Below are 126,116 nucleotides of genomic sequence, written 5' to 3' on the forward strand. Positions count from 1 at the left end.
GCAAGTTCACGAAATTCACTGTTGATTCAAAGGCCGATAGATAAGAAATGCGAGGCCGTAGGCAGGGGAAAACTCGGGGGTCTGGGAGCAGAGCCCCCAGCTAGCCAAAGGCTACTACTACGTATAAAATCGATATAAAAAAATGGTATAATACCTACTAAATGGGAAATCCAAGAGCAAATTTTATTGTACAAACTTGTCAGTGGTTGAACGGTAGAACAGGAAATTTAGAATTTTTGAAATTCAATGCGAACAAAACAGCTTTACTTTTACACTTGCTTTTCTTTCGCACATTAGCTACATCACTCGGTCAAAACAGAAATCTTCGACTTTAACGTCCCACAATTATGCCCTTTAGGCTGAGAGAGATGATGATTAAATCAAGTGAATGATATTGGAAGAATTTGTGGATTGCGAGTGTAGGAGGAAACAGGAGTACCGCGAGAAAATCCAGGAATACGATATTGTCCACCACAAACTTACTTATGCCGGGAATCGAAACAGGAACACTACATATCACAGGTAAGAACTCTGGCCCATACATTACTTGGCAAAAGTAGTGTAATATATAAAAGATGGTATGAAACTCTGTACTCGATTTTCATTCTGTATTAATATGGTGGGGAGAGTGCTGTTTTGCTTGTTATAGTGTGTCTCTTGTTTATGAATCCTAAAATGTCTGAAGACTCCAATATTATAGACTAAAAGCTGTAAGAGGTTTATTTACCCTAGAAACGCTATTGTGATTTTTTGCAAGTCTATCACTACAAGTATATAATAAAAACTAGCCTTCTGCTACCTGGGACTCCGTCATCAGATCCACGGGTTTGCTCGACTTATGGCCTCGTATCTCTTATGTATTAGCCTTTGCATCAAAAATACATCATGTACATGTTCTCAGGTGGCGTGATGCGCACCTGGGGTTCGGTGTTTGTGAAGAAGTTCTGTACATCGTCCGCAAACAAGGCAACTCTTGCGAAAGTGATGTTTGTGGCAAACCCGGGTGGTCAAGATTGTGACGGTGAATGAAGTTATTTATGAAATGTTCACCGGGAACGTTGTTTCGAAACTTCTTGATTGTGATTTCCTTCTTAACCAAGTACGTTTTGACGAGTAGGGCAATGTCAGACCTAGCAAATGGAATGCTCCACACTGCAAGTTCCGCAAGACAATCAACAATGGCTTTCTCTTCCAGTTTGTCCAACGTCAAAGGTCGTCCCACAGTTCTACCATGACACTTATGCTCTTTGTCCTGGAGGGTCGTTCGCGGCACACCTGTCACTGTTGAAGCATAAGAGACGGATTTCTCCTGCATTATTAATTCCATGGTCTCCTGCATTTTTCCTTTGTGGTAGTTTTGATAGCTACGGCCTCCCACAACTTTCTGGTTCTTTCGCGGCATGTTACCAGCTCACCTGAAAGTAAAAAGACAACACTTTAGTTTCGCAATTGATGATGGCATGTATGCATGTAATGTGACAACATTGCACCAATGACGTAGTTACTTCTGGGTGACGAAGTTACCCCTGTTTACGGTATTTTCTAAATTTGTCCAGCTGAGAGCTTCGCTCCCTGACCCCACTTTTAGTCGCCCTACTGCCTTGCACCTCTTAAACCCACAATTCTACTAAATTCCAAGTTTCCTCTTCTATTTCAACTATCTAAAATATCCAATTTTGTATCCCAAGATAACGCCCATTTAAATAACACGGGAATTTCTTTATTATCCCTTTAGACCCCTTAAACACACACACACACACACACACACACACACATATATATATATATATATATATATATATATATATATATATATATATATATATATATAAGGGAGAGGCAAAAAATCTAAAAACACTTCATACAGGACCGAAGGATTTTGATTGTTTCAACTTTCTAATTGCTTTTACATAATCTTATTCAGTAACAAAGTTATGTTCAAGCTTTGAGACACCTCCAAATTAACCGAGTCGTGTATAGTATGAATAGCAGGATATTGAGAATATTCATTTTCAAAGCATTCAGCAAAACAATTAGTAATAAAATTGTTGGTGTCTAGAGATTATTTTTGATAGGGAGCCGTACACATATTACGTAACGCTATTTTTGACCAATCTTTTACCCCTCCCTCCCTCTTGTTACATTTCGTAATACAAGACCGCTCACCCCTTTCCACTTTGCTACATAACACTTTTTGATTTTTGATTTCTCTCCAATTTTGCTTATTTTGGGGATTATTACAATAAAAAGCTATTTTTAATGGTAGAACTTTTGGTTACGAAATACTTACATTCTGAATATATTTGTAGGTTTTTCGCCAACAAATGAAAGTATTAGATTGAGTGATTGATTGATTTTGAGTTTTACGTCCCGTTCAGCAGCGAGGCTATATGAGACGTGGACCTACTGATTAACGTGGAATCCGAACCACATGAGCTCCCGCCGGGAATCGAACCCGGGTCTCCCGCGCCAAAGGCGCGTACGCTAACCGCTTAGCCACGGAGGAGCTATGAAAGTATTTGAAAATGGTAGACCGTAATAATATTTCAGACCCCATAAGGTTGCTCAATTAACCAGTATTAATTCTTCGAAGTTGAACACTGTTGTTTTCCCAAGGAGATCCCACCTATTCTTATAGGTCACCAATGATTGGCAAGGAGGAAATATTGCAGATGAAACAGGATCTAATAACTGGCATCGACCCCTTTTTCCGGGATCCAGGACATTTCGTATATTAGAAGTTCGCCAGTGTCTACGATACAAAAAAGATTTCTTCCTTGTCGACCGCAGATCCGAAGTGGCTGCATCGAGAAGGAGCAGGGGCATCTCATTTGTGAACAAGCTTTCGAGCATTTTATTTGGACTTTCGCAGTGTTCGAAGTGGAAAGAAAACAGAGGCGGTATATTTTATTACGATTTTGACTCCACATACCGGCTATGTAAATGTTGAAATACAGTGAGGGTGGGTTGTCTCAAAGATTGCATTTCAGTTTACATAATGCCTGAAAATCATTGGGGGGGGGGGTGGTTCAGTTGTAGAGCGTTCACTTCTGGTGCATGGAGTCCCGGGTTCAAATCCTGCTTCCATCATGTGAACCTTATGGTGGACAGACACGGTGTGCTTGGGTTTCGTCGAGTTCTCCCATTTCCTCCCACTTTCTTCATTTCACCATTTCATTCATTTCTCATCATCACCGTCTCATTTAGCCTAACCGGCATAAACGTGGGACGCAAAACTCAAAGATTTCACTTCATTTTTTTGAAAATCATTAGAGAGCTCTGTAGTTACGGGGAAGGGGGCATGAGGAGAGACTTTGATCCCCTGCCAACAACTTTCCGAAAAAAAAATTAAAATACCCCTTATTTTGTATTATACAGAATTAAACACGAAAATGCTCAAAAACCGACTTTTTATATGAACGATTTCCTGTGGGAAAACTCCCGGATTCCACTCGACTGAGGGATATTCGAAAGCCCCGGAAGATCCACCCCGCACAGCAGACGACCCCTAAATCCGCCCATGCTAAAAACACGACATTTATATGCATTAAGGCAAGAACACACACACATACATAAGAAACAATTCAATATGACACATCAAAATATATATATTTAGCATCCACTCTCCGGTGACGGTATGTCTGAATCACTGAAAAGCCAGAAGTGGTATGGCAAACCACCGCATACCGTCTCACTTCGACCACTGGACTTTGGACTTCAGTTTACCCCTTTTCAAATTCTTCTTGTCCTAAATCAATGCCAAAATACAAATAAACTCGCTTTCTCCAGAAATATTAAAGTCCAAAAATTAAAAAATCCAGTATAAGATGAATATCCTACGAATTAGGTTTTTAGTATCTTATTTTGTTCTGAAAAGCGTGGATCGTTCCGGAAAATATTATTTCACGAAAAACAGTCTGTTTCACAAACGAAGAAGGGGGGGATGGGGAAAATGATTCAAATCAAAAGTTTTAAATAATATTCACAGAAATAGCGATACAAATGAAAATACCAGGGCATTTTCAAGCAGTGGTTACGATCATTAACAACTAGCTGCAGAAAATCGTGTGCTGTAAATGCAATGCTGCGATAGTTATAAAACAGACAGGTAGGAGGGAAGATAAACGGGCCCTCGGATTTTCGGTTCAAAATTGATCACAACCTCTTCCCTAGGTCCCAAATAGTGTTTCCTAAAAATTTCAGACCGCGGAAACTTCAAAAAGGTGCCCAAAATTACTATAGAATTTACCAGATATGGGCAGGGAAGATAAACGGGCCCTCGGATTTTCGGTTCAAAATTGATCACAACGTCTTCCTTAGGTCCCAAATAGTGTTTCCTGAAAATTTCAGACCGCGGAAACTTCAGAAAGGTGTCCAAATTTACTATAGAATTTACCAGATATGGGCAGGGAAGATAAACGGGCCCTCGGATTTTTGGTTCAAAATTGATCACAACGTCTTCCTTAGGTCCCAAATAGTGTTTCCTGAAAATTTCAGACCGCGGAAACTTCAGGAAGGTGCCCAAAATTACTACACAATTTACCAGATATGGGCAGGGAAGATAAACGGGCCCTCGGATTTTCGGTTCAAAATTGATCACAACGTCTTCCTTAGGTCCCAAATAGTGTTTCCTGAAAATTTCAGACCGCGGAAACTTCAGAAAGGTGTCCAAATTTACTATAGAATTTACCAGATATGGGCAGGGAAGATAAACGAGACTTCGGATTTTCGGTTATTTTTTGGTTGCGTGGGAACTCAATTCATTTTCGCTCTTGTCGCGCCAGGGTCCAACTGACCAACTTTTCTTTTTTCTTCCTTTTTCCTCATAGACAAAGAATAAATCGTCTGCCCAACAAGAAGGAAACTACGTACTGCAATTAGCTTTAGGTTTGTCACTTTTTTGTGTATATCAAACAATATAATAAAGATTACTTTTGTTGAAACTACATGGTACTGTACTGTATAACATTATGGAATCTCTAAGTCGTTACAATATATCTATTTCATGTCGAGTGCGTTCAGTAAGCAATCTGATCCTTTTTTTTTTTTTAAGTTTCCGCGGTCTGCAATTTTCAGGAAACCCCATTTGAGACCTAAGGAAGACGTTGTGTCAGTTTTGATTCAAAGTTTATCTACCCTGCCCATATCTGGTAAATTCTATAGTAATTTTGGGCACCTTTCTGACGTTTCCGCGGTCTGAAATTTTCAGGAAACACTATTTGGGACCTAAGGAAGACGTTGTGATCAATTTTGAACCGAAAATCCGAGGGCCCGTTTATCTTCCCTGCCCATATCTGATAAATTCTATAGTAATTTTGGGCACCTTTCTGAAGTTTCCGCGGCCTAAATTTTTCAGGAAACACTATTTGGGACCTAAGGAAGACGCTGTGATCAATTTTGAACCGAAAATCCGAGGACCCGTTTATCTTCCCTGCCCATATCTGGTAAATTCTATAGTAATTTTGGGCACCTTTCTGAAGTTTCCGCGGTTTGAAATTTTCAGAAAACACTATTTGGGACCAAAGGAAGGCGTTGTGATCAATTTTGAACCGAAAATCCGAGGGCCCGTTTATCTTCCCTGCCCATATCTGGTAAATTCTATAGTAATTTTGGGCACCTTTCTGACGTTTCCGCGGTCTGAAATTTTCAGGAAACACTATTTGGGACCTAAGGAAGACGTTGTGATCAATTTTGAACCGAAAATCCGAGGGCCCGTTTATCTTCCCTGCCCATATCTGATAAATTCTATAGTAATTTTGGGCACCTTTCTGAAGTTTCCGCGGTCTGAAATTTTTAGGAAACACTATTTGGGACCTAAGGAAGACGTTGTGATCAATTTTGAACCGAAAATCCGAGGGCCCGTTTATCTTCCCTCCTACCAATATGATAAATAAAAAATCGGCACGGATTGTTGCCTTCGATAGGTTATGAAGTTTCTTTTCTAAAAATTTTAAGTCTGTAGGTTGGAATTTGTAAGAGAAATCGTGAATTTTCGTAAAAGATAAAAAGTACACGAGAGAGATACGAAGACTGTAGTGACATCTATCGGCAAAACTTGCCCCTTTAAACCAACCTTAAACGGAGCGTACAAAATTAGTCTCTTTTGCTCATACCTTTAATAATTATCCTTGATTCCCTTATGTTTTGAGCGCTCTATATACCTACTCTGTCATAATCCTCTTTTCATCTCTTATCTACATCATTATGCAATAAAACAAATTCGTGCTCTACTACGTGAATTTCATCTAAAATATGAAATTTAAGTTTCGGTGATTATTTGATTTTTTAAAAAAATCTGGCACCATTTCCTTTAGAATGTTTGAAATTAGAAATCATAGTGAAAGCAATCTTATCATTATAATGTCTAATCCTGTTAGATTTCAGTAGTTTTTCGCCAGCTACCTTCTCCAGTCGGTGTCTTGGTAGTTCTTGGTTTATACCAGTTGTTCCTCCTGTCAGGTCGTTGGAAATCATTTTGATCTTGTTGTAGCATTTCATTGTTTGGTTGTGTTGGATCACTGGTTTCTTTTGTACGTGCCCTATCTTTAACTTGACGCAATTCTTCCCTTAGTTTATTTCGTGATGACTGCAATTCACCATCTGTTTTCACAGTAGGATATTTTCCAGCGATGAACTTTAGGGATTCTTGTACCATTTGCTTCATGTCATCGTCAACATTACATGTTTCAAAAGTAAATTTCACCTCATCGTAAACAAGTTGAAGTAAGTTGATATTGTAGAAATGCTTTTCTTGGTAGTACACTCTGAATTTCTTTAAGAGAAAAAGAAATATACACATATTAAAAATTAGGTAATTAAAGAGTTGAGTTGAGTTTGAGTTTAACGTCACTTTCAGCAGCGAGGCTATATGAGACGAGACCTACGGACTAACGTGAAACCCGAACCACATGAGCTTCTGCCGGGAATCGAACCCGGATCTCTAGGTAATTTAAGAAACTATGACGGTCCTTTAATAGTTTTTATTACACTAAACAAAGAAGAAAAATGGTTCTGTAATACTTTTCATTACAGTAAACAAAGTAGAGAAATGGTTCTGTAATACTTTCCATTTCACTAAACAAAGTAGATAAATGGCTCCGTAACACTTTTCATTACAATAAACAAAGTAGAGAAATGGTTCTGTAACACTTTTTATTACACTAAACAAAGAAGAGAAATGGTTCTGTAATACTTTTCATTACAGTAAACGAAGTAGAGAAATGGTTCTGTAATACTTTTCATTACAGTAAACATAGTACAGAAGTGGTTCTGTAATACTTTTCATTACAGTAAACAAAGTAGAGAAATGGTTCTGTAATACTTTTCACTACACTAAAAAATATATGAAGCTTTCTTATTTAGCTTTCCATATTTCAACTACTGAGGTGTTTCGATCCCGGAAAAGCAACAGAGTATTCAGGAAGCAAGGCAGGACATCAATGTTGACAGTATTAAAAGTCAGCTTTGCATTCATTTTATTAATGTTCATTTCAATCAACTTCCGAGGCCAATAACAAAATTGGAAGAATTTAATTTAAAATTTTACACCGCATTGGAACTGTTTCAGTCTATAGCACTGCAAACTCAGATGCAGTTAGGAAAGTGCTTATGTAAGAGCATTTTCTAAAAACTCCGAGTTAAAAATTTGTATTAGATTGAAAATAAAGCGCTTCAAGGAACAAAGAATCAAGAATTTCTTTATCTCTTCATCACTGAAATATTGTACTTTGACAGCATGAGAAATCTATTTTTACCAGACAATATTTAAAAATACATAGTGGTGGTTTATTGTTGTTTTCTAGAGACTAAATAAGGTGGTGGTCTCCCAAGTCCTTCCATCTCGCAATGAAATACCCATAGAAAATATCCTGTTCCTGTCTGTTTTTGTCCACATCTGAGCCTTACCCAGTCAATCATCTTCAGCCTCAGTGTGATTATGGTAGAGGTGCTTTCAATAGGAAATGAGAACTGCTAACATCAAGAAATGTGTCCTTGGACGTTCGTAAACGATTTATTTACTACTCTGATATGGAGCGTGGCGCTTTACAGATCAGAGACGTGGACATTGAGAAAAGCTGAAATATTCAAGCTGGCAGCATTTGAAATGTGGTGTTCACGCCGAATGCTGCGCATATCATGGACCAAAAAGAAAAGGAATGAAGACGTACTAAAGGAAGCTAATGAAGAACGACAGATCATGATGATAATAGGAAAAAGAAGAAACAACATGCTGGGCAATCTTATTCGGCACTCCGATTTGATCGCTGTGTTGATCGAGGGAAAGGCATAAGGAAAACCAGGAAGAGAAAGACCAAGGATAGAATATCTAAATGCAGTTACGAAAATATAACCTTATCAAAATATAAAACTGCTTTCCCAAGAGAGAGAAAAGTTTCAAATTTTCATGTTGCCCACCAATCTATGGTTGAGAAAAGAAAGAAGTTGTTTAGTGCAACTCAAAAGTTCAGAAATTATACGCGAGAGTTTGGAATCTAGCTGTTATAATATAAATTGGTTTCTTCTACAATATACTCCAATTTCTTGTACTATGTAACTCACTCACATTTAACATGATAATTTATAATAGCATACATAATAAACTTACACAATAAAAGATAGAATAGGACCATTGGATGTTTTCGTCTGTTCTGTAAAATTGCCACATATTCACCTCTTAAGTGTATATTTTTGCGATTTCAATGCATAGTTACATGTGTAGTTTAATAATGTTTTCTTAAGTGTTATAGCTACGTTAAAGCAATGGCTAAGAAAAAAAAAACTGTTCGGCCTAAGCTCTAAACTGCGATAAACAAAGCCACATGAAACTAAATATCGCTGATTTGCTGTTGGCCTACCGATGTTTGTACTCCTCCGCAAAATAGTTCATATGATTTAATTATTATTTTTACTATGAAGCTCCATATAAAACTGCTACATTATTATAAATGACAAAAATATAATTCGGATTATCTAATTAAACTGCAATCGAGTGTAGTTAATGAAACAATAGAAATAAACACTAAGCATACGCAGTAATTATGGCGCCAATTCAACTGTAGACGCGTGTTCTGCCTGAAAGACGGCTGACTTGAATCCCCGTTTCACGAGTGTTGGAGTGAAACACAAACAAGGTAAACCTGTACTCACTAAGCAACAATTGTTTACCAGCGAAATTCAATTTTCTTTTTATTTTCGAGTTTTTCCTTTCTTTTCTGCTGCTGCTATAAGTATCTGGACAACACGAGACAGTATTGTCAAAATGCACGTGTATAATTTGCTCCTCCCCGCGGGGAGTGGGAGTGATACATCACTAGCCAATCGTATTTGTGACGAACGGAAGGATACACATATTTTGTTTATCGGAGTTTAGAGCTTACGCTGAACAGGGAATAGTTATAGGTCAAAGCTCTTCCACATTGATAATGTAAATCTATTTTTTTTTAATGTGTTAAACATGACTCGAGTTAACTAAAAGTTGGTTTCTTCTTCTTTTTATCCTAGGCAAGTTTGAAGTATACATAAGTAGACCCCCACTACGCCTAGGTGTAGTGGTAGGGGCTGATATAGAAATGATCGAAAACGATCGATATTAATGCTGAAATTTTCGTGGTGACTGAGTTGCCAGGTGACAATCGGGATAACATTTAAGCCCAAGTTTAGGCATGAATGACTGAAGGTGCTCTTTGTATATATATACAGCTGCGGATCCAGGATATGATCAAGGGAGGGGCTAAACTATAGTTTGCCGCTTTATCCAGCGTCCAGAAACTAGGATTAAAGCCCATTTTATCCAGTGTCTACCTGAGCGTCAAGGGGTGGCTATAGCCCCTACAGCCCTCCCCTTGGATCCGCAAATGTATATATATATATATATATATATATATATATATATATATATATATATATATATATATATAGATATATATACTATATTAGCATTTGGCCAGCTGGGGAATTTGCCCCCGAAAATACCTAGAGTTTATTCGACCTATGGCCTCCCACCTCATATTTCAGTCTTTGCTCCCGTTCTCCGCATGGCAAGAATACGTTTATGGCATTATTATTTGCGAAAAATTTCAACCCCTTTCCCACTTAGAATATGCATTTCAATCAAAGTAAAATGATAAAAGCCCATGTCGGCCCAAGCGCTATGTTCAAAAATTCATTGCAAATGGTTCACTCATTTTCCCCTGATAATGAGACCGACAATGTCGAAGTACTTTTAATACTTTTTAAAAAAAATATAACTCGCCTCCTCTCGTTAAAAGTGGAATTTCTGGAGACGTTGTGACATATGCCCAATTATCCAAGTTTCTTATCCCCAATGTCTTTATAATCTTAAAGGATTTCGAAATATGACTTATCTTATTATAATAATTGCAATTCCGAACCTTTTTTCTTCACGGTTTTTTCTTTCTTTGTAGACGATATATATATATATATATATATATATATATATAATGTCTCCAAACTTATAGAATTTTTGAAATATGCTCGTCTTATTATAACAACCCCAGACTGTTTCTTTCCAGCTCTTTTCTTCCCTTCTAGAAGAAATGTTAAAAGAGCTGAAACACAAGTCTAATTATTTTAATTGGAAGATCCATATATATATACTGTGTATCCAATTAGCGGATCCCATAGGCTGGTTTAAAGGCGCAGATTGCACCCAAGAGAGAACACATGTTTTCTTTGTAAATGGTGCGTTCATTTGGAAGGCAGGATAGTAAATTTTAGGGGAAGAATGTTAAGTTTTAGGGAAAGGACGTTGAATTTTAGGGGAAGAATGTTGGATTTTAGGGGAAGGATGTAAAATTTGGGGAAGATGGGCACCGCTGTACCCAGCAATAGGCCCTAACATTAACTTAAGTATAAATTTTGAAATGGATACGTTCAAACCATGATATAAAGGCCTTTTGCACACGAATGAACTGACATAACAAACGCACGTTGAAATCTCGAAATAGTTTATTATTATTATTATTATTATTATTATTATTATTATTATTATTATTATTATTATTATTATTATTTATCTTTCTTTGCTTTCATCATCGTCCAAAAGAAAAAAAGTATAACACACAACAATGATTTGTTGCTTGATTAGAGTTTAGTGCCGCTGTCAACCTCGATGCTATATGAGACGTGGACCTACAGTTTAACGTGGGATCTGAAGTACATGAGCTTCCACCGGGAATCAAAATCGGATCTCCCACACTAAAGAAGGTACATCCACGATACATCCACATAAGAATGAGGTAAATACTCTGTGTAATTAAATAATAGCTAATAATCTCACCTGCAGATTACGAAAGTTTATGTCGACTTCTATAGTCTGGTTCAGTTCGTCAATCACCATTTCCAAACTATTGTCTGATACAAAAATATGGAACAATAGATAAGAACGAGAGTAGCTCTCCTTACTTGGATATTTTACAATTACGTTTCTTACATCGTCAGTTCGATCGTACGACTTATCCATTAGCAATTTCAAATCCATATAACTCAGCTCAGCTTCGTGTACATCTTGTTCCATTGCTTTAACATAATAATTGAGAGCTCTTTCACGATATTTTGTTATATCTTCATGATTCTTTTGAACATTTGCAACAGTTGCAAAATATCGCCCAGCTACCTGGTTAACCATGCCGTTAACAGAATCAAGTTCTAATGCTTTTCTAATGTAAGCTTCAGCCTTGTTTAGGTTTGAAAGTCGAGGAGACAAGAAAATTTTAGCACATCGTGCATAATTGGTGCCTGAAAATTTTCTATTCTCTAGTATTCTTTCAAGACGTGTTACCTTTTTGTCATATTTCTGCATATCAATATAATTGCCCTGCAAATTATGACAAAGTGCTAAATCCATGTATGTGCAAACGAGATCTATTAGGTAAACGCCATTAACATTTCCCAAATCACAAGCTTTTTCTAGGTAGTTGACTTCTTCTTCTGATGGCATTCCAAACTTCTCTTCGTGTTTCCGTTTTCTGCTTAAACATTTACCAGCCAAGTAGTGCCATTCAGGCTCAGTTGGATCAAGTGTAGCTGCCATTTTGGCATAGCTGAGTGCAGAATCTGAATTAATAAATAAGAATTCCAGAAGTACTGCAGATTTTAGTCCGTAAATAGCACCTTGAATTTTGCTATCAAGTTCCAAGAATTCTCTGTTGGTTGGCGATGCTGACTTTACTCCTTTCTCCAAAGAGAGAAGATAATTCTTGGATATGGTAATTACATATATAGTTCCTTGGAAAAAGCTCTCGGTAAAGCTTTGTTTGGATTGTTCTAAGATCTTCAAGCAGTCCTCAAGCTCAGCCAGTGATGATTTAACATCTTTTCTTGAAAAATACTCAATGCTCATTATTAACTTGAAAATAATTTTAGATCTCTTTCCGTCCGTATCATCTGTGGCAGTTTTGTATTTGTGACAAATACGACGTAAGTTATCATCATATAACTGCACAATCTCCTTTTGCCACTTAAAAATACATCCTTCATTGGTAGCCATTTCTAGTCCAAATCACTGAAACGAGAAATAGAATGATAAATACTGAAATTTCCAAATTAATTAAAATGATATGAAACAATATGTGAAGAGGGCAGCCTATAACTAACTAACTAACTAACTCTATGGCCTATGGAACCCGGAGGTTCAATGCCGCGTTCACAAAAGCTCTCCACTGACTTCTATCCTTAGCTAACTGCACCCACTTTCTACTTTGTATTCTAATCTCTGCGAGATCCATATTAATATTGTCCTCCTATCTGCGCCTAGGTCTACCTAATGGTAGTTTTCCGATTGGTCTTCGAGTCAAGACTTCGAAAGCGTTTCTACTTTCTTCCATCCTAGCTACATGACCCGCCCACCTAAGCCTCCTAGACTTGACGACCCTAACAATGTTGGGTAAACCGTATAAATTATGTAGTTCCTCGTTATGAAATTTCCGCCATTCTCCATTCCCGTTCCTCTTGGGTCCGAATATTCGTCTTTTAGGATCTTGTTCTCAAATACTTTCAGTCTATGTTCTTCCCTAAGAGTAAGTGACCATGTTTCGCAACCATACAGAACAACAGGCATGATTATCGTTTTGTATATTTTAAGCTGCAAATTCCTCGACAGAATTCGTGACGACAAGAGATTTTGAACGAATAGTAACACGAATTCCCTGCTTTTAGTCGACATTTAATTTCTCCGTAAATATGATTTTCCTCTATTAATATTGATCCTAGATATTTGAAACTATCCACTTTATCAAAAGTATTATTTAATATTTTAACGCATCCACAATTTGCTGTATTATGGCAGCCTATTCCAAGCCTAAATTTAGGCAACAATTATATTCTTCAAGTCAGGGATCACGTGTTTTGATTTGCATTCTACTAACCTTAAGTTTGTTGTATCGCTCAGTGTTTGGAGGGCCGCTATCGGTCTATTCAATTGTAGTAACTCAAGAAATGAATTTTCTGCAGAAATTATTGGTACCCGAAACGAAACCCACAAACCATACGGGCTAGTGATTCTTGTAATGCTCGTTATAGGAGGTGTTGAAACCAATCCGGACCCCACTGGTTCAAACAAATCGGATATTGCTGAAATCAAGGCAATACTAAACGGAGCGAAAAGCTTGAATGAAGCTGTTGTCAGTGAAGTCAGTGGATTAAGAGAAACTGTGACAAGAATTATGGATAGACTTGATTTGATAGACAAGAAACTCGAGACAACACAAATGACGTCAGTGAACTACAAAAATACACTAAATTCCTGGAAGAACGGCTGGACGACCTCGCAAATACGAGTAGAAGGCAAAATATTGTGTTGTATGGCGTTGAAGAGAGCGAAAGAGAGACATGAGCAGAAACTGAAGAAAAAGTGTGTAAAGTAATTCAGAACAAATTAAAATTTCAATTAAGAGACGACGAAATAGTAATGCGAGCTCACAGAGTAGGGAAGAAAACTGCGACTAAAAATCTACCTATCGTGTGTAAGTTTCTAAGAGACAAAACAAAAGATTTTCTTAAAAGCAGACGCAAACTTCGTGGTAGTAACATTTACATCGAACAGAATTATTCTGACAGTGAGAGAGGAACGCAAAGTGTTCATGAAAGAGAGAAGGCAACGCGGTCATTGTTCGAAGGGGGGCAAAAAGCAGTGGCGGTATACTTTATTACGATTTTGATTTGACATACCGGCTATCTAAATATTGAAATACAGTAACGGTATGTTGCCTAAAAGATTGCATTTCTATTTACAAAATGAGTGAAAACCAGTGGAGAGCTTCTCTTTAGTTTCGGGAGGGGGACATGCAGAGATTTTGATCTCTCGCCTATAACTTTCTAGAAAATATATTTTTTTAAAAAAATCCCCTTACGTTGTATTATAGAGAATTATACATGAAAATGCTCAAAATTTGAGTTGTTATATTAACAGTTTCCTGCGGGAAAACTCCCCACTCGCCTGACGGGTATTCCAAATCCCCGAAAGATTCGCTGCCATAGCGGACAACCCCTAAATCCGCCCATGCTCAAAATATGACATGTATATGACTTAAGAAGATTCACATATTCATACGAAAGAAACAATTCAATATTGCACATCAAAATATAAACTTGATGAACTTCTGTGAAGACACCTCATTTTAAAAACAAAAGATGGGGGAAAAGATAATAATGTGGGGTGTTGTCAACTTAGAAATTATTTCAACATAAGATATAAAATCTTTAAGTGCAAAACTATTCGTCAATTACTGTGTATAAAAATGGATTTATTAAAGGTATTTAACATCCACTCTCCAGTGACGGTATGTCTTGATCACTGGAAAACCAGAGGCGGTATGCCTTCATCCCTGAGAAACCAGAGGCGGTATGGCATACCATCGCATACCGTCTCACTTCGACCACTGAACGCGATAGTTATGCTTATGTGCAGTTTCATTATCTGTATATTGATCGGTTCAAAATCTCTTGTTGTCGCAAATTATGTCGAGGAACTTGAAGCTTAAAATATACAAAACGATAATCATGACTGTTGTTTTGTATGGCTGCGAAACATGGTCACTTACTCTTAGGGAAGAACATAGACTGAAAGTATTTGAGAACAAGATCCTGAGACGAATATTCGGACCCAAGAGGAACGGAAATGGGGAATGGCGGAAACTTCATAACGAGGAACTGCATAATTTATATGGTTTACCCAACATTGTTAGGGTCGTCAAGTCTAGGAGGCTTAGGTGGGCGGGTCATGTAGCTAGAATGGAAGAAAGTAGAAACGCTTTCAAAGTCTTGACTGGAAGACCAATCGGAAAACGACCATTAGGAAGACCTAGGCGCAGATGGGAGGACAATATTAAGATGGATCTCGCAGAGATAGGAATACAAAGTAGAAATTGGATGCAGTTATCTAAGGATAGAAGTCAGTGGAGAGCTTTTGTGAACGCTGCATTGAACCTCCGGGTTCCATAGGCCATAGAGTTAGTTAGTTAGTATATTGATGGGGAAAATTCACCTTAATTGCACTTGAAAATAGAAACAGACAGCATTCAAACAGAACAAGAGGCTCCATATTCCAGCTTAATGAACCCCTGTCATCAAGTCAGCCGAAGGCAGTTCAAAGTGAAAGTGTTAGTGCTCTGAAGAATGTTAACCCTTCCCCCGTTCCATCCCCCTTGCTAAGAAAGCAACTACCCAGCCCTGAGTCAGTGAAATGGAAATCGACCTGCAACCGATGAGAATTTTGTGCTCAGGACAGAAGTATTATTACATGTCCCAACAGGTAAGATTAGAATAGCAAACACTGGGACGTTCCATTGTAGAAAAGCAAGAACTAATGCATTACATGAGTCTCCTCTCTGGAGAGTTGAGTTGTTGAGTTGATTTTAGTTTAGCGTCCCTTTCAGCAGCGAGGCTATATGAGACGTGGATCTACTGATTAACGTGGAATCCGAACCACATGAGCTCCCGCCGGGAATCGAACCCGGGTCTCCCACGCGAAAGGCGCGTACGCTAATCCTCTCTGGAGAATGTGTGCTTCATATAACGAAATGGTTAAATTTCATGTAGTAGATGTGTTTAGTATGTCAGAAAATAAGTTCAAAAGAATTGTTAGGCAATAACTTCTGTATAATTAGAAGACGTTTATTTGTGTATGTATAATAGCATATGTTGTATTCGATACTATAACTGGGCATTAAGCCTGTTGTATTGTTCTTATGAAATAAATAAATATTTTCAGGATTTCGAGCAATATGTGTAAATTTATATCAACAGACTATGTATAAATCATTATACTATGATACATAGGCGTCAGTGGTCATGGCAGTGGCGGATCTAAAAGGTAAAAACTAAGGGTGGAGGGCAGCCAGAACTCAGACTATGATAGGTATATCATGAGTTTACCATTTTTTTTATAGGTTGTGCAGAAGTCTCCAACTTAACTCTTTCCCGATGAATATTATAGGTAGGTTGGACGTTGACATTGTGGACATCAAGTATTGTTTTACACACTGCATAACAAAAAACTGCAATAACGGAAACTCAAAATATATAAATAATAGCTTCAATTATTTCTATCGCTCAAAAATCTGGGGGACCTACCCACCCTGCCCCGGGCTATGTCCACCACTGGGTCATGGAGATTATATTTTGGTTAGTTTATTTCTGTTTAGCGTCCCTTTCAGCACATAGTTTGTATGACACGTGGACCTACTGCTTACCTTGGGATCCGTAAAACATGAGTTCCCATTGGAAATGGAACCCAGGACTTCCGCACCGAAAGCAAGTATGCTAATCATATAGGACAGCATTTCCCAATATTGCTGATAACGCTGACCTCTCATAGTAACTTCCGATTATCACCGACCCACATGAGATCAAAAATTATTTATAATATAAAAAATTTAGGGTGTCCCTTATTTTGGGTAATTTCGTGTTGCGATACGCACTCGCCCCAAATGTATTCTATGTGACCATAGATACGCATTGGTGAAATAGCAGCTCTCTACGAGAACGTTAATCCGTGCCGACTTAACGACAAAGTCATGAAATTACGTTTCCAGATAATATAATTTAGAATTTCCAACCGTGATAACGGAGAAACTAAAAGAGACAGAGAAACGAAACTTCGCACGAAGCAACTAGAGAAAGGGCGACATCTGCTCGTGTATTGACAAACAGCACCGGATGAACAGTGTTGTCAACCCAGGGGAAAGTTGTGTTTTTGTAAATGGAATGGCCTAAATTGAATATCATCATTGGAAGCAACAATAAAAATAAAGACAAAAAATGGTAAACACAGATCAGTGTTGCAAACTTCTCGAGAAATAACGTGTAATATGTATTGGCGCACTCAGGGAGTGAGGTACTAACGTTTTGTATACTTTAAATCAGATATTGACAAGAACTGTTTGCGTTGACTCTAAGTCTAGAAGGATCCGCTGAACAGTCTTGCCATCAAGAGAAAAGAAAAATTGAGTTTGGAAAACATACAATAACTCGGAAAGGTCACTAATGCTTTGTGCTTGAAACCTATAATGCAAGACGGTACATCATTTTTATTTATTTATTTATTTATTTATTTATTTTACATATAAGAGAGTAGCTTTTGTCGTTATGCTACGCTGAATTTCTATCAAGCTTCTTGGACAGACCATTCTTCTTCTTGTTCACCTCAACTATAGGTTGGTGGGCAACGTGGAAATTTTAAAACTTTTCTCTCCCTTAGGAAAGCTGTTTTATACTTTGATAAGGCCTCTTCTTCGTAACTGCATCTAGATATTGTATCCTTGGTCTTTCTCTTCCTGTTTTTCCTTCTGCCTTTGTCTCTATCAGCACAGTAATAAATATTTGCACAGTTTTTCGCCCGCCCAATCCGGCGCCCGTGGCAAAACCCCGTTTGCCCCTACCCCCCACACACACTAATTACGTCACTGTCGACAACTATTTTCTACAAAACCAGTAATCTACAATTAGATTACAAGGAACTTCAACTCAAGCGCCTCAAGAAGAACGTAAAAGATTATAAAGTCGGGAAGCTTAACCTGCGAAAACTGAAAGTCGCGCAAGACAAATACTCAGACTTAACATCTCTGTGCAACGGATCTAACCCTGTCCTACAAATGTGTGAGCACAAGCAACTTACTTACACCTCGACCATTAAGATGGTTTCCCACAAAAACGAATTTCTTTCTTTTTGTAGTTTTGTTAACTTCAGAACCTTTTTTGACCAATTACTTTATGGACATGGTTCAGTAATTTTCAGTATTGTATGGAAGTGCTATTAACTGTACTTATTTAAGTTATGCTCATGTTTACTTAAAAGAATAATATTATACTCTAGTTTAGATACCATAATTTATTTTTAATTTCATTATTTAGACGCTGTCTTGAATTTTATTTTTCTTTCATATAGCTTCATATTCACTTAATAGTTTTCTTGTTTTGATGGAAGGTCATAAGCCTTATTCGTTTGATCTTTTACTATTAATTTTATAAAAATGTTTAATTAATTAATGAAAGGAATAAGACTTTTGGTTCTATCGTTTGTTTACTATTTTATATATATAATTTAGTCTATCAAAGATGAATACAGTAACTTAGATGTATGATCTGTCAGGAAAGTAAATGTACACCTATTTTTCGAGTCTGGCATTCCTGCGCTCCATCCGTGGAGAGTATGAGAATTAAATCAATCAAATGTTTACTGAGGGGCAAAAAGAAAAGCTTAATCTGAATAAGACATTGCAGAGGGGCACAAGCTGTGAATACGAATAGTGCATTGTGTAAATAAAGGACGACACCGAAAGAGAAAGCCAGAAACAGCTGTTAAACTTACAAAAAAAGAGTAAAAATTGTCGAAGTGGGAACATAAAACACAAATACAACAAATACGCCGACAACTAAACGGTCACCATACCATTATCTTGGTGTAGTGGTTAAGGTGCTGGCTTACAAATGCAAAGGACGCAAGTTCGAATCTTAAGCGAGGAAATTTAAAAAATTTTTGTTAATAATACATACAACTCATGAGAGATGGTAAAAGAGGTCGTATTTAGTTTTTCGTAGCAATTATTATTGGTAATGTTTAGTACTGATAATACTTTTTGTCTTTGCGTATTGCTTTTGTTCTTGTCTTCATTTCGAAAGGAAAGAATATCCGAACAAATGCCACCAAAATTCCTCATATTTTGAATGTAAACGCCATTTGCAATTAGTGAAGAATAAAAATTGAACCTTCCGAAGTAGCTGCAAAAAGTAAAAAGAAAAACATGGAAGTCGACCATACTCATGGTTACTAAAAATACCATTTCTACATGCCTTACACCTCCCGACCACGTTTCTACGTTAGCAAGTAAGAGGCTTGTGTTTAGGTTAGGCTCGTCAATACGTTTTGCAAAGGGGCCCGGTTTAGCTCTGACGCACCACAGGTGCGAGAAGGGAGAAAAACACTTTTTCTCTCTCCCTCTGTGTGTCTACTTATCTATCTATTTGTATATATATAACGCTATTTGTGAATGCCATAACCACCCTAATTTTCAGCGGATTGAGACGAAACTTGGCACAAACATTAATTGTTGAAATATCTTGATGAGTTCGTTAACCAGAATAATCAGATGAAAATGTTCAAAATGGTGGCCCTTCAAACTCTTAAAAAGTTCCAAGGGAACCAAATTTCGCCCATAAATAGGTATTCAGAAAGTTTGAATAAATTTTCCTCTTTTACTGAAATATTTGTGTGCAGAAACTTATTGAAATATTGGACCCGATTAATCGCCTAAAGAAGGTTCACGCCCTTTCGCTACGGTCAGTTTTTTTTTTTTTTTTGCAGGAGGGGGTTATCTTCCTATTGGAACAAGATGATTGTTACTGATGATATGAAATTACACATTGAAAGTGAAGTAACTTGTGTAACGTGTTATTTGAAAGAATAATATAATAAATGTGCATTCCTCTAACCCAGAGAGCTCATGTATTTCGAGTTCGTGAGCCTGAATGGCGAGGAGTGTTATTTGATTTGCTTTTTAGTAACACATTGCATTGCAAATAAAGGTAGGCAACATTAGTGGTAAGTAAAACAACAACAACAACAACAACAACAACAACAACAATAATAATAATAATAATAATAATAATAATAATAATAATAATAATAATAATAATAATAATAATAATAATAATAATAGGTGTTGTTTGTGGCAAGGCAATATCTTCCTCAGTTCTTCTTCAAACGTAATGATTGTAACGCCATATCTCCCTTACAAACAAAATATTAGCAATTTATATCGAGAGAACGGGAAACTGTAGAGCGATGGGACCAACGTTGGACAGTATGCACTCATAGTACTCAGAAAAGTAAGCGATTTCAATGCAAAATGAACGAAGAGTCATTGTCATGGGTACTCATGGGGCCACGGCAGAGCCCTCTTTAGGTAAAATGTCGATAGCTTATATCGAGAAAACAGGAGGTGATACTGGGATGGGACCAACGTTGGACACCGTGGACCCATAAGGCGCATCGAAAAAATTAGGGAGGCGGGCGCCAGCCAGCCTTACTTATTTCCACATAATAATATAAAATTATATTGTCGAAATACACACACGAGTTAGCTACTAATATTTCATATTATTATTATTATTATTATTATTATTATTTTATTATTATTATTATGTTATTATTATTATTATTATTATTATTATTATTATTATTATTATTATTATTATTATTATTATTATTATTATTTAGTTCTTCTTTAAACGTAATGATTGTAACGCCATATCTCCCTTACAAACAAAATATTAGCAATTTATATCGAGAGAACGGGAAACTGTAGAGCGATGGGACCAACGTTGGACAGTATGCACTCATAGTACTCAGAAAAGTAAGCGATTTCAATGCAAAATGAACGAAGAGTCATTCTCATGGGTACTCATGGGCCCACGGCAGAGCCCTCTTTAGGCAAAGTGTCAATAACTTATATCGAGAAGTGATACTGGGATGGGACCAACTTTGGACACCGTGGACACATAAAGCGCATCGAAAAAAATAGGGGGGAGGGGCGCCAGCCAGCCTTACTTATTTCCACATAATAATATAAAATTATATTGTCGAAATACACACACGAGTTAGCTACTAATATTTCATATTATTACTATTATTATTATCGACAGCGTCTTTTCATTACGTGTGCGTGTTTGACATGAAGCCAAAGAGAAGATCCATCATTCGTAGAGAGAATAATAGTCAGTTACTTTAACTGTGAACGACAGCGAAAAATACGAAAAGAGTGGACAAACCTGTAGCGTAAAGAAGCAATATTTTCTCTCAAATGGATAAAAAATCAAGCCGAGATTAATTCGAACTCGCATGGACGGCGCGAAAAGCCAGTGCTTTGTCCACTTTTTTTTTTTTAACTGACTCACTGAACGTGTTTCAGTAACTTACTTATTGCTAATTTTACTTGCTTCACTCGTTTAACTTGCTTTTTCTAATAACTTATAACGACAGAGACACGAACACAGAAACATCGAGAACAGTTAAAAATCATAGATGCTCTCCCGCCGGGAATCGAACCCGGAACTCCATACACCAAAGGCGCACGTGCTAGCGACTAGACCAGCGGGAAGGACACCACTCTCTCCCTGTGTCGTTAGGGATTACGACCACTGTCTTGCCAGCTATGACTTCTGTGGGTTGTATACTATGATCACATGTTTCTTCTCTGCTGCAAGAGTAAAACCTACATTATATGTAATACATGAGGTATTTAGACCTACATGCTCTTCATATAATGTAATAAAAGGGTCATGCTGGGAATAAGAAAAAGAACATTCCTTGGACACAACGGAAACTATTGGCATCAGAAATATTTATCTACGAGGCATGCGCAGTAGTATATTTCAGAATAGTTACTGTTTTGTTCAGTAAACGAAGAAAGGGGTATAAAAAAGCAAATATGTCGCGTCAACGAGATCGACCAGATTTGACAGGGGCGGAAGCAGATGTATAGTAATACAACAACTTCGCTCAGTTGATACGAGCCGAGCCGGTTGATATCACTACCCGAGTTGGTCTTCTGCTTGGGCTCAAGAATTCGACCGTGCAGGTCTCAGCCTTAATTTTAAGAACTACAGTATAATTTTAAGTACTACAAGAAAAATACCTTTGACTCGACTCGGATTGAACTCGAGTCGAGTCGAATTTTGGCTCGACTCCTGCTCATCCCTATTCGTATTTGTATTTTGTTTCCACTTCAACAATTTCTACTCTTTTTTTTCTTCGTTTACCTATTGTTTCTGGATTTCTCTGTCGGTGTCGTCCTTTATTAACACCATACACTATTCTTATTCCCAGCTTGTGACCCGCTTCAATGTCTTATTCAGTTTAGGCTTTTCTCCTTACATTGACTTGACATGTGATTGATTTAATTCTCACTTTCCGCGCATGACCGATGAAAATGTTTTATTATTATTATTATTATTATTATTATTATTATTATTATTATTATTATTATTATTATTATTATTATTATTATTATTATTATTATTATTATTATTATACTATTGAACTTGCACGGCGAAATTACTGTATAATACGATATCATTTCAGTAATTTTATTCCACTGTATGTTATTTAATTTATTAATGGGCACTAAATTGTCTCCAGATCAACGAATAAATTAACTACGGCATGCACTTTGGTGGAAATATCATTACATGAACATGTTTGGAACGAACCAATAATCTTATTGTAATGATATTTCCACCAACGTGCATGCCGTAGTTAGTTTATTCGTTGATCTGGAGACAATTTAGTGCCCATTAATAAACTAAATAACATACAATGGAGTAAAATTACAGAAATGATATCGTATTATACAGTAATTTCGCCGTGCAAGTTCAATAGTATAATAATAATAATAATAATAATAATAATAATAATAATAATAATAATAATAATAATAATAATAATAATAATAATAATAATAATAATAATAATAATAAAACATTTCCATCCGTCGTGCGCGGAAAGTGAGAATTAAATCAATCACATGTGAAGTCAATGTAAGAAGAAAAGCCTAAACTGAATAAGACATTGAAGCGGGTCACAAGCTGGGAATAAGAATAGTGCACGGTGTAAATAAAGGACGACACCGAAAGAGAAATCCAGAAACAGCAGGTAAAAGGAGAAAAAAGAGTAGACATTGTTGAAGTGGAAACATAAAATACAAACACGAATAGGGATGAGCACAAGTCGAGCCAAAATTCAATTCAACTCGAGTACAATTTGAGTCGAGTCAAAGGTAATTTTCTTGAATTGAGTTCCGAGCCAAGTCGCTGTTTTCGAGGTCTAGTTTCGAGTTGAGTTGAGTTTGATAATGGCTCGCTCGCTCGTTCAGCTCGTTTTAACTCGTTTTGAAATATTGGCCTGATCAGACTGGAAAGCAAAAGCCATGAGAAATGTAAGCAGTAATGTGGAATACTTTTAGTGTTGCTCACGACAGAGGTGCGTCTCATCTCGTAATTTTAGTGTATCTCGTCTCGTCTAGATAACGAGAAGACAAGAGTTTATTATTATTATTATTATTATTATTATTATTATTATTATTATTATTATTATTATTATTATTGTTATTATTACGAAACAGCCTCAAATATCCTAATCACCAATATAAGTATATACTGTAGTTCTTAAAATCAAGGCTGAGATCTGCACGGTCGAATTCTTGAGCCCAAGCAGAAGACCAACTCGGGTAGTGATATCAACCGGCTCGGCTCGTATCAACTGAGCGAACAGCTCGAGTCGGCTCGGTTGGGATGAGCCGATGACCCGAGCCGGCTTAGTTGGAACAAGCCATCAACTCAGCTCAATTGAGCCGATGGCTCGAGCTTTCTCGGTTGGGATGGGTCACCTACTCGGCTCATGTGAACTGGTTCGAGCCAGCTTAGTTGAAACTAGTTCATCAGCACGTTTCGACTCAGCTCAACTAAGCCGATGGCTCAAATCGGCTCGGTGTGGTGAGCTGTTGGCTCGGCTCACTTCTCGATTCGGTTCGATATTGAATGAGCTGTAAGCCGAACCGCTCGAGCCGTTGAGAAGCCCAAACCCGGTCCCAGCTGTTTTGAATATGTTTGGATGAAGCCTATAACTTTTAACAATTTTTTGCTCGAGCCCGAATACTTGCCCCTTCGGAACTCAAACCCAGAACGTGACCGATGTCCTTGCCTCCTGAAGACTTCCAGACGACCGAGATCGACAGTCAATTAGCTTTTACTATTCAGATACAAACCGTATATCTTTTAAAGATTATACATGGAGTTGATATAATAATAATAATAATAATAATAATAATAATAATAATAATAATAATAATAATAGTTTTAAACTTGCCCTGAAATTTGGCAAAACTTACTTAAAAGTAGAGATTTCGGGGAAAGGGTTCCGTACCTTCAAGACACACATCTGCAACTACCAACATTTTAAACTAGAACCTTTTATTGAAGTTTCATGTAGAAAGTATGTTTTGAGGAAAATAACTGTAATAAATATAACTGAATATCACGCGACAGTAAGGCATATAATAAACTAATTTTTAGAATATGCAGAGGTAAATATAAAAGCTTTGCTACAAAAATACCTACACAGAGCATAATTCAATGAGCTCTGAAATACAATGTAACGAAATAGCCTATGAGATTCAGTCTACAGAGCAATTGTTACTTAAAGAATGGACATACACTATTTCGAGAATCGAGACAAGACGGGAAATGTTTACGATACTTTTCGTCTCGTCTCGATTCTCATCTCCAAAGAGAGACGAAAATTTTGATTTGGCCCTGACCCGTCTCGAATGTAAAATGTTAATTCTCATGTTATTTTATTTGTTTTAGAAACGAGATGAGAAACTCCTCTTCTCGTGAGCAACATTAAACCAAACTGAAATATTCTTTCGAAATGTCACGTTTCTCCTTGTAATGGTATGACCTGAGCGATAATTTAGCTTCTAGCTTTTAATCTTCTACGAGATAATAATAATTATTATTATTACTATTATTATTCCTGAAGATTTGATAGTTCAAGTATTGAAACATCCGAGTATTCAAATATCTGAATATAATAAAACGTATTTTATCGCTCATCAATCGCCATCAAAAATTCTAAAGTAAGAAAAAAAATTGCAACGTGCATTCGCAGAAGCACCTTGACCACTGAACCGCGATCGCTACGCGGTAAACGATCCGTCTTTAGTCTGGTTACGTTAGGTTTCTTTGCCTCCGCTTGCAAACTTGTATGTTATATTTTTCGATTCAAAATGTCTTTCGTATTTCTTTTATGAAGTCGGCAAAGTTTATATTAATAACTTGAGTTTTTCTTAAACCACTGGTTCACAAGTTCGTTCTTTCTCCACACGAAACTACAAATATGACAGATTGAATTCTCATACTCCCCATTTCTTTCAAAGCAGTCGCCATTACCTGGTCAAAGACTTATTTCCGCCACGATTCATATTAACCAAAATAAATTCATTTTTCGGAAGCGGAACTTTCACTTTCCGGATTTCGCAAAATTATGGAATTCAGTTATACTCCGGAATTCAGAAGAATTTCGGAACTCGGAAAGAATCCGGAATTTAGAAAATTCCGGAATTCAGAAAAACTCCGGATTTCGAAAAAATCCGGATTTTCCGAATTCCGGAATGTTAACGAAATCAGAAATTTCTAAATTCCGGATTTTTCAGAATTCCGAAATTATTACAAAATTGGAATTTTCCGAATTCCGGAATTTATCCGGCTTTACTTTCGGGAATCCGAAAACTAATAATTCCGGAACGGGCTATCCCTAGTTTATACACAACCTTTCAGAACACTAAGCTAGTAGCTGTCTACAAAACAAGTAATGCAAAGCATGTTGTATACTGCAATACGTAGTGTATTAAAATCCGACACCATGACCCTTTTATTACATTATATGAAGAGCATGTAGGTCTTAATACCTCATGTATTACATATAATGTAGGTTTTACTCTTCCAGCAAAGAAGAAACATGTGATCATAGTATACAACCCACAGAAGTGATAGCTGGCAATACAGTGGTCGTAATCCCTAACGACACAGGAAGTGAGCGTTGCCATCGCCGCTGGTCTAGAGGCTAGCACGTGAGCCTTGGGTGTATGGAGTCTCGGGTTCGATTCTCGGCGGGAGAGCATCTATCATTTTTAACTCTTCTCGATGTTTCTGTGTTCGTGTCCCTGTCGTTATAAGTTATTAGAAAAAGCAAGTTAAACGAGTGAAGCAAGTAAAATTAGCAATAAGTAAGTTACTGAAACGCGTTCGGTGAGTCAGTTAAAAAAATAGTGGACAAAGCACTGGCTTTTCGCGCCGTCCATGCGAGTTCGAATCAATCTCGGCTTGATATTTTATCCATTTGAGAGAAAGTATTGTTTCTTTTCGCTACAGGATGGAATTTCTCTTGGGTTTCATGTCAAACATGCTCACGTAATGAAAAGACGCTGTAGATAATAATAATAATAATAATAATAATAATAATAATAATAATAATAATAATAATAATAATAATAATAATATGAAATATTAGTAGCTAACTCGTGTGTGTATTTCGACAATATAATTTTATATTATTATGTGGAAATAAGTAAGGCTGGCTGGCGCCCGCCTCCCTAATTTTTTCGATGCGCCTTATGGGTCCACGGTGTCCAACGTTGGTCCCATCCCAGTATCACCTCCTGTTTTCTCGATATAAGCTATCGACATTTTGCCTAAAGAGGGCTCTGCCGTGGCCCCATGAGTACCCATGACAATGACTCTTCGTTCATTTTGCAATGAAATCGCTTACTTTTCTGAGTACTATGAGTGCATACTGTCCAACGTTGGTCCCATCGCTCTACAGTTTCCCGTTCTCTCGATATAAATTGCTAATATTTTGTTTGTAAGGGAGATATGGCGTTACAATCATTACGTTTGAAGAAGAACTGAGGAAGATATTGCCTTGCCACAAACAACACCTATTATTATTATTATTATTATTATTATTATTATTATTATTATTATTATTATTATTATTATTATTATTATTATTATTATTATTATTATTATTATTGTTGTTGTTGTTTTACTTACCACTAATGTTGCCTACCTTTATTTGCAATGCAATGTGTTACTAAAAAGCAAACTAAATAACACTTCTCGCCATTCAGGCTCACGAACTCGAAATACATGAGCTCTCTGGGTTAGAGGAATGCACATTTATTATATTATTCTTTCAAATAACACGTTACACAAGTTACTTCACTTTCAATGTGTAATTTCATATCATCAGTAACAATCATCTTGTTCCAATAGGAAGATAACCCCCTCCTGCAAAAAAAAAAAAAAAACTGACCGTAGCGAAAGGGCGTGAACCTTCTTTAGGCGATTAATCGGGTCCAATATTTCAATAAGTTTCTGCACACAAATATTTCAGTAAAAGAGGAAAATTTATTCAAACTTTCTGAATACCTATTTATGGGCGAAATTTGGTTCCCTTGGAACTTTTTAAGAGTTTGAAGGGCCACCATTTTGAACATTTTCATCTGATTATTCTGGTTAACGAACTCATCAAGATATTTCAACAATTAATGTTTGTGCCAAGTTTCGTCTCAATCCGCTGAAAATTAGGGTGGTTATGGCATTCACAAATAGCGTTATATATATACAAATAGATAGATAAGTAGACACACAGAGGGAGAGAGAAAAAGTGTTTTTCTCCCTTCTCGCACCTGTGGTGCGTCAGAGCTAAACCGGACCCCTTTGCAAAACGTATTGACGAGCCTAACCTAAACACAAGCCTCTTACTTGCTAACGTAGAAACGTGGTCGGGAGGTGTAAGGCATGTAGAAATGGTATTTTTAGTAACCATGAGTATGGTCGACTTCCATGTTTTTCTTTTTACTTTTTGCAGCTACTTCGGAAGGTTCAATTTTTATTCTTCACTAATTGCAAATGGCGTTTACATTCAAAATATGAGGAATTTTGGTGGCATTTGTTCGGATATTCTTTCCTTTCGAAATGAAGACAAGAACAAAAGCAATACGCAAAGACAAAAAGTATTATCAGTACTAAACATTACCAATAATAATTGCTACGAAAAACTAAATACGACCTCTTTTACCATCTCTCATGAGTTGTATGTATTATTAACAAAAATCTTTTAAATTTCCTCGCTTAAGATTCGAACTTGCGTCCTTTGCATTTGTAAGCCAGCACCTTAACCACTACACCAAGATAATGGTATGGTGACCGTTTAGTTGTCGGCGTATTTGTTGTATTTGTGTTTTATGTTCCCACTTCGACAATTTTTACTCTTTTTTTGTAAGTTTAACAGCTGTTTCTGGCTTTCTCTTTCGGTGTCGTCCTTTATTTACACAATGCACTATTCGTATTCACAGCTTGTGCCCCTCTGCAATGTCTTATTCAGATTAAGCTTTTCTTTTTGCCCCTCAGTAAACATTTGATTGATTTAATTCTCATACTCTCCACGGATGGAGCGCAGGAATGCCAGACTCGAAAAATAGGTGTACATTTACTTTCCTGACAGATCATACACAAATGAACAAATTTACAGTTTTCTAAATTCCGTTTGGCATTATTCTTATAGGAGGGGCCCGTCGTTTGTGTAGGAGGGGCCCGTCGTTTTTGAGGGGGGCAGCTACAATGTACAACCCCCCTTAAAATGTGTTGCTGCTAGTGTTTTTGATTCCTGAAAGAAAGGAAAATTTTGGTTTCCTTCTGGAAAACTAAAAACACTATTTTAGCTTCTTCTTCTTCTTCTTATTATTATTATTATTATTATTATTATTATTATTATTATTATTATCCATAAATTATATTCAAGATAGTTTTTATTATGCTTAATCAAGCACTACTGCCCGGGACCAAACGCTATACTTTTGTGCATAACTGTAAAGGTAACCAAAAAAGTTCTGTCCCTTTTCGTGGACGTCTGTGTTCAATTGGACCTCACACCGTGAGTTGAATGCGAGTGGACATAAGGCGAACGTCAGTTGTTGGAGTGGGTATATCCAACATACTACCTGGTTGTGGCAAGTCACATACACCGTGAACTTGCCTAAAGACAGAGGAAACATGGGACATCTACAGAGCGTCATAAGAGCATGTATGCTGAACGAGTTCAAATGGAGGTCAAACGCAGCTGTAACGGGACAGAAAATATGCCAGGCCTTTGTTGAGGGCGTCGTGACGACGCGGACAGTGCAGCGATGGTTTAACAAGTTTAAGGACGATGACGAAACACCCGAAAACACCACATGCCAGAAGACCAACACATGTACGTACAAAGAGGAACTGGGACTACAATTCAGTGTGTGGAGAAACCATTCAGCAGCACATCCATCAAGTTGGGAAGCACTACAAGTTGGGTCTCACATGTTTTGACTCCGGGCCAGAAGGCAACGCGGCAGTCGCATGGGTTTATTTACTGTTTCGGAGCCATTTCTGGACAGGGCGTTGACATGTGATAAAAAGTGGGTCCTATACGTAGCTACATGGCGCCGTCATCATTGGTTAGCATCCCATGAACCGATTTCAAAACAGCCGAAACAAACACTGTACCAGAAGGGGGTCCTTCTGTGTGTTTGGTGCATCGTGCATCGGGAACTGCTACCAGCTGGTCAGAGTATCAATGCAACTGTGTAGTGTCAGCAGTTGAGCTGTGCTCAACAAAAACTCAAAACTCTGGAGCCATCACTTCTGAATTGCAAATGGACTCTTTTACAGGACAATACTAAGGTCACACGTGGCTAGGATGACTCAGGACACCATTTTCTGCCTTGGATGGGAACAATATTGCAACCACTATATTCCCCGGGTATTGCACCGTCCGATTATCATCTGTTCCATTCTTTGGACAATCACCTTAGAGGACGGCAGTTCAAATTTCTAGTAAAAGTCCAAAATGCACCTGATACCTTCTTCGTTTCACGGCCCACCAAGTTCTACCGCATTGGATTCCATGGCCTTCCAGAACGTTTTCAGAAGGTCATCGATGCTGATGGGGACTATTTTTGATCTTCCAGGTTAGGTGACATATCGATGTTCGAAGGTGGTGGGTGAAAAAACAACAAAACTATTCTTGGTTACCTTTATATTTAAATTTAAGACCTTGTATACAGAACCTATCTACACAAGATTGATTTTCTTTGAAATTCCACTTTATTTCTTTACGATTTCCTGACAAAGATATTTATTTATTATTCGTGACTAAAAAAACATAATTATTTTATTAGACTGAGTAGAAATAAAAGAGAACAAATGAAATCCAAAATGAATAAAAACATTGTTTCCCACCAAATTTTCCATCCTCTATGTCTTTTAAAACACTTGTTAAAGCATATAAAAATATACTGTACTTACAAATCAGTTTAGTACCTTTGTTTTATGGCTGTATTTGTAGTACCTTATTGAGACGTTTGTCTTCAAACTGTCAAATATAAATCGCAGTGAATTGTGTAATCTGCTGTCACAAAAAAGTATCCTATTTTTCGATCGGTATAAGGAAGAGATACTATACTATTTTTCGATCTGTATGGAAAAACGATATTTCTCCATACTATTTTATCGTAAATTATTAATTGTCAATAAACTTTGTTACTTTTAAATGAATGAAGCGAAATAATTTTACTATGATATTTTAGAAGCTGGTCATTTGGGGGGCCAGGAAACCATTTGGGGGGTCTGGCCCCGATGCCCCCCCCCCTTGGCTACACCCCTGGACCAGCTACCAAATTAAGACTCTATTTGGTCTTCAAACCGCCTTTTAAAATTGAACCACACAATCATAGTAAAGTTTTACAATAAACCGGTCGCGGAAAAAGTTCAATCTCGTGTACCATCATTTGTCTGTACAACCCTGCTTTCCCCAGGAGTTTTACAATGTTTTACATTTATCTTCCAGTATTGGTTGGTAATCTTTTATCTTTCTGTGTTCTATTCTGCTCAATGGGTTGAAATCTAGGTAATATACATTACAAATTTCCCAGGTGTGAGCAACATGATAGGATAATATAGTGAAAATGAAATGCCCTGGAAATAGATTGTGAATTCATTTTTTTTTTTCAAAAAATAAATAAGTAAATAAAAATAAAAGCAGAAAATATCACGTACGTATGTGTAAATAGAAATACTGTATAATTCCAGTCGAGCGTTCGCTTCTGATACGACGATACTAACCAGAATTAACGAATGGAAGAACAGTGGCACTAGGCTAGTGGTTAGCGTTGTTCACATAATGAGAAATGTCTCGTCTCGATCTCGAGAAGTACATTTTGAATTCGAGACGAGAGAAAAAACATGATAATTCTCGTCTCGAAAACGAGAGACGAGACGAGATATTTCTCGAGTCACGTGGACAACACTGGTTCACCCAAGTCTTAGATCTCAGTCATTGTTTTAGTGCTCAAACATGATTTACAGTATCAAAAACTATAAACTGATAAGGTGATTGTACGAACACAATGAAAGGTATTATCAACTTTTAAAGGTATGCAAGTGATTACACAATATACTAAGTGCTGTAGTCCTAAAATTTTCAGAGGGTACACGCTGATTTGTGATCATCTATCATCGTCATAAGAGACATTGAAAAGCTTTTTTTAACGAACAATGTAAATCGTATGTATTAATTAATTCAATATAAAGAATACGTTACTGTTTTATAGTCTAAAAGCATTTTATGCTATTTTCTTGATTACACTCCTTACCTAAACCACAGCATTAATAACATAAATGGATGTAGGTATGGAAAAGGAATCAACTCACTCCGAGAAGAAACAGAAAAAATCGAGCCGGTTTTTTTTTTCATGACATATATTTAAACACCTGCTAAGAACATAAGATGAAAATGGTGATATAGTTACTCTATCATTGGAGTCATGGCCCGATGAAATAAATATAAAGGAAACTATACACTTTGAAGCAGAAGGTACACTCTCATGACTAAGATTAAGGAGAGGGTATACGGCATGTACTACCGTGTACCCTCGACTACAGCCTTGAATATACTCTAATAATAAATATGGCTCAAATGATATGTCACACTCTTCGTAAATGAAATGAAATGAAATTTTTGAGTTTTACGTCCCACGAATATGTCGGTTAGGCTAAAGGAGACGATGATGATGAGGAATGAATGAAATGGTGGAATGAAGGGAGTGGGAGGAAACGGGAGAACCCTAAAGAAATCACGCACACGGTGTTTGTCCATAACAAAGTTCACTTGGCGGGGGCTGGCATCGAACCCGGGACCCCAAGTACCAGAGATGAACGCTCTACCACTGAGCCCCCCTTCACACTCATCGTATATCTCTCGCGAAATGAAAATGAAATATGAAACGAAACCTTTCCATTTAACGGCCCGTTACACCTTTTACGCGAAGGGAGACGGATGATTAAAACAACTGAATGATGAAAGAATTGGTCGCATGTAGTGTTGTAAAAAAAAAAACGTTTTTTTTCTGTGAAGTTTTTTTCAATAAAAAACATCGTTCTTTTTCATGTTTTTTTTTCAAATGTCTGTTTTTTTTTCTGGCAACTATTATTTATTGATTTATGTTGTAGATTATTGGAATAATCAACAGAACTTGAGTCGAAGCCCTCGTAACTTACAAATCGTTTGTTTCTTTCTACCTATACGAGCAAAATTATGTGACTATTCCTTTCGGCCCCAGGTCATTTTTGGCGTTTTCCTACATGTCCAGTTAGTGACTTATTGCTCAAAAACTATTCATTCGATTGATATGGTTAAGGCCTTGTTTTTTAGAAAATAGGAGTGGCTATTTTTTGGTGTAAGTTGCATTGCATTGTTGCCAACGGGTGGGAAATTACTGAAGGAAATGTAGGAGTGAAAATTTACAAAAAATTCCCTAACCGAATTTCAAAATTTTTTGTATCTAGTATCACTGCTGCTATATGGGTTCAAGTCACCTAAACAAATCTTTGGTGTCTTGACAAGGTACAGTGAAATCCTGAAGTCGCTGGCTTCCATTCAAAGAGGGAAAGAAAAAATTCTGTCATACACATTAAATTTTGACACTTTTTACGCCTCAGAAGCAAAAATCAAATATGCCGGGGCTACAGTTTCTCTAATTATCCTATTGAAACTTTTTATGGTGCGTTCTGTAGGGCAAAAAGGAAGCTTTCAGGTAGTGATAGGTTTGTTTCAATGTAGCCAGTAAGAGGGTAATAATAGAGGGGAAAAGGGAAATTTTCCGAATTTTTCACCTAATAGCGGGAATTAATTGTTTTGGCTGGAAACGCTGTTGTCAGACAGACGAAAACTATCTGAAAATAAACCGTAGTACCCCAAGAATATATCCTACAAGTATCATGGCGATATATAACAAAGTAAGCATGAAATTAAAAAAAAAAACTCATTCTACCTCAGAAATTCACTATTTTCTTACCATTTCCAGAAAATGGTTTATTATAAACCTCAACTGTACTGCCCCTAATTATTCTAGTGAAACTTTTTGTGGTGCTATGTGTAGGCTAAGGATGATGCTGTTAGTCACTGGTACGTTTGTTCGAATGTAGCCAACAAGAAGGAAATAATAGAAATAAAAAGGGATTATTTCTTTTCCAAAATTTGCCCCTAAAATCTGGAATTAAAATTTTCTGTAGCTGGCAACACTACTATCATACACACACAAACTGTCTTAAAACAAGCTTTGGTATCCCTCTAATATATCCTACAAGTATTGTGGCGGTATCTAATAAAGTAAGCATGTCAATAAAAAATATCTCATTCTATCTTTAAAAAATTCACAGTTATCTTTCCAATTAGAGAACAAGGTCTACTGTAAACCTCAACTGTACTTCCCCTAATTATTCTATTGAAACTTTCTATAGTGCGTTGTGTAGAGCAAATACGAGACTTCCAGATACTGGTACGTTTGTTCCGATATAGACAACAAGAGGGAAATAATAGAGACAAAACATATAATTTTCCAAAATTTCCCCCTAAAATCTGGAATTAAAATTTTCTGTAGCTGGCAATACTGCTACCAGACAGACGCAAACTATCTTAAATTAAACATTGGTACACCACTAATATATCCTACAAGTATTATGGCAATATTTAAGGAATAAAGTTTCTAATTACCAAAAATATATTACGGTAAACAGAGGGAAAGTAGGGAAAAACTAGAAAAATCAAGGGTTAGAACCTAAATACGAATTTTACGTGCACCCCCTAATTGCCCCATTGTAACGATCTGTACTTGCGTTTGTTAAGTAAGGACAAATTTTCGATTGACGTAAGTTGACTTGCACTCGGACGTATAGGTACGGATTTATAAACAAAAATTTCTATTTTTTGCCCAAATATAGGAGAATTTTAATTTCCGTAATTGGCAACACTGCACGCAGGCCCATCCAATTGATGTCAACAGTTAGGTATCCATCCGAGGTATCTACCTGGCAAGTCTTAAAGATGTCTTTCTACAACGAAGGAAGCTACAGGGAAAAAAAAGTAAAGGAAATTCGAAATTAGAAAATTCTTGAAATTTTAACTGGGGAGAAATTTGAGAAGGAAATTCGACACCAGAAGAAAAAGAAACTAATATGATAAACTATAGTCCAGTCATATTTTGCAAGAATAATATCCCGATATCTTAATTAGTGTCCACACAGAAGCGGATTAAACAAGTGACACACCCGTTTGTGCCACTTTGGCCACCTGGGCCACCGAGTATACATTTGATTACATTTTTTTACTACTAACTCGTGTTGTTGTAGTCTCGACTAATAACAATAACGTTGTAAACAATAACTTTATAAGGAAAATTTTCTCTCCTTTTTACATCTTACTTCCAATACTGTTGGTGAGAAATGCAGGGTGTTTCAAAATAAATTTTGGGGTTTTAAGTCTTCGTAGTACTTATTACATTTTACGTACAGTTATAAGCAATGCATCAAGTAAAAGAGCACCTCAAACAGTATTTGCTACAAGTGTTCAATGTGAGATTCATTCGTCACACGGCACACATCTAGTCGATAGGCGAGAAAGGCCCATAAACTTTCCGCCATATGGCACAAAACACATTCAATTTAGGGGAGTCTCGTTTCAACTGTACCATCTCCTGAGGATTTGCTGACTCCAGATGCAAACATTATGAGTGTTCACATTAGCTCTTAGCTGAGAGGTCGATTTATCACTGAAGACGACACGATCCAGAAAATCTTCATTGTTATGCAGGAATATTTCACTTGCGAAATTGGCACGTAAACCGTAGTCTGTAGGCTTTAGACCTGTAGCAACTGCAAACGATAAAGACGAAGTTGCAAGCGTCTCCTTAATATTCTTCACACAGACTGTTGCACTGTACAGATTCGGTCTTTATTAAAATACAAAAAGCTTTCTGCTCTCTAGTCTCCATCTTTGCTACTTGCTCTTTCTAACGGCAGACAGAAGAAACAATGCATGTACATGCGTGCGTACAAAACTGTTTGAGTTCCTCTTTCATTTGATATAGTATTTATAATTGTAAGTTAATAGTGATAGATACTACAAAGTTTCAAAACCCTAATATTAATTTTGAAACACCCTGCATTACTTTAAATTGAGTCATCCTATTTTCATGTCTTTTATATGCATATCATCAGGGCCGGTCCTAGTCAATTTGTCGCCTCGTGCAATGGCACAATTTGCCGCCTCCTCCTTTCTCCAGAAAGAACAAATCTTAAAGGTCGTGATTTTAAGTATGCTACTCCAGCATGAACAACAAAGGTGAGGGTAAGTACAGTCGCACTCAGAAAGGCTTAAATCCTTACTAAAAATGCAATCCCGTTGTGTTTTTTTTTTTTTTAAATATTAATCTATTATGTTAGTGAAAGATAAAGCAAACACACCTGCAGAGGAAAGATGGTAATCCTTTTTATAGAATTCACTATCGAGCTTCAATCTCAATGTATCAGTTTGCAATTCCAGTGCAACTAGGTCTTTTATCTTGATTTCTTGATTTTTCTTCTACATCTTCTAACATTTTGTTTTTTAAAAAAACTTGTTTCTATCTTCAATGATAAAGAACTTGTCTCTGACAAAAACTAGACTAGTTTAATATCAAAACTGTGATAACTTACTAAATGGAACAGATATTCACTACTATTCGAGAATTGAATTCTTGCATTTGACAACAATCAAGCAATTTGTGCTCGGATTTATTCGACCATTTGCTTTAGCATTGTCCATGTGGCCTTAAACTAATGCAACTTAAACATAATTTATGAATGTAGTATTCAAATAGAAGGTCAGCTTAGTAAATCATGAAGTCTGTTTGCAACAAGAAATATTTAATTTAAATAATATACTTATGACAGATTTTGCCGGATCATCCAAGCTTGCCGCTCCACGCAAATGCACGTGTTGCATATATGGTAGAGCCGGCTCTGCATATCATATATATCTAGTCGACAAATTATTTATATATGACATTTAGAAAAATACTATTAGGCAAATTAGTATTAGTTTTTACCTTTAGACAAGTTATTGGATACTGTTCGTGACATTATTTTTGTACTTGTTAAAGGCCTGCTTTCACGAAAAAAAACAAAATTTCATTTCTACTTTTATTTCTTAGTTGATATTGATGAAAACTGCTGAAACCCGAATTGTTAATAAGTATGGTATTCATGTAAATTGTAAAATATTTGTAGCGTATCAGTATCTAGCGTATAATTTAATTTGCATTTTACGGTAATTACACTTACATAAAAATATTTCATACTTAAATAGACGTAAGATGCATTACAAATGACTATTTGAAAAAAAAAAAACGAAATTTAGAAAAAAACGAGGGGCAATTTTTTTTCTAAAAAAACGTAAATTTCTGAAAAAATACGAACCGTTTTTTTTCTATTTACAACACTAGTCGCATGACAAAGTGGGAGGAAACGGGAGTACCCTGATAAAAACCCACGGATACAATGTTGCTCACTGCAAATGAGGAGTTTGATGCAATAAGGGGACCGTCTGAAATGTGTAGTTGAAGAAAAACGATGTTGAAAATTTAAGTAGTGTTTTTTTTTTCTTACATAATGTAGTATTTTATTCCGATATTGAATTGAAATGTTACCAGGAGGCTAAACAAGTATGGCAAAAACCACGAATGTGTTTGATGCAAAAAGAACGTAAACTCACTTACGCCCTTATTACATTAAACTCCTCAAATTCACTTGGTCAGGGATCGAACCATGGATCCGATGCACTAGAATTCTACCACTGAGCCACCGTTTTCTCCCCGTAGATCTCTCGTAGCACCTAGAAGTTAAGCAAAAAAGTCATAAATTTTGTACATTAATTTACAAAACGGGACGAGAACATTTTTGAGACGAGACAAGACGAGAATAGAAAATTTTCCGACAATCAAAATGAGATAAGGAGTAATTCTCCAAGAATTGAGACGAGTCTTCCACAAAAACTGCAAATACTTTATTTCTTGTCTCATCTCGTCTCATGAGCGTCACTACTAGTGGTCACAATCGTTCGGCATCTGATTACGTGGGTTCGAGTCCCACTGAAGAACATGGGAGTTCTCGAAGTTTTTGTGTTCCAATCAATATCGTGTTGGATTAAGTATGATATTGAAAACAGAGATTAACCCCTTGCGTATCAGTAACATCCATGTGGATGTCATGAAAACGTATCCTTTATTCAGGGTTGTATTAACCCTGCAGATGATGAAATTTGTTAGTGGATGCAAGGCAAGACTTAGTTCTACTATTTCTTCATAGGTGACAGCACCTTACTGACAAAAAAAAGTGTTCTCTCAGTAGATGGCAGGCCTAATGGAGCATTCAATTACAACACACATGTGTTTGTTTTGACGACAACTTCGAGATCTATTTTGAGATCGGAAAAGGATACTTTGTCTTTGATCTCCTGCCAGTGGTGCCAACCTGAAGCAGCATAAAATCCCTTCAGAACATCAGAATTTCCGTTTTTAGTCCAAATGTTCCACAATGCAAATAATTCTTTTTATCAGTAATGTGAATGCACTCCTCACTCGTGGACCCTATATAAAGGTATAGACTGTCTTTTAACAGTAAATGAAACTGGTATTAGAGCTCGCACATAGGAATATGACACCTGGAACGCAAGGTGTTAATTTAGATGACAATGGAGAAAATATACTGATTGGAGTGAGTTTTATATATTTTTTTTAAAAAAAAATGGTAGAGCTTTTATCTCTGATGCAATGGATCCTGGTTCAATCCCAGTTATATGAGTTTTGTGGTGGACGACATCATGTTCGTAGGTTTTCTCGGGGTTCTCCCGATTTCTTCTACAATCTCATTCCTTCAATTCGTTTCATAATCATCCATCTCCCTTCGCCTAGAGTATATAATAGTGGGAGTAAAACAAAGGTTGCTCTTTTCATTTACAATGCTAGAAATATTGTACGTAATGTTATATATATATATATATATATATATATATATATATATATATATATATATATATATATATATATATAGTGTTGTAAATAGAAAAAAAACGGTTCGTATTTTTTCAGAAATGTACTTTTTTTTTTAAAAAAAAAGACATTGCCTCTCGTTTTTTTTTCTATTTAATAAATTTCGTTTTTTTTCAAATAGTCATTTGTAATGCATCTTACGTCTATTTAAGTATGAAATATTTTTATGTACATGTAATTTCCGTAAAATGCAACATAAATTAAACGCTAGATACTGATATGCTACACATATTTTACAATTTACATGAATACCATACCTATTAACAATTCGGGTTTCAGCAGTTTTCATCAATATCAACTAAGAAATAAAAGTAGAAATGAAATTTTGTTTTTTCGTGAAAACAGGCCTTTAATAAGTACGAAAATAATGTCACGAACAGTATAAAAGTCAAATAATTTGTCTAAGGGTAAAAACTAATACTAATTTGCCTAATAGTATTTTTCTAAATGCTATATATATAAATAATTTGTCGACTAGATATATATATGATATGCAGAGGCGGCTCTACCATATATGCAACACGTACATTTGCGTGGAGCGGCAAGCTTGGATGGTCCGGCAAAATCTGTCTTAAGTATATTATTTAAATTAAATGGTTCTTGTTGGAAACAGACTTCATGATGATGGTAGTTACATTTACTAAGCTGACCTTCTATTTGAATACTACATTCATAAATTATGTATAGGTTGCATTAGGTTAAGGCCACATGGACAATGCTAAAGCAAATGGTCGAATAAATCCGAGCACAAATTGCTTGATTGTTGTCAAATGCAAGAATTCAATTCTCGAATAGTAGTGAATATCTGTTCCATTTAGTAAGTTATTACAGTTTTGATATGAAACTAGTCTTGTTTTTGTCAGAAACAAGTTCCTTATCATTGAAGATAGAAACAAGTTTTTTATTGCTTAGATGTAGAAGAAAAATCAAGAAATAAAGATAAAAGAGCTAGTTGCACTGGATTGCAAACTGATATTGAACTGGAATTGCATTGAGATTGAAGCTCGATAGTGAATTCTATAAAAAGGATTACCATTTTTCCTCTGCTTTATCTTTCACTAACATAATAGATTAATATTTAAAGAAAAAAAAACAGACACAACGGGATTGCATTTTTAGTAAGTATTTAAGCCTTTCTGAGTGCGACTGCACTTACCCTCACCTTTGTTGTTCATGTTGGAGTAGCATACGTAAAATCATGACTTTTAAGATTTGTTCTTTCTGGAGAAAGGGGGAGGCGGCAAATTGACTAGGACCGGCCCTGATGATATGTATATAAAAGACATGAATATAGGATGACTCAATTTGAAGTAATCAGGGTGTCTACTAAAATCACAAAATGAAATTTCGTGACTTTTTCGTGACCTTTTGTTACCAAATCATAAAATTTCCTAATATTTTCAAGAGCGAATTCCGGTGCGAATTAGACCGAATTTTCATCCATGCGATAGAAACGTACTTTGCTTGCGATTTGGTAGCATTTAAAGCTGACCATAGACATTTTTGGTGGTGAACTTTGACGTTTTATAGAACAAAATTTTACAATCTGTACTTACATTTGAACAGTTAAAAAAAATCGTGACCCAAAAGCTAAATTTCGTGACTTTTTTGTGACTTTCATGGCCATTTTCTAATTTCGTGACATTCGTGACTTTCGTGACCGATAGACATCCTGGTAATGCAGGGTGTTTCAAAATTAATATTAGGGTTTTGAAACTTTGTAGTATCTATTACAATTAACTTACAGTTATAAATATTATATCAAATGAAAGAGCAACTCACTGTCAGTTTTGTAGCATTGTTTCTTCTGTCTGCTGTTAGAAAGAAAAAGTAGCAAAGATGGAGATTAGAGAGCAGAAAGCTTTTTGTGTTTTAATAAAGACTGAATCTGTACAGTGCAACAGTCTGTGTGAAGAATATTAAGGAGACTTGCAACTACGTCTTTATCGTTTGCAGTTGCTACAGGTCTAAAGAGTACAGACTACGGTTTATGTGTCACTTTCGCAAGTGAAATATTCCTGCATAACAATGAAGATTTTCTGGATCGTGTCTCTTCAGTGATAAATCGACCTTTCACCTAAGAGCTATTGTGAACACTCATAATGTTTGCATCTGGCCGTCAGCAAATCCTCAGGAGATGGTACACTTGAAACGAGACTCCCCTAAATTGAATCTGTTTTGTGCCATATGGCGGAAAGTTTATGGACCTTTCTCGCCTATCGACTAGATGTGTGCCGTGTGACGAATGAATCTCACATTGAACACTTGTAGAAAAGACTGTTTGAGATGCTCCTTTACTTGATGCATTGCTTATAATTGTACGTAAAATGTAATACGTACTACGAAGACTTAAAACCCCATAATTTATTTTGAAACACCCTGCATTTCTCACCAACAGTGTTGGAACTAAGATGTAAAAAGGAGAGAAAATTTTCCTTATAAAGTTGTTGTTTACAACGATATTATTATTAGTCGAGACTATAACTACAACAACAACACGAGTTAGTAGTCAAAAAAATGTAATCAAATGTATACTCGGTGGCCCAGGTGGCCAAAGTGGCACACACGGGTGTGTCACTTGTTTAATCCGCTCCTGTGTGGACACTAATTAAGATATCGGGATATTATTCTTGCAAAATATGGTTGGACTATAGTTTATCATATTAATTTCTTTTTCTTCTGGTGTCGAATTTCCTTCTCACATTTCACCCGTCAAAAATTCGAGAATTTTCTAATTTCGAATTTCCTTTACTTCTTTTTCCTTGTAGCTTCCTTCGTTGTAGAAAGACATTCTGAGACTTCCCAGCTAGATACCTCGGATGGATACCTAACTGTTGACATCAATTGGACGGGCCTGCACGCAGTGTTGTCAATTAGGGAAATTAAAATTCTTTTATATTTGGACAAAAAATTAGACATTTTTGTTTATAAATCCGTACCTATACGTCCGAGTGCAAGTCAACTTACGCCAATCGAACATTTGTCCTTACTTAACAAACGCAAATACTGATCGTTACAATGGGGTAATTAGGGGCGCACGTAATTAGGTTCTAACCCTTGATTTTTCTAGTTTTTCCTTACTTTTCTGTTTACCGTAATATATTTTTGGTAATTAGAAGCTTTGTTCCTTAAATATCGCCATAATACTTGTAGGATGTATTAGTGGTGTACCAATGTTTAATTTAAGATAGTTTGCGTCTGTCTGGTAGTAGTATTGCCAGCTACAGAAAATTTTAATTCCAGATTTTAGGGCGAAATTTTGGGAAAATTACCTGTTTTGTCTCTATTATTCCCCTCTTGTTGGCTACATAGGAACAAACGTACCAGTATCTAAAAGTCTCGTCTTTGCCCTACATAATGCACTATAGAAAAGTTTAATAGGATAATTAGGGGAAGTACAATTGAGGTTTACAGTAGACCTTGTTCTCTAATTGGGAAGATAACTGTGATTTTTTTAAAGGTAGAATGAGATATTTTTTATTGACATACTTACTTTATTAGATATCGTCACAATACTTATGGGATATACTAGAGGGATACCAAGGCTTATTTTAAGATAGTTTGTGTGTGTCTGATAGTAGTGTTGCCAGCTACAGAAAATTTTAATTCCAGATTTTAGGGGCAAATTTTGGAAAAAATTCCCTTTTTTATTTCTATTATTTTCTTCTTGTTGGCTACATTGGAACAAACGTACCAGTGTCTAACAGCCTCATCCTTAGCCTTCACAGCACACCATAAAAATTTTCACTAGAATAATTAGGGGAAGTACAGTTGAGGTTTATAATAAACCATGTTCTGGAAATGGTAAGAAAATAATGAATTTCTCAGGTAGAATGAGATTTTTTTTAAAATTTTATGCTTACTTTGTTATATATCGCCATGATACTTGTAGGATATATTCTTGGAGTACTACGGTTTATTTTCAGATAGTTTTCGTCTGTCTGACAACAGCGTTTCCAGCCAAAACAATTAATTCCCGCTATTAGGTGAAAAATTCGGAAAATTTCCCTTCTCCCCTGTATTATTACCATCTTACTGCCTACATTAAAACAAACGTACCACTAACTGAAAGCTTCCTCTTTGCCCTACAGAACGCGCCATAAAAAGTTTCAATAGGATAATTAGAGAAACTGTAGCCCCGGCATATTTGATTTTTGCTTCTGAGGCGTAAAAAGTGTCAAAATTTCATGTGTATGACAGATTTTTTTCTTTCCCTCTTTAAATGGAAGCCAGCGACTTCAGGATTTCACTGAACATTGTCAACACAGCAAAGATTTGTTTAGGTGACTCGAACCCATATAGCAGCAGTGGTGCTAGATACAAAAAAATTTGAAATTCGGTTAGGGATTTTTTTTGTAAATTTTCACCCCTACATTTCCCTCAATAATTTCCCACCCGTTGGCAACACTGCAATGAAACTTACACCAAAAAAACAGCCACATCCATTTTCTAAAAACCAAGGCCTTAACCATATCAATCGAATGAATAGTTTTTGAGCAATAAGTCACTAACTGGAAATGTTGGAAAACGCCAAAAATGACCTGGGGCCGAAAGGAATAATCACACAATTTTGCTGGTATAGGTACAAAGAAACAAACGATTTGTAAGTTACGAGGGCTTCGACTCAAGTTCTGTTGATTAGTTCAATAATCTGCAACATAAATCAATAAATAATACTTGCCACAAAAAAAAAACAGACATTTGAAAAAAAACATGAAAAAGAACGATGTTTTTTATTGAAAAAAACTTCACAGAAAAAAAAACGTTTCTTTTACAACACTATATATATATATATATATATATATATATATATATATATATATATATATATATATATATATATATAACTTGAAGAGCTCCGCGTTGCTATGTGGTTAGCGTACGCTTCTTTGGCGCTGGATATCCGGGTGGAATCGTTTCCCTTTGGAAGAGTTTTAAAATTTGAAATTACGATGGTTAAGATTCCACTTTAAACTCTAGATCGATAATTTATACAGTATCGGTGTTGTAACGGACTCCAAATTCCAGTCCAATTAATAAAGCGGTTATCGAATCATCTTCAAGACAAGAACATAGGCGTAGAAGCTCTGAAAATCTTCAAACATGGAAAAAGAAATCAATGTTACAACTCATTGAGCTATCTATTTGTGGACTGGATTATTTTAAACATCTAGTTCAAATGAAGAATATGCATATTTAAAAACATTTAACTAAATACACAATTTTGCTTTGCACAAACAGCTACAAAATAGTACATTATTCAATGTCACACTCCAGATTAGCACTAAAAATTACAATCAATACAATGTTGCCAGATATGCCAAACAGAAGAAAAATGCCAAACAAAATAAAAATGAAGTCCGGCCGAACACTATCTACTATACACTGTTTCAAACCACTAACAATGCGAGGGATCAAGAATTAAAGAGAATTAGACACTCTTTACTAAGGGGCTAGTGACGGCTCCAAGGTTCTACAAGAGGGCATTGGCGGTGAAGTTATCGAACAAGCATTAAGGAAGGGAAAAAATAGACCGCTTTTGAACTTTACGATAAGCTAGTAAACACTTTGTCGTGCTAAAACATTGTCCCCATATTGTGTTGAAAGTATTCTATGGATTTCAGCTCCTGTTACACCTTCAGACCACGGAACGTTGTTCTGTGGTGCAAAGGGCAGAGGTGCAGTCATATTTACTTTGCAAGCACAAAGTAATTTGAAGTGATAATGTTGAAACCTAGGGATGCGCACGAGACGAGTCGAGACAGGATTTTTCTGACAAAATTCGAGTCGAAACATGGCTCTTCCAATAAAAAAAAATGTACATTTTTCGAGTCGAGACAACACTTTTACAGCACATTTTCGAGACGAGACAGCCACAAATCTTGTCTCGGGCGCATCTCTATTAAACCTGGCACATGTGGAAACAATGGTACTATCTATTGACTTATAAGTGCAGAAAGCCATAAGGCGATTAGAAAAAGTACTCCTACTTATTAACTTATTCTCGCACATAACGAGAACGTCAAATCTGTTAATACAATACATGTTTCTCCGTTTTCTCTCTCTCTCTCTCTCTGTTCTCACTAAATCAATCATTCTATTTCTCTTGTTGCGTGCATGTGTGTCAAAGTACTACACTAAAAGATAACTGCAAGTGCTGCCTATCAAACGATAAGCATATGAGTAGTAACGATGATTTCAGGGTATGGCTCGGTCGGTACTTCCTTGCCTGTTATAGTATCTACAAAATACTCCCTCCCGAAGCCACGTCATGTTCGTGCTGAATATAGATACCATATATTCACAGTACTATTTTCACCCCTTTCATCTGTGTATTGAAAGCTCCAATCGGGGAAATTCAAATTTCCACTGCGAATAAGGGATATCAAAAGTCTAAGCGAGTGAGCCTCTAAAACTTGTCGTAGTGCTGCCTACGAAATGAGATGCGACAGAAATTTCGTGTCGAACTACGAAAGAAAACACAACTCTCTCAACCGGAAACTGATATAATTTTCGAGACGAGACACACTTTCACGACATCGTTTCGAGACATCTTCAAATCTCTGTCTGCAAACAATCCTACTTGTCACATAGACTATGAACGATTGCGCTGAGTCTAAACAGTGTTTTGTTAAATGTTCTTGTAGAGACTGTGTTCAAAACCACTGGATAAGCATGAAACTATATTTAAAATATTCAAGGCACAGTATTTATTAGAAAATAATGCCATGTGTTTTTAAATAAAAAGCCAGATTCTTGACATACTTCATAAACTATTAGCAAAAAATAAATAAAATAAAATAAAAATCAAGAAGTTAAAAGCATTTTTAGTGATCAGCAGTGGCGGCTCTTAAGGTACAAAATCTTAAGGCTACCAAATCACATTGGTAAATATTTAAATTTTATTGTTACAAGGTAAATGAACAAAGCTTAAATATTGTATTAATTAATACTAGCATCTACTTTCTTTCTTTAGCTTTATTCTCTAAGCTTATAGCCATAAAATTTGACTTTCGTCAAAAGCCGCCACTGCAACTGTGCAGTAATAGCAAGACACATTGTTCTGTCTAGTTATCCTCATTTATAATTAACAATTATGCTACCTGAAAGTGTCTTACCTGCGTAAAACAATGTAGAAAAGTATGATTTTTTAAGAATTCCAATACCAAATCTCTCATGAATTTCAGTAAACATCAATTTTTTGTCGTCAAGTTAATTAAGAGCTTAATTCCTTTGGAATTTTTCTACGATCCTGCGACCTTTTCTAAATAAAACTATGATGTATAAAAATCAATGGTAAAACAGCAAGTGCCACTCCAATACGACCTAACTAATGTATAGATATAGAGCAAAACTGCGCGTGTCGTCGCTAGACCTTGCGCCGATCGAAACTACAGTATAGTGGCGACAGCACGCAATTCTGAGTATTTAATCTAATAGTAAAACTTTCTAATTTATTGAAAGCCATATCAGACTCTAACGCCGTCCATTACAATGCTGCAAATCTATTTTTTTTTTTTTAAATCAAGGAACCAGAGTTTTATAAAAACGTCACACGAATACTGAAGAACAGATGCTAGTAACTTTGGGTGTGGTAGCCAACTGTCGGCCACATTTTTCTTTTTTACCGTTTTCCTGTGGTAATAGAAATATCACTTTCGAGTACATTGAATTATCATAACGTGAGATAACTGGCCGACGAAATGTTCATAGAATTATCATAATCGAGATAATTTACCACCAAAGTGTCCTCTGAATTATTATAAGTTGAGATAATTGGCTACCAAAGTGTCCTCTGAATTATCATAAGTTGAGATAATTGGCTACCAAAGTGTCCTCTTAATTATCATAAGTTGAGATAATTGACCACTGTGTCCATTGAATTATCGTTACCATCACCTGAGATAACTGACCACCAAAGTGTCCACTGAATTATGATCACCTGAGATATTTGACCACTAATCTGCATTGAATTATTATCACATGAGATTATTGACCACCAAAGTATCAGTTGAATTATCACAAACCAAGATACTTGACCATCAAATTATTTATTAAATTATCATCACCATTACCTGAGATAGATGGTCACCAAAATATTCACTGAATTATTACTACCTTAGATAATTGACCATCAGAGTGTACATAGGAATTATCATCAGTTGACATAAACTACCACCAAAATATCCATTAAATTATTATGAGTTGAGATATTTAACCACCGAAGTACCCAATGTATTATCACAACCTGAGATATTTGGTTATTAAAGTGTCTACAGAATTATCACAACCTAAGATATTTGACTACCAAGGTGTCCATTGAATTATCACAACTTCAGATAATCGAACACCAAAGTATCCACAGTGGATAATCACACCTTAGATAATTAAGCACCAAAACATCCATTGAACTGTCATCACCTGAGAAAATTGATCACCTAATTGTCCACTGAATTATCAGCTCCTGAGATAACTGACCACGGATGTGTCCATTGAATTTCAATGGAAATGGTGCGTACGACTCAAGATGACGAAACACGGAACATTTTCAATATTGACGTTTAAGTGCTTTATTGTACTGTTATTTTTGCTACGTTTTCATTTGGTTTGCTTTACTGTTAGTTTATTAGAGTCAAATTTTGGAACTTAAATTTCACACACTTGCATACTAATTAAAGTTACATATAAGGGAAACACTACAGTCATGGACACTATCAGGGCCGGATTTCCCAATAGGCCCGGTAGGCCCTGGCCTATGGGCGCAAGCTCCCAGGGGGCGCACGGCCGAGAGAAAAAAAATTAAAAAATATCTAGAAATAAAAATAAATATCCATAACTTAACATATTTTTTAAATTGATTAAAAAAATCAGGCTAATAAAGCATTCTGATTTTGAAGTTCATTGGAACAAATAATTGTTGGTAAAGTTAAACTATTTTTCAACATTATGCTTCAACTTAGCAACATTGATCTCAAACACGGGAGAACTGGCTGTAATTTTTTAATAAAGGTTTTTAGGAAAATAACTTTAACCAGACTAGGGGGCGGAAAAAATTATTGGGCCTAGGGGCGCCAAAATGCTAAATCCGGCCCTGGACACTATTAAGAGCACTTTTGACAAAATATGTTGTAGATGGAAGAGAATTGTAGTAATCTTATTGTTTCGTAGTGGTAGGTATAGTTTACACTTGCGTTGCATTATTGCTATAGAAAACGAGTAGAATGTACTATGTGAGTTGTTCTTGTAACCCTATTTTTGTAACTAGTATTGGACATTTATGGGCACCCAGTGATGGACATACAAGAGAAATCAGCATATTTTGACGTCTAACCTATTGAGGTGTAATTTAATACGTAACCAGTATTTTTGCGTAGGATTTTTATTTATTTTGCACTTGAAAAACGTTAAGCAAAACCAGAACTTGTGCGAAAACGAAATAAAAAGAGCCCAATGTTCATAAGAAATTGCATGTGTTTGGAAACAATTGGTGAAAATGATTACTTTTATTATTAAGAAGAAGAACAGTAAAGCAAAAGGCTATTTTGAAAGGTACCGGTACCAATTTCAGATACAAATGCGAGAGAAAAGTTCTTCAAAGATCATTTTCTTTTCTGACTCTCTTAGGAGTTCTGCTTTTTATCTTCATTTTTATTTGTTCTGCGCGTCGCTTTCCGTTTTTCTTCAACTGCATCACACGTTTTCTCTGTAACTTCTGCTGAATTCTCGCTTTTTCTTTAAGTTTCGATTCGAGTCGGTATTGTTCAGATGTAACAACTGCAAGAATCCGCTTCTTCTTCTTTCTTTTGAACAACTTCGGTTTGTCCTGGGGCCAAAGGAGAGCGCTTTTGAAAGCAGCTGAAACATCAGGATAACACCATACTGAATTGTGGAATGTAGCTGATGAGGAAGCAACTGGTTATTTCGATTAAGGACCATGGTGCTGGTGATGTCTAACACTTCCGACATCCCACTAAAACATTTCTTATTCATTGCTGTCAAGGCATACAATTTCTCTACTTTGGACCCAGCTTGAAGTCCGAGCATAGGTGCATATTGCAATAGACCACGTGCTTGTGTTTATAAACATTACACATGTTCCTGTTTGTAAACAACAACCAAATGTATTGTAGTGAGCGCAAATTTCACAGGTTATTTTCTTCTTATTTTTCTTTTCTTTGCATGTTTGTTATTGCAACTGAATTAGTATTTCAGTTACTTCTTTTTAAATACAAATTCATGCTGAGTATTTTTGTTCTCTGTTAGTTAGAACGAAAGATTTCTTGTGTTCCAGATTCTAGTTGTTTTTCTCCCCTCGCGCGGATCTCAAGTTCAAGCTCTCTGGTCGATAATAACATCCCCTCAGTTAACAAATATCTATGTATATTTCGATGTAAACTACTTCTCCAGAGTTTGGGGGCAACACAAACAAAGACACTGAGTACCGAATACACATACATACGCAAGCGCACAAACAGAACCCTTTCTTCTAACTTAGCGCCGCTCTGGCACTTTTGTGTAGGCCAATCTTGATGTTAAATTCTGTTATCAGCTTAACGTGTTCCAATCGCTACATTCTCCGCCCACGGAGAACTTTTCTTAGCTTGACTTTGCCCTTAGTGTCGTGCGCAAACCAATCAGCCTTCTTTTCAGAATGTTGACTACTATTTGGTTCCTCCCCAGAAAACTTGGAGACTACCACGCATGTCCAACCTTTGACCTAACGGTCCTAGTGCAATGTCTGCAAGCGTTACACCTATTCGCACAACCTGTAAGTTGGTGCCTACCGCATGACCTTTCGAGCCCTTTAAAAACTCACATTTTTGGTTCGTTCTTCGGACTTTGTCGCTATTCTTCCTGAGCTCCTCAAGGTCGTATTATCTACACGGAGTTCGCAATGTCTTAGGTATGACCTAGCCCAGGTTTTCCGAGTGGTTCCTAGTAATCCCTGCCGTCTCTCTCTGCCTCACTCTGCTGGCTTCCCCGGAAGCCGCCCTCCTTATTCTCTTGGTTACCATCCATACCTTGTCCTATTGACTAACTTGGCAATCTGTTTCTGAAAGCTTGATGACGACGTCTGCCCATAACCGCTGGTCGGGCCTCCAGATGGGTTAATCCAGCCCTGGTTCAGACCCTTTGTTTATTTGTTGGCCACTTTATATATATATTTATGTTTTTGACCTTTCACCTGTATGAGTTCCTTGTTTATGTTTGTATTTTTGACATAGTCAATTCCATTTTTCTGATTTCACTTCCTTCAAAGTGAATTTACTTGCTTATAGAAACTTAGCCTGTTTCTTTTTATTTTCAATAACAAAAATTATAATATATATAAATATAAGTTTTGAGAATTACATTACAGTATGTAGACATTCTAAACAATTAAAATAGGTCCATATTTGATTAAAAGAGTACAATATTGACAAAGAAAGTTAGACATTTATTTACTTATTCGACAAACATGTAGAGGATATGACGTAATATAAGACAAAACCAAAATATACAATATTTGTAACCATACAAAATTTAGTGAGTAGGTCAACTTACTATAATATTGATTTTGAGTGTTTCCCATTATAGACTAATAGTAAGTTGGCTGTAAACATAGAGTATTGAGAACATGTATACTTAAACACATTATTCCATTTATTTGAAAATAAAAAAAATTACTAAAATGTTAAGTTATTTGATGAATTATACAAATACAACACTAATCTAATTAACCATCTCATAATTAAGTAAGTATCGGTAGTGTACAAAAAATTACATTCTTTATACACCAATATTGCTATTCTAATTCATCCATTTATTCAGAATTTATAAATTTATTGATAAATTAACATCTAGTGGTCGGAAAATACATTCGTTTCGGACTTGTACAACATAAAGACAAGTTAATTGTTCTTATTTATTCTGTTCTATTTAGAATACAAACTTTATTATCTTATGTTTGATTAGAAATAAAAACATAGTTTGATATTTGTTTAGAACTAAAGCTTAAATTATGTTTGGTTATGATTACAACTTAACTCTTTGCACTATGCTTCCAATTAAAACTTGGCTTATTGATGTTTGCTTAGCATTAAAACTTCACTTATGTTTGTTTACAATTATCATTTTAATGAGTACGATTTGTTTAGGATTAAAGCCTTTCTGTTTGATAATGACAGGTAAGTGATTTGGGCCTAAGCTCCAAATATATGACAAATTGTATCTTTTCTAGTGTACAACTAAAATGAAATTATTAAAACTTTATAATTATTAAAGTTTACTCCTAACTTTACTGTTTGCTATTTATATACAATTAAAATTTTAATTACTGGCGTTTGCTTAGCATTAAAATTTCACTGTTTCATATTTATTTACAATTAAATCTTTAATGATTAACATTTACTTAGGATTAAAGCTTTATTGTTTCATATTTATTTACAATCAAATCTTTAATGATTAACATTTCTTAAGGATTAGAGCTTTATTGTTTCATATTTATTTACAATTAAATCTTTAATGATTAACATTTACTTAGAATTAAAGCTTTATTGTTTCATATTTATTTACAATCAAATCTTTAATGATTAACATTTACTAAGGATTAGAGCTTTATTATTTCATATTTATTTACAATTAAATCTTTAATGATTAACATTTACTAAGGATTTAAGCTTTATTGTTTCATATTTATTTACAATTAAATCTTTAATGATTAACATTTACTTAGGATTAAAGCTTTATTGTTTCATATTTATTTACAATCAAATCTTTAATGATGAACATTTACTAAGGATTAGAGCTTTATTGTTTCATATTTATTTACAATTAAATCTTTAATGATTAACATTTACTTGGGATTAAAGCTTTATTGTTTCATATTTATTTACAATCAAATCTTTAATGGTTAATATTTGCTTAGGATTAAAGCTTTATTGTTTGATATTTGCTTACAATCAAATCTTTAATGATTAACATTTACTTAGAATTAAAGAATTATTGTTTAATATTTACTTACAATAAAATCTTTAACATTTACTTACGATTAAAGCTTTATTGTTTGATATTTACTTACAATTAAAGCTTTATTAGCATTTACTTAGGATTAAAGCTTTATCGTTTGATATTTAGAACTAAACCTTTCATTTGTTTAAAATTAAAAGCACATTGAGCTATTTTTTTAAATATATTTGTTTAGCATGAAACTGTAATGATTAATTTTTGACTAGAATTAAAGCTTTATTGCTTTATATTTGTTCAGAATTTAAAAGTTAATGATTTAAATTTATTGTTTGGTATTCGTTAAGAATAAGACTTTGATGATTGGCTTTTGTTTATGAATAAAATTTTGTTGTTTGATAGCACAACCAAACACACACACACAAACACACACAAAGAAAGTTCTGTATACCGGTCCTCAGGGTATGGATTTTATGTATTTTGATACACGGAATAAAAATTTCGAAACTGCAAGACGATCAACTTTGTCAAATTTGTTTTATGGGCTGTCTTACGTACCAAAATTCGCTGAAGTTTTTTGCCCATAAAACAAAATTGACACGGTCGATCGTCTTGGGAGTTTCGAAATTTGGATTCCGTGTAATAAAATACAAAGAATCCATAACCTGGGGTCCGTGTACAGAACTTTTATTGTGTGTGTGTGTGTGTGTGTGTGTGTGTGTGTGTGTGTGTGTGTGTGTGTGTGGCTATGTAGTTATTCACAATTAAAAGGGTCTCTCTTAGTAAGATAGTGAAATCGGCCCTTGATCCAAATTGCGTCGCTATTGACTTTAAAGGCTACCCTTGACCTAAAACTACTTAAAAACAAATTTTGACCCCCAGTCCCTTCCCCTTACGGAATTATCGTATCATACATGCTCAAAATTGAATAGTTTTTAATTTTGGTAGGGGTGGTCGAAAAATTTTGAAAGTTTCACAGATTGTAGATACTATCTAGATGTAAATGTGCATTTTTTTTTCAAAACCATCGATGCCTATTTTCTTTATTGTTTTGCCTGTTGAAAATTTCAAAAAAAAAATGTAGAAAAAATTTTGGGGAGGACACGTCTCTGATTTTTTTGGTTAAAAAAATTGTTATACCCTTAGGTACAACATATATTTTTTTCGGGGTCTGAAAGTGATGGCAACATTGTCAAAAAGAAAAAACTGAAAACAAACGTGTTTTTCGCACAGTTTTTCCACCATTTTAGGGCCCTCAATGTGAAGGCCCCTTCAAACATTCCTTTGCCGAAGTTCAAAATTTTCCTTTTTCTTGCATCCCTTCCGCTTCTATCGTTTTCCTGTTGCTTCGATTGTGCCCATTTCGAAATAGAAACACTAAATACATCTCCGTAACAGTGCTTCCACTTCAACCGACTCCTACACAACAACGTTACACTTACCTCGCGTCGGCTCGTCGTATTTATCAGTGCTTGCTTCACTGGCCGCACACAGTGGTGCTTTCTACCGCGAGCTGTGTATAGCTTTGTTGTGCAGGAGTCGGTTGAAGTGGAAGCCCTGTTACGGAGATATATATTTGGTGTTTCTGTTCCGAAATGGACACAATCGAAGCAGCATAAAAACGACAGAAGCGGACGGGACGCAAGAGAAAGGAAAATTATGAACTTTGGCAAAGGAATGTTTGAAGGAGCCCTCACCTTCAGTGCCCAAAAATGGTGGAAAAACTGTGCGAAAAACACGTTTGTTTTCAGTTTTATTTCTTTTTGACAATGTTGCCATCACTTGCAGGGCCCGAAAAAAATATATGTTGTACCTAAGGGTATAACAAATTTTTTAACCAAAAAATCAGGGACATCTCCCCCAAATTTTTTTCTACATTTTTTTTGAAATTTTCAACACGCAAAAAAACCAAAGAAAATACGCATTGATGGTTTTGAAAAAAATTGCACGTTTACATCTAGATAGTATCTACAATCTGTGAAACTTTCAAACTTTTTCGACAACCTCCACCAAAATTAAAAACCATTCAATTTTGAGCATATATGATACGATAATTGCGTAAGGGGAGGGGTAGGGGGTCAATTTTTTTTGGATGATTTTAGGTCAAGGGTAACCTTTTGGGTCAATAGCGACCCAATTTGGATCAAGGGCCGATTTCACTATCTTACTAGGAGAGGGCCTTTATCTTCGGTGTTTGTTTAGAATTCAATTATTAACATTTGATGCTTGCTTAGAGTTAAAATATGCGTATGTAATGTTTGTTTAAAGCTCAAATATTGTTTGTAATTTACTTAGGTTCTATACGTAAATGTTTTGTTTTTATTAAAAATTTTGACTTAAATCAACATATGTCTATATACACTTTATTACACTCTTCTTCGCCAGCTACCTTCTCCGTGTGGTGGCCCTGAAGTTCTTCGTGTGTTTCCATAATTTTTCTCGCTACCATGTCCCATTGAACGACTACGTTCAACTTTTGGCACCTGTTTATTGTCATACTTCCCTGAATTACTTCCTTCTATCGGGGTCTTAATTTTACCTAATTTTTCTTGTAGTTTACTTCGTGGAGAGTACAGTTCACCATGTCTTTTCACCTCAGGATACTTTCTAGCAATAAACTGTAGCGTTTCCTGTAACATCAGCTTCTTTCCTTCACGAAAATCACCCGTTACCAAACTAAATCTCACCTCATCATATATATATTGAAGCAAGTTGACCTCTCGGAATGGCCTTTTTTTGTAGTCTCCGTCGAATTTCTTTAAAAGGAAAAACAACATAAATATTAGGAACGTGATATTGAGAGATAGGCTGAATTCTATTCTAAAATTTGGAATAATTGCAAAAGAATGATTCCAAATCGAACCCATACTGGAAAAATATTAATCACATGCCTGAATAATACACACATCATATCGAATAATTGGTTTGCTAGATATTCTAAGAGATACAGAAGTACTATATAATATTAATGGTTTCCGTATAATCTAGAAATGTAGCACAGAATCTTAAGCATAGTGACAGTTTATACAAGTAAATGAAACAATGTATACTCTAAGACAGTGGTTTTCAACCGTGGATCTGTGTTAGAAAATTTATATATTTCAATTGCACATTCTGAAACGACTAAATAAATCATTTACTGCAGAAACACCTGAAGTTCACATTTGGTCAAGTTGGTTCTGAACGGTAACAAATTCTTAACATTTAAGGAAAGAGTTTGAGCACAAATATAATCAAAGTTTCGTCTTACGGTTAATCGTTAAACTTTATCCGGTTTTCAGCTATTCTATTACGAAAAGAAACTGTTTTTAAGTATTCGATTAAACTGTCAGTCGTGACTAATTTTTAGTTATTGCAAAAAATCCAAGTGGAAATTTGAAAGTAAAATTTTCAGAATCAAAATTTATTCCAAATTAAAATTTTCGAACTAAAAATTTTCAAATAAAAAAAAATCAAACTGCAGTTAACTAGATTACTACTGCGACATTTTAATGGACATCAGCACTTACTGACTTATTCGACTCAATTATAAATAACAGTTCTTATAGCATAATTCGGTAGTTGGTTGTTGAAAAATAAACACGTTTTTTTGCTTAGTCTCTTGTTAATAGATGGAAAACACTATCGCCAATAAGATACACTCCTTCCATGGTACTAATGTTAATGTTTTAAACTTGAAGCAACGAGCATCAGCGACACATTCAACTGATTCGAGAAACAAAAGAACTAGAGTTGATATCCGTCGGGAGAAATAAACAGATTTCTTTAACACAACTCACGTTAATAATAAGTACGTCCAGTCTTAGTCCATTTATGACCTTGAAAGTAGTTACACTCTAAAGACGCTAAGTACTTACATTTTACCGGTAATTACTGTGGTACTTTCAAGGTCAAAATTGGATTATGAATTGACATATTCACTACTACTATGGCATGGGATACATACAAAATCGCTGCATGTTGTTAGAATGAGTAGTGATGTAGCCCGAGAAAAAACATGGTATGTCTAGTAACTGTTATGTCGTAGAAGCAAACACGCATGTATATTTTATGTATATTATATACTGTATATAGTATAAACAACATATAAATATACATTGACTGTGATTGTTCATTTGGTTTGAAAGAAGAGGAAATACCTTATATATTAAATCAAGATTAGCGTATGTGCTTAAATGAATAAATATAAAGATAGAGCTCGAAAGGATTTTCCTGAATATAACTTGGATAAGACTAAACACTCGCATGTACGCACATACTTTTGATGTTTTAACCGCTACTTCTGTAGACCAGAAACTAGGGATGGCCACAAAGTTCCGGTTCCACGAGGAACCGGTTCCAGATTTGAATACGAAAAACCGGTTCCGGAACCGGATCTTCTACATCCGGATCCATTTAGAGCCAAAAACCGGTCCCAGCTATTCCTACCACAAACCGCTAATGTTATTCACATAGGTGGACTAATGGTGTGAGGAACATCGGAATGAAGCTGAACACCTCACTGGTCCACTCAATCTCAATCTCAACCCACCGCCCCCCCCCAGAAGTCAGGCTTTTAAGGTCTGAATTCGCCACAAGATTTCTAGAACTCCCGTCATATACAAGCAGATTTCAAATATTATTGTGCCCTTTCTCATAGATGTTAAAGATAACCCCAGGCAGCATGCAAATTGAACTAATTGAATTGGGGTGTAATAGTGAACTCAAAGGAAAATTTAGTAGTGTGAACCTGATAGCATTTTACTCTAAATACATGAAAGAAAAAGAAGTCCTTGTTTTATAAAATCACGGCCTGTTTATTACATCACTATGTAGCAGGCCCGCAACCAGAGGGGATCTAGCGGGCCTGGTTGTTCCCCCCTAAACATTCCGTGGCCCCTCCAGACTTCAATAAAAAAAAAACACAATTTAGATATGTGTAACAGAATTTTTAATGACTTGCCCCCCTAACATATTCATGGTCCCCCCAAACCTCTGTGGCTGGTTTCGGGCCTGCTATGCAGTACCACTCATGTATGTGAGCAACTCTTTTCCAAAATGAAGAATGTGAAATCATCATAACTTCATAACAAGAATTGACTGACTGAAACATATCTTAAAATATCTGCGAGTAGCATCATCCAATTTTAACTCAATTATTGACATGCTTGTGAAGAAAATGCAGTTACAGTGTTCTCACTAAAAGTGAAAATGACATTTTTGCGTGTGTGTGGAAAGATAATTTATAATTTTAACACAACGGCAATTTGAAAATGTTCTATTATGCTTATTGTTTAAGTTACACTTCTTACGTAAATGATATAACAAAATTAACATTAATTGAGAATTCGTGTTACTTTTTAACAGTTACGGATACATTTAAAATTTTGATTTGAATTTAATGAATAACATTTAAAAAAGAGTATTGAACTGCAATTATTATGTTATACTACATCTACTTCTGTGGACTTGACCAGACCCGCGCAGCTTGCCAGTCCCTTATGGAATGTGACAGGGGCCCGCTAAAGAAAAAAGATTGGAAACCACCGCAATAAAATACAGATAACCAGTGGCGAAGCGTACTATGAGGCTCTGAGGCCGGGCCTACCCTGTTTTCTACCGTATATTTTCTTTATCTTTGGTTTCTTATAAAATAAAGTCAATACTTCAACGTTTCGTTTTTCTCGGTAACAAAATAGTAGGTTGGAAACACTTGGAGTCCCTCCCGTGTGAGCCTCACCAGCCCGCTAGATAGGTTTAGGGGCTACGCTGCTCAAGGAGTGAAGCTTATTTTCGCTTGAAATTACACGTATTGTTGGGAAGATGCTAAGGCTGGCCTCTGGGAGTTTACTTTTAACGTTGAAGACATTTTTCAATGCTAATATGTTATAAAATGATTTCCTTAACACAAAGTAAGAAGTTTCTGTGTAGAATTGTGTATTTCTGTTAGAGATAACTTGTTTCATTTATGTATGTACTCTCTGGAGTTATTCAGAGTAGTCATTTTTTTCCTACATGGGGCCTGGTCCACAATAGCATATAGAATATAAGTCTGATACATTAAACTTATTATAAATTTACAAAGGCTACCGTACAGGATAAAATAATTACAGTTGTGTGTAATTTTACTTGAGTTTTCAATTTCATTGAATCAGTGTATTTATGATCTTGTTTCAGGAGGGGCTTTGCTAACATTCCTGGAAATGTGAAAATTCTGTAGTATGTATAAAACAATAAAATTTAGGTGAGTGCTTAAGCCCGGAGAATACACTATTAAATATCTTGCGCTGATACAAATAAAGTTGCTTCTGAGCATTAACATTTCTAGTGAAGTCACTATCACGTGATGCATTAATTAAATGCAATATTGTACTCAATTTAAAGTTAGAGAAGCAAGTTACAAACACAAATCCAAGAAATTTGACAGCTAACTGTAAGAAAGTACATTCTTTTTCTCTCCTTCAATTTTCAAGTATGCAGGAAATGAAAACAGCAACTGAAGAAGAAATTCCCCCCATTCCCCCTGCAAATCCCATACAGAAGAAAGTATGAACTGCACTTCAAAATACTTGTAATGGAGCTAAATGAGAATATCCCATTAATACATATTGCGTCTTTTCCTCATGTTAATATTTGTTAAATAATAATAATAATAATAATAAAAGTAATAATAATAATAATAATAATAATATACTACTTCCGTCTACTTTTCCTTATATATTCGTTCTTTCTTATTAAACAACAACAACAACAACAAAACTACTATGTATACATGCACATAAATTTAACTCTAAACAAAGTTAGAAATACGGCTAAGAAACTTCTTTAAAATTAATAGATTTGGTAATTTTTATTGAAGATTAGAACAAAGCAGGCTCTGAAACACCAGAAAACGTGGACGAAATAAGAAGCTATGATGGAGTTGTTTTAAAATGTGGTGTGTGTGTATAAGTTTAAAATGTAGCTGAATGCGAATCTGACATCAAATGTTTACAAATCAACATGGCGGATCCAACATGGCGGACACAAATAACAAAGAAACATGCTATGGACCTGAAATTAGGTATATAGAGGTATTCGACGTCGCTATGTATGAATCGGATACCAAAAGTGTACAATTCAAAATGGCGGACAAAATGCAAAACACTGCTATGGATCTGAAAGCCAGTAGGTAGAGCTTTTCGTGGTCGCTGAATACGAATTCAATATTAAGGGTACGGGGAAAAACAAGGAATGTCCATGTATGTGCTTTTTCGGGTGCTTTGTCCTATCTGTTGGTGACTCTTGGCAGTATTTGACTATCTATGCCATGCATTCGTAGATGTAGAAATGTTCATCTAAAAATTGGCAAAAGATTTCATAATCCTATTCTTTGTACGCGGTTTTCAATATTAAAACGCCGTTATCTCGAAAATGCAGTTTTGTGACATTCCTTGTTTTTTCCCCTTACCCTTCATATGACAAAATGGAGTATGACGGATGGCGGACGAAAAATGAGAAAAGAAATGTGCATAACGGGCATATGTTATTCTTACACATGTAGTAGAAAAGTACCTATAGTACATAAGGGGGCAAGTAGAGGCAGGTGATGTTTTATGATAAACAGGGAACGTGTTTTACTATACAATCATGCCAAAATTGAGGCACAGAATGCAGGGCAGGTTTTGTAGCACACATAAAAGGTTTATGATACGAAAAGATTGCAATCATAGACAATAATTATTTTACTACCAACTTTCTATCCTGCGCCCAAACAGATACGCACGGATCGGCATGTGTTACTTGTCGCTGAAAAGCTGCATCGACTACACTTTACATTAGTAACATCTCGCTTGAATGGCGTCTGTAGAATATGTTGCTATTATTTGCAGATACCATCTGAAGACCCGAAGAATGACAGTGAAAGTGCGTGTCAGTACCATCGTTATGCTTCCATAACTGTCTTTCCGGTTTAACAATATGTCGTGTAAACTTGTGAGCAATAAGTATGACAAATGTCCACTCTCCGTAGTAGGGAGTGGATCTTCAATTGGTCGCCACTCCCCCTAGAGGCTCCATTCAAGCGAGATATTTCACAAGTGAGATATACTCGGTGTAACCTTTCGAATGATATATATATATATATATATATATATATATATATATATATATATATATATATATATATATATATATATATATATATATATATATATATATATATATATATATATATAACACATGCAGATCCCCACGTACCAGTTCATGTACTTCCCTAGTGAGTGTAATTTTAAAATTTTATGATACATTAAATGTTATTTGTGTTATTAGTTTGTCGGGCCTACCCTACTTGTGGGATTACGCTTCGCCACTGTACATAACCACATCAACTTCATTCACCCCTTCTTTACTTCAAACGAAAATAGCGTTAAATAATTAATATACCAGAAAACTTGAGTTGTTATAGGAAAGTTAAGATAAAGAGGTATTATTTGAGGTATCACACCAGCGAATAGAGTAAGTTTGAAAGAGAAGATAATAAGAGGCTGAAATATTTATCAAGACTGTCTACTGTTAAGTCGCTTATCCCAAACTTCGATTATTTATTACTGTACATATCGAGGGTTGTCAGCTGAAAAACTCAGCTTAAACTAAATACAAGGGGATGTTTGATAACAAAACATGACATGCAGTGTTGTAAATAGAAAAAAAAAACGTTCGTATTTTTTCAGAAATGTACGTTTTTTTTTAGAAAAAAAACATTGGCTCTCGTTTTTTTTCTAAATTTCGTTTTTTTTCAAACAGGCATTTGTAATGTATCTTACGTCATTTAAGTCTGAAGTATTTTTATGTAGGTGTAATTACCATAAAATGCAACATAAATTAAACACTAGATACTGATACGGTACAAATATTTTACAATTTATATAAGTAGTGTACCTACTAATAATCCGGGTTTCTGTACTGTTTCACCAATATCAACGAAGAAATAAAAGTGAAAATTTCATGTCATGAGCATTTCTTTTTTTCGTGAAAGTAGGCCTTTAATAAGTACGAAAATAATATCACGAACAGTATAAAATGCAAATAACTTGTCTAAAGGTAAAAGCTAATACTAATTTGCCTACTAATATTTTTCTGAATATCGTATATAAATAATTTGTCGACTAAATATATGATATGCATTGCTGGCTCTACCATATGTGCAACACGTGCATTTGCACGGGGCTGCAATATCTTTCATAAGTATTTTATTTAAAATAAATATTTCTTGTTGGAAACAGACTTCATAATCATGGTAGCTAAATTTACTAAGCTGACCTTCTATTTGAATATTACATTCATAAATTATGTTTAGGTCGCATTAGTTTAAGTCACATGGTCAGTGCTAAAGCAAAAGGTAAAATAAATCCCAGAATAAATTGCTTGATTGTTGTCAAATACAAGAACTCAATTCTCGATTGCCTGTCCCCTTCGGTTAGTTATCAGAGTTCTGATATGAAAGCTTCTCTTGTCTTTGTCGCAAATAAGATCGTTATCATTGAAGGTGGAAACACTATTTAAATAAAATAACAGATATAGAAGGAAAATCAAGAAATAAAGGTAAAAAATCTAGTTGCACTATAATTGCAAACTGATATGTTGAGATTGAAACTCGATATTGAATTCTATAAAAACGATTACCATCTTTCAGATTTATTTGCTTTATCTTTCACTAACATAATAGACTAATATTTAAAGAAAAAAACAGACACAACAATATTGTATTTGTAGTAAGTATTTAAGCCTTTCTGAGTGCGAATGTAGTTTCCCCTCCTCTTCGTTGTTCATGCTGGAGTAGCATACTTAAAATCGTGACTTTTAAGATTTGTTCTTTCTGGAGAAAGAGGGAGGCGGCAAAGGGCGACAAATTGCCTAGGGCCAGTCCTGATGATATGTACACTCATGTCCAAAATGATTGTCGTATATCTATAACTGTCTTCTTGTAAGAATATAATATGATAATGATTTTGCAGGGTACTTTTAATACTGATGCTGTGTGTATAATCGGAAAATGTATATTTGTGGTAAATTTCAAAGGAAAAGAATTATAAATACGAAAATGAGAAAGAGTAAAAGAAAATGTTGCTAAATGGACAAGAAAGTTTTATTTTCGTTTTATTGTTCTTATTTACTGCTGTTTTGACATGAAATTTTCCACATACATGTCTTTGCCGATTATACACATACTAACATTATAAGAAATACCAGGCGGATTCGTTATCAAATTATATTCGTACAACAACATATTTATAGACATGCGACAATAATTTTGGACATGAGTGTACATACAAGACATGAATATAGGATGATATAATTTGAAGTAATGCAGTGTTCTTCAAAATGAATATTAGGATTTGAAACTAAGTAGTATCTATTACAATTAACTTAGAATTATAAGTATTATCAAATGAAAGAGCAACTCAAACAGTTTTGTACACACGCATGCCATGCATTGTTTCCTCTGCCTGCCGTTACAAAGAGCAAGTAGCAAAGATGGAGACTAGAGACCAGAAAGCTTTGTGTGTTTTAATTTTGCAAAGACTGAATCTGTATTTACAGTGCAACCGTCTGTGTAAATTGAATGTTTTGTGCCATATGGCGGAAAGTTTATGGGCCTTTCTCACCTATTGACTCAATGTGTACCATGTGACGAATGAAGCTCACATCGAACACTTGAAGCAAAAACTGTTTGAGGTGTTCTTTTATTTGATGTATTGTTTATAATTATGCGTAAAATGTAATAAGTACTACGAAGACTTCATTCTCCGATATTCATTTTGAAACACCCTGCATTTCTGAGCATTAGTATTGGAACTAAGATGTAAAAAGGAGAGATTGTGATTGTTTACAACAACGATATTATTATTAGTTGAGACTATAATTACTACAACAACACAAGTTAGTAGTCAAAAAAATGTAATTAAATGTACACTCGTAACCCTTTCAGACCCAGTGGCCAAAGTGGCACATACGGGTGTGTCACTTTTTTAATCCGCTCCTGTATGGTCGCTAATTAAGATATCGGTATATATATTTTTTTCTGCCAAATATATTCATAGTTTATCATTTTAGTTTCTTTTTCTTCTGTGTGTCGAATTTCCTTCTCAAATTTCACCCGTCAAAAATTCGAGAATTTTCGAATTTTGTTTATTACTTTTCCCCTGTAGCTTCATTCGTTGTAGGGAGACCTCCTTAAGACTTGTCGGGTAGATACGTCGGATGGATACCTAATTGTTGACATCAATTGGACGGGCTTGCGCGCAGTGTTGCCAACCACGGAAATTAAAATCTCCTTAAATTTGGGCAAAAAATCGAAATTTTTAATATAAACCGTACCTAAACGTTCGAATGCAAGTCAACTTACGCCAGTCGAACATTTGTCCTTACTGAACACACTCGGGTACATATCGTTACAGTGGGGTAATTAGGGGACGCACGAAAAATTCGGATTTAGGTTCTAACTCTTGATTTCCCCCTATTTTTCTGTTTATCGAAATATATTTTTGGTTATTAGAAGCATTGTTTCTTAAATATCGCCATGATACTTGTAGGATATATTAGTAATAATGTACCAGTGTTTATTTTAAGATAGTTTTCGTCTGTCTGGTAGCAGTGTTGCCAGCTACGGAAAATTTTAATTCGAGATGTTCGGGGAAAATTACGTGTTTTGTCTATTATATCCCTCTTGTTGGCTACATAGGAACAAAAGTACCAGTACCTGAAAGTCTTGTCTTTGCCCTTTACAACGCACTATAGAAAGTTTCAATAGGATAGTTAGGGGGAGTACAGTTGAGGTTTACAGTAGACCTTGTTCTCTAAGTGGAAAGATAACTGTGATTTTTTTTTAGGTAGACTGAAATATTTTTTAATGACCTGCTTACTTCATTAGATATCGTCACAATACTTGTAGGATATATTATAAGGATAACAAAGCTTCTTTTAAGATAGTTTGTGTGTGTCTGCTAGCACTGTTGCCAGCTACAGAAAATTTTAATTTCCGATTTTAGGGGGAAATTTTGGAAAAAAAACCTTTTTGTCTCTATTAATTCCCTCTTGTTGGTTACATTCAAACAAACGTACCACTGTCTGAAAGTCTCGTTCTTAGCCTACACAGCGCACTATTAAAAGTTTCGGTAGAATAATTAGGGGAAGTACAGTTGAGGCTTATAATAAACCATGTTCTGTGAATGGTAAGAAAATGATGAACTTCTGAGGTAGAATGAGATATTTTTTAAAAAATCATGCTTACTTTGTTAGATATCGCCGTGATACTTGTAGGATATATTCTTATGGTACCAAGGTTTACTTTCAGATAGTTTACATCTGTTGTATGGCAGTGTTTCCAGCCAAAACAATTAATTCCCGATTTTAAGTGAAAAATTCGGCAAATTTCCCTTTCCCCTCTGTTATTTCCCTCTTGCTTGCTATGTTGGAACAAATGTACCACTACCTGAAAGCCTTCTCTTTAGCCTATAGAACTCACCATAAAAAGTTTCAATAGGATAATTAGAGAAGCTGTAGCCTCGGTATATCTGTTGATTTTTGCTTCTGAGGTGTAAAAAGTGTCAAAATTTCATGTGTATGGAAACATATAATTTTTTCTTTCTCTCTTTGAATGGAAGCCAGCGACTTCAGGTTTTCACTGTACCTTGTCAACGCACTAAAGAAATTTTTTAGGTGACTTGGACCCATATGGAAACAGTTGTGCTAGATACAAAAAGTCTTGAAATTCGGTTAGGGATTTTTTTGTAAATTTTCACCCCTACATTTCCCTCAGTAATTTCCTACCCGCTCGCAACACTACAATGTAATGTACACCAAAAAATAGCCACATTCCTTTTCTAAAAAACAAGGTCTTAACCATATCAATAGGGTAAATGGTTTTTGAGCAATAAGTCACTAATTGACAAGGTAGGAAAACGCCAAAAATGACCTGGGTCCGAAAGGAATAATCACACGATTTTGCTCGTATAGGTACAAGGAAACAAACGATTTGTAAGTTGCGAGGGCTTCGACTCAAGTTCTATTGATTATTTCAGTAATCTTCAACATAAATCAATAAATAATAGCTACCAGAAAAAAAACACAGATTTGAAAAAAAACATGAAAAAGAACGATGTTTTTTATTGAAAAAAAACTTCACAGAAAAAAAACGTTTTTTTACAACACTAATGACATGCCCTGACCCAGGGCTTTAAATAGGTACTGGAATTTAAACCTAGGGCTCCATTATTAAACCATGGGATCTAAAAGTATATAGAAAACAGACTAGAATGGCAAGTTGGTAAAAGAGGTGTGTGTTTTTGTTGTTGTTTCTTGTTGTTTTAAGGTCTCCACATTCCCCTGCCGTTGCCAATTTCTTTTGGACTTATTATAGGGCAGTCGCAACTTTGCCTCTGCCTTTATTTTCTCTCTTTACTTTTATTTTCGTGTATCTCTTTTTTTCGGCTATTATTCCTCAGCAGGTTGAGGTGAGGCATATTTTACTAGCATGGCATCTAATACTTTAAACCATGCCCTTTAATGTACCTTTTTTATTTTTTATTTCATTTTTATTATTATTATTTTCCCTTTTTACAAAAAACGGACAAACCTGTAAAAGAATATTACAAATATATAAAAGATAAATTTTCTTTTTTTTATCATTTGTCATTCATTAAAAACAATTTTTTTACACTATTTTGGGCTGCTTCCTCTACCGCCACCTGAAAGTAAATTAAAAAGAATATACATTAATAACAATATAACAACAAGAGACACAGTGCGAAACAAATATTGGTTTGTAGAAATTTCTTCAGAGTTTTTCCTGTCTTTTATTACTTCTTTTTATGTTATTATTTGTTTATTTCTTGAGATCGCACCAAACATTCACATATAGGACACACAATTAACAATATGACACTAGCACTGACACTAAACACTAAACACAAAACAAGAGTAGCGTCTTCCTATTCCGGTTTTCATTCCAGGAATTTTATAAAATGCATTTATTATTTGTAAGCAGAATTCTGTAGGTTATATTTTCTCTAAAACTAGTTTGTGTTCCGTTCTCTCCTTCTTCTGTTTTCAATTCTTCTGTTCCACATGTTTCCCACTACGTGTTTTGTCAATTCTTGGAACTTCTGTAGCTTTATTTTATCCTGTCTGATGTTTTCCCATGTTTCATTTTTGAGTTCGTCTCTAATATTTATTATATCTTCTCTAGTTATAAAGTGTGCACAAGTCCATGTTACATGTTCGGGTGTCTGGGCCATTCCACAGATACATGTCTGATTTTCTTCTATTGTGATCCTGTATAAATGTGACTTAAATGGTCCATGGCCAGAAAGTGTCTCCATGGTCTCCTTATTTAGGTTTGGCATCTCTTTCCTTATTTGTATCGTCGGTATGTATTCTTTTAGTTTCTGTCCTTTACTTGAGTTTTCCCATTCCCGTTGCCATTTCCTTTCAATAATTTTATCTAACTCTGCTTCGTTATTTGGAATTTGTCCTAGTATTTCTAAAATTTTTGCATTTTCATTATTTTTCGTCCACATTTTATAGGCCTGTCTTAGTACCTGGAAATGTATTGGTTCTTCCTGAGCCAGTACCTGTAGAGCCTCCGTTGACATGGTTTTTATTACATTTAGGGTTCTTATAAGTACCCCTCTTTGTGCCCGATTTATTGTTTGTCTTAGTTTTATGTTCATAAAAAGTCTGTGGCACCACACACTGGCACAATAGCTAAGTACTGGCATGATCACTGTTTTGTTGTAAGTTTGCAATATCCTCTTAGGGATTTGGTAGTCTCTTCTTGCTATTGTTAGTAATTTGTGTGCTACTTTTTTGCTCTTATTCGTAATCTTCTCTATATGTTTTCCGTAATTTAATTTTTCATCTATCCATACTCCCAGGTACTTAAACTCTTTAACTCTGTCTATCTTTTTGTTGGATATCTTTAGAATAGGACCTCTTTGAATTTTCTGTCCAAAAATTGTATACTTTGTTTTTGTTCCGGAAAGTGTTAAATTATTTGTTGAACATCATTTTTGTAGCTTTTCTAGTATTATGTTTCCCTTTCTATCTACTTCGTGTCTTGAAGATGCCGACAACACTATCGCTATGTCATCAGCATAACCAACTACTCCTTCTGTTTCTTCAAGTCGATTAAGACATTTCAAACATGGATCTATTACAATATCCCACAATGTAGGGCCAGATATGGATCCTTGTGGGCATCCTTTTGTACTATATGTAGTTATATTTTTATTTGGTGCTATGTATGTTGTGTTCCTATCGGTACAGTAATCTATCATCAATTCATACAGACTTTGGTACCCCCATTTCTTTAAATTGCTTAAATAGTGATGGCCACCATAGGTTATCAAAGGCCCCACTTATATCTACGTATATTACTACCTGATATTTCTCCGTCTTACCCTTTTCAATTAGTTCCAAAGTCTCCTTATTGCAGTCTCAGTACTTCTTCCTTTCCGAAAACCATGTTGTAGCCTATCATTTTCTATATTTCTGTATTTGTTTAATCTTTTTACGATAACTCTTTCGAAGAGTTTGCCAATTGTGTTTAGGAGACATATTGGTCTGTAAGCTTTTGGATCGTCGTTCATTTTGTCGTCATTCTTTTTGATTATGACTAAATTGGCTTTCTTCCAGTTTTTAGGTACCCTTCTCTGTTTTAGACACAAGTTGTACAGTCTTGATAAGTATGGTGCCCATTTCTCCACTTGATCCTTGTATATTTCTGATTTTATATTATCCGGTCCTGCGGCTTTCTTGTTTTTCAGCATTTTTATGTATGCTACTATCTCTTCATTCGTAGTTTTTTCTATTTGTTCATCATTTCTAGGTGGTATTTTCATCTCATTTCGTACCTGCCTATGTTCATCGTTGTCTTTAGTTGGGTCGTCAGTCGGCAAGAGCTTTGTCATTAAATAATTTACTGTATTTTCTCAACCCTTGGTATGTTCTCCATTGTCCATTTTGAGGGCAGAAAGTGTTGTTGGCTTGTTTACTTTGTTACTAATTATTTTATATGGTTCGCCCCATATGTCTAGATTTATGTTTTCCCTTAAAAATGCTTTCCAACTTTTTAATTTTGTTTCTTTTAATTTATCTTGATATTTGCTTTTAATTTTTCTATATTTTTCTAATCTTCTTTCTTTGAGTTCGGCATCCCACGTGGCTTGGTATAATTTCCTTGCTTTTCTGGTTTTCGCTTTCAGATTTTGCTACTCCCCATTCCAAAATTTTTTTGTTTTAATCGGTTTGTCATATTGTGATTTTGTTTTTGTTGAACTTTTGATAACGTTCAAAAGAGGTGTGTGTGTGAGAGAGAGACAGAGACAGAGTTGAAATTAAGAATTAGTGCGCTGATTCCTAACCCCTCATCGGTGACATTGGAAGGCAACGTTCCGACTATGTCTAAACAGAAAACTTATTGAACCCGTAAGCAAACTGGCTGGGAAAATCCCTCACGACGAAAAACAGCTCAAATTTGTCAACAGCCAGGGACAGGTACTCTGATAGAACAGATGAGATGGACAGGCTTTGACCTTCCTTACACCCACATTGGACTCCGTCGGCTTTAGTGGCGATAAACCCTGAACCTCTTGTCCCTCAATGTAAGAACAGCACTCTCCCGTCGGAAATTATTGAATCTCACACGATTCCTCCAAACAGCTGATTTTATCTGATCGATGAGGGTGACGTCACGGTGATCGATCACCCCAGAGGCCTATAGTCGCGGAAAGACATATTCAAGTTTAAAGGACTGCGGCAGCGAAACAGGAACGTGTTTTCTTTTTTTAATTATTTCGTATAATACGAAGTTAATGGAATGATTTAACAAATCCTTGTCTGTCTAGATTAGGGATGGGCAAAACCGTTTTTTATAAAAACCGAAAACCGGTTCCTATAAAAACTGAAACCCGAAAAACCGACATTTCGGTTTTCTCGAAAACCGGTTCGGGTTTTCACCGAAACCGGATTCGGTTTTCTCCAAAACCGGTTCGGTTTTTCACCGAAACTGGTTTCGGTGAAAACTTTTCGAAAACACTTAAAACTATTTCTGTGGAAATGGATTCGGTTTCCGGAGAACAACGAAACACCATTCTGGTCAGAAATAGAACAAATTTTGAAAAAAAAACGGAATCGGTTTTGAAGAAAACCGAAACCGGACCAGTTAAAAAACCGAACCGGTTTTGGAGAAAACCGATAACCGGTTTCGCTGAAAAACCGAACCGGTTTTGAAGAAAACCGAAAAACTGTTTTTTGTGCCCACCACTAGTCTAGATACAACGACGACAAGCTTAGAAATATGATAAGATTTGGGGGAGGGGGCAGTAGAATTAATTCACAGTAAGAAACAAGAGTTATTAACTTTTAAGGATGGAAAATGAGAAACATATTTCCTAGAGAAGTCGGCCAAGCCCTAAATATTACAAGCACCATCCTTCGTTTTCTGTATGAAACAGAAGTACAACCTGGAAAAGATATGTCCATTTTATTTTGCGGAGATTCGAATCCAGTACATCTCGTTAAGGCAAAAGTTATCAGTTTAGTGTATTCGTTCATCCAAGGAATAGTTTACTGGCGATTTATGTAATTATGTACCACGTTGTATGTTTCTATTCTGACTTGTATTATATTGTTATTAGTAGTAGTAGCAGTACTGCAGTTAAGTTTTGACGAATCACTATGGCTGCTAAATATTATGTAACATCCAGAGGCGTTTCCTGTGGAAAGTCTCATCAGTAAAAGTTAAATTTTTTTCCAGTGATCGAAGTGAGACGGTATGCGGTGGTATGCCATACCGTCTCTGGTTTCTCAGTGATAAAGGCATACCGCCTCTGGTTTTTCAGTGATAAAGGCATACCGCCTCTAGTTTTTCAATGACCAACACATACAGTCACGGGAGAGTCGATGCTAAATACCTTTATTAAATCCATTTTAATACAGAGTAATTGACGGATAGCTTTGCACGTAAAAAGATTTTATTTCTTATGTAGAAATAATTTCTAAGTTAACAACATCAACATTTTTGTTATCTTTTCCCTACCTTTTGTTTTTACCTAAAATGAGATGTCTTCAAAGAAGTTCATCTAGTTTATATTTTTATGTGCCATATTGAATTGTTTCTTTCTATGTGTGTGTGTGTCTTCGTCTTAATTTATATAAATCACGTGTTTTGAGCATGGGCGGATTTAGGGCTTGTCTGCTGTGGGGTGGATCTGGAGGTTTGGAATACCCCTCAATCGACTGGGGGATCCAAGAGTTTTCCCGCAGGAAATTGTTAATATAAAAACTCAGTTTCTGAATATTTTCGTGTGTAATTCTCTATAATAAAATATATGCGGATATTTTTATTATTTTTTCAGAAAGTTGTTGGCGAGGGATCAAAGTCTCTTCACGCCTCCCTTCCCTAAAGAGAAGTTCTCCAGTTGTTTTCAGTCATTATGTAAATAGAAATGCAATCTTTTAGGCAATATACCCTCAGTCCATTTCAACATTTAGATAGCCGGTATGTCGAGTCAAAATCGTAATAAAACATACCGCCTCAGCTTTTTTTTTCGCTTCGAAAACTGCTTTTATCGCTTCAAAATAAGATAAGAAAACGTAACTAACATTCTAATGTATTTTTGCAGATGTTACTTCCCTCAAGCGCCACTACTGGTAACACGTGTGCTCTCGTTTACAATTAGACATGCGTCTCATCGTTTTCTGATATCACTGTTCCACACACATTTTGCTATATAAATGAAAATACCCGCTCTTAAGTAATTTGGAGCTGCTGAATACAAAAATGAAATTTAAAAAGTCCGATTGGCTCGCGTTTGGACGTAACAGGGAGGAGGATTATATCTAAGCGTTCCCAATTAAGGATGGTATCGAGACAATACGAGACTTTGTACACTCTCAGTCTCGTCTCGGTTGATAAGTAGCTATCCCGGTTTCGATCTCGTCTCCAGTCAAAAATCGCCGTCTCGGTCAACAGATGCTTGTCTCGATCTCAGTCTCGAGGACCAGGTTTGGATCTCGTCTCGAAAGTCTCGAAATAAATAGTGTGAAATTAAAATTGTGGAAGTATTATTATCGTACAGTCTGTAGTTTCCGCTTATTTTTTGCCTTCATTCTTGACTTAGAATTGTGGTATGATGTACCTCTTCACAGCTAATTTGCTAGCGCTAATGCTTTCCGTGCATGTGTTCCAGGTTCAATCATCAGTGGGTATATCATACCTGGGATAAAACCCTAATAGTAACCCATATTTCACTTTCAGCAATAGGCATTTTCTCATTGTCTCAGTACTTCCTATACAATTAAACTCTATTAAATTAACTTCAGTACTACACAGTAGTTTATTTCCTTCCTTTGAATCAGAATTGTTCAATACTTCCTAACGGATAATGCAACACATAGCAGCATGAATGTATTTAATCGTACCGAAATTGAAATTGTACAATATCTAATTTATTATCCAATACATTCTGCTTTGACTGTCATTTTAAAAACAGAATATAATGTTCATTATCTTAACAAATAGGGTAGATTATCACTACAATATATTTTGTTTCAAATTGATAAAATGCTTTACTACCGTTTCACATCTCCGTGTTTAATTGACAATTTATAACATGAACTTCATAAACCTTGTGGTGGGAGCTACGACCCTCATCTTTGCTATTTGTGGTCTTGGGTTGGATCACCAAACAAGTTAGACTCAAAGTCTTATTTGCATACTTCGCGTCTTATTTTAAGTATATTCTGTTTCTTATACAAGTTCATAAAGTTATAATGCATTACATAAGCATATATCCAGCGCCGTAACATAGACTAAGCTTATTCCTGAGCTCTCAGTGGTGTATGCGGTCTTTGTTCGAGGAAACTAATCGTGCGTTCATTATGTTGAAATTTTATATTGACTGAAAATTACTTGCGAAATTTGGACATATATATCACACAAGTATATAGGTAATTCGAGCTACCTGTTTCTATTTTCTCTCTCTCTCTCGCCAAAACAAGAGTGATTCTTTAACTTTCTAGATTTCTTTGTATTAATTTTCGTAGTTTTACTGCAACATGAAGGATTGAATAGTCAAAAAAATATTTTTCGGTGTACAATTTTCGTTAAATTTTCGATCCATTTTTACCTACTTTACCTAGTAAAAGTTTATATATATATAAACGGATTATGTTCTTTCTAGTGGTGTAATAATGAAAATCTAAAACCATCCTACTACTTTGTAACCACTTAGTATAATTTGAAAAACAGTGCTTTAGGTCTTAGTTAAGGAACCGGTTTTTCGCTTCTTCTGTAAAATTACGAAATTATGACATGGTTTAGTTTACCTCTGAGGTAAAGATATAATAAAATCATCATCATCATAATAATCAACCAATAATAATCCACTGCTGGAGGAAAGTCTTTGCAAGTCTTCTCCACAACTATCTATCTTGGGCAATTCTTTTCCAGGTTAATCCCCAGTGGTTCTTCATTTCTCCATACCTTCTTGTATGCAAACGTTTCCTAGGCTATTTTTGTCTCGTAGTATCCAGTCTACAATTGTTTTCGTCCATCGATCATAATTTCTTCTTTCAATACGTCCAGCACATATGTAAAAATTATTTCATTAGTACCAGTCATTAGTTGCCAAATAATTCATTTCTATATATATGGGCTACAAATAATTTAAATCTGCTACTTTCGGAGCACAGACACGTATCTTTTTGATCTTCGGATCTGGCAACACTGACTCAATGATTTAAATCAACACAATGTGAGGACTCCCATTTGTTCATGCAGCTATCACGCTTGACCGGTTCACGTGGTCCCGAGTTCGATTCCCGGTGGGGGTAAAATTGAACGACCGAAGTGGTTCGGATTCCACTATAATTAAATGCCAATCACCTGGTTGATGTAGTATATGCTGATTTTTCCAAGGTGTTTGATAAATTAGATCACTCTCTTTTATTGGCTAAGTTGGATTCCTTTGGGTTATCTAACAACTTATTAAAATTATCTTCATATTTACTCAATCGGAAATATACTGTTATTATCAATCGTACACAATCTTCCCCTTATACAGCTTCATCCGGCGTTCCTCAAGGATCTAATCTAGGTCGTTTATTATTTTTATTTTTCATTAATGACTTATCATATGTTATAAAGCGTCGTTACTTTACGCTGATGATCTAAAAATTTACAAGCAAATTAACTCAATTACAGATTCTGACAATCTGCAACAATATATTGATTCTTGTTATCAGTGAAGTGTAACTAACAATTTACGATTTAATATTACGATTTAAGTGCTCTGTCATTACGTTTACTAAGAAAAAGATATTCAGAAAACATGATTATAGTATCAATGGAACTCTGTTGGGAAAGAATGATGTTGATTTGAGCATTTCATTTGATACTAAACTATCATTAAATTAACATCTGAAATGTTTAGTTTCTGAATCATATAAACGTCTAGGATTTATCATGAGAACAACAAAATCTATGACTGACATTTCTGCAATCACAACTTTGTATTATATATTTTTACGGAGTAAACTTGAATATGCTTGTGAAATTTGGAGCCCTTATTTTCAAACTCACATTGATGACTTAGAACAAGTTCAATATAAATTTCTTTGTTATTTGTATTTTAAAAAGTACATTAGACCAGCTAAATTAAAATGAGTATCTTATTCTGCTTTGTTGTTAGAATTTTCTATGCCTATGCTAATTACTCGTAGATTGCACGCACAAAATATTTTAATGTATAAGGTTATTAATTATTTTGTCGATGTGCAACATTTTTTTGCAATATATTAAATGTTCAATCTGTACATTTGAGATTTTATATACCATTTTCTATAAGCAGGTCAAGTATCATTCAACATCAACATTCGCCAGCAATTAGATTGTGTAATCTTCACAATCAGTTAATTATGAAGGGTATAAAGATTGATTTTTCTATGCCTTATGCTCAGTATGACTCTATATAATTCGAAATTACTACAAGTAACAGTGTTCAATGTAGCAATTGTGCTTTAAAATTTATATATCAATAATCACTGTATTTCCATCACTACCTCATCATTTTTTTCATTTTCTATGTATTTACATATATTTTGTATTTTTTGTATTCCTAGCATTATTTCTTTGTATTATATTCATATGTTAACACTATTTTAATGTCTTGTATTTGTAGATTTCTCTTAGAATTTTGTATACTTTCTTTTATTGTAATTTAGCTCATGTATTCTTTTACTTGGCACTTGTTAAATGGAGAATATAGCTCTGTCAAGGGCATTGAAATAAATAAATAATCAGTAGCTCCACGTCTCCTTCAGCCGCCCTAGTATAACCGTGGCACGTTAAACTAAAAACTCAACACAATGTGTATTACTAACAGTAAGTCCTTGAATAATTGCATATAGCTATATGGTATGGATCGAGTTTGAGGTGGTCGGCGGTCAAACTAAAACAAGTGAAATGTAACTAGGATGTAATCAGAACTTTTAATTAAGCACGGTTTTAATTTACAGTGTACACTAGGCCTAAGGCTTAGGGGTACAACCAGTGTTACTGAAAATTTATCAGTTACTTTTAATTTCAGTTACAATTTGCATTTACATGTATTGCTGGCATTGGCGTCTCTGGCATCTAAAATTTGGGAAGGGGGGCATCAAAGAAAGTTATTTAAATGGTACTACCTAGGCCAACCTGTTTATTATCTTTGATTTTATTTGTTACTTTTCTGCTTACCTTCACGGACCCCCTGAGGTACATTAAGAACTCTGTTATAATCATTTCACAGCCTGAATATTATATTCCAAATAAATATAATTTTATTTATATATTATTTTGTCGTTAGTAAATAAATTAAATTAGAGTAAAATGTTGAATATTTTGTACTTCAAAATATTGGGGGGACGCGTCCCCCCGCCAGAGACGCCCATGATTGCTGGAACGATAACTTTGCCATTAACATTATAAGTAGACCAAAGACTATGAAAAACGTCGTCTTTTGAAAACATTTTTGCACCATAAAACAAATTACGAGTAATTTTAAAATATTTTACAATTTAACTACGTTATTTGCACTATATTTAGAATAATATTTAGCAATTTATTTAGATGCGCAACACTGCTTAAAATAATGTGACTGCGACTTGTAATTAAAACCACCAAGAACTATTGTTATAATGTTATAGAAACAAAGGAAAGTAACAGTCATTATGGAAATTTAAGACAAATACGTTATTGTAAACGGCATTATGATCATTTAAGTCTTTTGGCAACATTTAAGTCTTTTGGCAACATTTAAGTCTTTTGGCAACATTTTAAGTCTTTTGGAAACATTTAAGTCTTTTGGAAACATTTAAGCCTTTTGGAAACATTTAAGTCTTTTGGAAACATTTAAGTCTTTTGGAAGAGGGCTGAGACGTGATATGTCAGCACGTTTTCGAAATAAAGTCTTTAGAAAAATTTACATTTTCCATTTCTTGAAACTTTTTCCCTTCATTCATTCGAAATATATTATACCTTGATCATAGTATTTGACGCTAAGATACAATTGATGCACATTCCACCGTTCATGCCATTTGAGTTATTAGACATCTCCAAAATGTTGATGTTAGTGATACTATGTTGTACTTTGTTACACTGAATAAAGTACTATATATGGTATTATGGTTTTATTTAATATCTAAATTAGAAATATGTAATACCCTACGTAGTGCAATTTGAGAAAATACAATTTTATGTTGTGCTAGCAACACTGCTTGTTTATCTAGTGGTATTGCAGAGTATCTAGAGAATTTCCCCTTCAATATTTTACGCAACGTTAAGTAGTGCATTTTCTCTATCACATATATAGGGTGAACCTGAACGATGTGCACATACTTCGGCAGGTGATTCATGACATCAAAAGAAAAGTTCTCTTGCATGTTGGCGAATTACGCGCCATGTCCGAGTGATAGAGATGCCAACTTGGAATAAAAAAATGGAATCGTAACAATTGAAGCGGAAAGACAGATGTGCACATCTTTCTATTCCGTTCTAATTGTTAGGATTCGAGTTTCGATTCCAAGTTTGCACTCCTGTCACTCGTAAAGACGCGTAGTTCAACAACATGCAAAAGGACTTTTTGTTCTCTTTTGAAGTTAAGAATCACCTCCCGAAGTATGTGCACATCTTTCAGGTTCACCCTATATATATATACAGTGGCGTATTTAAGATTTTGTTTCGGGAGGGGCTTTGCTAACTTTCGGGGGAGCTTTGCCTGAAAATGTGAAACTTTTGCAAGATATTTCATATACTTTACTATAGTAAGAAAGATTTGGGGGGCTTAAGCCCGGAAACCCCCCTTAAATACGCCACTGTATATATATATATATATATATATATATAAGTGACACATATACTCCTAGCAGTAATATACATACCGCGAACGGCAGGATTCGAATCAAGCTGTTTAACGATGGGGACAGAGAGGATTTTCCAAATAAGCATCTAAGTTTTTTTTTTTTTAAACTAGGTTGCCATGCTGCAAGAGTCTCGTAACTGTCATTAAAACAACTTGCAACCTCATCTTTCTATTTACTGTTTACACGTTACAACTTTATGGAAGCACGATATATCTATCCATGCAGCACTGCACTGTAGTGGACAAATAGTGAATCTCCTCAATAACTATTGGAACACCAACGGAGGGCCATAAATTATTGTTATATTTTCTAACATTTCTAATTAGATTTAAAAAAAACTTTAAAAAAATGCTAGGCCTAACCCCATTCATCACAAAACTTACTTGCTTGGTTTTTAGTGTTTTGTCTTTTTTGTTTTTACATAAAAAAGAAAGTGTTGTGGGCCTCAGAGCCTCCTCCCTTGGTAGTACTTACGGTCTATTCAGCGGATACACTTACTGATACATTCGAGTGTTTAGGCTAATTATTTTATTATCCTTTGAAACTATTTTGCTGTTACAACACGCAGAGGCACTCTGAACTACGTATTATTCTGATGCAGTGTTGCCAACTACACATTATATATATTTGGTCTAGGAATTAATTCGTGCGGTTGGTACGCACACATTGAAGCTGTAGTACAAACACAAAATACATAAATACCTTAAGAAAAATATTGTCCATCGCTAGCCACCACTTTCGCCCATCTGTCAGGCAATGTACGGATTCCGTGGCGAAAGAAGTCCTCATCCTTGGAAGCGATCCAGTCAGAGACCCATGTTTCGATATCTTCTGAAGAAGTAAACCGCTGTCCAATCAAATCGTTGCTCATGCAATCGAACAAGTAGTAGTCCGAAAGAGCAACGTCTGGTGAATACGGCGGGTGGGGTAAAACTTCCCATCCGACATTTTCTAAATAGGTTTTGACCGGTTTTGCGACATGTGGGCGAGCGTTATCATGTTGAACAATAAGTTTATCATGTCTGTTCTCCCATTCTGGTCGTGTTCTGGCCAGAGCTTGCTTCAAACGCATTAATTGTCGTCGATAACGTTCTCCATTCATAGTTTCACCCGGTTGCAGCAGCTCATAGTACACCACACCTTTCATATTCCACCATATGCACAGCATAACCTTTGCACAGTGAATATCTCGTTTTGGTTGTGATGGACCTGGTTCACCTGGTTTCACCCAGGCCTTTTTTCGTTTAGGGTTCTCGTAATGGATCTACTTCTCATCACCCGTAATAATTCGATGCAGAAACCCCTTTCTGCTCTGTCGTTGAAGCAGCAATTCGCAAATAGTTTTTCGTCTTTCAACGTCTCTGTCTTTCAATTCATGTGGAACCCAATGTGACATCTTTTGAATCATTCCCATGGCTTTCAAGCGTTTGGAGACTGTTGTTTGATCAACGCCTAATGCTGCTGCAAGTTGTTCCTGCGTTTGACACGAATCCTGCTCGAGCAATGCTGTCAATTCTTCGTCTTGAAATTTTTTTGGCTGTCCAGCTCGCTCTTGGTCTGCCAAGCCGAAATCACCACTTCTAAACCGTGCAAACCACTTCTGACACGTTCGCTCAGCTAGAGCATGGTCACCATACACTTCCACAAAAATACGATGACTTTCAGTCGCACTTTTCTGCATGTTAAAGTAATGCAGCAGGACACCCCGCAAAAACACTTTATCAGGCACAAATTGCGCCATGTTCACTTAACTACAAACTGATGTTGTTGACGCTTTAATCCACTGCCCTATACTACGAACGATACGCGATGACAGGGGTTTGCAACACATGTGTGGATACACGGAACTGTGGGACGCTCCGTTCATTGCGCCATCTCTTGTCCACCCGCACGAATTAATTCCTAGACCAAATATTTAGTATATATATATATATATATTTGTTATGATTATTTCCTTGGCACGGGGCCGCGGTGGCTCAGTGGCAGAGCGTTCACCTCTGGTGCTTGGGGTCCCGGGCTCGATCCCAGCCCCTGCCAAGTGAACTTTGTGTTGGACAAACACCGTGTGCATGGGTTTCCTCGGGGTTCTCCCGTTTTCTCCCACTTTCTTCATTCCATCATTTCATTCATTACTCATCATCACCGTCTCCTTTAGCCTAACGGGGGGACGTAACACTCAAAGATTTCATTTCATTTTTCATTTCCTTGGCACCTAAGTATGTTATTTTCTGTTAGTTTACTCCTTTAAACCTGTTAACACCTAAATATATCACTTTATATTATAATCACACACAAACACACACCTCCCCCCCTCTCTCTCTCTCTGTATATATATATATATATATATATATATATATATATATATATATATATATATATATATATATATATATAGGGTGCGGCTTTGACGACTTGTGCAACATGGGGCTTGGCATTGTCGTAAAGGAGAATGGCTTGGAATTATCGATCGGGTCTCTTCAGCTCAAGTGTCTCATTTACGCGGCGCAGTTGGGAAATATAAAGTTCCTTTTCGACTGTTCCTCTCGAGCATCTCCCAATGCAACATACCCTGCCAGTCCCATCAAACACAGATCATACTTTTTTTTTTTTTTTTTTTTTTTTTTTTTGAGTGGAGGTCTTGCTTCATTCTTGACTTCGGAGTATCACCTGGAGCCACCTATTCTTTTCTTTGTTTCAAATTAATGTATAGCCACCATTTCTCACTTCCCGTTACCATTCGGTACCAGAAATGTTCCTTGTGTCCACGTGTTGCTCGGTGGCGGGCAAGATGTTGAGAAGCAATTTGAAGGAGACTCTTTTTGTTGTTCTCGGTCAGCTCGTGGGGCACCCAAGCTTCCACAGAGATTAAAGAATGATTAGCACAATTTTGTAGAGCAGAAAGAATATTTTTTTCGAATAAATATGAATACGTCCTCAAACAGCATAGACAAAAGAAAGCATAAAACGATACGATTATATTCCTCAACCTGTATAAAGAGAAATTGAGAATCAAGTTTCAATAGTGATCTGAAAGAACAATGCTGCTGCAACTCTGGTGTTATCAAGTATTTTTAATCGTAGAATTTATCCGCAGCAGCCTGAAGCACTGACTGAAGACGCATATTTGATAGGAAATTGTCAGTTTGTTATTCTGTGACTGTATGTGGGAATCTCCAGCAGCATTGGAACAACGGCAAATCGTGCTCTTCGCCGAAGTTCAATTGAGAAAGAACTTAAAGAAATGTTAAATGAATCTGACATAAAAGGTAGTGAGCTCGAAGATAGCGAAATGGAAATAAACCTGTCACGTTTTGATGCAGAAGACAGAGATTTGAACGTTTTATTTGATCATGCAAATGAAACAAATGGACCCAGTGGTATGTTTGTTGTAGTGAATACCTTGTAATGTTCATGATGTTGTAGTGGTGCTAATTTGCCAAACTGACAGACAAGCTTGTTTGCTTACGTTTTACACGGACATTCCACAGGGGCAGAAACCTAATGTTGTGCTCACAGGAAAATTGAAACTTTATGTTGGGCTCGCAACACTGCTTCTCTGGTGACATCCTCTATAGTGCCCAATAAAGGTCCCTCACACTGTCTATCTTTTCGTGGAAACAAAATTTAAAAGAATTCCACCATTCCAAGGATAACCGGGATGGAAAGCATAAAAGGTTAACAATGAATTCATTGGAATACTGAAGTATATCCCACTCTTCCCCATTCCACCGGACTCTATTGTACAGCAGTGGACACTTCTAAATGGTACACCTTAGCCGTAAATCTCCATAAGGCTGTACCATTTAGAAGTCTCCACCGCTGTACCTCCACCGAAATGCAATTAGACGCCACCTTTCCACACATACTACACTGTCCTAAGTTGCTATTGATCTGTATGATAGTTTTTCTATACAAATAAATGAAATAAATAGGTCATAGTTACTGACATAAATAAAAATGTTAACTTAAACAATTACATACATATAGGCAACACTGTTAACTTAGAAACCTAGTAATAATAAATAATAATATATATATATATATGATGTCTTAGATATTACAAGTTCATATCAGACAAGAAAAAATATTTCCGTGAGAATTAATGACCTTTAAGTGTGGTCTCAGATGTCCCCCGTTGATGTTCCATGTAACCCCAAAAATATCTTGGTGTTCCTAAGGTTAAAAATGTGTATTTTCGCGCGCTCCCCTTCCTCCCCTTGTCCAAAAGAATCCGTTCTTTCGGAAGAGGCGAAACTTTTTTTTTCTTTACGTCCGCGGGAGGGCGATAGCACGTAGCAAGCAAGACGACCCAGAAAGTTGCACATTGTTTGACTCCATGCAAGATGAATAAAAATGTTGCATGTTCCTTTCAAGACTATGTCTACATGGAGAAATATTGTAGGTTTGCAAGATTCTTTTATGATAGCTACACTATTCTTGTAAAGTGGCAATTTAGCTTAACGGAAGTACGCATAGCTCTAACCGCGTCTTTAAACGGTGACACAAGCATCTGACATTGACGCCCGAACTACCTTATAATAAAAATAATCCAAATCCACAACAAAACCTAACATCTATGAATAAGATACTCATAAGAATACCTTACCTTAAGATAACAGAAGTCGATATCCACTTCCATGGCCTTCTTCAATTCCTCAATTACTTCCTCCAAATTATGGTTTGATACATAAATATGGAATACAAGGTAACAACGCAGGTAGGCTTCTTTATCTGTGTATTTATCAATTGCCTTCCTCAGATCGCCCGTTCGGTCATATGAATTATCCATTACCCATTTTAAATCCATGTAATTTAGGTCCGCTGAATACACATTCCGTTCCATTGCTTTCAAGTAATGATTTAAAGCTAATTCACGATATCCGTACCTGTCTATTTCAGATATTAAATGACGATTCTGAATCATTGCAACTCGTTCATAATATCGTCCAGCTACATGGTTAACCATCCCATTTTCAGAATCAAGTTCTAATGCTTTTCTAATACAGACTCCTGCCTTCTCTAAGTTTCCAATTCGAGGATTCAAGAAAGCTTTAGCACATCTTGCGTAGTTGGTACTTGAGTAATTCTTATTCTTGAGCACTATTTCAAGGAGATCTGCTGTTTTCTTCTTATATTTCTCTACTTCACTATTGTTTCTCCTAATTTCATGAAAAGAGGATATATCTAAGTATGTCAGAATAAGATCTACCAAGTAAACAGCATTCCCATTGCTTAACTCATACGCTTTTTCTAAATACATCACCTCTTCTTCTGATGGTACTCCAAATGCACCTTCATATTTTCGTTTTCTACTTAAAGATTTACCAGCCATGTAGTACCATTCAGGCTCTGTGGGGTCAAACATAGCTGCCATTTTAGCATAATTGAACGAAGAATCCCAGTTGATAAATAAATATTCCAGAAGTACTGCAGATTTTAGCCCGTAAACAGCACCCTGAACTTTAGTATCAAGTTCCAAGAATTTGATGGTTGATGAAGGGGTCACTTTATTGGCCAATGAGATAAGATAACTTTTGGAAGTGTTGATGACATATTGGGTACCTTGATAAAACGCCTCACTGAAATCCCTTTGTGACTGCTGCAAGATCCTCAAGCAGTCCTCAAGCTCAGCTAGCGAAGACTCAAAGTCTCTTCTTGAGTAATGCTCAATGCTCATTACTAGTTTAAATATTATTTTCGATCTTCTTCCATCCACATCGTCTGTAGTGTTCTTAAACTTCCCACTAACACGACTTAAGTTATCAGGATACACTGGTGATGACACGATCTCCTTTTGCCACTTAAAAATGCATTCTTCTTGAGCAGACATTATGAGACGATAACTGGAATGAAAAAAGTAATAAGGCATTAGATAATTTTGAGTTATCATATTAAGTAAGAATATGAAATGAAAGTAAGGACAAAAATGGGGAGCGAAACATTTAGGTGTCGTAAAACAAGGCAACTTTAAACAGAGGTTACAAGGAATACTCAAATTTCCCTCTTTTTCACTTTTATATTAACCTGCCATAGTATTTTCTTCTAGCGAGTAAGTTCATCCTACAGATTGGGGTTCAGTGCGTGTTTATGTGAGAGGCTGTATATAAAGGGGAACTACTAACGTTGAAGAGATATCTAAACCATCCAAGAGAAAGACTGCAATGTTATGGTCATCTATAATGAGAACAAGAGTGGTCAGAGGAGTCATGGCAATGGAAGTGGATAGCAAGAGAGAGAAAGATCAAGAAGCAAATGTATGGAAACGGGTAGGAATGACTTCAGGCAGAAAGGCCTAACAGAAGAATTGAATGATAGGGCTTTAAGGAGAGGACTCATCAGAAACGTGAACCATACATAAATGGGAAAAAACGGAGAGAAAGAAAATCATTATTGTGCTTTGATAGTTTAGTTTGTTACTTTTTGCCTCAAAAGACAAAAAATATTTTTAAAGCAAAAATTTTCTTGTACGGCTTATATCTGGAGAACTACATATAGTGTGGCTAAACCCAAACTATTACTTAACTCAGTATGATGTGCTTATTCCTTAAAACAATGAAAACTCGATTTAGGGGCCATTCAAAAATTTTGTGGCCCCTGATCCAAAAACTCCAATATATTTCAATGAAAAATTTTCTTGTACCCCTTATATCTGGAAAAAGTGTAGCCAAACTTAAACTCAGTATGATGTGCTTATTCCATACAAAATACGAAAATTCGATTTAGGGGCCGTTCAAAATATTTGCGGCCTCTGCTCCAAAAAGTAAGTATTGGCCAATATTGCAATCTTTTGATCCAATTTTTGGATCATTCATAAAATCCTTGTTGTAAACGATTTTCGAAGGCACGAATATTTCTGTTACAGTCCAAGTACTGATTTTTTTTTCCTTGTTAAGTAATTATAAGAAATATCTTGTTATTACAAGTAGAAAGCTTCACCTTGATGTTGTGATAACAATGGATTGAAAGTAAACCTCATCATTCTGAGGCAAACCGGAGTTACTTTGGACGTGTTCCCGAAAACAGAGGAAATGTACCTGGTAGTCGAAATTATAAGGTCTATATGTCTGAAAATTTGGAGAAGACTTCTATTCAGTCAAGGCGCAAAAAGAATTCGGATTAAACCAGGAAGAAGTGTCATTGAAGGAAAATTTGTTCTTTTGACAGCTCTCGAGAAAACTCAGAACAAGACAATGAAGAGAACAGTGTTGATGGGTAAAGGAAAATAAAACGTTTAAGAGGTCCATCACGGCTTAATTAAATTACCGCTAATTTTACAGTAATTACGTGATATCTTCAAATAGATAAAAGATAATCGAAATGTAGAACAAGAGCGTCACAGACAATATAATTTTACAACACGAGATACCGTTATCACGACTCACTTATCTGTTTTTGATTTCCAGCTTCTTAGAAAATCGGCATTTATTTTCGCGTTTGTAAATGACTACAAACGGAAGGGCACTAGGTGACTCGTGATAACGGTACCCCATGCAAAATAATATTGTCTAGCGCGCTGTTGTTCCACATTTCGATTATTTTTTTTTTTATTTATTTGAAGGTATCACATACTCCCTGTAAAATTAACGGTATTTTAATTTCGCACTGAATAGGCCTCTTAAAAAGAGGAAGGTCCCTCAGGGGTGAATGTTCGCACATTTAAATTGCCAAATTTCATGGAAAGAGAGAAAGTGCATAATTTTAACCGATTACGATGTGGTTTACTAAAGACAAATTTTAAATACCTCTACACTGTGAATTGGTGGGGAGAGAGTGTGCAAGAGGAGAGGGGGTAAGATTATGAAGAATTACAAAGAAGTCTGTGAATTGTCAATTGATGAAATGAGTTTCAAAATTGGTTGGTACTCAAGCCAGGTGCAAATACAATATTCAAACTCTTGTGCATATTGATAAATACTAAATAAGACAGTTGAAGAATGAAAAAAAGACTTATATTTCAACTTCTAATACTTTTTAATACTTTTATGGCCACCAAGGGGTCAAATCGGTTATTTATTAAAACTTGAATACCTGTCCAAAGTTGCCCCTTTTTAACGTTAAACATTGGAAAGTTATTTTTTTTTCAGTATTTTCATTGACTATTTGTCACATGGTATTATAAATGTATTCTATTACATCAAATTGAACTTTTCCGAGCAAACGTATTGTTATTCTAGACTTATTGGATATACCGAAGTCGTTTACAGTGGAATTTTTAAAGTTTCCAACATTTTTCGGTAGTTCGTAAATCTGTTTCGTTTGATTTGATTTTGAGTTTAGCGTCCCTTTCTGCAGTAAGGCAACATGAGACGTTAACCTACAGCTTACTTCTAGAATCCGAAACACGTCAACTTCTGCGGAGAATCGAACTCAGGTCTTCCACGCCAAAGGTGTGTACGTTAACTGCTTAGCCACGAGGGAACTCATAAAATATTTCATGTGGAATTTTGTTTTCTATGGAGCAACAATGTGGACATCACGCAAAAATGACGAAGAAAACCTTAACACTAAGGTTCGGATTTTTTATAGTGATTTTTTCTGGCATCTTTTTACATGCCTTGTTAAATATAAACAACACATTTCTGACTCTGATGAACACGAAAATACCCGTTCTTGTTGGTCATCGTATAAGTATATATTTGAACTGTAAATTAGCGTTAAGTTATGATTGGGACTGAAGTGACACAAAAACATAATTTTTGGTCATATCTTAGATGAATTTTACTTACTGTTCAGAAATGTATTTGCAACGAGGTTATTTAGAATTTTTTAAAAAGAAATATTTGGTGTTGTGTAACAGGACTTGAATGTATCAATAAGGGAATCAACGTGATTGACTTGGCAGAAGAGCAATCATTTTGAAACGAGGAATTGCCACCTTAGCTTTTGTCTCTCTTTATTCTGTCCTGTAAAAGTACCTGAAGTCCAATACCTTTGTTGCATAACTATTCTATCAGGCCTTGTTTCCATATTGTACTAAAACACAATAACACACTGAGCAAGACTATGTGATAATATGTAAAAAAAAAGTGATTGTTTTTTTTCTTTTTACATATCAAATAGCCTTGCTCAGTGTGTTACCTTTGTTGCATGTTGATGGAAAATATTTCTACCCAAATCCGGAGAAGCCTTTAAATATAGGAAATATGAAAGTAGTACTGTAAAAATACTAGAAATTTAGGTTGAGCTTAGCCTGCTGCGGGGCTCTGTCGGGATCCTAACCTCAGTTGCTTAGCCTGTTGCGGGGCTCTGTGACTTTTATCTCCGTCATTGCTTGCTTGAGAGCTTTGGAGTTTCCTACGCCACTCTGCTTAGCCTCCTGCGGGGCTCTGTAGAGATCCTGTCCGCGACCGCACGTTCAAGCACTAATTAATTTCTACGTTACAAATTAGCGAAAATATATTATAGTATTTTCTGTAAATACTGTTGCTATAGAGGATTTTATAAATAAAGCGGTAATGGGAGTCGATTCCGGATTCTGATTTTATTAACCTCGCTCTACCTACCAAGAAGTTTTACAATATATACTGTACAGTATATGTATAAGAAGTCCTGACTAAGTGATTCATCAACGCCCAGGCCAAACCGCTAAAGTCAGAAACTTGAAATTTGGACAGGGTATTAGAATTTGTGATGTAAGGTCCCACTAAGTAAAGATTTTTGAAAAATCTATGAGGAAGGGAGAGAACAGAGATGGCAATTATTATCTTGAAATGTACTTATCTCGGAATCTCTGAAAGTGACACTAAATCTGATGTATGGACTTCTCAATTAAAATAACGAGAAATGTGTTTCGCCGCTTCTTGATATTTGACCTAGAAGAGAATAAAAAGAGTAGGCTTACATTTATTTTAATTTAATTACCATACTGTGAAATTCATTAAGGTTACAGACATGAAATTTGGTATTTAGACTTTTCTTTTAAAATAACTTTCAGCGTTTTTTCATATTTCTCCTAGGAAGGAAGAAAAAGCGAGAAAGAAAAGGTGAGGTTGCAATTGTTAGAATAAGATGGTCATATCTCGAAATCCCTTAAGATATTATAGATATGTTAGGGACATGAGACTTTGTACACAGTAAGGGAAAAGTCCAGCACCACCCTTGTATTTTTGAAACGGCTTGAGGAAAGATGACGTAACTTTGGATGTGGGTAACTGGGGTGGGGTGCACATGATGGTGCTATTTTGCATCATGGAAGCCATCTTGAAATCCGTCATTTTGAATTCAGATCCAAACTTGATCCAAATGGGAACGGAATATGCGACACTTGAGTTTAGGCCAGAATTTGCCCGCCAAGAAAGATTGAAGCTTTCTGATCAGTGGGGAACGCAGTACCAGAACAATCGCTGATGACTTCAATGCTCGGCACCCAGAGAGGAATAACATAGCACATACCACAGTGTCGCGTATTTTGTAGAAATTTCGAGTTTTTGGATCTGTGCATACAAACAACGCAGTAAAGGCCCAAGGACTGCAATAGAGAAGGCAACAGCAACGGCAATGGTAGCGCCCTTGGTGAAAAGCCCGAAACGCACTACAAGACGTTTAGCTACAGTTTCAGGTTTAAGTCAGGGATCGATACTCCGTGTGATGCACACAAACGTCATCCATACAAACTCCAACTGCAGCAATACCTAACGGAGGGTGACCCAGATAGGAGCTTCAAATTTGGAGAATGGGCTGTGACGAAGTGTCACGAGGATCCAGTTTTCTCTTAGCGTGTTGTTTAGTGATGAGGCCCTGTTCCATGTGATCGGTGAGATCAATAACAATCACCGTTATTGGTCACCCAACAAACCCAGCACGGATAGATGTCTCAAGGGTAATTAGTGATGGTACGGTGTAGGACATGGAACACCCGTATCATCGTGCCGTTGTCCATCCATGGGAACCTAAATGGGGACAGATATCTTGACATGCTGCAGGAACAGGTGTTCCAGTCACAGCTGAACACAGAGGACTTCTCTGCTTTTTGCACCAAGATGGTGCAACTCCTCACTACGTACCATGTTCAAGGAGTAGTTGGCACAGTTCCAGGACACTGGATTGGTCGTCGAGGGCCAATTGAATGGCCACGCCGTTCGCCTAACCTGACACCCGTAGACTTTTATCTGTGCGCCCATTTCAAAGGACTTGTTTATTAAGAAAAATTCCCTGATCGCGAACATCTCGAACAACTAATGACGCATACTTGTGACTCTGTGACGCCGGAAGTGTTATTACGTGTCCATCAGTGTTGGAAAAAACGTCTTGCATTATGTGCAGCACACAATGGGGAACATATAGAGCATATCTTATAGGGTCCCACGTGCAATGTTTACTTTTCAAATTTTCATTATTGACTAAAGTAAGTGAAACATAACTTAACACTCGTATTTCTGGTGAAATTCTAGCCCAAAATCATGTTACATGCCCCTTTTCCATGGGAAATATTGGACCTGAAGACAAAATGGCGGATTTGAAAATGGCCGCCATGATACATAATGGAACCATTACGCTCCCAGCCCAATTACTTCAACCAGTTTCTCATCTTTCCTCAAGTCATTTCAAAAATACAAGGGTGGTGCTGGACTTTTGCCTCACCCTGTACATGAACTCGTTATTCAAAGGAAATGGGCATATGCCACAGTGTTTTCAGAAATTCCGCTTTTGATTAAATAAGGAGAGAATTTCCATTTTTTTCTTCAATATATAAATTGATTTCGAGGGTAGCAATCTCATCATTAGGGAGGAAATGCGTGAACCTTTTGAAAAGAAATTTTGAACACAGTCTTGGCCCGATATTTCACTTCGATTAAACTGCATATTCTAAGGGGAAAAGGGGTTTACATTTTTCGCAAAGAATAATGCTACAAAGCTATTCTTCCAGTGCATAGAATAGAAGCAAAGGCTTTTAAAAATGGAGGGGAAAGCTTATTCAACAGACATTAACTGTTTCACGTTTTTTTTTATTAGTATAAGTGAGGACTTGTGAAGCCTGGGCTCTACCCCAATCATAGAACTGCTTTACCTCTAGTGTTAGGGGCTCTGCACACACACCGACCATACTGTCGGTCATAAAATATAAAATAGTCTTCACCATACTTCCATAAACTAAAACGTGCTTGTCATGAGTTGTATCAGGGTTGTCAGACAATCTTTTCATAAATTGTCACAGATGTGAGAGTGAGCATCCACCGTTAATCACTTGAGTGTCATTTTAAGAGGGGCATAATTTGGGGAGGGGAGGGGGAAATTACCCCCCTTGACACCCGCGTTAATTTGAAAAGCATGCTTTTGAAAAAAATGTATATTAACATACTGAAAAACGTGAAACTCTTTGTCGATGGACATTCTTGCTCCCCTCCCTGGCAAAATCTGAAACAACGCTGCTGATTTCAACACAATATAACAATCAGAAATAAAAATTTGCACTAGAAACAAGATGACATGTTTGTTATGAATAACACTACGATAAGGTGAAATCAGGAGCGTCATTTTATATTTGCCAGCGGGGGAAGCAAGATACCCCATCGACATAGGAGTTTGTGTTTTGTATTACTATATCAGTAGAGGGTCATTCCATGTCAAATCACCTAATTTTAAAACATGACCGTGCTCCAATGTCTCAGATTCTCTTCAAATTTTTTCATACATTAATACCAATGAAATTATGGTAAATTAATTTTTTACGATTTTTTGGATGAGAAATGGGCCGGGGAGAAATTTTTGAAAAGTGGGAATTTTGCTTCAATTTCACTTTCTGGCACTCAGCATCATGGAACTAAATTACAACAACTCCATTATTTTTGAAGTTATTGGGCTCATCCCGGTGTCAAATTAAAGCTTAGTTTTTGCTCTTTCAGTAGATCTTAGGTAACCTTGCAAAAGGTTACATTGTCAAACATTAAAGGGCATACAAAGCAAATTTTAAGGTTTTTACAAATTGTGCCGTTGCTCAAGTTACAACTATAAAACTTTTGAAACTTTGTTTGTACATTCATCGTAACACGTACATGATATGGTTAAAAATAAAGAGGGTGTTTTTTTTTTTTGTATTTTTGTAATTATTTTTTTAAGTACAAAAATATACAGTTTTAAGTGTTGTTACAAATTGTGTCATTGCTCGTAAGTTACAACTATGAAACTTTTGAAACTTTTTAAAATAGAATCATCTTAGCCCATACATGATATGGTTAAAATATAAAAAGGGTGCTTTTGATATTTTTGTAATTATTATTTTTTGATATTTTACATGTATGGAAATATACAGTTTTAAGTGTTGTTACAAATTGTGTCATTGCTCGTAAGTTACAACTATGAAACTTTTGAAACTTTTTAAAATAGAATCATCTTAGCCCATACATGATATGGTTAAAATATAAAAAGGGTGCTTTTGATATTTTTGTAATTATTATTTTTTGATATTTTACATGTATGGAAATATACCGTTTTAAGTGTTGTTACAAATTGTGTCATTGTTCGTAAGTTACAACTATGAAAATTTTGAAACTTTTTAATAGAATTATCTTAGTACATAAATGATATAGATAAAAAGTAAAAATGGTGCTTTTAGTATTTTTGTATTTTCTTTTTATTATTATTTTATGTGTACGGAAATATAGTTTTAAGTTTTGTTACAAATTGTATCATTGCTCATAAGTAGACTTCGAATCGATATGCACTAAAAAACGGCAAAATATGCATGCAAATATGCGCTAAAAATCACGAAAATATACACTGAAAATATGCAAATATGCACTGAAAATATGCACTGAAAATGATAAATATGCACCAATCAAAAACTAAAGTTAAATGAGAAATTTCATTATCTTTAAAGAAAAAAGTTGTATTACTTGAACTACATATACTTGGTGTACAACTATGATGCATTCATGCTACAATACACAACTATGTAGTTTTCGGTAGTTTCTGGTAAAAGCCTGCATTTGTCAGTCAAAACATTACTGAACATCGAAAATGTTCCTTCCGTGTCACAGGTCGTTAAGGGACAGTGTTTCAAAGAAGCAATGTTACTTGCCGATAAATCTGTAATTCGTGCGTCGTTGTTCCCAGGAACACTTTATTTGCATTAGACGAGAATTTTATCGAATATAGGATTTTTCTCGTCTATTGACTGTGCTTTTCGAAAAAATATTTATCCGATTGGTCTTGGCGGAGCCTGTTTCGTTATTTAATCAAACAGCTCAAATGCACTACAAAGTCCTAGTCATCACTCGTCTCATCTCCTATGATTTTTGAAATTGAACTGAATTTAGTATTGATAAACCCAAGTTCGCTTTTAATGTTTTCAGCTCCGCAAGTATCCATGGCTTCTGGAATATATTTGGTTTCTTCGGGTTGAAACTGTTCAGTATGTGAAATTAAAATGCATCTATCCCATATATATATATATATATATATATATATATATATATATATATAATGCGCCAAGTATCTGTGAATAAAGAATAATTATACTCAGAGAAGTAAATAAATATTTCTGGCATAAGCATATAGTAAAACCTGACTAGTGAATTTGAACGGAATTCGTAAAAATTTCTCTTAAAGGTTTTAAAGTTAACAAAGATAGATCTATGCAAATAAATAAATAATGTACATAGTGAGATAAAATAAAATGTTATACATACCGTATTAAATTACAGTATTTAGTTATGCTACAAATTAATACACATAAAACTTACAGTGAACAAAAAAAATAATAACATAAAATAAAGTAAAAGAAACGCCTACATACGTTTTCCAAGGCCAAGACAAAAAGTTGATGCTATACCCTTTTCAGCCTTCCTCCCTCTACTTTGGCTCCCTTTGATCTATTGTGTATATTATGCTTCTTGTTCCATGTCTCTTGACCAACTAGAGAAATAGTTATTGGTTTGGAAATTACTATATAAATTGCACTTCGTTCAAAAAGTTGCACTGTATCTAGGGCCTTATATGGCGGTGGACTAAAGGTAAAATATGTAGGGTAACAAGTAAACGAAGATCTTTACAGACAGCGTAGTTCATATACCTAACCCCTCACAGAAAGTCTAAAACTTTTGTAAACACTGCATTACGGAACTTGAAAATTTCTGTTAAAAGGCATATTTTAACATCCGTTGTTCGCAACAAAGGTTCCGAATAATCAAGAGAATTTAACACTTTTTTCGGGGGGGGGGACCGTGAAATATTTCCGTTTAATAAGGGACCTGTTGAAGGCAATTTTTACTGTATTAAAAGCCTGTATTTAAAACCTTGTGTTGTTGTTTAAAAGAAAATAAATCCACTTGAAATTACTTTCTTTATCCAATTATGTGTTAATCCTAGAATATTTTCTTCTAACGTAACATTGTCCGTTTCAAACAGCAATAATTTACAATGTATAATAGTGATACTTTAAATGGAATAAACTGATTTGAGCGAGACATGGAGCATGAATGGGAAGAAGGTTGTTATCGAAAACAGAACAGAAGACTTAGTAGGTAAGTTACGTTTCGAGAGACTGAGGTGCATATCAAAGCAACACAAGCTTATATTTAAATAATCTCATAAACTCCTTAAAGGAAAACTCGGAAACTTATCTCAAAAAATAACTGCTGCGACAAGTTTTAGATTTTGTAAAGCAAATATTTTAATTAATTGTAGAGCTTATTTTCAAAAGGGTTGTTCATTTCGTCCCGAAATACATTTTAAAGGGTTTCTTTGAAATAAACTCTGTCGAGTATATATATATATATTTAAAAAAAAATCCACACCTGGGTTGTTTCATACTTGTAGAACTCCTTACCAGACTTGAAACTGCTATATAAGAGGGCCAAAAAATAGGGCGCTGCTGAAGTTTAAGCTTTTGCTATCGAACAAAATGGAAATGTCCTCTTCTAAAAACAAGCATACTTACTTTGAAAATATTACTTGTTTAGCATTCACTTTGCAAAATATATTTTCCCCTTGAATTGTTAACGTCTCTCGACTTCAATCCATTGTTTCAGAGGGTCCAATAATTGTAGTGCTACATCTTCAAATTTTAATTTTAACTAGAGCAGAATTTTGTCCATTTTTTCCACCCAAGAAAAATGTACCATTTAAATAAACGACGGAAGGCCATTTCAAAATTTGGGCCACTACGATCACCTGTCGTGCGACATCTCCAAATTCGAATTTTAACTAGCTCAGAATTTTGTCCAATTATTGTCCATTTTTTTGAATCCAAGAAAAATTTTGCACCATTCAAATTAACAAAGTAGGCCCATTTCAAATTTTAGCCATTTTGATCACCTTTAGTGCGACATCTTCAAATATGAATTTTAATTAGATCATAATTTTGTCCCGTTTTTGTAGATTGGTGAACTACGAAGAAAAATTTTTTTACAATTGAAACAAACGACAGAGCCATTTAAAATTTTGGCCACATCGATCACCTGTAGTGCGATATCTTCAAATTCGAATTTTAACAAGCTTAGAATTTTCTCCAATTTTTCACATTCTTGAACCACCAACAAAAAGATATACATCAACCAAATGAACGAGGGAGGTTCATTTCAAAATTTGGTCACTTCGATCACCTGTAGTGAGACACTTCAAGTTTGAATTTTAACTTGGTGGTACAAAGCTCTACAAAAAACAGTGAAAATTCTAAGCTAGTTAGAATTCGAATTTGAAGATGTCACACTACTGGTGAATGAAGTGGCCAAAATTTTGAATTACCCTCCTTTGTTAATTTGAGTGTTGAAATTTTTTTTCTTGGTGGTACAAAAATGTAAAAAATTGACAAAATCTTCAATTAAAATTCGAATTTGAAAATGTCACATTACAGGTGATCGAATTAGTCAAATTTTGAAATAATCTTCCTCGTTTATTTGGATGGTACAAAATGTTTTGTGTGTGATACAAAGATTGGACAAAACTCTAAGCTTGTTAAAATGCGAATTTGAGCATGTCACACTGATCGATGTGGCCAAAATTTCAAATGGCCCTCCCTCGTTTATTTCAATGGTACATAATTTTTCTTGGTGGTACAAAAATGTACAAAAATCGGACAAAATTATGAGCTATTTAACATTCAGATTTTGAACATGTCGCATTACAGGTGATTGAAGTGGGCAAATCTTGAAGTGACCCTCCCTCGTTTATTTGAATGGTACAAATTTTTTTCTTCTGTGAACAAAAATGGACGAAATTTGGATAAAATTGTGAGCTAGTTAAATTTCAAATTTGATCTGTCACTACAGGTGATCGAAGTGGCCAAATTTTGAAATGGTCCTCCCTCTTTTACTTGAATTTTATAAAAAGAATTTCTTGGGTGGGCAAAAATGGACAAAAAATTGGACAAAATTCTGAGGTAGTTAAAATTCAGATTTGAAGATGCACTACAGGTCATCAAAGTGGCCAAATTTTTAAATGGTCTCCCCTCGTTTATTTGAATTTTCAAAATTTGTTCTAGGTTTGACAAAAATGGACAAAATTCTGAGCTAGTTAAAATTCAATTTGAAGATGTTTCAGGAGATAACTTCTAGATTTTTCTTTCGGTATTTTTATACTGCCACAGGAGCACACAATTTCAAATCTACACACACACACAACAGTAGCAACTTTAATTCCGAGATGGGTGACATGGAAATTTTGTTCTAGGTGATTTGACACCGTTATTTATGTCTTAACGATATAAACAAGCCGATAACAAAGAACCATTTCAAGGTCTTGAGTCTATTTATTTTAGAAATTTGGAATACCATTTATGACAAAAGTTATTGCACGTTAAAAATTATCAGTTTGGTCGTTTCTTTAGATATGCATTTATATGCAATAACGACATAAACATGCACTAACCTGCGAAATATGCAAATATATGCACTATAAAACTCTACTATTTTACCCCAAAACAGCTGAAATGAATTTCTGTTTAAAGAGCATATCAATATCGCATCAGGAAAAAAACATGCAAATATGCAAAAATCCGAAGTCTAGTCATAAGTTACAACTACGACACTCTTGAAGCTTCTTTTTATAGAATCGTTTTATCACATACATGATATGGTTAAAAAATATAAGTGTGCTTTTGGTATTTTTACAATTATTATTATTATTATTATTATTATTATTATTATTATTATTATTATTATTATTATTATTATTATTATTATTATTATTATTTGTGTTTTAAATGTACAGAAATATACAGATTTACTGTTGTTAACAGATACTGTTGTTTACTGTTGCCTTTTGTCTGAAGTAGTGATGGTCAACTCCGGAATTTGTACTTTCCGGATTCCGGAAAGTAAAATTGGAAAAATTTCGAAATTCGAAAAAATTCACACTTTGAAACTTTTCCAAATAATCATCTTAGTAAATATTAGGTATACTTAAAAATAGAACTGGTGTAATGTGTAGTTTTGGTATTACCATAATATTATATTTTTGTACTTTAACTATGACTTTCAACTTTTTCCCAATTGTACCATCGCTTACAACTATCAATCTTTTGTAACTTTTTACATGATAAGTTTGCATTTACTAGGTATGATTAAATAAGAGAAAGGGATACCTTTTTTGTAATAATCTTGCGGTTTTGTGAATGAAAAATATAGGCCTAGCAATGTAAGGGGTTGAATGATTATTACAAACCCTATCAACAGAAATAAGAAATAACAGACTAATGTACATACATACCAGTAATACTTCTTAGAATTACATAGATTTACATACAAAATGTTGCACCCTATATTTCACAGCTCATTCTTTTCATTGATGATATGATGTATTTTTTTAACTTTGCTTTCAGTTGCGTAGGTACGGGTTGATTGGCTTATAAGAGATGGAACAGAAACTTCCCAGATGATATTTTCGAAAGGTATCCAACAAAAGTCTTCATTTTCTGGCCAGTAGAATATAAAAGACCCAGAGCGATTCATGAATTGCGCTCTGACGTACAAAAATAATAATTACAAAAATACGAAGAACACAAGAGTTGCACAATTGTAATTTACGCACAATGACACAATTTGTAACAAAATTTAAAACTGTATATTTCCGTACATGTAGAATACCAATAAAAAAAATAATAATTACAGAAATACCAAAAGCACCTTTTTTATATTTTAATCATATCACGTATAGGCTAGGATGACTCCATTTAAAAAGTTTCAAAAGTTTCATAGTTCCAACTTACGAGCAATGACAATTTGTAACAAAACTTAAAAAACTGTATATTTCCATACATGTATAATACCAATAATAATAATAATAATAATAATAATAATAATAATAATAATAATAATAATAATAATAATAATAATAATAATAATAATAATTACAAAAATACCAAAAGCACCCTTTTTATTTTTTAACCATATCATGCATGTGCTAAGATGATTCTTACTGTTCTCAAGAAACTGAACTTAAGGGGGGGAAAGTACCATCTGTTTTCATGGATATGCGTAATGATTTAGGTAATAGATGAAAAAGAAATAATCTCCCATAATGATAAATATGCTTGTTGTTACATACCAGAGCAATCTCTTTATCGTTCAGTTGATAATTTGACATAACTCATTGTAGTTTCATCTGTAATTACAATTTGGAGAAAAATAACAACGTTCAGTTGCTCTTAAAGAAGGGGGGATTATATAGTATTGGGTATTTTGCCCCATATCGCGGCGATGATGTGAGAGTGAGACGAGTAATGCGCATTGCAGTGACAGAAATACATGCACTGTGCTGCAACAGAAATATTGCGGGAAACAGACGAAACAATTTCCTCTTCACCAATCAGCAAATAGTCGTGTGCGCAGTGATACAACATCGAGTTACTCGGTTTGTTTTTGAAGGGCGCAAAAAACTGTGAAAAAAAATTTATTTATTTTATTTATTTTATTTTAGTTCAAGCACAACACAACAGGCTCTAGGCCCAATTATTGTGTTGCCTTTGACAACGAAATACATATTAATACAAAACAATGAGATATACAAATAATTAAAAGAAATACACATAACAAAATAGACAATTTAAAAAAAACACATTCATATTGTCTTTAGCATATGAGCTCCTTATATGCCGTTTTCAAAACATGCCTGTTTAATTGTTCTTTTGTACACACTTTCCGACATGCTAAATATATCAATATTGAAGTCTTTTTCGACTTCATTGTGGAGAGTGCTTATCCTCCATATGGGAGATTTCCGAAGGATATTTGTTCTTGCCTTTCTTTGATAAAACGTAGATGTGTTTCCTATCCTCGTTCTGGTTGATGGGACTTGAAAACAAAGTAACGAACGCAGCTCAATAGAGTCAATTTTATCATGTATTAATTTATATAAAAATATTAGATCATTATATCTTCTTCTTTCGTATAAAGTGGGTAGTTGATAATTTTCCAGTCACTCTCTGTAAGATTCATATTTCGGGTAAAGCCCAGTTTTCCTGTACGTTAGAAGTCTTAGGAATTTTTTCTGTATTCCCTCAATCATATCACAGTATTTTTGCATATTTGGTGTCCACACAACAGTAGCATATTCTAACTTAGACCGAACGTAAGTGAAGTACAATTTCATTAAAGTTAAATCATTACGAAACTCTTTACCTAGCCTCATGATAAAACCAAGGTTTCTATAAGCCTCGCTCGTTACTGTTTCCATATGATGTTTAAAGGTTAAATTTTGATCAAAGAAAATTCCAAGATCTTTGATATACTTGGGAGAGCTTAATTTTGTCCCATCAATCGAATAAGTATAGTCTACATAACTATTCTTACGTGTAAAACGTAGGAAGTTACATTTATTTACATTCATTTTAAATTTATTTTTATTACACCATTCCATAATGTTAGTTAAGTCTTGTTGTACTTTCTCGCAATCATCAATTGAATCTACCTTAATATATATTTTGAGGTCGTCTGCAAATAGAAGACAGTTAGCATGTTTAATCCTAGTCGGCAAATCATTCACTGCTAAGAGAAACAAAAGCGGTCCGAGATTTGAGCCCTGGGGAACTCCTGACAAAGCATTGAACTTTTCAGAAATGCACCCTTTATAAACAACTGATTGCCTACGGTTACTTAAGTAGGAAGATATTAACTGTTTGTACTCTTGAGAAAAGTGGAAAGAGTTTAATTTGGCTAGTAAAATGTCATGATCCACTAGGTCGAAGGCTTTAGAAAAGTCAGTATAGATTACATCCACCTGATTACCTTTATCTATCTCCGTTGAGATGTAGTTAGTAATGATGGCCAGGTTCGTGGATGTTGATCTATCTCGTACAAAGCCGTGTTGGTAGGTCGATAGCACGGGTTTCACATGATTTAGAACACGTTGATAAATAATCTGTTCAAATACCTTTGAAAATGGTGACAATACTGATATGGGTCTAAATTTATCTATATCTCTAGTTCCGTTGGCCTTCGGTATCGGACAGATTATGGTTTCTTTCCACTTTTCTGGAAAAATTCTTGTCTTTACTGAGATATTCGCTATAATATGTATGGGATATTTAAGAATGTCCATACAACCTTTCAGTATATAAGGTGGTATGCCATCTGAACCACAAGACGTTTTTGGCTTCAATTTTCTTATCGCTTCTTCTACTTCTTCCATTTTTATTTCATTGAGTACTAACAGATCTAATGTATCATATACAGGTTTATCAGGAGTGTAATGTATATTATATTTAGCACCGATATCTGAGTATACTGACCGAAAATAATTAGCAAACGCATTAGCAATATCGTTGTTGTTTTTTAATTCCTGACCATTAAAGGTAAGAAACCCAGTTGAAATATGTTTAGTTTTACTTTTAATGTAGTTCCAGAAATAACAAGGGTCCGTGCCTATTTTATTTTCCGTTTCTAATATGAACGTTCTAAGAGCTTGTGATATTTCTAGTTTTATTTCCCTGCGCATTTTGCGAAACTCCTCCCTGTGAAATGAAATATTCCCCTTTCCACTTTTCCACTTTTCATGATGGTATGATTTTGCTTTAAGTTTTTTAATGATACTAGCCGTAAACCAGCACGGATAATTATGGTTAGTGAGTTTCTTAGGAGGAACACTTGCACCTAAAACGTTATGAAGTATTTCGTAAAATTTATCTACTACAACATCAACATCATTTGAAAGCTTAAGACAGTCCCAATTCACATTTGATAAATCATTATACATTTTTAAGAAGTTAGCCCTTCTAAAGTTGTAACCCTGGAAGTTATTTTGGGATTTCATTTTTGGTGGTCGTTTATATGACCATAAGATTACCAGTGCTGGATGATGGCGATCTTCGGACACCAATGACATTTCCGCTCTTTCAACTTCCACTCCTATGTTAGATATTACTAAATCTAATGTACGATTATTTTCGTTTCCAACATTGTTATATGTACTTAGACCAAACAAGCTCATGAAATTATACAAACTTTTACAAGTACCAGTTAAATGCTCAAAAGAAAATGCCACTCCTGTTATTTCTGGAATATTAAAATCTCCAATACACAAAACAGCACTTCCCACAGAAATGTTGCCCTCAATGAATTGAAAAAAGTTTTCGTAAACAGCCATGTTTGAATCCGGTGGTATATAAACAGCACATACAAATACGTTTGATGACCTTATTGCTACCTTTGCTATTACACATTCAAATCCCCTATCATATGAAGCAACATTATAAACAGAGTGCACGTGCAGCCCAGCTACAACAACTCCCCCTCCTTTAGCCCTCCCAGTCAGTTCAAGATTCCTATCTTGGCGAAATACGGTATATCTTGAATCAAAGAATTCCGCGTTGTGTATACCATCACAAAGCCCACTCTCAGTTATTATAATTAAATCGTAATTATTTGCTAATACATTTGTATAGAATTCAAATTGTTTGCTACGTAGTCCATTCGCGTTTTGATAATATACAGAAAATTGTTTATTTTGAGCACTGCTTTTGTTATCAGATTTGCTGGGGGGATTAACAATGCAGCAAACTGAGTCATCCTTCTGTCAAGGTCGCCCCTTTCCCCTTCCCCGAGACACAGTTGATGCTCTTGTTTTTCTTGGAGGATGAGAACTAGAGGGTTGATTGTGGGGGGTAACTGGTTCACTCACCTGTGCTTCGGAATGACATTCCTTTGCCACTGTTGCCATCTCCGGATTCTGATCCTCTTTTGGACTCCACACACTTACTGCGGTATTCACAGACACTTCACTATTATTCAGACGCACTTCACTGTTATTCACACGCACTTCACTCTTCGCAGCCTTTAATTCATTTAGTGTGTAAGGTTTGTTGTCTATATAGAGTTTATCAAACCGAAGCCTAACGTTCTTTCCACGAGATTTCTCCTCCTTTAAAAACATGTTAAGTTCTCTTCGAGTCTCTCGAACGGCTCTTGAAAAGTCTTCCGTTATAACAACAGGAGAACCTTTTGCACGAAATGCATTTTTTAGAATTATTGTTTTGGTCTTATACGAAGAAAGTTTAGCAATGATTGGAGAATTTTGACCTTTCCCTAAACGATGTGCCCTTTCAATATCATGCGAACTAAGTTCGATTCCCAATTGTTCCTTGCAGAATGCTCTCACTAAGTTTTCAGATTCTTCCCACGTTTCATTGAGTTCTCGTCGTATGTTACGGAATATAATGTTGTTTCGTCTCGAGTGATTTTCCAGTTTGTCGATAGTTTCCCTATTTATTGCGATCTCCTGCCTTAGCATTTCATTGTCCTTCCGTAAGTTAGTTACTTCCTCCACTACATTATCCATCTGCTTCTTGAAATCTCCTACCACGTCATACAGTCCCGTAATTTTCTTATCCATTTCTTCTAATTTCTTGAATAAGTCGTCCGTTCGAGAGTAACAAAAAGAAATAAGAGGGTGGGAATCAGAAATTGCTATAGCATAAATACAGTACAACCCCTCAACTAATTGGGGCTGAAGCCTGTTCGGATTTCGGGGGGTTCGGATTACCCAGGAAATAATATTACAGTGAAACTTCTACTAACGGACACCTCTATAAAGCGGACACCTCTCATAACGGACATATTTTGTAATCCCCAAACACTGTAATAGGAAAAACCATGTTGACAAACCTCTCTAAAGCGGACACTCTCTAGTACGGACACGGACAGTCTTTTCTGTCTCTTATAGGTATTTTTACCTCCATATTACGGACACTTTCTCTAGAAACAAGTTGAAAAATACAGAAAAAATACATTTTCAGAAATGCATACATATATCACCAAGGAAACATTGTAATAACATTTTTCCTTGTCAACTGGCTGTTCAGAAACTCAGATGAAGCGTCTTTTTTTAACAACACCTTCATATCCTTTGTTTGCATTCCACTCCCACACAACCTGTTTTAGAATCAAGTGATTGACAGGATAAACACGTCATTTTACTGTTTTGCTGGAATCAAACAGAAGACATGTTTGGTAATTTTTGTTCACGTATTCGCATATTGTCTTAGTGCCTCTATTTGTAGACGGAAGTTGTTGTGAGCTTTCGAAATGCCACGAGAAGCGCTAATGTTAAAATCGAATTGATTGAATTTTCGAAAAATACTGAGGTGTGCGAAGGATAGCTGAAAATTTTTGTATCGGTAAAACTCAAGAACCTGAGATCATATAAAACCTAGACAAGTTAATAAAGTTGTGGTGTGAAAATGACAATGAAAATTGTGTCTCATTGCTTTGAACAAAGTTGGTGTGCAAGTGAATGTTTTTATTGAGTGCGGAATGAAAAAAAAAATCCTGTGTTAGAGTCGATGCTAAAAGCTAAGAATTTAGAGGTAGCAACAGAAATGAATGTTTCAGATTTCAAGGTCTCGAACGAGTGGTTAGAGAAGTTTCGGATTAGACAAAATTTCTTTCAAAGCGATTTGTGGAGAATCCGCAGATATCGACATGCCCACAGTCATAGAACGGTTTGATAAATTACCTTCAATAGTTTGTAATTACATATCACCTTATTTACTAATTTACGTAAGAAAATATCGAAACCTCTCTAAGACGGACACCTCTCTATAGCGGACAATTTTTGATTCCCCACGGCTGTCCGCTTTAGAGAGGTTTCACTGTACGTACTTATTTCGTCACTGAATTGGCGGTAAAACGACTGAGGTTAGACAGGGTGGCCCAGTGGTCGAAAGGGCAGTGACCTTGACTGGCGGGTGTACACACTCATGTCCAAAATGATTGTCACATATCTATAACTGTCTTCTTGTAAGAATATAATTAATTAATGATTATGAATAAGCATTAAGTCTAAAAATGTTAAAACCTTAAAAAAACTAAATTTATGTGATTAAATCTATTTTTTTTTTTCATTCTCCAGCTGTAGTTATTTTTTTCTCCTGAGAACGTGTTCGGATTTGCCGCGTTTTCGAATTTCCGGGGTTCGGATTTGAGGGGTTGTACTGTATATACAGTGCAGATGTTTTTAAAATAATATCGTAACATTTACAAATTATATACCGTAGTATATTTGTTCGTAGTTGAGTTCGTGCACTAACTGCGTTAGTGTAATAATACTCTTTGTTTTGGTGTTCCTCTTTTATAAATTTTGTTTTCTCCATGTTTGTGTGACTCTTTTACCCAAATACGGTATAATGTTTTGAGGCACAGAGTGTCCTATATCTAACAATCAACTTATTTTCTTCATATTACCTAAGATACACTAAATCAACATTTTTTTAACAGATGCAACAGCTCTTCTAAATTTTAAAGCAGGGTAGAAACATTTCCTTTATGTTTAATTTCTTGGATTAAAAATCAAAATATAGGTATTTCTCTAAATAATTTTCTGTTTGCTGTGAACCCAATGATTTGTGATTATAGAATATTGCAAGTATTATTATAATTAGTCTATCAGTCCCACAAAGTCGATAACGAGCAACCGTGACGCAGTGGTAGCGTTACGGCTCCGCATTCGGGATTTCCGGGGTTCGATCCCCGAGGCCGGCCATCGTGACAGAGGTTATTTCACGGTTTCCCTGAGGCAAATGCAGGCAAATGCTGGCACATTCTTTATGGGCAGTGACTTCCTCTTTTCGTTACTTCTTTCTTTTCTTCCTCTGTTCCTTTCCCGGGTTGTGTACTCGCCGAAGGACGTCATCCCTCAGTCACGTGAAGGGCCGATATAGCCAAACTTACTGAAGGGCCCATAAAAATTCAAATCCTATCCCATCCACATAGTTGATGGTCTAGTTACTAGTTGGCGAGCCTTAGCAACAATTTTTCAGTGCACAATTATTATTCACCGAGTTGAAATTTTGGTTCACGTGATATTTTTGGGTTTGGGTTCTTTTATCATTGCTTTACCAGCACAACAGAGAGCAAAGTGAACACAGATTAAATTTCTCGGAAGGAGCAAATTTACGCATTAACGATCGCCTGAACTCCCTAACTACCCAAATCACATACCGTTAACTTAGGCCTTGTAGGAGAGAGTGCTGAAACCTATAAATCAGTCTGACATTGAAATAAAAGAGTTAAATTTGCGTTTTAAATCTTTTGCTGTTTATGTTAGGATGCAAGTAAATTTATATGTTACACATGTGTTCCTTACTTTATGTCTGATCGAGAAAGAATCCGTTTTGACACATGGCTAACATCATCATCAAAGAGAGTTTCAAAAAGTAGGCCTACAAGTCTTCATGCTGTTTATGAAAAAACTTAACCTACAACCAGTGCCAGCATTGGTACAGAAAATTCACAACAAAATGCATCTCAGAATTCTCTACAATGTGCCTCACTTGACGTAGGCCTACAGGATGACAAATTCTCCCAACCAAGGGCGCCGATTTGTCTGTAAATTTGGGGGGGGGGAGCATTCAGATGCGTAAGGTGTATATATGAAGATTTTTAAGACAAATTGCACTCAAATTATGCCAAATATTGTGTACTCATAAATACAATAGAGGGGACCTACATGTGCTTTGGGGGGCCCGGGTCCCCTTGGCCCCCAAGGATCGGCGCCATTGCTCCCAACACTCCCACACAGGATTTGCCTAAAGAACTTGATGAAAGATCTTGTGTAACCGATCACGGGGAAAAGTTTGAAATTCCTGTTTTAGAAAATAAAACTCAGCCGACTAAGGATTTCAATTTTTCACGAACTGCACGCCGCGCGGAATGGTTTCATACTTTCCCTGGTTACATTATGATACAGTCAGAGATTGTTTTATTTTGATTGTATAAGGCATATCATTTGACAGGTAAAATGCCGATGCAAGGAGCTGAATTGACTTTTCTCGCCATAGGATTCAAGAACTGGAAAAAGACCACAGACAGATTCAGAGCACATTAGAAAAGCGAACTCTATTGTCCGAATAATGTCCGTGTGGCCATTTCCAACACAGTTACCCACAGTTAAAAATATGTATATAAAATGGTGAAAATTGTAGTTACAAATAGCCATTGTTTGTAAGTTGTACAATTTTTACTATTTTATGTATGTTTTTAACTATGATTTAAGTGGTTGAAAATTTCTGCACCATACCAAAATCCAGCACAAAACTGACACTGGATTAATAAATCTTTTGATGTAAATCAAGATGCTTCTCGTAGATGGAAGCCCTCACGAAACTGTTTATAGCTGCATTATATTATTATTATTATTATTATTATTATTATTATTATTATTATTATTATTATTATTATTGTCCAGCCAAATCCAATTGTTGTTACATTACGAGCATATAATCGTATTATCTTACCTATGTTACATTCCCGAGTCTATTTTCAAGACAGTAGTTCTAAATCAGTTTGACTCCCCCCAGCTGAAAAATACTTCCGACGCCACTGATCGGCAATGTTCTGAGTTAGCGCGGTACTAATAACGGATTCTTACCTCTATTGAAATAATAACGTCCTTCCACGGAACCTTCCCGAGGCAAACAATACTGCACGGTGCGGCGGTCTCAGCGCTGTCTCCTGGAGTATTCGTCAAATCGGACTTGTCCGCACTGAGAAAAAAAATGTATGTGGCGTACGTAAAATTGTATGTTACATTTGTAAATCCTGTAGTTTTTGGACTTAACGTATAGCAAACGTATAACTGAAAACGTATATTTTATAATAGTTTTTGTATAAGTGTTCCATCTGTACGTATTCTCCGTATGAAACAATATAGGCAGTCAGGATCTCACATACAAATGGACGTATATAACATACCACTGACGAAGGTAACATACATACATGTATGCAATATAAGGAAGACTGTTAGGTATCAGACATCCTGCAACGGCATGATGTAAGATCTAAGGGCAGTGTCTATGTAGCATACGGATAACGTATGCTACGTACTGATTTCTGTAGTAAGCAAGAGGATTCCGTATATTTGTACAATATACTGCTGTACGGAGAACGGAGTTTTCTCACTGCAAGACCTTGGCACATATTGGAGGCGGATTCTAGCGAATTTCGTCTGAAACGTAATAGCACTGAACATTTGACGTATTTAGTTGCACTGGCGTATATACCTGCAGCTACCTTATGCTATAATAAAACAGTGTACGTGAGTTTAAATACTAAACTGTCACTATTTTAAAACTGTTTCATGCACCTTTAAGCCATTTTATTTATTTATTTATTTATTTACTTATTTTTTACTTTAACGTTCAACGATTATGCTCCAAGGCTAAGGGAGACGGCTATGTTGATACTGAACAAAATGGTATTTTGAAGAAAGTGGGAAGAAATGGGAGCACTCTGAGAAAACTCATGTATACGGACTTGTTCATCTTAAAGCTTACTTGGCGCAAACTCGGATCGAAAAAGTAACTCCATTCGCCATATACGTATATCTTACCACTGAGCTACCACGTCGCCAAACCTGATAGTTATTTTCCTTGTAGACTAAACATCAGTGTCCTTTGAATCACAAATACACAATATATATTTTGTACTTTGATATACAAATATTTTTTAAAATCCTATTAATAAGGTAATATTGTTAATTACCTCGCAGTCCTAATTCTTGTCCTATCTGTTGCCAAATTCTTTTAGTGTCTTATTACAGTAATCTGTGTGCGACGTATTATACAGACAGTCTTTAGTCTGTACTAAGTTTATCGGCCTCTCTTTCTTCCCTTTCAGTCACTCAACAGAAAGTTCCAACCACGAAAGTTCCAACAATCTTTGTCGGTATGGACAAAAACACGGAATCTTTCAGGTTTACGTCCGACAGTTATGCAGACTAGGCTAAAGTAGATGGTGAGATAGGAAATGAATGAAATGGTGGAGTGAATAAAGTGAGAGGAAACGGGAGAATCCGAGATAACCCATGCACACACGGATGTTTGTCCACCACAAAGCACACTTGGAACGAGCTGGGATAGAACCAAGGACCCCATGTACCAGAGGTGAACGTTCTACCATTGGGCCATCGAGGCTCCTGGACACAAATATGTACCGGTTTTTGTGGTGCCGCCACACCATTACATGCAGTGACAAAACACAATATTTTTTTGTTTCATGCCATACATGGCTTTCAACCAAGCAGGATGAGAGTTTTGTTAAAATGAGATGTTTTACATTCGCATTTTATAATTACAGAATTTTTTTTTTTTTACTTGCCTGTAACAGTAGTACTAGATCAGAGGCGTCATTTTAGGCTACAAGGGGTGGCAATTACCATTCTCTTGAGTTTGAAGTCGGGGAAAGGCATGGTGGCTCCGTGGTAGAGCCCCAAGGTTCGATTCCCGACTAAATAAGTTTGTAGTGTATTTAATAGTCTCCGTGGGTTTTCTTGGGTATTTCTATTTCCTCCCACATTCTCATTCCACTGACTCGTCCGTCATTATTCACTTGCCTTTATATTTCGTCTCAAGAGCACAATCGTAGGACGTTAAACTTAAAGATTTCATTTTCATTTCTGATGTTTTCATCAATAGTGTACTTCTATATATATCTGCTTTTAATGCTAAAGTTAAAAGCCTTTTAATTCAAGTAGCCCTCTGTCTCACAATGCTGAATCGAAACATCAATGAACCTCTATCGACATTCGAAACGAGAACCTCGTGCTTCGAAAGTACGCATGTTTGCTATGACAGCGCTATAGAGTGTCGTCGATTTCAGAGGGAATCTAAAGCCACGTTCTCACATAATATGAATCTTGTTGCTGTCATAAAAATAAAAAAATAATAAAATCTTGGAACCCGATCTTTCTATTTACTGTTTACACATTACAACTTTCTGAAAGCAAGATAGCACTGCACTCTAGTGGACAAATACTGAACCTCCTCATTAAAAACGTGTATTTTGGCGCGCCTCCTCTCCATGTAGTCCAGGAACTTTAGTCAAAAAATGGGTGTTTCTTCGGAAAAATTAGAAGCCAAGGTTTTTCTTCACAAAAACGTTCATTAGGTCATTCTAAATGACATATCAAAAGTCCCCGACTTTCTGCTGTACGCTTCCCCTTTTTTCGGGGGGTGGAAGTGGGGGAGGAAAACGCAATTTAAAATACAATCAAATTCAGCTTATTTGCATGTTAACCTAAATATTCCGAATAATAAAACAAAATTTATTGGGAACGCTTAGCACATGTGCTCGTAAATGTTTCACAGGAAGTCACAAAGAATATCGGGTCGGGTTTCGGAAATATGACGTCATCAAAATGGCCGACACCAGAATTTGTAGTGTTTTGTGGGAATGGTTATAACTTTCCGCAGAATAGTGGTAAAACCGTCGTTTTTGTTTCATATTGAAGATAATTAATTACCAAATGTACGGAATGAAACGTAGTTCTGCATTGTTAATTTCTTTCGAGATACAATAACAAAAAAACTAGTTTTTGAGTACCTGGTTTTAATGTAAATGCAAATAACTCAGTAATCATAAAATATTTCAAAATATATCTTCAAATAAAGGTTGTAGGGCATTATAAAGCCTTTCCAACGGTATCTGTACCTGCATTTTTGGTAACTAAAACAAACTAAAAGGCAGAGGTCGAACAGCACAATTATGGGACCAGTATTTAGATATGGTGTTAATCCGTAAAGAGTTCATTAGGGCAGAGAGGATGGTGTGACTGGAAGGCATATCTGTCTGCAGTGAAGAGGATGATTCCGTATTTCCACGCCGCAGGACATTTTTTGTACGCTAAAAGTGCCAACTTGTTTGTACAAGACATGGTAAAGTTGGAGTACATAATGGATGGAGAAATCTATAGAAAATTTACTGCAGACTTTTTCACTGTTAAGCGATCAGACAAATTTTTTAGTGGAACTCCAACAGATATGGTAATAGAATAGTCACTCATGAAGTCTTCAAAGATACGAGGAGGCTTTGTGCATGGAAGAAGTACAAAAGAGAATGTTTTAACTAAGTTTGTTGTTGGTTTGTTAAGGGCGAGTAACATTTCTGAAGGACTAGAACACTTTTGTGGGATTTCGTTTGCAAGTGGAGAACAGCACGTAGATGCAAGAGAAGCTCGAATCAAACGGGACCAAGAAGATGTTAGGAAAGTATCAGAGTGGTTCAGTTCCCACAACCCTTTCCCAAATGTACAAGTGATCATGTCTATAGCAACAGGGGTTACAGGTAATGTGGAGAAGATAAACTACTACGATGCACTGAACATTGGAGCAACCATGATGGAAAGAAAAGTTGGTGACAATTTTCATGACATAAAATATTCTCGTACTGATAGGGTTTTTTCTCTTCAAACAGTGAACAGTCACCTTGCGGTACATGATGTTACTGTGCCTGTCGATCCACTGCTGTTGTTTCAACGATTCAGCATAATCAAAAGATCAGATGATGACCTTTGAGCATGTTTAAATTTCGAACTGAATCCTTACCCAATGGCTCTTTCTGATGCAACTGGAATGAGAAAAACGAAGAAATCATCCTTATTCAACATCTTCAACCCCACCAATGTTCATCCTGATCTCGGAAACGCAAACTACGTCGTTGATGGAGGGTTCCTTCTTCATCGAGTGGTGTGGCTTCAAAACGATTCTTTCATGGATATTTGTGATAAATATGTGGCATATGTGGAAAAACACTTCGGTCAAAACACTGTCATCGTATTTGATGGGTATGGTAATCCTCAGAAAAATGTAAAAGGCATGGAGCAACTTCGACGGTGCTCGAAAGCAGCATCAAAAACAATTATATTTGATGGAAACATGGTTGCGACTACGAGCCAAGAAAACTTTCTCGCCAGCGCAAACAGCAGAAGTAGGTTGATTGCTTTGCTCACTGATAAATTCAAGGCTGTCAATATTGATGTCAAACAAGCAGAGAATGATGCTGATGTCTGTATTGTAGAAACCGCACTCACAATATCAAAAATTAATTGTAATTTTACAGTTATTGTTGATGAGGATATTCATTTGTTAGTAATTATGACAGCTCATCTCCACCGAATTTAGAATTTTTTTCTTGAAGCCAGGAAAAGGAAAGACAGAGCAGAAAATTTACTCATCAAGGAGTTTAGAAGGTGTATTCAAAAATCACATTTTATTTCTATATGCTTTTTTAGGCTGTGATGAAACATCTGCCATTTTTCAGAAGGGGAAATCAGCTTGTTTGAAATTATTACAAAAACGTCCAGATTTAAAGCATGTCGTAGAAATTTTTAATCGAAGTAATGTTTCCCATCCGGAAATAACTGAAAATGGCATTCACTTTTTTTTGGGGGGGGGGATTATACGGTGCATCTGCAAATGACATTTCACTAAATGATTAGCGTTACCACTATTTCACCAAATCCGTGAAGAGAAATAAGTCTGTCGATTTAAAAGCCATACCACCGACTTCAGCTGCAGCACAACATTTGTTTCGGGTTTATTACCACGTACAAACTTGGCTTGGAAGCCAACTAAATCCTGAGGAGTGGAGTTGGGTTATGAAAGACAATTTGTTAGTACCAATTCGATCAACGCAGCCACTTGCTCCACCGTCCCTTTAAAATGATTTTCTGTTCATGATTTAAAGGATGCGGCAATGTGTGTGGATGTCGAAAGCTGGGTCTGTTCTGTTCTCTTGCTTGTGCAAATTGTCACGGACAGTCCTGTTTGAATGTCACTCCACCGGAAGGAATATCTGAACGTGAAATATTCATGGACGCCGAAGAAATAGAGGCCGAATACTTATCGAGTTCCTTTGCTGATTGATAAATAATAATTGTAATTATAGCATGTCCCAAACCAGGTGGATATGCTATATTTACCATTATTATTTACCAATCAGCAAAGGAACTCAATAAGTAAACCATTTCAGGTAAGTTGAATAGTTTACATTTATTATTCATTATTACTCTGAATTTTACATTTCTCATTCTATAAACGATAAGAATCTATCGCCGAACGTTGTAAATCTTAATTTTTGTATCTGTGTCTGGGATGTATGTGACTTACGGATTCTAATGCGATATTGAATCTTATATCCATTTTTTTTCATTTTTTTAAAAAGTAGGCTTATATTGTCTTTACAAGAGTCGGTCTATTAAATAAAACAACATACCTTCCTTACATTTCAAAATACAAAATAATAATAATAATAATAATAATAATAATAATAATAATAATAAATAAATAAATAAAATGCAGGTACAGATACCGTTGCAAAGGTTTTATAATGCCCTACAACCTTTATTTGAAGATATATTTTGAAATATTTTATGATTACTGAGTTATTTGCATTTACATTAAAACCAGGTACTCAAAAACTAGTTTTTTTGTTATTGTATCTCGAAAGAAATTAACAATGCAGAACTACGTTTCATTCCGTACATTTGGTAATTAATTATCTTCAATATGAAACAAAAACGACGGTTTTACCACTATTCTGCGGAAAGTTATAACCATTCCCACAAAACACTACAAATTCTGGTGTCGGCCATTTTGATGACGTCATATTTCCGAAACCCGACCCGATATTCTTTGTGACTTCCTGTGAAACATTTACGAGCACATGTGCTAAGCGTTCCCAATAAATTTTGTTTTATTATTCGGAATATTTAGGTTAACATGCAAATAAGCTGAATTTGATTGTATTTTAAATTGCGTTTTCCTCCCCCACTTCCACCCCCCGAAAAAAGGGGAAGCGTACAGCAGAAAGTCGGGGACTTTTGATATGTCATTTAGAATGACCTAATGAACGTTTTTGTGAAGAAAAACCTTGGCTTCTAATTTTTCCGAAGAAAAATGCTAAAGTTCCTGGACTAATGTCCAAAAGAATCCGTCGTTTCGGAAGCGGCAAAACTGGTTTTTCCTTTATGTCAGCAGGAGGGTGTTAGGGATTGCCAACTGACCGGTTTTTGACCGGCCAGGCCGGAATATTGCTGTTATTTTGGTTATAGCCGGTGACCAGTAAAAGCTTCTTGCCAACCCCTTCACGACCGGTTTTTTCAAATTTGTATATAGTTCGAAGCAATTTCATCTAATTCGAAGTATAGATTTAAAAAGCAACTTTCATTCTGTAAATCCAAAACTATTACCTTTCACCATCTATCAACGATTAATATATTTTGTTCATCTGCTTAGATAATTTTAAAGAGATGACAGGGACTGTATCACGGAAAGTTTAAAATTTACTTGTAAAGAATCACATTTATTGAGAGTGAAAAAGGACTTCTTAAAGCAATTTCCTAAATTGAAAGAATAAATTTAATTTTCCAAATCCGGAACTATCAGGTAATGAATAATATACTTTTGTTTATTTGTTTCGATAATTTTAAAGAAGTGACATTGACTTGTAAATACAATAAAATGATCAATGCCGATTTCAGTTTCTCATTTATAGCCTAGCACAATGTATCTATTAAGCTTATTAGTGAATATGCTAAGGATATGCAAAATCCAGGTGCTAATGCACTTTTGTTCACGATAGTACATTTCCTTCCCATGGATGAGTGCAGAGATACTTCACACTTAGACCTATACTATAGGAAATTTTGAGGCGGTGCCGGTTTTTTTTTTTTTTTTTTTTCAGAGTTGGCAGCCCTAGAGGGTGATAGCAAGCAAGACGACCCAGAAAGTTGCACATGGTCTGACTCCTTGCAAAAAGAAAAAAATGTATGTCTCTTTGGAGACTATATTTACATATAGTAGGGTTGCAAGTTTTATATATATATATATATATATATATATATATATATATATATATATATATATATATATATATATATATATATATATATATATATATATATATATATATATATATGACAGCCAGAAAATTCATATAATGCGACAACATACCTTCAGGCTTTAGGAGGGTTGACTATATTTATCACCTATATATATATCTTCAAAAATTTTGAGGGAAATTATCCAATTTTGGGCGGAAATTCCCTCCCAGCACTCCTGGAAGAAACACTGGTTGTAAAATAAGTTAATATTTCTTTCCATATATATATACATGTATATATATATGTATAAACCCAACGAAAAGTGGAGGATCTAGAAGGTAAAAACTGGGGGGGGCAGCCAGACCCCGAAGTATGAAAGGTATATCATAAATTTACTATGCCGGCATTCCTGGAAGAAACACTGGTTGTAAAATAAGTTAATATTTCTTTCCATATATATATACATGTATATATATGTATAAACCAAAGAAAAGTGGAGGATCTAGAAGGTAAAAACTGGGGGGGGGGAAGCCAGACCCCGAAGTATGAAAGGTATATCATAAATTTACTATGAACTTCCAAAAATATATAAATAATAAGTGAAATTATTTTTGTCATTCAAAAACTGTGGGAGGGGACTCGGGCTATATCCGTCACTGCCAATGAATAAATCATTACACACTTTTTTTTTATTTGATCAAACAGTTATATACTACTTCCAGGGTTGGCTGGTTTAAATTAAGGTGGTTTAAACCATGGTTTAAACCAAGGTTTAAACCAGCTGGTTTTTTAAAAAAAACAACTGGTTTAAACCAAAAAACAAAAAAATGTTCGTAAAAGTGTAAATGTTTGTAAAATCTTGATGAACACACATTTGTGGGTTATCACGTTTCACTCCCGCATATTATTCGTATTATATTCAGACCTAAATTCCCCAATCATTACTCAAAAAGATTATACTACAAAAGCAACTTTTTTTTTTACAAGTTTATAAATGTTTATTTTTTTTATTTTTATTTTTTTTTTTTTGTAGTTGTTATTATTGTTATGTAATTGCAATCGAAGAAAAATTCTAAATATTGTTTCGTTTCAATGTTTACTATTGATAAAATACATCGAAAATGCCGTACTTTTTGTGTGTGTGGGGGGGGTGTCATACAGACCCCACGAGAGGCATTTAGTGAAATAAGTATCTTTGGTATCTATTTATGTATAAATGAGTTTGAGCCAAAGTGGACTTAAATAATTCGTATCTTTATTCACTTTTCTTATTGATATGCACATTAAGTCGGTGTATTTCTTTAATTTGGACCAATAAAAGTTGTTGTTAACTAACTTGAACTAAATTAGTTCTTCTGTACTCCGTAGTACTTTGAAATTTTTCATATGTAATTCTGTGTAATGGTTTCACTTGTGCAACTGTTTATCTTTTTGTCCTTCTGAAATGACTCTTGACAGTTATATTAAGAAGCATGTAAAGATCAGTACAACGTATTTTTTTTTTTTTTTTTTAATCAGGATTCCTTCGTGAGTGAGTCGGCAGACGTATCGCATTTGTGGCCAATTAGTCCTGGTTCTGAGTTCAAATGGAGGACAATTTCTCTCGGATGTAACTCGAGAAGCGGTTTTTATTCCGCTTTAAGCTTATGTGACCCCTTCCAGCATAACCCGGTTGTTGCATAATAACATCAAGGCGAAACAAACTTATTTCTGTCCATATATGATATGAATATATAGAGCAAATCATTTAAACCATAAAAACCTGGTTTAAACCAAAAAAAACCTGGTTTAAACCCAAAAAACCGGCTTTTTTGGTTTTTTTAAATAAAAACCATGGTTTTTGCCAACCCTGATTACTTCTTTGCTTCCAAAACTGAAAATCGGAATTTTTAATACATCAAACAGTTTCTTCCGATTTATTATTTTATTTTATGATTCTGTTTAACAGAAATAGCCTATTTGTCTTAAATATGCAGATACTATATAGTTCTTTTCTGATTAGAATTACGGAACAGTTGTTAGTTCATGAGAAGTTAGTCCAGTTAAATTAAAGAAAATCACATTTATTATCCAGTAAAAGTCCATTATTAATCGTACCACGGTCGAATATGTATTTTTTTCTTTAAAAATTCATCTGATTGTGTATGGTAATTGTCAAATCTGGCAACATTGATTTTCTTCCTTCCTAGCACGTCCTCACTCACTAGTGTGACGTAATATTTTGTTCTACACAATGGTGACCTCTAAGCGGATGAAGCGCAAACATGAAATAAAAGGAAGGATCGGGAAGGCGAAAGAAGCCTTTAGAACAGAGGTTCTCAACCTAAATCCTATCACGACCCCCATTTTCTCACATCCTCTTGCCGGCAACCCCCTTATAATTCCAAGTTTGTATTAAGCTTGTGTGGGATTTTTAATAAACCTATTGCGGAAATCTCACGATATCTATCTATCTATTTCTATAATAGTAAAATCCATTATTTGTATATAGTGGATACAATAACTTCCCCAAAAGCGAATGGATTAAAAAAAAAAAAAAGAAAAATTGGTCAGTCCATTCATATTACAAATAACGAATCCGATTCGTCATACTGTTTCAAAATGGAGGCAGTTTCAAAACTTTAAAACTTCGTAACTCCCTTAATTTTGAGTCATATGATTAAAAAATACAGTGATTTCTAATTTTTGTTCCTAAAAAAAACTTGGACAGTTCTTGAAAAAGTTATTGAATATTTTAACTTTCGAGATGCCGCCACTTAGATTAACCTCATGTTGTTGTGAATTTAGTACATTGTTGTACTGTGTTGTGTTCAGTATCACTAAGAAGTGTTAAGAGTAACTTGTATACATTTGAAATTTAGGAAAGAAAGAAAAAAAACAGACCAAAAATATACCTTCATTGTAGCCAGCTTACTGGAAAAATGACTATTCGCTCACAGACACTATGTGCACAATGACTGTGTGCACAATTCTGCAAAGAACAACAAAGGGTCCTAAACAAAAGAAATCCCTTTTATTGCCTACACAAAGAAATGGTCCATTGTTGATTTATCAACAAACGCAACACAGCTACTGCGAATTAGTTTTCAATTTTAATTGTATTTCAATATGCAGGTTATGTTGGATTTGTATTTTTCTGGTATTTCAATATGTAGTTCTCATTAGTTTCATATCGTACCTCTTTCATTTAAATTGATTTTTAAACAACTCTGCACCTGTTGAAAATGTTTAGTAGAACTATTTTTTGTTGTTCTTAACAGTATGTGTAAAAATAAAAATATGCCTATCAGAACAAAATTCAAAATAATATTTTAAAATATTTTTCTGTATTATATTATAATTATATTTATATTTATAAAAATTTCAGGGACAAGCTTGGCTTAGCAACAGAGGTTGTGTTCCACAGCTTCCAACGTCGACAGTTTGAGAGTTTAAATTAACCAAGTTCCCCCTGTGTAGGGCGTATGCTGCCAATACCTAACATGGTAAGTAATCTTGTGATCTTGTGCATACAGAACAGCTAAAGAACCGAAGCAAATAGTTTCCATTCATGACAGGAGCTCATGTGCTTCCGATCCCACGTTAAGCTGTAGTTTCAAGTTTCATATGGTCTCGCTGCTGAAAGGGATACTTATACCCAAAACCAAATCAAATCAATTCAAACATTTACTGAGCAAGGGCGCCCATATTGTGGTTTCCAAGGGGGGGGGGGGGGAGTATACGCAATATTTCAAATATAGGTTCAAATTTTGCTGTAACTAATGTAAAAATTCAATTCGGTTTTCGATATTCCGAAGTACGATTTCCTCTGGGGGGGCAAGCGCCCCACCTTGCCCCCCTGATGGGCGCCCTTGTGTACGAGCTATACACAAAAATAAAGCATGTGTTAAAAGAATATAAAATTGAAGGCTCGCCACCCCCCTTCCTTTTTGATGAACTGCGTACGCTACTGGTGCCACAGATTATAAAATTGAAAATGTGTATCATGCATATTGCTTACCTGTGAAAACTAAATATTATGCCAATAGTGCAACAAGTGCACGGTTCAAGGCCAGGAACGACACTCTCACTGAAATAGGATAATTTCCTTATCCTATAGGATATTAACCGCTTGTCACTGCTTTCACATTCAACACTTTGAAATTAGTTTTCGCACATTTCAAATAGCACGTTTGTATTTTGATGCTGCATAAATAAATAACTAACCACAGACAACAGAGTGCAAGACAAGGATTCAACGGAAGTGCGCATTTGCAGTGCAGTTGCTCGCCGCAGGGTTGCCAATTATTGAGAACTTGAAAAACGTATGCGGACTACATAATTTACTTGATTTTCGCTTTCAGACAAACATCACTAATATAAGGACAACAAAGTTTATGTCACCTATAGGGCTATGTCCAGCCCTTAGTTTTGGTGTAGTGATTATGAAAAGAATGTGGGGAAAATACGAAACTATGAAGGACAAGAGAACCAAAAAAAAAAAAAAACGATGATTCAATCTGAAATCCGTATGAAAAGGTGTCAAACCACTAACCCTTCACATCACAAGCAGACTTTCTCACTGAAAATTCTGTCCGGAGAACGGCGCAAAAACAAATAGTGAGGGAGCTGCACTGTGATGTATCTACTAAAGGACATGCCGTGCAAGAATGCCCACTGCCCCAAGGGCTTGGGCGCAACCCGACACGATTTTGCCATTCTTTCTCCTTAAATGTATAATTCTCGCCCAAAATCTTTCTATCCCCAAATTAACCATTCTACCAATGACGGATCTAGCCCAGAGACGGGGAACTTAAGCCCCCAAATATTTTGAGTGACAAAAATAATTGAAGCTATATTTTTTATATATTTTTGAAAGTTTATGGTAAACTCATCATATACACATCGTAGTCTGGGTTCTGGCTCCCCCCCCCCTCCCCAGTTTCTACCTTCTACATTCGCCACTGCATTCTCCAGTTTGATTGTACCATTCTTAAATGAAAAACTGTCCCGCCAAATATTCCTATGGGCAGAATCCATTCGCCTGGTTTCCTCCACAACAGTGACACGCAATTTAACTCATTTTTACTACGGATGGAGGAACGTAAGCGAGCCCCGTGAAGAGGCTTCCCAAGTATATCCCTGAAAGAAACCACTTGAGCCACAGCGCCCTCTTTCATTTTTTTTTTTTTTTTCCTTACTTGTAGGATATTTGCCATTTTATCCAGTGGAACTGAAGTTTGGAGGAGACTTGGAGCATTTACCATTCACTACTTACTATCTGGAGATCAAAACACATCTACATGTTTTCCTTACTCGTTTTGCGTACTCATCGTTTTCCTTATTACCAAATTTACATTAAATATGCACGGTAGAAGTCCTCCGCCCCATTCGGAATATCATAGCTTAGCTTAGTTAGTCCTGAGCCTGTTCCACACTTTCATGGCCTCTGCGAGTGGATTTCTAGAAACAAAACACATTAAAAGCGATATATAATGCAATCGTTAAATCGAAATTAGAGTATGCTGCCGAAACCTGGAATCCTGCAAGCAAAACACATAACCGCAAAATAGAAATGATTCAATCAAAATTGGCAAGGTAGGCCTACTTAGTTTTCAAGGAAACAGGCATACATCCTAAATTTGAAACATATCAATGTTTAATTAAACAACTGAACATTGTATTCCTTCACAACAGAAGAAACTTCAGTTACTTTGCCTTTTATACAAACCTTTAACACAATCAAATTGAACTTCTGAAATTTTAAAGTTCCTCACGTCAGATCAAGTCCATTGTCCAATTATGCTGAGTTATTTCACTGTAGAACATTGAAAATCAATATAATGAAATGGCAACCTATTTGGAGCATACGTAACATCTACAACAAACTTTGTGTGCTTGATCCAAATATTGATATATTCAGAATGTCCTTCAAATGATTTTTTTTTTTAAAAAAAAGAAAGAAAAACAGTAAATTCTTTAAGTAAGAGAATCCATGAATAACCAGTCACTAAAATTATCACTTGTAAATTTATTTGTTTCTTGTGAACACTGTAAACGGGTATCTTAGTACTGTAGTATTCGTCTCTCGATAAATCTAATATAAATAAAATAAAGAGTTTGTTTGTGTCTGTCTGTCTGTGTGTGTGCAGCTTGGGGACCAAACGAGTGGATCGAGAGTTTCCAAATTTTGGTGACGGATACCTTGGTCCAGGCCCCAGACCAAAACGAAGCTATTTTTTCAAAATTCGAATCAGGGGGTTCTCCACGGGCATTTACCCGTATATGTAAAAGTAGTAGAAAATGACCGATATTTTTTCCTTTCGTTGTTCAATTTGTTTACATAGATATTTTATCTGACACATGCGAAGGATGGGTATTTCAGCTAGTAAATAAATAAAGAAGCTGATGTAATTAGCTTCACACTTATCACTGCGTCAATGTTTCACCATATTTGGTCAGATATATATAGGCAGAACATTAGGCCTAAGACAGGAGGAGCTGAGATCATTTTTTTTAAAAGGGGTGAAGACTTCTGTTCACCTTATATTCATACATATTGCACTAATAAACAACTGACAATTTCAGGGGGATGATTTCAGGTGGGATAAGCCCCCACGAACACACACACTACCTACTAACCCTAATATTACATTGACTCAGAGTAGGTGACTGGTTGAACATCTGAGTTGCATGAAACATTTGTTGACTCCAAGTTGGCAAATGAATTGATTGGCTAATCCTCGGCAAAGCAGTCCACATCAACACAGGGCCGATGCTGGCAGTTGGATAGCCTACCTTTTCCCAACGTTGGTTCTAGTATATATTCTAAGATGAGTTAAATTCTGAGCCTCATTCCGATGAGAGAAGAATCCATCGTTAACTGAATCTACTCAATCCAAGAGGCAATTAAATGTGGTACCGACTACGCCAAATGCAGGGTGTCTCAAAAGTCCCCTGACATAGGGCAACTCTGTTATCATCAGAGTTACAACAAAATGTAAGAGAAAAAACATCTCTAAATGTGGTTTTCAATCTAAAGTGAAGAATTTTTTTTAAAAAAAATGCGATCAACGTTAAATGACAATGCAACGTTGCCATTTACCTGGACCTACAGAATAAGTGAATGAAGTTACTGTCTTTTACGTGAACATGTCGATGGCCATCCCCCATTTCAAACATTAACTCCATTCACTTACGTTGTGGGTCCAGGTAAATGGCAACGTTGCATTTCCATTTAACATTGGGCGCATAAAGAGTGTACAGTCCAAACGGCTAGTCCGATTTAAAAAAAAAAAAAAAAAAAAAAAACTTCACTTTTGATTGAAAACATCATATTTGGAGACGATTTTTCCTGTTACATTTTGTTGTAACTCTGATAATAACAGAGTTACCCTATGTCAAAGGACTTTTGAGGCAACCTGTATATAATAAGTAAATGTATGAAGTAAATGTAAAATAAAATATAATATTCAAATTGTAGGCAAGAAAATGAATAAAATGAAATAACTATTTTGTCTATTTATTCAGAAGAATATGATTAAAATTTTTCAGTTGGAAATGAAAAAAATATATATATTCCTAGATTCTCCTTTAGATCTAAGACAGTGGCGGATATAGCCCGGGGTCGTGTCGTGGAGCCTAGACCCCCTCAGTTTTTCAGTGACCAAAAAAAACTAATTTAAGCTTATTTATACATGTTTGAAAGTTTATAGTAAGCAATGCATTTTATTGTTTATTGGAAATTTTTTAAAACATTAGATGTAGTTTCAGTTGCAGTTCTTCTGTTATGCAATGTGCATAACAATACTTGAGATCCTCAATGTCAACGCCCAACCTAATCATGACACCCATCGAAAGAGACGTAAGTTGGAAACTTCTGCACAACCTATAAAAAAAAATTGTAAATTGATGTGCAAACACACGCAATCGACGAATTTAGTTCTTGAATGGACCACAATTATGTGTTGTGTCACTGTGTGCTGGTGGTAAAATATAAGAAAATGAAGGCAAAAAGCAAAAAGATGTTATCTTTCTCTTATTTTACACCAGAAGCAGTTAAAGTAAGTGTTAGAGTTTCTTGCTATTCCTTTGAAAGAAGTGTGTAAACGGATTTCAAATTAAAATCATTCGCGTAAACTCATGATACATCTATTATGGTCTGGGATCTGGCTATGCCCTCCTCGTTTGTACCTTATAGGTCCGCCACTGATCGAGGATCAAATCGTTTAGCACTTCACGGAGAGAACTAATCAGTTAGTGCGTAATGTCCCTATATTTCTGTGGGTGCAACCCAAAACTGGCTAAGCTAACTAGCTTTTGATACGAGAGACCGAAGTTCGACTCCCTGTGTGAGCTTATGACTCAAGAGTCAGGTTAAGCTGTAAGACCACGTCTTATATAGCCTATAGACCTTTAGCTGAAAGGGACGTCGAACTTCAAATTAATCCACCTAATCTTATCAACAAACAAATAATGAAATGAAATCTTTAAGTTTAACGTCCCACGGTTATGCCGGTTAAGCTAAAGGAGACGGTGATAATGAAAAATGAGCCAAATGGTAGAATGAAGAAAGTGGGAGGAAGAGGGAGAACCCAGAGAAAACCCACGAGCACGGTGTTTGTTCACCATAAAGTCCACACGGCGCGAGCTGGGATCGAACCAGGGGCCCCAAGCACCGGAGGTGAACGCTCTACCACTGAGCCACCGCCCCCCCCTTATGAACGAACAAATATGCCTGTGATTGGCACGGTGACTCAGTTGTAGAGCACTTATCTCTGGTGCCTGGGGTCTCTGCTTCGATCCCGGCCAAATAAGTTTGTAGTGAACAACATCGTGTCGGGATACTCCCGTTTCCTCGCACATTCTCATTCTGCTTATTCTTCCAGTCATTCAGTCATCCGTCTCCCTTAGCCTATAAAGCCTTTCGAACGAAAGGGCATAATCGTACACACGTTAAACTGAAAGAAAGAGATATATCTGCGCACACTTTTATCGTGCTATATCTCCTGTATTATATCCATCTCTCCCCTTTCCCCATAGTACATGATGAGCACCAGGGCTGGTGCTAGGGAATTTTCCGCCCTGTGCAATGGCATTATTTGCCGTCTCTATTTTTTTTTTTCAGAAAGAACAAATCTTAAAAGCCACAATTTTAAGTGCTACCCCATCATGAATAACGAAGGGGAGAGAAAGGAAACTCGCACTCAGAAAGGCATAAACACTACAAATACAATCTCTTTCTGTCTGTTTTTCTTTCTTTAAATAATAATCTATTATGTTACTAAAAGATAAAGCAAACACACCTGCACCGGAAAGATAGAATTAAGCATATGTTTAATCTCGATATATCGATTGCAATTCCAGTGCAACTAGCTCTTTTATCTTTATTTCTTTATTTTCCTTCTATATATGTTTTTTTCTTTAAAAAACTTGTTTCCACCTTCAATGATAAGGAACTTGTTTGTGTCAAATACAAGACTAATTTTCGCATCACAACTATGATAACTAACTAAATGGAACAGATGTTCGCTATTGTTCGAGAATTAAGTTCTTACATTTGAATACTCAAGCAATTGGTGCTGTGATTTCTTTGAGCATTTGCCTTAGCACTATCCATGTGACTTTAAACTAGTGCGACCTGAACATAATTTATGAATGTAATACTGAAATAGAAGGCCAGTTTAGTAAATTTAACTACCATCATCATGAAGTCTGTTTCCAACAAGAAATATTTATTTTAAATAATATCGTTATGACAGATTTTTGGCGCTTCTCGAAACTTGCCGCGCCATGCAAATGCACGTGTTACACATACGGTAGAGCCGGCCTTGCTGTGTGCCAGGGGCGGATCCAGGACCAACTTCTGGGGGGGAAGAAAGTGTCATACTGCTACTTAGAACTACTTTTAAGAGCCTCAAACTCTGGAATGGGTTTTATTTATATATAAAAATAATAACGTTCCCCTTCTGGGGAGGGGCGATTGTCCCCCGCGGATCCGTCACTGGTGTGTGCCCCTAAATATTCTTTCTTTGTCTGCTTTAATATGATCTGTGATACTCATTACCCTTAATTATGCCTTGATTAATAATAAAACTGTTATCGGATTGTTGATAGAATCTAGGCTATATGAGAAATGGACCTACAGTTTAACGTAGAATCCGAATAACTGCAATACTCATAAATTTCAATGATTTCGCACCGAGAATCGAAGCTGGTAGGTATCCCATGCACGAAAGCCAGGCACGCTAACCACTACGTCAAAATGAAAAGGTGTTATTAAATAAATTTACGTTTTAATTGTTACTTGCTTAAATGTTGCACTTATTTTCTCTTCATATCGAATTTGAATAATACTAGGGATGCGCACGAGTCGAGTCAAGACAGAATTTTCCTGAGAAAATTCGAGTCGAGACACAGCTCTTCCAATAGAAAAATATACGTTTTTCGAGTCGAGACATCACTTGTACAGCACTTTTCGAGACGAGACAGCCTCAAATCTTGTCTCGTGCGTATCCCTAAAGGATACATGTCATGGCTCCACTTACATCTGTGATAACTGTCTTTGCTGCCAAGGATGGATTTTTTTTTTTTTTTTTTTTTTTTAGGAGCGCATCTTCTTCATTAAACATCTATGTATGCATTTATTTCTATATTTTATGTCTGAGCGAGAAATATACTGTATTTTCAGAAGCGTTATTACTTGAATTGGTTCAATTGATTGTAGAATATTGTTACTGAAATGTTGCCCGAGTTGGAAACGTTGCTTCCAAATCGGAATCACGTGCTTAGTATGTTTTGACTCGCAGGAATGGAAAGTTCCTCTTTTCTTCTCTCTGTGAGCATGAACAGTCGGGACTTTCCCGACATCAGCTGCTACGCACACGTCATAGCGTGGGTTTAATGACTGCACTGTCGCCTGACACGCCCACACGTACTACTGTGTATTTCAGATGTAAAGCATCACGGGCAATAGCCAATGGTGCGCGATATTCCGCGCGGTGTTGCCGGATCATGGACTCCCCTTTCCCTTCTCGCTCTTCCTCCAGTTGAGGTTATGACACATACATTTGCAACATTATTCGCAATGTAAATATACTATTCCAGCAAACTCAAGAATTTTGACTGTGCATCCTAGAAGTATATATAGCAATTAAATTACTTACCTATTAACTTTTCCAGTGGATATGCTAAACACTCGTCTTCAACACTACTTTCACTATGTCAGTTAATATTTCGTCATTGTCTGAATCAGAGTCTTGTAAATTTATTATCATGGGCTAAAAAAATGTAAACACAAAAAATAATTCTTCGAGACTGATTTCGTAGCACTTTATTTTTTATTTTTATTTATTTATTTTTTTTAAAGAAGGCTCAGCACTTGTATTCGGTTTGCTTAAAGACATTGTCAACTATAATTTTGGAGAAGAAACGAACTACAACGAAAGAAAGTAACCCAGACACTGATGAATTCTGTTTATGCTAGAAGAGAACTTACGTTCCAACACAACTAACACCTTTGTTTCCTTCTCAGTTTTCATAACAAATAACTTTCTTGGGCTTGGTCTAAGTCTCACAAAAACAATCCGTCTGATTCCTTAGCAAGTCCATATGATCGAGTTTGTTTTGGGTTACGATAATTTACGAGACCATTCAGACGCCTGGTGCTTTTGAATCCCTGCTGGAGGAGGAAAGAGGGAATAAGTGGTCGCATATATGTAAGGTAGTGAAACGTGAAGAAAAAAAAAATACTGCGTTTTTTCTGTCGAGTAAGGAAAAATTTATCCCGAAGTAAATTTCAAAACAATATTACGAACTTCCCATACTTTGTTCTTACGATGTTAGGCATATTATATATATATATATATATATATATATATATATATATATATATATATATATATATATATATATATATATATATATATATATATATATATATAATGAATCAGATTCCAAAGGCGTGTAGCCACGGGGGAAAAGGGGGCCCTGTCTTTCCAAACTATTTCCAACTCCAAAATGAGGTTCGTGGTATGTGTTTAATAAACTTATTTAATAGTTAATGCAAATGAGGGACGTTTATAATAAAATATGATTTAAAAAAAAATCAAACATCATCAATGCGGTTTCTGTACCTAATTAAAACAACTAAAATTAACCATATGCTTTATATTCTCATTTCCCTAACTGAGAGCACACCGTATGAACTCTCTATTAGATTATTGCATAATAATATCTGAGTTGATATTTTTTCGAGTTTTTTTTCCTTTACTGTTTTAACCCATATAAATACAAAGTCAGATAAACAGACTGCTATAAACAGCATTTGTTTTCTTATGAATAGGTTATTGATTCATCTACAATCCGGTTTTCAACTCAGTACTGTCAACATCCGTCTTTTGATAAGGTAGCATCAAAATATAACACGTGTATAGTATGTATGGTGAGTTAAAATGCTTTCATATTCTGAAAGAGATCATTTGTTCTCTTTTAAATGTGTAAAAAGCTTTCCTCCCCCTGAAAGTAATGTTCCCCTAGAACAACCTGCTGGTTACACCCATGATTATTCTGTAATAAAAGTTGAGTTCTATTTCCAAATTGAAGAAAAATCCACTGGAAATTAGACGCGGGACTCATCGCTCGTTTTACTAATTGTTTTATATGGAAACCTTTAAAAGCGTGTATCATAACAACCAGGTTGACATAAAAAGATGTAGTTTTCACGTATGTGTTCGTAATTCTTTTCTCTACTTCGTAAAGTGAGCAGTTGATGTGCTAATACAATATTTCTAATAAGCGCCTCTAGTATTGTCAAGATTCGCAGTAGCGCGAGAAGTCAGCGTGCGGACTGCTTGTCGCGAATTGTCAACACCGCTCAAAGCCAATTGGACGCCGCGTGAAGCCAACTCAAGGCCATGCCGCTTATCTTCTGAAATCTGTTATAGTCGCTGTTCCCGTTACTCGAACGAAAGCGCACAGAACAGGCAACGAAATAATAAATATGAAATGATTGATTACATTATTCTGTATCCGTTTTTTTTTTTTTTTTAACTGAATTGTGGAAAATAGTTTGTTCTTTCTATATAAAGAATTTAGCGATGAAATATTTACTGTATGTACCATTCATTCTTGTGGGAATTGTTTTTCTTTCGTAAATGCAATTACACAATCTTTTTTTTTTTTAATGATTGAATACTATTTATGTTGCGATGTGCACTTGCATAATCTTTCAGTTTACCGTCCCACGTTTATATCTATTAGGCTAAGTGAGACGGATGATCAAGGCTTGTGAATGATTATGGAAGAATTGTTGGAATGAAAATCTGGGAGGAAACGAGAGTATCCCGAGAAAACTCACAGACACGATGTTGTCCACCACAACTTACTTGGCCGGGATTGAACCATGGACCCCACGCACCAGACGTAAGCGCATTACTACTGAGCTACCACGCTCCCGAAGTGCACTTGCAGTGAAATATAACTAGAACCAGAAATTTTACGCGCTACATTTTTTTTTTGTTTCATTATTAAAAAGACCTAATTATTTTGTTTTGCAAAGAAAAACATTCCTATATAACTGTGTTTTGGTTGCAGCTTTTCTCAATATCCTTGGGTTACCTTCTTTGGCTCAATTTCGCATTTTATTCCTATAATAATTAACCAAGGAATACCCAGCGTGTGCAACATCATATTAGTTTCACTTCAGTGTAGTCCTGGTAGACGAGAATCATTGAATATATACATTGAAACGGTAGGTTTATATGTTTGTGGTCAAGAGAACTTTACATGTTTGTGGCCAATCCTTTCGACAATGATATCTCGAAAACCACAGTGTTAGAAGTTTTCGATGGTCGATTCCAAATTTTGTGTAGATTTGCCAGTTCTCAGTCATTTTTTTTTAAGTCTTTATTTTTATATCCATATTTTAGGTGTCATTTTGACCCTATTAGTTTAATACTGCCACTAGGACGTTAAGGTTGATACCCTTGTGAAAGGCAACCAGTAATGGAGCTAAGTACAGCGGGTTGACGGACATTTCAGGCGCTTTGCTTTAATGTGAATGGCAAAACCTATTGCAAGCTGGCAATTCCGAACACGGCCCACAATGAGCCTGTGGACCCACAATGAGCCGTACTCGAATAGGAATTATAAGAAAAACATATTTGCATTTGGTATCATCTATTACTTATTCAAGTTTGCCAAAAAAAAAAAAAAAAAATCTATATATTAAATTACTACATTTATATGTTTGTCTATAGCAATTCACTCCCTTTGAGAGTCTTCCTGTCCTGTACTTGTATTCGTAAAGAGACTTGCACAGATATAGTGAGAAGTGGGAAGGATATTCACGCTCACATTAGAACTGTCCGCTGTGTAAATAGCTCAGGTTCAGCTACTAGACATTAAAAGGAGATGGCAACATCAAACTGATCAATGATGGCAATCAGCAACTAGTACTGGCGATGCTTTTGTACATATAAATATTTACTTAGTGACTCAATGGGTTGATTTGGACTTTAGTGTCCCGTTTTCGCACCGAGGCTATATGAGATGTAGACTTACAGTTTAACAAACAGCTTCGACCGAGAACCGAACCTGGGTCTCCCGCACCGACACCGCGTACACTAAAGCTACGAGCCTTACTTAGTAATCGGAGATGCAGCCTCACTGAGAAAAACATTAAAAATGTTAAGAGTTGATTGTTTCAACAGTTTACTGGACATGTTATTTTATTAACATTTTTTTTCTGTGACTTGTTCTGGGAGCACGGTCGCTCAGTGGTAGAATGCTTAACTCTGGTGTGTGAGGTTGTTTGTTCGATCTACGGCCAAGGAAGTTTGTCGCGGACAACATTGTGTCAGTGGGTTTTCTCGGGTATTTCCGTTTCCTTCCACTTTCTCATTCCACCAATTCTTCCATCATCATTATTTGCTTGCCTTAATCATTGTCTCTCGTAGCCATAAGGGCATAACCGTGTGACGTTAAACTGAAAGATTTCATTTCAGTTTTTGGAATTTGTTTTAAGCAGGCTTACGAACACGAATTTTGAGTCCTTATGTAGGGTGCAATTAAACGACGTGACAAACATCTTGGTACTTGAAGACATCGCTCCAAGTTTCCTTTAAATGCTGCTAGCAAATGAAAGGGCTGCGGTATTGCCACGTTTATTTTGTACACATTGACCCCCTGCCACCTGATCGCGCTGTA

The 126,116-nt window shown here is 35.7% G+C and overlaps 1 protein-coding gene across 1 annotated transcript; it reads right to left on the reverse strand.

Moving 5' to 3' along the window:
- Positions 1-49,950: 49,950 nt before the first annotated feature.
- On the reverse strand, positions 49,951-115,180 carry LOC145663152 (uncharacterized). The gene is made up of 3 exons (XM_081729475.1): positions 114,931-115,180; positions 80,509-81,745; positions 49,951-54,235 (listed from the first exon to the last, which is right to left on the reverse strand). Exons 2-3 carry the CDS (start codon positions 81,730-81,732, stop codon positions 53,846-53,848), a joined length of 1,614 nt encoding a protein of 537 aa, XP_081585601.1. The 5' UTR covers positions 81,733-81,745; positions 114,931-115,180; the 3' UTR covers positions 49,951-53,845.
- Positions 115,181-126,116: the final 10,936 nt, after the last annotated feature.

This window comes from Thermobia domestica, chromosome 10 (genome assembly GCF_964235325.1).
Source record: "Thermobia domestica chromosome 10, izTheDome1.hap1.1, whole genome shotgun sequence".
NCBI lineage: Eukaryota > Metazoa > Arthropoda > Insecta > Zygentoma > Lepismatidae > Thermobia > Thermobia domestica.

What these genes read in the sequence shown, in the direction of transcription:
- LOC145663152 (XM_081729475.1), bottom strand. Translation starts at nt 81,732, where the DNA reads ATGTCTGCTCAAGAAGAATGCATTTTTAAGTGGCAAAAGGAGATCGTG. An exon ending in TCGACTTCTGTTATCTTAAG is followed by an intron (nt 54,236 to 80,508) that starts GTAAGGTATTCT and finishes TTCCTTTTAAAG; the next exon opens with AAATTCGACGGAGACTACAA.